Below are 144,179 nucleotides of genomic sequence, written 5' to 3'. Positions count from 1 at the left end.
TTAAAAGAGACTTAGAAATATTTATGAAAGTCTAAAAGCTGCCATGCAGTAAGTCCATGGAGGTATAGTGGAAATAAGTCTGAATTGCTATGTTGATTTAAGTATACAGTAAGTGTAAGTCTTGTACCTTTTTCATGATGTTAGTAAGGAGCGAGCATAATTGTTTCAGTGATTTGAACCATGTTTTCAAACAGAATCACAGAATGGTTTGGGTTGGAAGGGGCCTTAAAGATCATCTAAATCCACCCCCTGCCATGGGCAGGGACACCTCCCCACAGCCCAGGCTGCCCCCAGCCCCATCCAGCCTGGCCTTGGGCACTGCCAGGGATGGGGCAGCCACAGCTCCTCTGAGCAGCCTGGGCCTGGGCCTCACCACCCTCTGAGTGAAGAATTTCCTCCTAACATTTAATCTAAATCTCCCCTCTTTCAGTTTAAAGCCATTCCCCTTTGCCCTATCCCTGCACTCCCTGACACAGAGTCCCTCCCCAGCTTTCCTGCAGCCCCCTTTAGGCACTGGCAGGCTGCTGTGAGGTCTCCCCGGGGCCTTTTCCTTTCCAGACTGAACAACCCCAGCTCCCTCAGCCTGGCTCCATAGGAGAGGTGCTCCAGCTCCTTCATCATGCTTGTGACCCCCTCTAGCAGGCTCCTGTCTTCATGCTGGGAGCCCAGAGCTGAGCGCAGGGCTCCAGGTGGGGCCTCACGAGAGCAGAGCAGAAGGGGACAATTCCCTCCCTTTCCCTGCTGTTTCCCTGCAGTTTCCACTGCTGTTGGTGCAGCCCAGGGTACGGGTGGCTTTCTGGGCTACCAGCACACATTGCTGGCTCATGCTGAGCTTCTCATCAACCACCACCCCCAGGTCCTTCTCCTCAGGGCTGCTCTCAATCCATTCTTTGCCCAGCCTGTATTTAGGCTTGGGATTGCCCCAGTGTGGGTGCAGGACTTTGCGCTTGGCCTTGTTGAACTCCATGAGGTATGCACAGACCCAGCTCTCAGGCCTGCCCAGGTCCCTCTGGATGCCATCCTTCTCTCCAGCCTGTTGGCCACACCACACAGCTCAGTGTCATCAGCAAACTTGCTGTGGGTGCACTGATCCCAGTACCAACCCATTAGGAACTCCACTCATAACTGGTCTTGACAGGGACATTGAGCCACTGTGTTGCAGAAGATAAAGACCTTCAGCCACTGACTGCAACTCTTCAAGTGCAAACATCCAGTGAACATCCTTATCCACCACATAATCCACCCATCATATCCATGTCTTTTCAATTTAGAGACAGGGATATAATGCAGGACAGTATATCTATCTTTGTATTTCAAAACCTCTTTTAATGCATATAATCAGGTCCATGATCTCCCTAAGAGAATTTTTTTTTTTAAGAAAGGAAAGTTTTGGAATTCAAAAGCAGATTTTCTTCCTCTGCTCCCTGAATACAGAGGGGAAAACAAACAAACAAACAAACAACAAAAAAAAACCAACAACAACAAAAAAAAACCACTCCGATGGCATATGACAGTAATCGTGCATGGTTTTGGCAATGAATGGCTTTGCTATTCCTGTGGTATATGCCCAAGTCTATGTACGTGGTTGAATGTACGCTTCGGAATAAGTGCTGAAGCTTACTTGACTTTCTAGGAGGGAGATCACAGTCAAAAATTTCCCTGTGAGACAGTAGGACATAGCCCCTGGATGTGTGTGCTTTCCTGTCTTAGTTACCCTAGTAATAACACATTCCACAAAAGGCTGTTGTTAGCAATATACCTGTAAAGTGCCTTATTTCATTCTCCTCTACTTATGATTTTCTGCATTATTTTTGTCTATGCTCATCCTATAGTAAGAGTCATCATAGCATGAACTGCTGATGTTAGAGAGGTTCTCTTCCTCCCTTGCTATTAGTACAGGCTGAGGGCCTAAATTTCTAGTCAATTTGATTGGTATGAATCAGAAGTTCCTACACAATGAGTGGAATAACATGGATGTAAATCCAGCTCAGATGTGAGGAAAAGCAAGCTGTACTGCCAGAAATGCATTTAGACCCGTGTGGAAAATACATGATGGAATACAGTCACACAAAGGATGAAAAATGAGTTACCAGGTGCTGATTGAACTGCCATCACTAATCAGGTGTGTGCTTTTTGACCATTCCAATCAAGAGGTAATTGAGTTAATCCTCAGTGCAAAAGATTCTGTTCAACTGTGTTCAATGTGCATCCTAACACCTTTTTAATGAACAAACCCTTTCCTCAGAAAGTAGTCCAAAGAAAAGCATTTTATACAAGGTGATGAATTTAAGCCTTTTTTCCACCTTGCACTTCATCACATCGAGTCTGAAATTGTTCCCCTCTTACTGTGTAATGGGCATGACATTAACGTTCTCACAAGCACATCAGAATGGGTAGCACAGCTAAACCAAAGGTGGGTACAGGTGGCTGAAAAAAATGTACTCAGCAAATAACTATCAGTGTATTCCTGTCAAATGAGGAAGACAAAGCCAGTGACACCCTGCAAGGTGGGTCTGGTAGTATCTGATTTTTAATTTTCATTAAGGACCTGATTGACAGAATACAAGATATACCTAATAAATCCTCAGACAATAGAAAACCAACAGGGAGTGCTAGTTGATTGGAGAAAGGTTTAGGATCTAAATGACCTTAACACATTGGACATGGGGCATGAAATTATAGGATGTTCTTCAACACTGGTAAGTGCAAGGTATTGTCCTTGGGAGGAAGTAGCCTTGTAGTTTGGTGCAGGATGCAGCAAAGAACCAACCAGATGAAGGACCCAGGACCTTCACAGGGTTGAAGATCTCTCAGTCTTTTACCTTGACGGCATTGCTACAGGAGGACCTCATAGGTTTTGCTGCCCTGAGCACAGCAATGGATCCTTCCTTCCCCTTTCCCTGACCTTTGGCTATAGCTTTATATCAGGGCATGTAGTGTGTGCATGGACAAAGCTCAATGGCCAGTCAGCACACAACACCCACCCACTCACCGTCAGCACGTGCTCCAATCTTCACTAACAGCAACACCAGCAGGAAAAGGACCATTGGTGAGTTAGAGCAGGACCTGATAAAAACTCAATCATTACCAAGGGGAAAGAGAGGATAGCTGTGGAGGAACCACCAGCAGCACAACGGAGGAAACCAAAGGTATAGCACTCATCTAGAGACCCCTGTTTCTTCTCTTCCTGGCTGGCCACCATAGAGTTTTCCCCTTTTCACTTCTCTCCATCTTCTTCTGATGTCTTTGTTGTTTTTCTTCATCTGTTTCTCCCCCCAAAATAAATTCCACTATTAGTCAACACACACTGTATTTTGCTATGGACCCTTCTAATTAATCTTGATGTGTGGGAACTTGAAACCCTTTATGTAACATGGGATGTGGCTACTGCACACTATCTCATTTGGCATGGTCATGACTCCCTGGTCAGTTCAAGCTGAAATACTTCACCACTGCTGCCAGAAAGGGTAAAACAGCTTTTTTATCCTTGCTCTGTCCCCTCAGTTCTGTCATCAGAGCTTGCATGGTTCTTCAGGATACCAGACCTAGCTGCTTTCATTCTTCAAGCTTAGTTTTTTGATTAAAACACCTCCCAAACCCTGAATTTGAGAGAGGGTAGAGAGTTGTGCGTTTTGGTGATGGGAAGCTGGAGACCACCCATGTCAGCATGACAGCTAACTAGATCATGCTCAACCACTTGTGTGTCTCATCCTGAGAAAAGACAGTTAAGTGGAATATGGTAAGAGCCTTCAGATATGTAAAAGCTGCTAAAGAAAGGACAGGAACCATATCTCCATGTCTCAGCAAAGGTGATTTACCATCAGCAAAAACTCTCAAACAGTAAGGGTGATGAAACACTGATGCAAATTGCTTGGGGTGTTATGGAGTCTCCAGCATCAGAGACATTTACAAAAGGTGGAGAGGAGCTTGCATCATAAGTGGTGTAAGTGCAGTCTTTCTGGTCTTCGGAAAAGTGGCAGGCTTTTGGTAGTCCTTTACAGCCTTTGGTTTTACAGCTGAATGGAGATGAATTGAGATTAATTTCTCGAAGTATGTGGCTCCTCCTGCCATTGATCATGAGTGTCCAAATGGCTCCTCTCCACGATCCAACCTGTTGTTCCATATTCTACAAGTTCCCATAAAGGTAAATTTTAGGTCCCTGCACCCAAACTCTAAGTACTCACTGTGCATCTGTCGCGTTAAGGGGTGTAGCTGATTAACCATTACGGGCCCGGTCAGATTCAGGGTACTGAACCAGTCGGACATTCACCAAAAACACATTAACCGTCTGGGGGTCCAGTCAGACATTCACCATCAATGCATTAACGGCCTGGGGGTCCATTCAGACATTCACCAAAAACGTATTAACCATCTGGGGGTCCGTTCGGACATTCACCAAAAACGCATTAACCGCCTGGGGGTCTGGTTAGATTCAGAACACTGAACTATCACGGATAACCACCCTCACCCTCGTTGCACTCAATGAGAGTTATCACAATGCAATCAAGTATGGTTTATTACAGCAACAGATAATCAGGTTCTTTTGGATTGCCAGCGATAGTGACTGTCTGCAAAAGCAAGTTAGTATGCATAAAATACACAGGTGTTATAGGTGTTACAGGTGTTATAGATGTTTATAGATGTTACAGATGTTACAGAGGTTATAGGTGTTGCAGGTGTTACAGATGTTACAGGTGTTTACAGGTGTCACAGGTGTGCAGCCTAGAAATAAACGCATTAAAAGGATCAAAGACTCTATAGAGATTTATAAGCAAGTATTCAGATCTCACCCAAAGGCGTCCCAATGGGGGGGAAGAGAGGCTCAGCCCGTCGACTGATCCCAGGAGTCAGGAGGTCCTAAGGATGTTGTCCTCGGGATGGTATCTCCCCTGACAGTGGTATCTTCCCTAACATCCCCTTTCTCTTGGGCCAATTTATATTATTTTCTATCTTTTAGGTGGAGCTTGAGTGGCTCTAGTCAAGCATATCTTAGTTATGATTGGTGTAAAGTTTTCCCGTCTCCGTTTAAAGTAATAGGCTCCGAGAAATTCAGGGCGCATGCTCAGTGAGGGGTGGTCGCACCTTGGAGGCGGGTAGCTTTTGGGATGGAGGTGTGTTTTGGTATTATAATGATATTATAATGAGCAAAAAGTACACTAGGGTACAGCATTTGTCAAAACATGACAGGTCTTTGGCTTAGGGTGGCAAAAAGTGCAGCTTTGTGCACAAGAACAATCGAGGCCCCATCTGATTACAGAGCCTAGCCGTGGTGTCTCCACTCCACTCTATGCTCTGTGCTGTTCCTTAGAGCTAGCACACCAAGTTTCCCCAGCGCAATAGCATCTAAGGCTGGGAGCCTAGGGAACACTCAGATAAAGCAGTTATGCCCTACCCTGAAAGCCTCTTCAATGCTGTACCTTTTCCTAAAAATGTGAATGTTAGTTTTATTTTCCTAATTACTTCAGGCATTTACACCACAGCATCCAAATAAAGAGGAAAAATGCCCTCTACCATTTCTTTCACACTGCCTTTCCCAAGACAGGTACAACAGTCAGTACATCTGACAGCAGTCAGCCATTCTGAAAAAGTAGGCTTGAAAGGATTTTTGCTCAGTGTAGTAGCAGTGAGACATCTGCCCCTCGATGAGACAGTATACATGTACATGGGCCATCTTAACAGCATTTCTCTGAGGAGCAGGCAATAATGTTGGTGAAACAGACAGTGAAGAATCTTTCATTGATCTCTTTTTAAAGAAAATACTAGTGGCATTAGATTTTTTTAATTATTATTTTATTTTATTTTTTTTAAACATTCATAGTCCAGTGCCACCTGGAACAGAGCATCACATCTGTGCATCACCCTTTACACTGAGCAGCATACAAATACTTGCTGACCCCGTATAAACCACAGTATATACTCACCTGTAACAGTGTTAGAAGTGCTTGCCTCTCTCTCCTATCCCACTGGAAACAGTACTACAGAAGCACAAGAAGCTCAATGAAGTACAATGATGCACAGCAGGCAAAAAGGGGAGGCTTATTAAATCAGAAGGCAATGAGATGGGGATTTACACTAATAAATGCACTATATACTGGGCATAATTTGGGCATTTCCTGCTGCTCACTCATATACAGAATTACTGAATTAAATGTAAAGACAATACTTCATAAGTTAATGATAAGGCAAGGACAAGTTGCCTTCATTGCCTGGAGACTTGAGGGTTCATGCCTGATTCTCCTTTCCTGTACTTCACTGGGTCAATCACTTTAGTAGAGTTAGGTTCATTGCTAAACTTTTAAAAAAATGTTGAAACACCAGCAAAAAGTGGTCTTAAGTAACTTGATGAAATGTGGATATAGATGGATCAGAGATCTAAGCTTAGATGGATGTTTCCTGTTCTCATAGGAGGGAAGGGAAATGAGACATCCAAAGACGCTGGTTATTCCTAATTAACTCACAAAAAGAATAATGATGAAAATATAACTTTACTGTACATTTTGCAAAGTACTGCTATCAAAGCAAAGCATAGGCACAAGATCATGGGAATTACTGGCCTTAGCTTTTACTGTTGAAAGACAAAGACAAAAAGAACAGTCTTCCATTTAATTTGAGGAAGATCTACATTCTTTCTAATTTTTATGATAATGACATATGTTTCAAATGCAGAAAATTCACCTGGCAAACAAGCCTGACCTTTTTTTAAAGGTCACAGAAGTGATTAAACTTACAAGCCTGGGTAAAGCTGATTAAAACTAATAATGAATTTTGAAGTGCGGATTTAACCATTCTCTGTCAAACTTATGGGGTCTTCCAGAGTGATGACTGGCTTCTGGCATTGCTTTCAGGCTAACAATCCTAAGTCCTCCTGAAAAAAAAAAGCCTACCCTTTGTGTGCAACATTTTTATGTTATATATAGCTGACCATGTTATTGACACCTAGCCACTGAAAGGAACGGCAACCAGATCAGGACCGTGGGCTGAAGAGCACCTCATCCTTCAGCTATTCACCCCCATGTTCCTGGCCAACCTCTCCAGACTGGACATGCTGTGATGGTGAGGTAAAGGAGTTGCTCACTGAACAAAGCACTGAGCAGAAAGTGAGTAAATAAACTGAGAAAGATCGTTTTCCTAAGGACACGTGCCCTGTGTCCCCTAAGTTTTCCTGCTGCTCACCCACTTCCCTCTCCTACCCCCTGCTTGCCGTGCTTGACAGCATATGCTACGATGGTGTGTGTGCTGATGGATCAGCCAGCGTGGGCATGCTGACTGACCAGCTGGCTGCTCCCTCTTAGGAAGGCCAGGGATCTGCATTATAGCTGCCTTTGCCTCAGCAGAGGGTACAAACCTGGGCTTGCATTTCCACCCTGCCCTCATCTTGCTGGCTACCACAGGCTGGCAGAGGATGGCTAAGTTCTTCCCCTCTCTGCTTTTGTCATGGCTGAATCCCAGTCCCTTTCCATGACTAGTTGCCAATTTCCTACAGCATTCATTAAAAATAAGTATCTTTGAGCCCTCTGGCTGGCTGTCAAAACTGGCCACAAAATTTACATAAAAATTAACAGGCAGGTAATGTGGTCAAATATGTATCATGTTCCTCAGATTTGGGCTTATTGCACAACTGTTTATATGCAAAATTAATTTTCAAAATACCAGATGAACATGAGTTTGGGTGACTTCATACATTACCATCTGTCAAATGAGTCACAAAAACCACCTGGGGGCACAGAGTCACCTTATCCCAATTGTGAAAATACAGCTTTTTAGCCAAAACCTCAGTATGGCTCTCTGAACCTGTACCTTTGCAAGTTTGGGTCTTTTGAGTTCTACACAAACCTTCTTCAAGCACTTAGTGGATTTTTTGTTTTTGTTTTTGTTTTTGTTTTTTTTGTGTGTGTGTGTGTGTGTGTTTTTTCTTTTCCATTTTGAGATGCAGATTTATTCAACCAAAAACATTTTTGACAAAAGCTTAGCTTCAGGATTGCCACCATATAATTTTACACTCCTAAATTGATTTTTTTTTCAATGTGGCACAGTGATCCTGCTTCCCAAGACAATGTATGGCTTTAGCTAAAAGAAATGACAGATTCCAAAGATGTTCTTGATGGACAAAAAAATGCAAAATGTATGTTAATTTTATTTAAGGGTTGTTCTGAAAGCCTTATTCTTCCCCCCACTTCCAACAGCCAATTCATTTAACTACAGGTATTAGACCATTTTATCTTTTGGAACTTTTGCCAACACTAACTCCTTTGGACTATTAACAGCATGGGAGCACACAACAACAATGAGATCTGAAGTAGACAAATACTGCAGGCTAGCAAAAGTACAATAACAAGGACAGAAATTAGATTTTAATATGCATTGTGACATGTAGCCAAGCTCCTGGGCTGGCAGTTTTGTGCCCATAGTGTTAATTAGAAACTTTGAAGCCAAGAAAACCTCTAATGGCACTTTACGTCCCATTATGTTTGAGAGGTTTGAGATAGAATATGTTGCTTTCACTGCAATTAAGGCTGAATGCTTCTTTACTTTGCACCTTACCTGATCACTTTAGTGTGATAATGGAGCAGATTGACAGTTTTCCTCCATCATATGTTCTGCACAGCTGGAAATGATTACACAAGATGCTCAGAAGTACTGGGATGACCATTTCTCAGATATCTCTTCTTTCTTGTTCCTCAGGCCCCATTCACTAATTTGATGCCTGTCATTGCTCCAGTACTGTCAAATTCCACCAAACAGAAGGCTGAACCCAATGAAGTATGGTGCTTCTTTAGTCACTACTCAGCATCAGTTGTGACCTCCCACTGCCTTGCAAACTCCATGCTCATCATAGGGCTTATCTGAACCCCTACCAAACAAGCCTGATTTTAGCAGTACACCAAAAATGCCAGGTGACCAAGTCATGCCAACAAAAGCCCTACCAGTGCCATCACCCTACTGTCCAGAAACAACAGATTTTAATGTCTTAAGCAGGAAACCTGTATAAAATAGAAGAGATCTTTCATGGGCCTAGGTAATAAGCTTTGTTTTTTGTTAGGATATCTTTACTTGTAATTCTATGCCAAAAAACAAACAAACAAACAAACAAACAAAACAAACAAACAAAAAAAAAAAAAAAAAAAAAAAACTAAGTGCTTGAAGAAGCTAGTTCACAGAAATCAATGTTATTCTATCTTCCGAAGTGTTTAATAGCTATCTCCTTGAAATCTTGCCCATCTCATACCCACTGAGAACAGAAATACATGCTTGTATTTTTGTAAGAGACTAGAGTCAATAACAAGGTGGAAATGCCTTTTAGAAAGGGAGGGTTGGCAGTCTCTCCGTACAGCTGTTGGCAAAGTAGGCTGTGCTCCCTACAAAAGGCCCAGTCTCTCTGACCTGCATACAACAACTCCTCACTCCAGGAACATGCCTGGAAAATGCCACTCTCATGGTGACATTTTATATGTGCAAAAGACCTCCATGCCTATATTTGCAATATTTATTAAGCAACGGGCAAGTAGCTAGCAGCAATGAGTCCTGGCAGCCTGTCCCAAACCGAGTGTCAGGAGAAACACATGCTTTTTTAGCCCTGGTCCTCTTCCTCTTCATTTACATGCACATAGATCAAAGGAAAGATGCAGAAAAAAACAAGCAAGTGAAAAAAGGAAAAAGGCATTGCTAGCAAGGGCAGGCAGGGAAACATATTTACTTGGAAAAAAAAAAAAAAAAAAGTGGGGCTAAATTTACAGACAGGCTGTTGAGATTTAAGGAGAAGCAGTGACTGTGAATAAAAGACAGTTTAAACAATTTGACTGTACAAGGAGAGATTTCAGTGAAGGACAGCTCCTTGGTCTTGCCTAGTGAACACCAAGAACACCTTGGATGCCTGGGACACCTGCCACAAAAAGATAAAGTGGAAAGAAAATGCATTTATCTACCCCTTCTGTCCCAAAGAGTGGGGAAATAAGATACAGATATCAGAAAGCACAGTACAGGCCAGCACAGAGACTTGATTTAACATATAATCTTTCAGCTTTCTGCTTGGATGATGCTATTAAAGGCCTTCATAATCAACGAATTTCACTTCTGTTGAGGAAAAGAAGGAGCCTGAACACTTCAGCAGTTTCTAAAGAATGTGCAAACAGCAAATGAATCAGTGATTCATTAAGCAGAGGAACCTGATATTTTAAAGAGGTTCTTCCTATGTTGTGCTAGCTGTCCGCCTGAGGAGTCAGCATCACTGGGGCACTCATGATGAGAGTCTCTGCTTTGCATTTTTCATCAGGATCAGATGTAGCCAAAGTTCTGATGTTATCCTGGGCATGACCTGCAGCAGTACAGCAGGTGAGAAGCCTCCTGCATCTTCATCCCCCTTCACACTCTGTGCTGATCTCTGGTTGGAGACACTGGGCTGTCAGATTTATCTGCTGAGGTTTCCAGGGACTCAGAGCAGCCACAAAACTTCTCTTGCAAATTCTTGCTACCTTTGCTGTAGATTAGGTGCTGTGTTTTGTTTGCTCATTCCTTTGGTTTTGGTTTGGTTTGGTTAAATATGCAAAATCTGCCACTGTCTCATTCTGTAATGAGACTCCTTTTCCCTGCAGCAGTCCCAGCCCACAAGGGCACCACCTGAAAGCTAAGTAATAAAGTGAAGTGGCTGCAGCTTTCTGTTTATCACATGAATAGAAGCAGCACTGGTCACAGTAGGCAGGGCCTTTACAGGAGGACATAAAGGACGTGCATTCAGACACATCTTTGTGTCGGTGTGCTGTGTGCTGTAAGCTGTGCAGGGGCAGAATGTGAGTAATTGCACCAGATGTATCAAAATAACAGTAAGTGTGGGAATGGTGTGGATTACTCAGATTTTCTCAGCCTCAGCTCCCAGGCAGATAGGGAGAACATGCTTGTTTGTAAGGCAACGCTCTTCTATAGGTGAATAGATTTTGAAACCAGAAGAAACTCCCTTACAGTCATCTCCTTTTTGTGGGAGATTGCATTCAGGTAAAGATGAGGTGTGTGCAGCAAAGTGCATCCAGAGGCAGCAGATACAGGGCTGGCTGTTAGTGTGACAATAACTGAGCAACTGAGATACAGGTATCGTCTGATATTTGGGCAGCCCTATTAAAATAAATAATTCCTCAGATAACCAAAGTCACAAACTTACATTCACGTTCTGGGGATACAGGAAGGGAGAGCAGTGTTTTTCGCTTGGATCTCTGTTTCCTGGATAACAAGCATGTTGGGTATACTTCTCATATCTGAATGCCAACTCAAAAACTAGCTGAAAGAGAGAAAAAATATTATATAATTCTATAAAGGGGGGCTTACAGGAAAGATAGGGAGAAAATCTTTATCAGTGAGTGTAGCCATAAGACAAGAGATAATATCTTTAAACTAAAAGAGGGTATATTTGGATTAGATATAAGGAAGAAATTCTTCACTCTAAAGGCAATGAGGCCCAGGCCCAGGCTGCCCAGAGGACCTGTGGCTGCCCCAACCCTGGCAGTGCCCAAGTTTTAGGGATTTGATAATTCATCCACAACTTCTTTCTAAAGCAGCAGTGACAAATGCCAGGGCATCCTTGATATTTGATTGAAAATATGTCATCATCTGCCACTGGGCATACACGTGGCGATGATGAGCCAACAAAGAAACAGAGGTTCTTAAACCAGGGCTCTGAACTGATTTATGAAGTAGTGTTTATCCACAGAGACACATTCAAGGAAAGATTCCCAGGAATGCCAGCTTTCCTGGGAACGCCAGAAAAGTTGGAACAGCAGAAAGCTGAGGTAACTAGAGTTTAACTGAAGCAATTTAGAAATTTTAATTGGATGTTGAATGGAGAATAAGAATAAGAATAAAAAAAAAAATAAGAATTGTCTCTCTTGGGTGCAAATATAACTCCTTATCCATTTAGGTTTTGGTTAACAAGAGAAGAGAGCAAAGAGGTCCTAAAAGCTTGGCAAGGAGAGAGAAAATGGGGAGAGGGGTTTTGAAGATATCACCTCTTTCCACATTAATATAACAGAGAATCGGTAGAAAATTTCTGTTTTCTTTGGCAAACCTGGGGTACTATAATTGTTAGAGGTGAAAAACATACAGGCTCATTATAGTCAATTCCACCAAGGAGATTCATGGCAGCTAAAAATCCATCTCTTAGCATTGAAAAACAGCTATAAAATTTGTCTGCTAATGGACTATATCATAATGCTATGTAATACTATGCTATACTTTTCCAGAAGGAAGGAAATACACATTTCCCAACAGCACAGGCGAACAGATAGCAGAGCTGATGTTGACAATTACTGCCATGCCATCCCTACAGAACAGGAAAATCTCCTCATCAGACAAATGCCTTCAGTGAGAGTTTTGACAGACTAAAGATTGCATAAGGACTTAAGGACTCAACCCTGGAAGACTGAAATATGAATTGATAGGAATCATTTTCAGAATATGAAAGTTTTACTTCACTTCCAGTAGGGAAACGAGTCCGATAGAGATAATAGTAATCAAGATGCCAGTTCTGCTCAAGCTGCAAGAGAGGGAAAGCCTCAGATGGTCGCAGTAGCTATTGCTCTATGACTGAACTGTGTTTTCCCCCTAGTGCTTACCTCAAAAATAAGAAGAGCAAGGAGGAAAAGGCGGAGAAATAGATTAAGGGAGCATCAAGGTGGCACAGAGGCTTGATTTGCTCAGACATCTCAAGATCTTTCATTAAGATTTACATCACGATGCTGACCTAGGTGGCAAAGCAATTTTTTCATTGTGGGAGAGGGAAGCTGGCGCTCTCCAGCTGGGTCAGGCAACCTTTCCTGTGCTCACTGCTGGTGATGCGAGTGGGACGGACCAAAGAGGAGCGGGTTGCCCAGGATCACTGTGCGGCTGCTTACAGCTGAACAAGCAGCACCTTGATTTTATCCATCATCCTGCACGAGACAGGCCAGGCACAAGGCAACATGATTTAAAAGTGCTAAACAGATTGACGATGAGGGTCTGATTTTTGTGATTAATTTCTAACTTTCTGTCTGCGTGAGTGCAAACAGAGTTTTACTGTTTGAGATTGGGAGTGGTCTGCTCACGAGAAGACCTTTCTGAGCAGGATGCTTGGCAGCAGCATGAGTTATATGTTAGTTTGTTCTGAAATTGAAGCACTGAAACAGCTCCCACCTGAAATCCTGGTCCTGAATCCCAGCCCAACACAACACATGCTCAGCATTCAGACCTGCCCCAGAGCTATGTCCCCATCCTCAGCATGAAATACTTTGTTTAAAGGAAAACTATTTGTGAAGATGGTTTACTGCACACCTTGGGGTACCAGGACAGGGATCTCACAGCCACACTGATAACCCAACCTGGCCCAACCACAGCCAGCCGTGGTTCCAGCAGTGGGGCTGTACCTGAACCAGGCACACTGGTTTCCAGCTTTGGGAAGCACGGCCACAGCCTTGGGAGCCTCTCAGCCACTTGATGGGCACTCTGTCTTCCCAATGAAATTATTATTCGAGCAACGTCTTTGGTTAATGAAGTATTCTTCTTAATGGAGACAACGGGCCATCTGCCAGGGCATCTTGATGTACTGGGTCTGGCTGGAATGTTAACTTTCCCGGCAGCAGCCCATTCAGTGCCGTACTCTGTACTTGTAGCTGGAACAGCAGTGTTATCACACCAGTGTTGTGTCTACTGCTGAGCAGCAGTGGCACAGCATTGGGCCTTTCTGTAACCCTCCTAGGGGGTGGGCAAAAAAGTGAGGAGAGAAACATCACTAGGGCAGCTGACCTAAACCAATCAAAGGGATATTCCATACCATGTGGTGTCACACTCAGCAATAAAAGGTGGAAACAGGAAGAAGAGGGGAGGGGTGGGCTCTCGTTGAGAAGACGTCGGTCCTCCTCTCGAACACCGGCTGCGTGCGTTGAGGCCTTGCTTCAAGGACGTGGTCAATCATCGCTCATTTGTGGGAAGTAGAGAGTAATTTCTTTCCTCTGCACTTCCATATAGCTTTCATTTATTTTGTTTGTTTGTTTTCCTCCCTTTTTCCCCTTTCCCTTTTATTTCCCCTTAGTTAAATTGTTTAGTTCATGGTAGTCTTTATTTAATTATTATAATTATTTCCCTTTAATTAAATTATCCTTATCTCAACCCGTGAGTTGTTCTTTGCTTTACTTCTCCCCCTCCTTATCTAAAGGAGGGGGAGTGAGAGAGCGGTTGTGGGGTTTAGCTGCCCAGCACGGTAAAACCACCACACTTGATTAGGATTCCACTGTATTAAATTTATGGTGGTTATAGAAGATTGAAGTGGAGTGAACCAAAACAGATTTTCTTCTTTACATCTTTTTGTTTAGAAGCATTCTTCATTGTCACTGCACATGGGTTGCCTTCCCTTGCTGCTCACAACTTCCTGTCTTTCAGCCCAGTTTCATCATAAAACAATCTTGTCAAGAGCTGGTTTATTTTAAGGTTTGCTAGGAGGGACTGAGTTTGTGAACATAAGAGAAAAATGATCTCGATATTTTGCTTGTAATGTAGCCATGTGACCTAGCATCCTCACTGGCCCAGAATTTCTTTTTTGGGCATGTCTCTGGAATAAGGCTTCTGACTGGTGGTGATTAGCAGCATGAAGGGTGTTTTGTATGTTAGCATCTGGCTCAGTAGCTGCTACGGACATTTGTGCATGTTTTTATGGCAGAACTGAGAGTATCACAGAATCCAAACAGAGCCCTGCATTAGGATTTTGCAAGGAAAACGAAAGAAGCACTTCATTTTAAATATTTTCAACCATTTATGAGCAACATGTTGGCTTTTTTTTTTTTTTTTTTTTTTTTTTTTTTTTTTTTTTTAATAGAAAAACACACATGCAGAAAACACACTTGTTGTAGCTGGAGCCTGGCTTGCAGACTTGCCGCCTACAGGGGAGTGCTCCCCACCCCTTCTGCAAGGGGTCAGTGGGGCAGCGCCGTGCCCTCCTGTGCGTTATGGAAACCTCAGCAACTGCATTTCTTTATTCATTCATTTTTTCATTTATTACTCATGTCCAGAGTATGAAAAATAAACCTCAGGTAATGTGTCAGCAACAAGGCTTGGACACTGGCTGCCTGACAAAGTTCTGCCATTGTTAAAAGAAATGAGGGAAAAACAGACAAAGTTTTACTGCTGTGTTTTGGGTGCGTAGATGCAATGTGATACAGGTAGCTAATTTTCTGAATGACTAATATAAGCAGCAGATGGCGAAATGACAGTACCCTCAGCTATTAAGAATATGAATCAAAGCTAACAGTGAGTACTTGTACATGACCTAAACATCTACAGGGACTGTTAAACACTGTGTGAAACCGTTTGCTATAGTAACCTCAGATACTTCCACAAAACATATACAGAAATCAGAAAAATTTTTCTCAAGTCATTTATTGATTTAAAATTTTCTAAAACAAACCTTTAGTTATGTATCTGGATGACACTGGAGGATAATAGCAGGTGCATGGTCGGGCTGGCAGACTGCCATTCATTTTATTTCACAAGAAGTACCCTTACCTTCTAACAACACGCTTGAAAAACTTGGAAAAATACTGGTCAAAACATAATCGTGAGCTACATCAATTTTTAGGACCTCAACATTTTTAAAAAGTGTGTTTTTGTTTGTTTGTTTTGTTTGTTCTGATTTTTGTGGGGAAAGGAATAGAATGAATTTATATTTTTTCTGCATATACATAATGATATAACTAAGGCATTGCTAAGATAAAAGTGTACCCTTTGTGCAACTTGCTTAATTAATGCAACATCTTTGTTTTCTATTAAAAATCCATTTGCCTGTTCAAGGTAAGGGTAACCTATATGCTCTAACAACACTAATGACCCAGATACAAAAAATTAATGTGTATTGTAGAAGCCAATTCATTTTTCTTGGGGGAAAAAAAAAAAAAATAAATCTAAAATACTAACAACTTTATATTTAAATTTATTTTAATTTTTGTATGTTAAGATATTTCAGCTTTATCTTCAGATGTTCTTTAACATTACCTTGTTACCTTAATTGATAAACCTCAAGGAATCTGATGGTTCTTTATTTTTTGCTTGTGCTTATGTTTATGCAAATAAAGAAGAAATCCAGCAATATCCTTGTAAAATAATAGTAATAATCACAGATCTGACTGAATCTTCAAAAGAACAATCACAGACCTTTTAACCCATTCTTCTCAGGGAAAAACTAAAATAAAATATAAAATGAACAATAATTGTATTGCAAAACTTTGCAATACAATTGCATTGAAAAGACTACAAATATTTCTCACAAAATAAATATTGTCCATTTCTGTCAGCCTTTTCAACCTCTTTTGTGTTCCCAGAAATTGCCAGTAATGAAAACAGAGCAGAGCCAATCAAATTGTTGTGTACACTACTGCACAGTGGGAGCTGGAAGCCCTGCATTTAAAATAAGTCTTATGCATTATTCATGCACTGTGTATGTTTATGTAAATCACCAAAGGCGGAAGTGTGTACTAAAGCAGAATGAGAGGTAAAAAGGTGATATTAAAAATCCCCTAATTAAACCGTACCTTAGCACGTGAGATACATGACCTTTCTATACCTACTTGGTAAAATAAATAAATAAATAAATAACATAAAAAATAGTGTGCATCACATGCTTTGTCCTGTATGGAAATCCAATATACTTTCTGGCTTCTAGGACAGATACATTTTTCAATATTTATACTGGAACAAGTGTACTAATATAAATCAAAGCATGTGAGCCGTTTAGTCATTCAGAAAGGAAGTGGGGAGATTTGGTTGTGACACTGAAGTGGAAGTTTAAAATTATAGCATAGATATTTGTGGGAATTGAAACGTGAAAGCTGACTAAAATAAAGAAAGGGTCAGGAGCTTGCAGAGGAGAAACAAATGTTTCCAACAAAACCTAGACATTTCTAGGTTAAGGATCTTCTTTCTACGCATCTATAACATTATCGAGGACATATACCATCTGTGAGGAAGAATTTTGGAGGTGATCGTATTCATTACAAACGCATAGGGAAGGGTTAAAATGCTAATTTCATTCAGGCATTATGAGTGGCAAGAGGAGGAGGAGCATTTACGTAAAAAGAGCTTTCTACCTCACGGTTGACTCTGCAGCCCTCTGCAGTTTAGTATTGCACATAGCACTGACACATTTACTGTTCCTGGATTAATATATTTGCATAAAAAAAAATAGAAAATTCATACTAATTTGTTTATATTTTGTCATACTATTTTGAAATTATAAATCTGATATAATACATGCTGTATGAAACATGATATATTACATGAGTATTACATTAGGTAAAATCATTTTACAGTTTTCATTCTTTACATAAAAACTGTTACTTGGCCTAAGCTCAGAGCATAATTTACTGAGTGACTGTGTAATTACATAGCTGCATAATTACATACCTAGTTTGAGCTGGAAATTGCTTTCCTGATCTTTGTTGTAATTTTCCTGGAATGCATTAAAACAAAACCAACACCATTTGAAATATTTCAGATTTACATCTTGCACCATTAAGTATCCATGTTCCTTTAAAAATATGGGTATTTTGAGTAACACAAAAACAGAGGAAACTCAGATGTAAGCTGGCTGATAGGAAATAAGGGTTTTGAAAGGCATTTTCCCACTCTAATGCAGCACCGATTTTTGAACACTGTGATTATAAGATGAATGCATCATTAAGGTGCTCAGAATGTGCACAAAATTCTGTGGGAGGACTTGGACCCATGATCCTGCACTGACAAACACAGAACTAGCAACTGACTCCAGACACCAGATATCTCCCTGCCAGAACATGGGTACATCCGTATCTTTCCTATGCATATGCATAGATCGAGTGTCTCTCCATCACCGCCTTTCTACATGTGTAGTACAGAGATCCCTCAGGAACACCCATGATAGGAAGTGTAGGCAAGGGCTTGGATTGTACCTCAGCAACGTTGCTGATAATGTCAGAAACCCTCGTGGCAAGGAGCTGGGGACCTATATTACTCTGTCAGTTCTCATCTCACAGTGCTTCCACACTGTGAAGTTTGAGAATAAGGAACTGTAATGAGTTTATGTTGTTAATTTGACAACAGGAATACACTGAAAGACCTCTCCAGAGAAGAAAATCCTGCATTCAGGACTGCCTGAAAAGATTTTCCATCTTTCAGGAATATCTTGCACCAAACAAGTCTGGCAGCCTCAGGCACCAGCTGTTTTATGCAGGCACCTTATGACATTTCACTGATACAGCACTCATCATCTTTTATATCATGCAGTGGAATAGCTGGCTACAGACTTTGCCTAATATATGTGTATGTGTGTGTATATATATGTATCAGATCTATCCATAGTTTACATAGAGAGATAGATCGGAAAGACAGGTCACATATGTAGAGATCAGATATGTAAAGATCAGATATATGCATATCAGAAAGATAGCATTTAACTTCTTGATACTGTTGTGACAGTGAAAGGACAGAGTGAGATAACGTTAAGTCAGGAGATCTAAGCACATTACACAGTTTTAGGAAGCAACATCAATATTTAGCTCCCTGTTGAGGCTGAACAAAGGGAACAGAAATGTTGTAAAGGTTTTGTTTTGACTACAGTGCACGTAGATTTTTTTTTGAGAAAAATTACCAGTGTAACCCTTGGCAGGCTTAAAACCCAGGCTGATATCCTAGAGTGTGTCAGCATGTGTTTTTCTTGCTCAGGCAATTTTGTTAATGTTCTTATCTGCTTTATGTTCCTGAAAATAACTTCTCTATCAGCAAATTTTGCAACTCACTCTGGTTCACAAAGGGCAGCCCCCAGTCTTCAAACATAACACACTTTCTAGCTCATACCATCATAGTTCAGAAGCATCATGACCTGACAAGTTAGAAAGAGACATTCTGTTCTTTCAGAAAGGTCTCACTGGTACCTAACACTGGAGCTCTGGAAGGCGGCAATAATTGTCAACAAACAGAGACATTTAAATTAATGATATTTAGTACAGAAATGCTTTACATGTACTTCTTACAGCTTGTAGTGAATACATTGTCTAAAGAGGTAGACATCCAAGAGGATGGTTATGAATACAAGGCAGACTCTATGAGGAATGCTCAGAAGAGAAGAGGACCACTTGCTCTATGGGATTTGACAATTCTCCAGTAAGATGGCTCTCCATACACATCAGAGTGTGATGCAGTATAAAAGCATTCATAAAATATGCACAGTTTTACAATTCCATTCTCCAAATGATTCTATAAGTACCAAGTTTGAAGACATTATCTGGACTACTGAAAGACAGTGCAGAATAACTTCAGTGCAGAATGTCCATGGAGTCTCTTGTGGCCATTCACCCAGATGTCCAGCTAGAGTAGCGAAGCAAAATGGTAAAAGAAGACAATTGCTAGACAATGGGACTGCATTTAGCAGCTGTAACCTAAGCCTCTTATTAGTGATTTTTGATGAACTTCTGAGACCTTCTGTGTACAGGCATCACCCAAATTAAGCACAAACCTTGCATTGAGCTAAAGTTTTGGTATTAAACATTCAGTGAGACAATGGCTGAAGAAGGGATTGAGACTCATATTGCAAGCTCTTCCGTGGGACTCGGGAGGCTTCAGTCCAGATGTTGCACTTTAGACAAAACTGGAGAATATAGGTCGAAAAACATGTGCAATGGAATTACAACAAGATGTTTCTCTTGCTACACAATCATTGACTGAATGCATAAGAAACTCATGGTAAATATTTCTTCATGTTCACCTTTCTTCATAAAGGTAAAACACCAAAAATCATCAGTATGGTTACATTATATTTGTGCAATTTCTGTGTATGAAAGCTTCTCTCTCAAATGTATATTAGCTAAGCTGTAATGTAAAAATGGAATCACTGTGAATTACTAGCAAGTATTCTGCAAATTGTGCTTTTTGCTGGCATGGAGCTGCAGCAGATTTACACACAGTATAGATGGAAATGAAGCAATGTGACATGTAGGACTTCACAAACATCAGACCTTTGTGCTACAAACTCTACCTCCTCCAACAAACAATTACTGCCACTTACAGATCAAAGGCTGTGTTACAACTGTTATGTGTTCACTGTGAAATTTTAAAAATACCTGGTTTCCTTTAATGGGATTAGGACAAGGAGCTTCATTATCACACGGCCACATTTTCAAATTAGGGAAAGGAAGCCACTTTTAAGTTTACTATAGGGAGAAATCCATGCTTTCCATCAGGCTGGCACGTTTTTACGGAATAAGAAATTGTGCAATAAAAGGACGGAAGTCTTCAGAGACTTGATACAGTGAGTAAACAATATGTACATGAAATGTATTTTGTTATTTACATAACATTTGTCTACACTGTAAGACTCTCTGCCCACATGGAAACACAGTGAAGAATTTCTGTGTCTCAGTACAGAAATGTCTGAGTGTATAATTCCAGCTGTTTGATACTTGCTGATACTTTTGTACGCTACACTGGTGATTTCAAATCATATTTTAGGAAAGCAGTCAAGAATCCTTGGATATCATGAGTAAGAAGACATAATATTTACCTCTTAAAGTATCAGAATAAATCTAAGGAGATGCAGAAGTTACTCTGTGATAATTCTCAGGGAAATAAACTAAAGATATAAAACAGGAAGGTGATACTGGATTCCTGAGATGTAACTTGTTATTGTGGCACAGGATGCTGGATGGTATTTGTTGTTCTGTGTCTGAAAGCAAACACCCAAGTGTTAGCACGACTTCTTGTTAGCATTGGCCTATACAGCTGAGACTAAGGAGAACACGGATTTTGCTTTAGCTGTGGTCAAAGAGGATGGGAGAACAATGAAAGAAATTTTAAAAACTCCTCCAGATTTTGCCAATGCCAGGTCTTGCTAGCTTTCCAAGTAAATGAAGCAGTTCCTTCCAGTTGCTAAATATTCACTGTCCCATGACATATCAACACACACAAAAACAATAAGGATGAAGTAAGAAGATTGCCTGTGGTCCATTGAGAAGGAAAGACTGAAGTGGCACCCATGGTCAAGCCCTTCTGGTGGCTGCCACCTTTGCCATTGCTGCTGCAGAAGATAGGATTTAGACAGTGTGGTAAGGTAGAACCACAGAAAGAATTAGGAAACGTGATTGTTTTCAGCCTGAGGGTCCCAACAGCAACAAGGGGATACATGCCTTCATCTCCAGGATAGGGTCAATATAAAGGTGGGGGTTAGTCATTTACAGATTTTGAGGGATATTCTGCTTGCTTATTTTTAAACAGTCTTGTCAGAGAGATGTGACATTGATTAATGGTATCAGTATTGCTGACTGCAATCACACCAAATACAAAAGTCAACCTACAGCAAGATCAGCAGAGGTTTAGAAGTTTCAACGTACCTTTTCCAAATGGAGGAGATTTTAATGCCTGCATTATTACTATTATTATTACTATTACCAGAACACTTATACCAGAAGTTATATCAATCACTTAAATATATAGAGTAATAGCATGATAGCAGAAAACACAGCTTTCATATGATTTGAAGCAGATTTGTGTCAGGGTTAGTTTCAATATACAGACTTTAAATTTCATTATGTTATGCTCACAGAACCAGTGAAATAACTGCAAATTACAACACAAAAAGCCTTGCAAAATGCAGCTTTTAAAAATCTTCCGTGTGAAAGATACTTACCTGTAAGAAACACTGTCTTTTTTTCCCATTTTTCTTGTGAAATGAGATCATAAAAAGAACAGAAGAGGGTAGAATTTTAATCAAATGAGAAAGCTTTAAGGGAGTTTTCCTTAAGCACATTTTGTAAGATAACTGTGTGCCCCCAGATCTGATTATGACGATTTTTGATAACACACGGCAGCTGGAACCTACTTGGGTGTCCAACAGCTCAGCAGGCATTAACAATCCACAGATAGCTCTGCAGCAATTGTGTCCTGCAGACAATAGGGACCCCATGATCAGTAAGAGGTACCAATAGCCTTTTAAATTGTTATCAAAACAACTTTTCAGAAGACAGGGTGTGACAACAATGAAATCCACTTTAGCTTCCACATCCTCTCAAAGTACCTGTGTACAGGTACTTTCGCTACAAAAACAGAAGAAACTGCTTGGGAAGAAAGGTACAGTTTCTTTAAGTAAGAAACTTTGACGTTCACCAAAGTTGGTTTAAGGCATTTTACGGTATCCTCATCTTCTTAACTTTCTTAGTGCTCTCAGTCTTTCTGTGTCCTGAATAAGGTTTTCACAGTTTACAGATGGAAGTTGCTGAGATACGAGTGCCGAGTGCCACCTATCTGCAGATCACAACGCATCACCTTTTCTCAATTCAAAGGCAAAAACTACTAGCTGCTGCTTTTTTTTTTTTTTTTTTTTTTTGTCTATTTCTTTTTTTTTCTTTTCTTTTTCTGCCTGTGTTGCCGACTATATGCTAGAGATCACTTGTAAAACATTCAATAAAATGAAAAGAAAAAAATAAAATAAAATAAAAATCTGTGGAAGTTCCAAGGTTGCAAACAGCTATATATTATGTACTGGCATTAACCTCCATAGAGTAAAACTGTCTCCTGTTCCTTCAAGGTGAAAACAGTTTTCTGTTTGCAAAACCTGCACACCAGTCAGGACAAATTCTCTTTCAAATAAGGAGAAATAAGCCCACCTGGATGTCCGTGGAGACACGGTTACATATTTGTTTAGGACTGAAACCAGCCTCATTTAATTCATTTGCTGATAAATTTGCTAAGGGAAGAAATGCAAAAATTCAGTGGCCAAAAAACAGCAGAAAGCACAAGAATGAAATCACAGCTTCAAGTCCAGTGATTTGCACAGTGGGCTTTGGGGAGGTCCTAATGTCACTATCTTAAAGCATCACTCTGTGACAGAAACACAAAACATACCAGCAGAGGTACCCTAATACAAAAGAAGAGTAAGTGCATTTAGGAAAATATGCAAAAATGGCAAAAAGCCATATTTTAAAATCTTAGTAAAATAATAATAGAGCACTACTTCTAAAGTTTTTCCTTTGTCTCGTTGTATGGCTTTTTCTCCCTAGGATTTTCTCTTAGATGGTTACGGAAATGTTAATATATTCAAAAAGCGTTTTTCATGCAGACATTGTTCTTTCCGTCCAACATGCTCAGAAATTACTGTTATTACCAAGAAAAACATAGTAACCAAAAAGGAGTCATGGCAGTCTGGTGAAGTTCCCACTGACTGGAAGAGAGGAAACATAATGCCCATTGTTAACAAGGGAAAAAGGGAAGACCCAGGGAACTACAGTCTCACCTCTCTGCCCTCATCAAGTTTACCAGTGACAGAAGCTGTGGATGCCCATCTCCCTCATAGTAAAAAGGGGGAGTGCCTCACTTATAGTAAATAATTTCTATTAACTATAAGTGCCCTTATAGTAAATAATTTCTTCCTTATAGGTAAGCTAATTCCACCCTCTTCTGGTTTAAAACCATTACTGCTTGTGCTATCAATACATGTCCTTGCAACAAGTTTCTTTCCATCTTTTGTAAGCCCTCTTGAAGTATTGAAAGGCTATAATGAGGTCCTCTCAGATATTAGATTATTCCCAACAAAAGCTGAACAACCCCATCTCTCTCAGCCTTAATTTAAGAGGTTCTCCAAAAAGCATATGGAAAGCATGGGGAAATAAAGCAGATCTTGAAAGCCTAGTAGCATGATCTTATATAGATGCACATCCACCACTGTTCACAGTCCCCCAAAATTCTTAAGATTTCTGCATTCTACATGAAAGTAAAAACAAGATTGAAACTGGAAAAAGATAGAAGGCTGTTGAAGTATGGCAGAAAAAATCTAAACAAATCTTGATTTTTCAGTAAGACTCTTAAGGTGTAGCATGAGAATAAAGACAATGAGGTAGTTTCTGTGTACAGTGTAGAAGTAAAACAAATATTTCTATGCACTAAAATATGCATACATTTCCATCCCAAATGAACTGGTATATCAGACTTAAATTCCCTTCTGACACCCTTTTGTTATTAATCTATCGCTACTTAGCTGTCTTGTTTTTAATCCTCATCCTTTCCATGTTAAGTTCTCATTGAACGTATTGAATGCTTCACTGAATAAGATATTCTTCACTGGAATCCATACTGACGTAAGAACTATTTGCTTCTCTGGGCAACTGGTTGTTCAAGAAAGAGTTTAGTTCACTGTAATATAAGGTAGATAATAATGAAGTAAGTAAATATATATAATCTGAATATGTCAAACATATTTCCTAAGGACATGGGTTTAAACTGTGAAGAGGAATATTTGCTTCATTCCACATAATAAGCACAATGATTTAATATCCCTTTATAGACAATGGAGGGAATCAAAAGGGATTTAAAAAAAAAAAAATGGTACAGAGGGAGGTTTTACTTTATATGTTCAGAAACATCTCCTAGAGAGAGATTTCTAGAAACAAGATTTCTCTGAGAAAATCAGGCTTCTAGAATAATCATCTAGGTTGGATGATGTTGCATTGTTGAGGTTGAAGAGGGTCAGAATATCATACAGGAATAAACACATGACATTGGGGGAGGGAATAAGAGGGATGATCGTGTGCTGATGAATACAGATTCATGTGTTCAGACATCATTAAGCAGAATTTCTACCAAGAATGTTGAGTCCATGCTGAAAAACATGCTTTTGGTAAAAGCAAAATCCAAAACCAACATTTGAGGATCCCCTTGCTCCTAGGAAGACTGTGATCTTATGAAGACATGACAAAAGAAAAATAAAAAATTAAAAATAAAATTAAAAAAAAAAAAAAAGTAAGAATAATCTAATTACTCATCAGGAACACTTCTTCCAGTAGAGGCAGGGAAATATTATTCACAGCAATAATGTTTCCCTGGGCTTCACATACAGTCAAAGGAAAATTGAATGGGACTTAGTAAGCAGCAAGTGTATTTGCATGATAGGAGAAATGGAAAGTCTAAGGGTGAAGGAGAAGACCTTCTTAAACTAATGAACTATGCTCGTACAAAACCCAATACTCTTAAGGTGCCCATGAATAAATGTAGATCAAAAAGTAGGTTTCTTACTTTTAGGACAAGATATTCCAAGGCAACCTTCCACTCAGAGTGGTCCAAAAAAACAACCAAATTCAAGATGGAGAAGCTTAAGAATGAGCTTTATAAGTGGCAACTGTAAAGCTCCCAGAATATGGTCCAGGGCTGTGATGGAACCGTATAAAAAATGTAGAGAGGCATTCTGAAATCATCATATAGAAAGTGATACATAACGTGAAAAGAACTCTTCATAATTAAGTATATCTGCTTTTTCATCATTTAAAAATAACATCAAAACAAACAACCCCACAACATTTTAAACATTGATATTAAGAGGAGGAAAATGAACACAGAAGGACACCATAAGAATCAGAATTGCGGAATGGATACAAGTGGGCAGTAGAAGTCAGGTAGACAGAAAATTTAGGTAGTATCTGCAGTGATATTCCATAGGATCTACATTACTGAAGTCTTATTTCTTTGACTTCTATAAAAAGCACGGGCAGATGATTGCCAGGCTACAGTTAGACATTGTGTTATTGGGTGCTTTCAGTATGCAGTGCACACCGAGTTCTGTATTTCAGCTAATAAAATAACTGTTCCTAATGACATCTTATGAGCTCCAAATGACAGCTATGGACAGAGAAGATGCTCCCAGCACTCAGAGACTAAGAATTTTTGTGGTATAATTTTATAGCCACCCCTGGTAACAAGCACTGATACTGCTCTGCTTTCTGATGTCCTGTTTTACATATGTGCCATGCCTGAGCAGCATATGAAAAGAACTATTAAGCTTCAGGAACAAAACTAGTTAGGGTCCCTGCCTGTTTGCCTCTCTTTATCCATATAATCCTTTCACACTATGGTCAGTTAGAAAATATCTATACAGCTAAACTACTGTAACTTGGCTGGTTTGTATTGTTAACAGAACTGCCCATGTGTTGTTTTTTTTCATAATCTTGACTTTACAGATTTAAATTGGGAGGATGTGAGGGGAAGAAAATCAGTTAGTTGCCATTATTCTGCTTTAATTATTGAATTCACTGTTTGATGAGAGGAAAAGTAAACTTTGAAATATATGTCTGGATACACCTTAGAATAGTAATGCTTTTCTTCTTAAAATAAGAGGAACTTCAAGAGGGTTAATTTGGAGACCTGTATTTGCTCTGTGCTTATGATTTCCAGTAGAGTCAACAACTTAAAGCTGGTTTAATTGAAACACAGTACCTAATAAGCTGAAAAATATTTCAGAATATGAGTCTTGAAGTTAACAGCCAAAAGCATTTGAGGAATAAGGGGCTCAGAGGGGTTCTATGAGCATAAAATCACCTTCAAATCTTTTCTTGTTGAATTTGATAACACTACTCACCTCTCAAAAGTATTTATTACTTTAGAAGTACTACAGAGCAATAATAAACTCAATAGTGTTTTATATTTTAATTTATTGAAAATAATATAGCTAACACCAGATTGAAAAATGATGGAATACTGTGCATGCTTTTCTTTGGAGAAAAGAACAACCCATTAATGTGAGAATAAAAAGGTTTTCAACCTTTGAGTGTCAGTTCTCTGGCATGAACATGTTCCTTTTACTGCTTTGTGCTCATACCACAGTGGTTTACAGCAATACCAATAAGATTGTCAAGATGTTGTAAATCTACAAAAAAAAAAAAATAAATAAATAAAATAAAAAAAACTGCCATTTATAGCTTTTGATTCAGAAACATGACTTTTTATTTTAATTTATTTTTTTCAAATAAAAATGAGGACTTGTTCTGACCCACAACTGAGATGAAGTACAACTATATTCTCTCGTACAAAGAGTGGATCATATTCTTTACAGTTTTGGGGGTGACTTCAGTGACTTCTGTATGATACCTGCAATATTTTCCCCCCAAGAACCATTTTTATGATCTCTTTCCTGTTATCTTCCTGTGAGTCCACTGACCTCACAGTCTGAAACATAACCATAGCATTCTGATAAATGAGGCTCTGCAGACACAAGAATTGTGTCCTACCAGATGTGATAACTCATACCCAGAAGTTACTGATCAGACCTGATATTATTTTTGAAGTAATAGAAGAAATCTTCTTTTATTGGCCTGACACTTTTATTGGGAAAGGTTTTTTGTAGGTGATACTTTTCCTCCTGTAAATAAGTAACCATATAATACATGCTTAGAGGTAATATGTGACTATCTGCTTTTACTGGGAGAATCTGTCAGCCCATTTTCTACCAAGTGTTTTGAACCACAGACATGCAAGTGACATCCTGTGTATTCCGTCAATATCTCCCTTGACATTTTAAAGGAATATTGTACCCAACTTCAACTTGTTTATCTACAGGAAACAATACTGTGTTTTATTTTTTTTTCCACAGGTAAACTTTGAAACAGGAAATCCTCTCGTGCCCAGAACATAGTAAAAATTTTCTTAGATCCATCCTTCCCCTTTGGCATACACGTAAAAGAACTCTTGATTTTTAACATGGTATGTATGCTGTGAGCTTCAACATCACTTCTAAATTTCTGAATAAGATATATTTTGATGATGTTTCTAGATGCATCACTTCAAAATTAGTTCAGAATTTTGGGAATATGACAGGAGTAAATCATGACCCTTGAATTACAATCTCACATAATCCAAGCTTGAATTATGTTTGAAAATGTAACATTAAGCATCCCAGAACACTCAGAGCCTGAGGTATTACACAGAATTTAATGACTGTGATTGTCACCTTCAAGAGAAAAGTAGGTTATACCTATGAGTGAAATGTATAATATATTCCAATAATGTAAGGTATCTCATTTCATAACTTGAAAAAATTACTACAATAAAATCAAGAATGTTGCATTCATACAGCACATGCTTGGATGCAAAGTAAGAATAAAAACATTTCTAAACTCTAATTTTAGTATAAAATTATCTTTTTAATGTACACATGATGTGCTAGCATTTGACTTCAGTTTACATGGCTAGTAGTATGACCACAGCACTATGGGACTGAAGAAAAATTTTAGAGTTCATAACATACCCTACTGGTCAAGTAACAATCACCTCTTATCTGTGGTATTTCTGACAGACACCCGGTGAGGAAACATCAATTCTGCAGCAAGCCAGCAAGCCTACATTTCTACTAACACCTAAACTGTGCCGACATTTTCCTCACCAGACTTCTATTCTCTTTAATTCAGATAACTCCCATCTTTGCAACACTATTCAAATTTTCACTCATTTTTATTTTTTTCCTTTAGTCTCTTAAAATATACCATCTTTTTCTTTGGGTTGGGTTGGGTTGGGTTGGAAAAGCCCCAGACTGTGAACTGTTCCAACCTTACATGCATTAGGCAGAAAAATATAATAATATTAAGAATGCCACATCCATTTCCAGCAGCATGACATTGGTTCATATTTAGGTCTTCCAAGAGATAACTGCCTAGCAAAACTACCTTTCCAGATGCTTTGCATCTTTTATGTGTACAGCTGACTCTGTATTTTGCACTTTAACACAATTTTCTCAAAATTCCTTTAAAACAATGCCTCTTTTGCAATGCATTTGCAGAGCACCCTAGGCTGTGGTTTCATGGCAATGTAACATTTTTACACATACTACATTGCCCAGGTGAAGAATTACAATGCAGAAGATGCATCTAGATGCAGAAGAGACTGTTATAGAAGCCTACTCAAACCCATTGACAGATTATTCACCTTTTTCATCATGAATCATTATTGCACTAATTAAAATAATCTTATTGTTCCTGTATTAAAAATAAATCAGGAATGAACACACTCAACTCCAGGTGCTGAACTGGCTTTCCAGAACTCAAGAAGTATTCTTCTCCCACTTTGTAGGGCATACATGTATGCCCAAGGAAAACTGGGACAACAAATTTGACACTGACATTTCAGAACGTATGAAACATAATAGACTTTTTTTTTTTTTTTTTTTTTTTTTTTTTTGTAGAAAGAAGTCCAAAACTGTTAATTACTTAAGGTCAAGGAGGAGACAAAACACAAACAAGAATAATGTCCATGAAAATTAGAATACCCTACTAGCAATTCAAGGCCATTAGACTTACACAGCCACAGCCACCTTATATTTTTTTTTTTTTTTTCTGCAGGGAAAAGAAAAAATTATATATCCACTTGTGAACTACTTATACTTCTAATAATATTTCGTAAGATAAGGATTTCCTATGAAAAGCCTAGTTTGAGAGGAATCTATTCCAAACTATCCATTGTAACTCAAGGGTTATTAATGCATGTTGGGGGCAGACAGTCAAAGCCCTCTGCTCTGTTTTCTCCCCAGATATCTCCTAAGGCAGCATAGTGAAATTGCAATATTTGCAAAGCCAGTTCCAGATGACAAGTACCTTACCTCTACAGCTTAAGCCCTTTTTCAGCCTGGAAGTTGCTTTTGTGTAGCAACAAGGAAGATCTGTAATATTTCTTGAAACCTTTTTTATTTTCATGTCAGTGATTATGAAATCAGGAAATCTCATATGTGCTGTTAGTAGTTATTTAGCCCTCAGAAAATTACCCTCTAATGGGCTTAAGTTAATAGCATATTTTGGCTAACAGGTTGGAACAGTACTTTGTATGTGAAGTTTCATATCATCTGATTTGCCTGACTATTTTGGTGTATGTATTTCTCAAATCCCTCATTCTTTTTCTTTATATCTTTGCAATGAAGCTCTAAAAACATTTGCTAACCTCCATCAGTTTCCTTTATGTTACAGTTATTTCAGGTACTTTAGCTTCACAGGGATTCAGTTATTTCATTTTAACTTATCCTACAGACTAGAAAGAAGAAAATGTTTTCTTGCCAAATCTAATGTAATAAAGAAGTGAGATGGAAGAGAAAAACCACCTAAAGCCACTTACACAATGCTGAACTCAGTGAAGAATTACCTCCATAAGTCCAGCAAAGAACAACTCTCAGAACAGCATAGATCACTCTGAGCTGAATGGCAGTAGAGATGACATGAGGCAGTGGCATGCAGGACTCTTTGCTGCTCACAACAGCATTCTCTCCTAAGGCCCTGTGAGCAAGGCAGGCAGGGAGGGTATTCCAGCTCTAATGGCAAAGATGGACAACAGGAGGAATGAGTTGATCCCTGGTAGCTGAAAGGCCAGGAGCTGCTGCGAGTGAAACAATTCTTTCTTCTGAGTTTCATAAATATTCCTTTATTTTCTATTTCTCTTCCTTCTTTATGAAAAAAAAAAAAAAAAAAAAAAAAAGTAAATGGTTGATATGTGCTCTATTTTTAAAGAAAGAGTGGTGTGGAAAAACAGTCATTTCTCTCCTTTCTTACTCAGGGAAGCATCTGCTCTTTAGCAAAGAAGAGGCAAGAGGGGAAAGGAGACCGTAGCAAGACAAATAAGCAAGGAACACCACTCATTTCTAAGGTAGCAGAAAAAATTACTGCAGTTGTAGGAAATGGGGATCCTGACCAGGACACATCAGGAATCATCTTTCAGAAAAGATACTGGGTAAGATGAGATAAAAAGCACAAATATAGGAAAATATTTTTATTTCAAAGTTTGTTTCCTGTTATGAGTTCAGCTGTGGATGGACATTATGAGATTCTCACATAACATACAGATTATATATGTTATGAAAAACACAATAAAATGAGTAAATATCACAAAATATGGAAGTACAAGCTGCTGACTGCTTTAACTGCATGCATTTGAGAAAAAAGTTTAGAATCTCTTGGGCTTACCCACTGTCAGCTTTGAAAAGTTTCTCATGTTTCCACACAGTTTAATTTAATTTATTCAAAGATATAAAGAATTGTTTTCCTTCATGATAATTTACAAAATACTTCTGGTCATGTCCCTGTCATGATCACAGAATCATGGAATCATCTCAGCTGGAAAGACCTTCAGCATCATCGTCAACCACCAGCCTGACCCACAAAATCCCATCATAAAACTACATCCCTTAGTGCCACAGGTACCTGGAAGAGGTTATAAATTCTCAGTCTCGTCTCTCAGCCCACTTTGTATCAAACAGATAGCAACAGCAGCACTCCTCCAAAGGAAAAAGATAATTTTTCCAAGCAGCCTTATTAATATATTACAGTCTCAAACTCCTTTGCCAATTTTCAAGTGTTTCTAGTTTTTCTGGTTTGCTATAATTCTGGCAAGTGCTAAAGATTCACAGCCAGATGCAGAGCATCCACCTCCTTTATCTGTGGAATTTAGACCAGGGGGTAAAAACTCAGACAGTGAGTACAGAATTAGTTTTGTCTGCTTTCACGTGGTCACTGCTGGTAGGTTAAGCACCTCTTCAATTACCCCTGTGTGCAGCACTTCCAGCTCACCTTCTGCTGCCCCTGGTTTGTGGGGAGACAACACTGCGTCATGTCATAAGCACGGGAAATGGGAGCAAACTGGCACCCTGCACCTTCATACATGAGCTGCTCAAATACAGAGGCTACTTAGTAAGCCGTAACAAGAAGCATACCAAGTAATCACATAAAGTAACCTTAATTTTCAGTGTTTTCATGCCTTAGGACAGGAAAGAAAGTTTTTGGATCTCTGCAGGCTGTACCCACAGGGTCAACAATGTCTACACAAATACTACAAATGTCAGATTTGTAGTAAAAGCAGCCTGTCTTTATCCTTTCCAATCACATCCTAGAACATTGTACAATCATGTAACAATTTGAAATAAGATCTCAGAAAAACACTTCAGATACAAATATCCCTGAAATTTAGGATAGTTTGCATCAAATCTTGCCTTTGCAACAGACCTTTTCCATCTGTATTAAAATGAACTAAAGCCCCAGCTCTGAATACTACATTCTAGCAAAATTCAGGTCCAGACCTGAATCTGGTGTTGTAGCTCAGATTTATCCACAAAAGTGGTATCTGCCTGTGCTAAGCAAACACAAAATTATTGATCCACATTCAGTCTTGGCTGTCCATGATCATAAACCTTAAAGAAAGTATTTGAAAAGTTGGAAAAAAAAATAAATAAAAAATAAAAAATAAAAAAAGAAAAAAGGTGGTGTCCAACACAGATCCTCGAGGCTGGAAGTGGCCTAGTATTCCTGTAGATGTGGTCGTCAGGAGATTTTCTTATTCTGCAGTGCTGAAGAGCTCTCATTTTTAAACCACATTTCAAGCACACTTGGTTCCTAATAAATCTTTGCAAACACACCATAATGGTGCTTTCTGAATATGAAGGCAGTTGCAGTGAATGACTCAGAGGTCTGTGTCCTCAGTTCCTTCTTAATTTCAGTTCAGAAGTCCAGTGATGATTTTTCAGCATCAATAATTTAATTATAGGCATCTGAGATGATATACTGGGAGTGAACTGAGTGGGAAGAAAGAAGTTGTGAAGAAATTGAAAAGAAAGGTCAAGAACACCCAGGCAAGGTCAGGAAGGGTAACAGAGAGAAAGCAACAGTGAAGCAAGGAACAAGGGATGGAAGCAGCAGTACTCACTCAATCAATGATTCAGGGCATGTCAGTGAAGAAAGGCAAAAAATACTATTCTCCTACATAAAAGCCAGCTTCAGCTTTTGGTCCCTAGGCAAATCTTCTACTGACTTCAACAGATGTTCTCTGCTGTATCAAAGGCAGTATGTAATTCTGATTGCCCAGAAGGGATTCAGTTCTCACTACTGAATGAATGTGATGCCTTTAATTTAAGAATAAACAAACACTTCTACCTTAGCACATTTAATTTTTGCTCCCATGTTTTCTGATTTCTTTGATGCCACACTTAGTGCGCACTTCAAGCTGTACTGTATTAAATGCAAAATGTTTTCTTTGAGATTTAAAAAATGTCAAGGTCAGGAATTCCCAGATGACATTTCTTGTCCCTTTTCAATTGTTTAAAGTTTGAAGTTTTGCCAAGAGTTATAATCTTTATGTAGGGCATAACCAAACTAAATGACTTATAGCCTTATGCACATGCAGATTTTGCACTGATTTGAACAACCAGTACATGTTACTAACACAGACTAGCACTCCTTCTACAAAAGAATCTCACTGATATCAATAAGACCATACAGAAAGTAAAATACTACCTAGCAAAAGCAAGAAAGGTGAGAATATGGTTCTAACTAGTATTTTGGTGATGGGACCATTGATAATCAGTCACTGTAAAGTCAAGTAGAAGTCAGTCTGATATTGTATTCATATATACAGCAGACTGAGGACTAAAACACAGTATTTCAAACACTAAATTTAGGACTACTGACAAATTCTCAGTAGTATTAAATATAGCTAATATTAAAATCATATGGTAATAAAGCAATGTGCTTTTCCACCTCTTAGGCTTAATGCTCTCCAAGAACATCAGCAAGGTTAACTCTTTCCTTCAGTGAATATATTGCCACCATCTTTTAGACTAAGTAAAAAAAGTATCTTTGTTTAGACTTAATAGGAAATTAGTTATCCTTAGACACAGCTGAATTAAGGGAAAGAAATAATTTTATCTCCCTGAAATTACGAGGAGCTGGGCTACTGATTTGAATGGCAACAGAATTAGCTTCTTGGATTCAAATGTGCTAGGGACCTATAGGAAACATGAAATGAGGAAAATACAATCCCCCAAAACAGTGTGAAAATATTTCGGTCTGAAAACAATTTTCCTTGGAAAATTCCAGTTCTTTGACCTTAGTAATATTTAGATAGAGTGTTTTTAAAAAAATAGGTGAATAATTTTATCATTATTTTGTAGGCCTACTCTGTTGGGTTTTTTTGATTGTTTGTTTGTTTATTTTTTAGCATTCACATAATCCCAGGTACATTTTCCTCCATCACTTGGTGAAATGCAGCTCCTCTGAACTCCTCCATAGTTTTAGAATACACGTGACATTGACTAGACTGCAGGTTTCCTATCTTTACTATAAAAACATTCCATGCTAAATTCTGCATATATCTCCTTTAGCGTATCAGCACAATTCTTTAACGCTCAGAGGCCACTGTACAGCACTTTTCATTTACAGTTGCTAAAAATAAATAAATAAATAAATAAATAAATGCTTAATTAGCAGCAGCCTTAATAGAAATATGGGAAAACTGAAGATAAATGACATGCCCTGTGTAAGATGGTGAGTCAGAAAAAAAAAAGGTCTTTATTCCTAATTCCAAATAAACTTGATTGTACCACAGGAAACTTTATTTTTTCCTTCATGGAAGCCAACAGATACATAATTCTCAATGATTTCTCAGGTTTATGTTCCACATCTTCCAGATGTGGTGTTATGCTTGGTTACAGTTTGAAGAAACAACATCCCCTGTCACAGAATCACAGAATCATCTAGGTTGGAAGAGACCTCCAAGATCACTTAGTCCAGCCTCTGACCTAACACTAACAAGTCCTCCACTAAACCATATCCCTAAGCTCTACATCTAAACATCTTTTAAAGACTTCCAGGGATGGTGACTCCACCACTTCCCTGGGCAGCCTGTTTCAATGCCTCACAACCCTTTCAGTAAAGAAGTTCTTCCTAACATCCAACCTAAAACTCCCCTGGTGCAACTTAAGCCCATTCCCCTTCGTCCTGTCACCAGGCACGTGGGAGAACAGGCCAACCCCCACCTCACTACAGCCTACTTTAAGGTACCTGTAGAGAGCGATAAGGTCGCCCCTGAGCCTCCTCTTCTCCAGGCTGAACAAGCCCAGCTCCCTCAGCCGCTCCTCGTAGGACTTGTTCTCCAGGCCCCTCACCAGCTTCGTCGCCTTTCTCTGCACCCGCTCAAGCACCTCCATGTCCTTCTTGTAGCGAGGGGCCCAAAACTGAACACAGTACTCGAGGTGCGGCCTCACCAGAGCCGAGTACAGGGGGACGATCACTTCCCTAGCCCTGCTGGCCACACTGCTTCTGATACAAGCCAGGATGCTGTTGGCCTTCTTGGTCACCTGAGCACACTGCTGGCTCATATTCAGCCGACTATCAACCAATACTCCCAGGTCCTTCTCCACCAGGCAGCTCTCCAACCACTCATCTCCCAGCCTGCTTGTAGCTCTGCTTGGGGTTATTGCGCCCCAGGTGCAGGACCCGGCACTTGGCCTTGTTGAACTTCATGCAGTTGGCCTCAGCCCATCGGTGCAGCCTATCCAGATCCTCCTGCAGAGCCTTCCTACCCTCAAGCAGATCGACACATGCACCTAACTTGGTGTCATCTGCAAACTTACTGAGGGTGCACTCGATGCCCTCGTCCAGATCATCGATGAAGATATTAAAGAGGACCGGCCCCGGCACCGAGCCCTGGGGGACACCACTAGTGACTGGCCTCCAACTGGACTTGGCTCCATTCAGCACGACTCTTTGGGCCCGGCTATCCAGCCAGTTTCTAACCCAACGAAGCGTGCGCTAGTCCAAGCCTAGGGCAGCCAGTTTCTTGAGGAGAATGCTGTGGGAGACGGTGTCAAAAGCCTTGCTGAAGTCAAGGTAGACCACATCCACAGCCTTTCCCTCATCCACCCAGTGCGTCACTTTGTCATAGAAGGAGATCAGGTTCGTCAAGCAGGATCTGCCTTTCATAAACCCATGCTGACTGGGCCTGATTGCCTGCTTGCCCTGCAAGTGCCGTGTGATGACACTCAAGAGAATCTGCTCCATGAGCTTCCCTGGCAATGTCTTGCTTCCTTGTCTGGATGTTTTATTCCTATGTCACTGTAGGACCACCCTTAGAAGCACTTTAGAAAACTCACTGTAATGATTTAACTCAAAGGGAGCACATGGTGATGCATTCTGTAAAAAAAAAAAAGAATAGAGTGCTCTCCCTATGCCCACAGCTACTCAACATATTTTTCAGTAGATCCATGCCTGCATTTCTTGTAATGATTTTCATACACATACTTTGTAAATGAAGCTTACAATTCGACTGGCTGCTGTATGCTTATGTTAACTATTTCCTCCCCCCCAAAAAAAAAAATAATTTTTTTTTCCTCACAAATTTCTGGAAAAAAAATGCTTCTGTTCAGGCCATATCTATGCTGACCACAGTACCAACCAGAGCATAGTTACATGTGAATCTACATAATGAAGGCTTGAAAAACACACACAGGCTGTTTTCAAGAACTTAAGACCTTGGTGTTACAAAGGATTGTAAAGAGACAGTAAGAACCTCAGCTGGCTCACACTTCAGGCAATAGAAGTTTTATTCTAATTTTAAGTAATATATTACTCACTTATTCCTAGTTTATAGGAGGGACAGAACATTTTCAGGATTTTGGAAAGATATCAGCTATTTTTATACAAGAGTCCCATGCCACAGGTCCATCTCACCCAAACTGCCTTGAGGCAAAGGATGCAACAAACAAAAAAATCCAGGAAGACTTGTTATGTGACTGGGGAATGAGTGAGGCAAGGAGTCACAGCAAGAGCACTTACAAGAAGAGTTCATACATGCAAATATGACTGAAATCAACCCTCTGCTGTTTGGAAAGGCAGATAAAATAAAAATAAATAAATAAATAAACAATAATGATAAAAGAAGCAAAAGACAAGAAGGGAAAAAAAAAAAAAAAAAAAAAAAAAAAAAAAAAAAAAGAGAGAGAGAGAGAGAGAGAATTACAAATTTTGGACAGAGCCAGAGAAAGAAAGAGGAAGAAATGCTATCCAAAGGATGCCAGTGTGCCTCAGTTTGACCTGAGGATTACCATTTTTTCTCTCAGAAATTCTCTGTGCATTATAACTGGGTTCTGGAAGCCTTGCAGAAGATTGTCCCTCAAAGAAGAAAGCACAAGACATATGGTCCACCATACACACTGTACCAAATACATGTTTTTGCTCAGCAAGTGGTATCCACATTTGTGCACCCACCCTATCCTCAAATCACTCTACACTCCCCGTGCAAGCATCAAACCCTTTACCCCTCCTTATTCACTTCTTATCAGAAATGTTCTTAAGAAACTGCTATGTTTCAGGACATAGATAGGGAAGAAAATTTTTCCTTAAAGAGCATTGGGGCTCTGCTCGGGTATGACATTAAGAGGGATAACTCTGTGGGAGGTGTTGATAACAAGCAGATAAATTGTGCTGTTTCCAGCCAAGTATTCTAGCTCAAGTTCAGAAATGGATTCCTGAACCAAAACAACATTTAGCCCTAGGCGGTGGACCTTATTTATGCTCCAAGGTAATTTTTCTGAGAAATTGGTGAGCACATTTTCAAATGACTAAGCAACTGGATAACTTTCATTATCCCACAGTTTTGCTCTGCTACTGCACAATTTGCATAATTCTGAACAAATAGTCCTGTGCATGTGATGCTTAAAATCAGAATAACAGATACACTGCAAGCTTTTACACTTGAGGAGGTAGACTAATGGATTAATGACACATACAGTTACTTATGAAAATTCACTGTATTCCTCTTTCCATAACTTGAAACTAGAAAAAAATAAAATGAGCTACTCTGCTCAACATAGTTCCACATCTCATAATTAAGTAGCTGTATTTTAAAATATTACATTTCAGTTTCTGAAACAAATTTCTGTTGTTACCTTTCTGATTTGAATAACAAGGTATTTTATGCCTACTTTGCACTTTATTAGTGTATTTTAAACAGCTCTCCATAGATTTGGTTACTTGCGCAAAGAATTGGACTGCAGCATTTATACTTTTGTTAAGTTCTTGAATTAAAAGATAACACATTAAAATTGTGTCATAGGGAAGAAGGTTGTGAAGAGTGCTGATGTCAAAGCACAGAAACAGAAACAGTAAATTCTTTTTTCAGCACATTGCTTGATAACAGATTTGCACAGGGTCTTGACCCAGTATTTTATGATTACCTTTTCAAGTGTGTTATCTAAATTGACCTGTCTCTGCTTTCAGACTAATCTTTAGAATCATTAATAATAACAGCTAAAGTCAATATAAGACTAAAATTAATGAAGTCAATAGTTCTTGAGTGTTCCTAAAATTATACCCATACCCCACTGACTTACAGCTTCTGAAAAGTGAGAGGCATAAAATCAATTTATTTTTTTTTTAATTCAGCTTTATCTTCCCTACTGTTCTCTTCAGAAACAGTCATTTTTACTATTATAATGTTTTACATGACAATGATACCATGAGATTACTTCAACTCTCTCAATAAATTGACTGATTTTTGCAATTCGTATGATTGTCTGATTTCCTTATGGAACTGATATGATTAGATTCTGAGCAAAAAGGTGTGCTTATTTTGGGTACTTGGTATCTGAGTGTCTATCATTCTAGAAAATCAGATTTGTTCTGAATTCAAACTAAAGAGATGTTCCACTGCTGAAATTTAAGGTGAACAATGTAAAAAGTAATGCAAAAAAAAAAAAAAACTGTCAATGCAGGAACTTAAAATATTTCCTATGTAGTTTAGGAAAAACACCTAAATTGGCATTTCAGGCCACCAGAAACCATCTTAACTACAAACCCATGAACACCTACATTTGCTTAACATGAAGAATTTAACTACCCCACATACTTCAAATATATGTTCAGGAATATTTAAATTATGGTTGCCAAAGCAGAGGCTATTAAATGGTGTTTTTGTAACTTAATTTGTTTTTCTTTGAATATCCCAAGTGTATTATGAACCTGCAGGCTCACATGAATAAAACTGAAGGAGATACTGTGTTGCTATTCTGCAAAAGTTTGTCTACATTTTTTTGGCAAAATTCTCATTATTACCTTACAAAGTTTTCAAATAGACTTGAATTTTTAATTTCTAATCTGGAACCCAGAATCCTATCTGTATGTATTGGGCCTGGCTGGGATGGAAGTAACTTTCTTCATATCAGCCTGTATGGTGCTGTGCCTTGAATTTCTGGGTAAAAGGCTGTTGGTTACACAGTCTCATTTTGCATAATGCTGTGAACAGTGCCTGTACAGTGCTGAGGCTTCTTCTCTTTCTTTTTTAGCCCTGTCCTCCCGCTCGACTCAGTTCTGTATCTCAATAAGAAAGTCTCAACAATGAATAGCTTAATAAAATAGCTATTTTAATAAGCCAAAATGGAAAGTAATATACAGATAATGTCCCTTCAGATGCTGGGTACCCCACATTCATGTAGCATTGAGTAGACCCTAGATGGATTTTCCCAGGGCATGCTGCACCAATCTGGTATGTGGAGAGGTTCCTCGCCCATCATGCACCTGGGTGCCTTCTATTTTGCATAACAAAAGAAACCACACATCTCCTCCTGATGGATTGGGATGTCCTTTTTGACACCACTCATCCTAACATAAGGGTTTTTGAAGTCTCATGTACAAAGCCCCAGTAGAATAGACATGACTGTCCAAAACCACTAACTCTGCCATACAACATCTTCTGCAAGACTCCCAGTACACCTTCAGCAGACCGGTAGAAAGAAAGCAAGTTCTGGTAAACAGGTATGTGCTATCTAGAAAAAGAGAACAAACAGAAAGTTAAGTAACCAAATGTCAGTGTGATATATGGAGTAATAATTCGTGTCAAGATGTTTGATGTTAATAAAGAAGGGGGAGATGTGGAAGTGTGGCCATGGGGGTTGAGAAGTCCCATGATTGATGATAATATCAAATTCTTAACGATGAGGCCATCAGGAATGTAAAGAGTTTAGAGGGAACCAAGAAGGGCAATTCAGGAGACCCCATGATGTTTCTGGTTGCTTGTTCTCTAGCCATTAAGGCATGGAAGTTGCCGGGGGTTTGCTGTTGCCAGACAAAGTTGTTTGACCAATGAAAAGTCGTTTGAAAAGGACTGCTGTGGGGTGAAGGGTATAAGAGGGGAGCAAGATGAAAATACAACACTATATATAACATAATGAAGTTATGTCACCGATAAAGAAGTAGGAAAAAGGAACGAATAGGACAGGCTAGCAGAAGAGGGACCAGGACAGGAACAGGCACATTGATCACCTTATGAAGATAGGTTTGGCCAAACTCAGCAAGCCACTCAAAGAAGCCTGTATAGGAAGTCATTGGAAATAGGCACACCGGAGCTGGGAATAAGATTGAGCTGAGAGAAGCGGACCTGCGCACACAACTGCCCCTCGCTGGTCAGCAGTTGCGCATTATGGGGAATCATACGTCCTTGGAAACAAAGACTGTCCTGGTAACCTTACAGCTTATTCCCTTTATTAACAATCAGACAGTTTATGATCCTGAAATATGGGACCAAATTGAGGTCAAGGTGCGGGGACTCTGCAACTAAAAATGACAAGGTTGCAGTGGGATTGCTTGGCACGTGGCGAGCAGTCTCTGAGGTCTTAAAGAGCCCTGTGGGCATGGACATTAATAGTAGTAGACTTAAAGGATTGTTTGTTAAACACTTGCCAGAATTCGGAAAATTTTGCCATGTTTATGTTACAATTGATACCTTTTCTGATTGTACATATGTATAGGTGTACCCAGGTTTCTTATGAATATGTAAAAGCAATGTTCTACATGTATATATATTTAGAAAGTTCAATGTTAGTGTGTGCCTGTTGGTGGAGCATAGACTCCCTGTGCATCCAGCACTGTTTACTTGCCTTTTGTAAACATTACTAAATTCAGATTGAGTTGTATCTTCATTTATAACATCAGTGTCATTGGCTTGCCTATATACACCAAACCACATAATTATCTAAAATGATAGCAGCAACAGGGAAAATATACAAAGTTCTGGGGAGAACCATATGATGGGTGAAATGATGCTAACAGGTTTTTTGTTAAGTCACCTTCACTGAGACACTGATGAAGATTATATATACATCAACTTACAGGATACAAGTTCGCAATTAGGAAATCAATCCTAACTTTACATAGGAGAAAAGACTAGAAGAACCACTGGAGGGCCCTTTGTTCTCAAATGCTTCCCTGAAAACTCATGGAGTTTGATTTAAATTGGCATAACATGCATTATTCCCTGCTCTTTTTTTTTTTTTTTTTTTTTTTCCCTGAATGTATTATTACTAGATATTGATGAATTATATGGTTTTATAGTTACATGGATGAAAATGAAATAGTGAAATGCATTGGGATAAGGAGAGGTATTTTTTGATGTCAGCACACTTTCTGATATTTTTGAGAAGCTTGAGAAAAAAAAAAAAAAGAAAAAAAAAAAAAAGGAATTTGCATTTTACAGCTATGCATTATTGTAACAAAAAAAAATGTAAATGTAAGGCTGACCACGGCATAGGGCAGGGCAGCAAGTCCTTTTGGTACATCATCACAAGAAAAAAAAGGGATTCTTTATTTTCAGGGTTTACTGTAACAGCATGTATTTCGTGGCACACGGACTGCGGGGCACACCCCAATTCCCTTCCTTGTCAAAGTTCACGTATAATTATGTGGAAAGACGCCGGAACAGGCAAACGACCGTGGTCAGTTCCGTCCTGTGGTAGAGGTGTCGGCAGCCTTGGCAGCCACACACCCGACTGTTCCCCCTCTTTCCACCCATATCCCTCTGGTTAACTACTTTTCGTCACGTTTTACTTCACTTTTTCGTGTCTGTGCCACCCCCCGGGCGGCGCACCGTGCCCTGACCAACCCCCCCCTCACCCTCCTTCCCGCCCCGCCTCCGCCATCTTCCCGCTCCTCCCTCCCCGCCATCTTCCCGTCCCCCCCCCCCCCCGCTCCCTGCGCCGCCGTGAGGGTGGCGGGTGGCGGCAGCTCGCCGCCGCCATGTTCCACAGCAGCACGCAGCGGCGGCACTGGACCTTCGGCAGCGAGGAGGAGCTGGCGAGGAGCCGAGCCGAGGCCAACCGCAAGTTCCGCAGCCGGGCGGCGGCGAACGGGAAGGTGCCGGGCGGGCTGGAGGGGGAAAAGGCGGCGGCGGGGCTGTGGGGCTGTGAGGGGAGAGGGGACACCCCCCCCCCCTCCCCCCCCCAGTCCCCCTCCGCCATGTCGCATCCCCGCGTCCCCTCACAGGTGGTGCCCAGCGAGCTGTGCCTGCTGGAGCCCCAGGAGGAGCTGGCGATCTGCAAGTACTACGAGAAGCGGCTGCTGGATTTCTGCGCCGTCTTCAAGCCCGCCATGCCGCGGTCGGTGGTGGTAAGCAGGCGCCGCGGCCCCCCTGCGCCCTGCCGGCTCGCCTCAGCGCGGCTGCCCCGCTGTTACGCCTCTCCCCTGCCGTCATCGAGGAGTGGAAGCGAACCCGGAGCTTTCCAGAGATACAATTGACGATACAAATGTTTCAGTTAGTTGGGATTGATTTCAGTGAGCCAGGGATACAGGAAAAGCGCCTGGCTGCTGCAGGGGGGGTCCCAACGCTGAGGTGCGCGGTCCCCGGTTGTTTGTCCAGCACTGGTGTGTGTCTGAGGGCTGGGAGCTGGTCTAAAAGATTAGACCCAGTGACTAAGCGCACAGTCTGATTGCTTCCTAAATTCAGGCAGGCTCGGTGCAGTGACTACATCCCTGGGGAGCCAGTTCCTGTGTGTGACCACCCTCTGGTGAAGAGCCTCTTCCTGATACCCAGCCTAAACTCCCCCTGCCTCAGCTTAGCACCGTTCCTGTGGGTCCTGTCACTGGTGTTACAGAGAATAGGTCACCTGCCTCTCCACTCCCCCTTGTGAGGGAGTTGTAGACCGCGATGAGGTCCCCCCTCAGCCTCCTCTCCTCCAGGCTGAACAGGCCCAGTGCCCTCAGCCGCTCCTCATATGTCTTCCCCTCTAGGCCCTTCACCATCTTCGTAGCCCTCCTCTGGACACTTTCCAACAGTTTCATGTCCTTTTTATACTGTGGTGCCCAGAACTGCACACATTGCTCGAGGTGAGGCCGCACCAGCGCAGAGCAGAGCAGGACAATCCTTTCACTTGACCTACTAGCGATGCCGTGCTTGATGCACCCCAGGATGCAGTTGGCCCTCCTGGCTGCCAGGGCACACTGCTGGCTCAGACTCAGCTTGCTATCAACCACAACCCCCAGATCCCTCTCTTCTAGGCTGCTCTCCAGCGTCTCATCGCCCAGTCTGTACGTGCAGCCAGGGTTGCCCTGTCCCAGGTGCAGGACCCAGCACTTGCTTTTGTTAAACTTCATGCGGTTGGTGATCGCCCAGCCCTCCAATCTGTCCAGGTCTGTCTGCAAGGCCTTTCCACCCTCATCAGAGTCCACAACTCCTCCAAGTTTGGTGTTGTTGGCAAATTTGCTCAAAACACCTTCTAGTCCTACATCCAACTCATTTATAAAGACATTGAAGAGGACTGGCCCTAAAATGGAGCCTTGAGGGACCCCACTAGTGACCATCCACCAGCCAGATGTGGCCCCATTTACCACAACCCTTTGAGCCCTGCCCGTCAGCCAATTGCTCACCCACCATATGATGTTTTTGTTTAGCTGTATGCTGGACATTTTGTCCAGTAGGATCCTATGGGAAACCGTGTCAAAAGCCTTGCTGAAGTCCAAAAAGATGCCATCAGCTGGTTTCCCTTGGTCAACTAGACAGATGATCTTATAAAAGGAAATCAAATTTGTTAGGCAGGAGCCCTCATGAACCCATGTTGGCTGGGACCAATGACCTCATTGTCCCCCAGGTGTGCCTCAATAATTTCAGGGATCATCTTCTCCATAATTTTACCAGGCACTGACATGAGACTTGCAGGCCTGTAATTGCTAGAGTCTTCTTTCTTGCTCTTCTTGAAAATTGGCATGTTTGCCAGCTTCCAGTCTACTGGGACCTCTCCAGATTCCCAAAATCATTGAAAAATAATTGAGAGAGGTCCCTCAATGACATCAGCCAGCTCTTTAAGCACCCAGGGATGGATCCCATCCGGACCCATGGATTTGTATGGATCCAGGTGGAGCAGCAAATCCCGCACACGTTCAGGGTCGGTTGGGAGTTTTCTGTTCACATATCTAAGGAAACCTTTTTTATTGTCTTCCACAGACATGGCCAGCTTCAACTCTAGCTGGGCTTTGGCCCCACGAATTTTCTCCCTACAAACACGAACAGTGTCCCTGTATTCCTTCCTCATTGCCTGACCCTCCTTCCAGCAGCCATACACTTTCTTTTTTCACCTAAGCTCCAGTAGAAGATCCCTGCTCAGCCAGGCCGGCCTTCTGCCCTGCCTGCCTGACTTCCAGTATTTTGGAATCTCCTGATCTTGTGCTTTTATGAGGCAGTGCTTAAAGACTGACCAGCACTGATGGACGCCAACGCCTTCAAAAGCAGTTTCCCAGGGGACCTTGCTGACTAGTTCCCTGAGCAGCCTGCAGTCCGCTTTCCCCATATCCAGGGCTGAAGTTTTGGTGGCAGTTTTCCGACTGTCACCAGAAATTGTAAACTCAACCACTTCATGGTCACTATGACCGAGACAGCCGCCAATTGCCACGTTTCCCACCAGACCCTCTCTGTTCTCCAGCAACAGATCAAGGAGGGCACCTTTCCTAGCTGGCTCCCTTAGCACCTGCACCAAGAAGTTATCATCGAGGTGCTTTAGGAACCTCCTGGACTTGCCACGTGGTGATCCTAGTTGATGTCTGGCAAGCTGAAATCCCCCATAAGGACAGGGGGAGTTGACCTCGAGGCATCTCTTAGTTCTGCAAAGAACAATTCATCGGCGTTGTCATCCTGGCTGGGTGGTCTGCAGTAGATTCCCACTACGACATCCCCTTTATTTGTTCGTCCCTTAATCCTTACCCGCAGGCTCTCAACTTTGCCATCCCCAGCGTGAAGTTCCATGCAGCCCAGCCCATGTTTCACATACATCGCCACCCCACCTACCCTGATGCTATCAAGTCGTTGCCTCAAAGCCCTAAAATCCCTTTTGATGGCTCTTGGACTTCTCGTTGCTACCTTGTCATGACCAGCAGCAGGTAGCAGCCGGTGGGCCGTGCCAGGCGCGTGACTTCCTTAGCTAAGTCTCTCATCCAAGCCCCGTGGAGACAACAGAGTTCCCCATGGGTTGGGTCTGGTCAGCGTATGTCTGTCCCTTTGTCCCTCTGTCCCTTTCCGAAGGGAGTCCCCCATGCCTTAGGCACCCTCTCCAACTGGGACGGGCTTTCATCTCCTTCATTGTTCTGGCTATGGTTCTCTGGAGCCTCCTACCTGTTACCTACGGGTATCATGATGAGTATCTTGCTAAAAGCGCATTCACTCTGCACCTGTAGGCTGCCACCATATGCTGCATGAAACCTGACCTTATATCTGAGAATTGGCTGCCCTAACTCAGTGTGCTGAGTCAGACTTCCCAAGTAACAGGTTTGCAATACCTGATTTCATGCTGGTGGGGCTCAGATCAGTGGGGAGTTCAGCGCTGACAGGCTGGGGTACTTGCAGACACCCAGAGAAGTGTCACTTTTAAACATGCAGGGAAGTAGACCGTCGCTGTTTCTTAAATTTTGTGTCAGTGTCAGATTCTCATGAAGATGCCATCAACTTTTTGCGCAGTCTTCTTAAATCTATGTCTAAAAATGGCAGAAAAGACAACCAAACCACAATTCTGTAAGCTTATTACACCCACAGATGTACTAGATTTGGGAATGTTTAATGGCACGGCATTTGCACCTGTATTGTGTCCTGTATGCCTGTAGTATACATTTACACTTGCTACTGCTGTGTGATCTTATTTTATTTTTTCTCAATCTGTTTTTGCTTCTTACTTTTCCCTCCTTTTTTTTTTTTTAATGTAGGGAACAGCTTGCATGTATTTTAAACGCTTTTACCTGAACAACTCAGTGATGGAGTATCATCCTCGGATAATAATGTGAGTTATCAACACACCTTGCGTTACCATATCGGTTAAAACGTTAGAAGTATACTCGGCATTTGTTAAGATATTTAATCTCTCAGTTTGTTTTTTTTAAATATATGTAAAGACTGGTCACCTTCTGTTTCTGCTTGGGAAAGTTTGTGTTCTATAGATGGTACTTTGAATATTAAAAAAAAATAATTCTGCACAGAACTTCTCGTGAAAACATATGCAGATATGAATTTTTTTGTTTTTCCTTTTATCCTTCTCAAGGCTAACGTGTGCATTCTTGGCGTGTAAAGTAGATGAATTTAATGTGTCCAGTGCACAGTTTGTTGGTAACCTTCGAGAAAGCCCTCTTGGACAGGAAAAAGCTCTCGAACAGATACTGGAATATGAACTGCTTCTCATTCAACAGCTGAACTTCCATCTTATCGTGCACAATCCATACAGGCCGTTTGAGGGATTTCTAATTGATATTAAGGTAATAATGTTTTATGTGCTACATACTTCATATGCTAATGTAAGACAAATGTTATGGCTTATGGTAGAAAAAATAAGTGTGCTCTTAATGACGTTGACTGTAAAGTGATAGGTGTTTGCCAGGAGGTCTGTTTTGTTGTGCTCTTTAAACATCATTTATTTTGAACAAGATGGCCAGCTACTCTTTTGCTTTATAGTACATTGTTGTGTTTGGTGTTCTGAGCTGACGAGTGGAAGTTCAGGAACAGCTACTTACTTTCTTATTCGTTTTCTAGACTCGTTATCCAATGCTGGAGAATCCTGAAGTGCTGAGGAGAACAGCGGATGACTTTCTCAATCGAGTGGCTCTGACAGATGCGTATCTACTCTTTACTCCCTCACAGATAGCTCTCACTGCTATCCTATCTAGTGCTTCAAGAGCAGGAATTAACATGGAGAGGTAGTCTTTTTGTTTCTTTGGAGTGATTTATTTGCTACCTGTATAAAACTTTACTGTAGATGTTCTTGACTAGTAGAATTAAGCATTTACGTGGTAGTTAACAGTCTGCTGCATTAAGTATGCTTCAAAACTAAAGCTGTAGTGATTTCTTTTTCCACTTTTGAAAAGCAGGAGCTATGCAGTTAGTTGGTGTCTGGTTTTTATATTCCTTTGAAATGTGTTTTTGCTTCTTCCAAAGTGATGGCTTTGGCTTAATTAGAGCAGAATAGGATTTTCAGAGTGAAGAGACTGGAAATGCAGTAGAAAGTGAGGGTATGAAACATAAAAGAATCACTGAAAGAAAAAAGTTAGATTTTTAAGAATTTCTAAGATACCAAAGATTTTGGAGTGAAATGGTATTTCTCTGAACTGATGGCTACTAGCCATGCCCAAACCGTAAGTGCTACACTTGGTTGGTACAACCATCAGTGTACACAGAAATGAACTAATGATAAGTTCATTAAATGGTAAGGTGCTCTTAAGTAACTCGGTTTCTTTTCTGTGGCCTCTCCACTTGTTTCTAGGGCTTTGAAAGCCCTTGTTTCAGGGCTTTGATACCAACCCTGAAAGCGTTTATTAAAGCCACTCTGTTTACAGAGTCTTCCACAGCGTGGGAGAATGCTCTTCATGATTCACTGTTTTCTCAGAACAGTGTGCCAGCGTTCAGGTGCTTATTACAACTTGTCGATCTCATTCCTGAGCGTATTTTCTGTACTCCATACATCAAAACTCAGAAAGCTTGGCTATAAAGAGAACTAGAATCGTTTGTAGGTAGCATGGGATTCAGGTTATGTGAGTTTTGTCTTCTCATAAAAAAAAAAAAACAAAACAAATTCTTTGTCACCCGTCAGCACCTACAGTTGCTACAACCTTGTCAGTCACTGTTTCGCATCAGCTTCAGCTGCTGCACACGAGAGAAGCTGCAGCACGGGTCTTGAGGGCCTGTGAGTAGGGGTCCCTGCATTGGCAGGGCAGAGCTGGGTTAGAACACAGAGGCTTGAAAATCTGTGGGTCCCAGATGTCAGTGTGATTAAATCTGTGTTCAAGAAGTTACAGTTTCAGGCAAAACAACAGCAACTGGTCTCTGGCAAGTAATGGCTACCAGTTAGTCTCTCATTAGGGTGTCAGCAAAGGGCTCCTGAAGTTGTCTGAGCAGTGGCTCTAAGTGAGCAGCTGCCAGCTTGTAGCAATTAACATTGTCTTCCTGGTGGCTGGGGCCTCAGACTGTGAGCTGCAGCTGGCACAGCTGAGTGTATCTGTATTATAAATAAGTTTTCTCTTCACACGGACTGGTAACACTTTAAGAGTCCTTGGATTTTACATGCAAGTTTTCTTCCCAGCAAGGGATAAACTGTTTTTTTTTGTAGATCTTGACAAGGATTATTGCTTATATATCTTGTGGTTTTAACCAGCTGGTGTGTGGGTTTTTTTTTCTTTTTTTTTTTTGTTTTGTTTTGTTTTAAGATTTGGAAGCATAAATGAGCAAGTGCTAAAGCTGAAAGTGAGATTATTCTCTAAACTTTTCGTATTTTTACTCGGAGGTCCTGTGTCGTGTGTTCAATATTCTGTTTCATAGCTTCAGTTTTCATCTAAATTCACTTAAATCTTAAGTTCCTTTTTTTTTTTTTTAACACTGGAATGTGATAAATGTCTGTGTAATGATGTTCCTCAGGTGTGCTCTTTTAATGTGTTACTAAAAGGAACTTTGAATCTGAGGAACAGAAGAATGCTGGAAGTGAAGGACTTTCTTCATCATTTGCTTGTCACTTTATAGCACTTCCACAACAAAAGTGTTCTTACTAAGTCTAATCATAATGCTTTAGCAGATGGAGATAGGTGTTTTATTAACTAATGGTAGCTGTCACAAGTAATTATGGCACTTTATTTTAGGAAATTATTCTTTCATTTCTCCTTACAGTTACTTGTCAGAAAGCCTTATGCTGAAAGAAAACAGAACATTCTTGGGCAAGTTACTAGATGGCATGAAATGTAAGTAAACATTGGAAAAAATGTGAGAAACTGTCTTTCTGAAGGAAAACAAACAAACAAACAAACAAACAAACAAAAAGAAAAATATGATGTTTTTCCAAACAACAAAACTTTTAAGCAGAAAAGTGTGCTTCCAATGGTTTTGTTCAGCTCAGGGCTTGCATAGGGTAGGTAAAACGTTGGCAGTACAATGACCTACTTGCTAGGTATATGCAGGGGGAGAAAACACTCAGACTTACCTTTGTTATTAAATTAAATCAAAATGGTAAAGAGCCTGATGCTTTGCAAATCATATATGTTGTACTGTTTTTTTTTAGTAACTGATTTGTATTCAAAAGTGAGAAATCTGTTTTGGGCACTAGTTTGTGTGAGTTTGGATGAGTAACTTCTTTTCAGTCACGATGACTTGAGAGTGCAGCTTCTGACAAAAGCTGCACAGAACCACTTCTACCACCAGAGGGTGGCTTTTGTAAGCTGAGTGATCTGCCAGCATTTGAACACCACTTTTACTTTGTAGCTATAAAGGTGTTTCAAAAGATGTTCAGGTTTTATGTTTAGATGTCTAGTACAAAACAGCTACATATATAAAAAACAGAACAAAACATGAATGCTGGCATGGTTTAGCTGTGACAGTGGGGAGTACAGTATGCTGATCATTATATTAAATGACAGTCGAGGTATGGAATTTTAAGAAGGCAGTTCTTTAATATTCTAACCTGATGCATGTATTTAAAATGGAGAGTGCTAGCATCGAAAAGAAAAAATCCAGTCTGTTGACTAAGCAGACTTCGGTGGTGAATATATCGTTTAAGTCAGCAGGGTCTACAAATTCAATTTAAATTGGATTTATGAAGTTTGAGGTACTCTTACCTCTGTCTTCTGCTAACAAACCTAGTCGTCAGGTTTCTTTTAGTGAAATGCAGAAGGAACTCTGGGATCACATACTCACTTGCAGCTTTGTGGAAAATAGCATTACCCTAAAGGCAGCTCTTCGTAAACGTGGCTGGCAGAAAATTTTAGAGCAGCTGAGATGCTAAATCTGTAAGTGGTTTGTTTTGCATAGAACTGGTGGTAGAGAAGGTCTTCTTTCTTGTAGGGTACTTGTAAATTTAATTTACATTCATAAAAAACAGAAACTGTTTTTAAGACTAGGATACAGTGCTGAATACAAAAAAACACTCATCTATTTTGAAAGTTGCTGGCAAAGGAATGTGAACGCTGTAATTTGCTTTGATGAAAAACAAAAAATGTGATGCTGGCAACTTAATTCAGTTGTAGTCCTTTGTGCTGAGCTTCTGCTGATCCTTGATGCTAATTAGAATTAATCCTCTGTTTTTAAGATGATAGTCAAGCCTCGTGTGTGTAATCTTGGATACTCCAAAGTTAGTGTGCTGCAAGTGATGGGAAATTGTGTAAGCAAATGGTTTGGGAGTTGGAGAAGGTCAGAACTTGGGACATCTGATGGTTTGACAAATAAAAGTAGGGATTTTAGTTATAAAGATTTCTGTTAAGTTGGTAAAACTTGCCTTACAGTGTCTTGAAGTCTGTTTGGAAAATAGATGTGATGTTTTCAAAATCTGGCAGAGATGTGAGGGAAAAGAGAGAAACTGTTGCCTCAAGGTTAAATACAAGGGATAAGCAGTAGCAGGAGCCACACTACTGATTGATACTGACGTTGTGTAATTCGCAGGGTGCAGCAGAAATTACTTAGTTTGCTTAGAGCTGTGTTGTTGCCACTGTAGGCATGAAAAATCTTATAAAGAAATATGAACTGCCAAGGCCTGAAGAGATTGCTGCTCTAAAACAGAAATTAGAGAAGTGTCACAGTCCGGAGTTTTCACTTAATTCCAACATGTAAGTAGATCCTATGTAATTTGTTAAATTTCAATCTTTTTTAATGCTGTGGAAACACTGACTGATCTGTGAGTGAATGAAAATGAAAACGTGTCAATGCAAACATGAGGGTGCCTGTTCAAAGTCTTGGTTCTCAGGTTCACACAGTTCTTCTGTAACATCCAGATGCTGTTCCTCTATGCTGATTAGCACGGCAGGCCCCAACAGTGGGAGATAAGGATATAATAGGAAATAACAGGAAATAAGGAGACTGACTCTGGAAATGAATAACTAAACCTACTTTTTTTTCTGGACGGTGGTTAGGAAGAAGAGGAAAGGTTGTGAAGATGGTGACTATAACGCAAAAAAGCCGAAAATTGATGAGGTTAGTAAATGTATGGTACAAATACTTGTTTTTCCACTCTAATGGTTGATGAAATTGACACAGCCACTGACAAACTTCTGCCACTGATGTTCTTCTACATATTTCTCAGAGTGTTTTGCAGCTTATTTTTAAAATGAGCCAGAGTTACTGCAGGCCTGCACTTGGGAGTGTTTTTAATACTCATATTTTCTGTGGGGAGTGGCAAGCACATGCAGACCATCCTTCCTGCTCTTCCTTGTGCTTTTGGAAGTCTCTTGACAAACCACAGCACAACATGAAGCTTAGTACTTCTACTCCACTGTCTGAAACTCTGTGATACCACTGAGGGAAAACAGCTGTTAAACCAGCTTGGAATACCATGGTGAAAGTCCTGGTTTTGGAAGGCCAGGAACTGAAATCCTAACTGTGCAGGCAGAAATTCACTGCTCAGGATTCAGCGAAAGGAATACGAAGAAATATGTGGAGATGCCTGCCTGATGCGTAAGCTTTAGGTAGTGTTTTTAAGCTGGCCAGTGTTTGTGAAAGTGTTTCCTTTTACTTTGTCTTCCTGACCAAGGTTGAAGTAGCTGGTTTGCTAGCAAGGCTTGCAAACAGTGCAGATGAGTAGCTTGTACCTCAGGTTGTGAGTCCGGGTATAAATACGGTGGAGAGGGTAATTTAACAAATGAAAACAGAGTAGGGTAATCCTTCATGATCTAATCTGAACATCTTTTGTAACTTTCAGTTGTAATATTGTCTGGAAATTGTAGACAACACTGCTACATTCTGGTGGAGGAATAGCTTTGTAAGGAACCCTTTTTAATGGAACTTTTATTGATACTGAAAACCTTGTACATACAGAGAGTGATCTGTCACCCTTAGCATAAAATGCGTGCTTTTGTTTTTTAAATAGCACGACTAGTTGAATTGGGTTGGCAGTGTGCCCTCACTGCTAAGAAAGCTAATGGTATTCTTGGCTGCAGTGGATAAAGTATGACCAGCAGTCAGGAGAGGTAATCCTTCCCCTCCAGACTGCACTCATGGGGCTGTACTTAGAATCATAGAATATCCTGAGTTGGAAGGGACCCTTAAGGATCATCAAGTCCAACTCTTGACACCGCACAGGTCTACCCAAAAGTTCAGACCATGTGACTGAGTGCACAGTCCAATCTCTTCTTAAATTCAGACAGGCTCGGTGCAGTGACCACTTCCCTGGGGAGCCTGTTCCAGTGTGCAACCACCCTCTCTGTGAAGAACCCCCTCCTGACGTCAAGCCTAAATTTCCCCTGCCTCAGCTTAACCCCGTTCCCGCGGGTCCTGTCACTGGTGTTAATGGAGAAAAGGTCTCCTGCCTCTTGACAACCCCTTATGAGGAAGTTGTAGACTGCGATGAGGTCTCCCCTCAGCCTCCTCTTCTCCAGGCTGAACAGGCCCAGTGACCTCAGCCGTTCCTCGTACGTCTTCCCCTCCAGGCCTTTCACCATCTTCGTAGCCCTCCTCTGGACACTTTCCAACAGTTTCATGTCCTTTTTATACTGTGGTGCCCAGAACTGCACACAGTACTCGAGGTGAGGCCGCACCAGCGCAGAGTAGAGCGGGACAATCACCTCCCTTGACCTACTAGCGATGCCGTGCTTGATGCACCCCAGGATACGATTGGCCCTCCTGGCTGCCAGGGCACACTGCTGGCTCATATTCAACTTGCTGTCTACCACGACCCCCAGATCCCTCTCTTCTAGGCTGCTCTCCAGCGTCTCATCACCCAGTCTGTACATGCAGCCAGGGTTTCCCCGTCCCAGGTGCAGGACCCGGCACTTGCTCTTATTGAACTTCATGCGGTTGGTGATCGCCCAGCTCTCCAACCTGTCCAGATCCCTCTGCAAGGCCTTTACGCCCTCATTCGAGTCCACAACTCCTCCAAGTTTGGTGTCATCAGCAAACTTGCTCAAAATACCCTCTATTCCTACATCCAGATCGTTTATAAAAATATTGAAAAGTACCGGCCCTAAAATGGAGTTGTCACTCCAAAAAAATAAGCGTTTTTGTTTGTTTTTCTCCTTCTTTGATAAGCAGTATAGCATGCTTGCAGAAACAAGCTGGGGTCTCTCCCTTGAGCCTTTCAGTTGTGTTTTCTGGGATAAGCCACTGATGGCTGAAAACAAAATCTTTACCTCTGATGTGTTTATGTATGCGACCGAGTTCTCTCTGGTTTCATCATCCCTGCAGAAGATAGCATAGTGGGTGGCTGTAAAGGGAGAGTGACAACAGTTTCAATGAACTCGGGAATCAAAGTTTAAGTGCAGTCTTACAACAAAATAGGGGAAATGTCTTAAACTGTTCTCACATTTAGCAACATGGGAAGCTTGAGCAGAAATCTGGGATCATTGGGAGTTGCCAGGAAATGAAATATCCTTTCATCTTTTTCACTAGTTGTTACCGATAGTCGTAGGTCAAGCACATCATGACAATCTGGGAGGGAGCCTAATGAATGTGCTTCTGTGTAGGACTTGCATGAATTTGTATTCAGCTTTTCCGTGTTGACTGACATTCTTACTGGCTGTCAGAAGTAGAACAGTCCCTGTATTGTCTTACACCAGTCCTGGAAGAAATATATGCATGTCAGGTAAAGTGGACAGACAAACTAAGTTTTAAAATCCATTTAAAGTTGCTGTTTCAATCTTTTACTGTCAGTAGGCACAGTCTGAGAGGTCAAAGTGAAGTTACTTGTATTACTTGAACTCTTTTCAGCTGGCACACACAAGGGATGTTACGCTGATACCAGATGCAGCAGTACCAGCTGGTCCATGTTCCTGCACAGCTTACTGTCTGGCCGTGCTGCTCAAGGCATTGCTTTTTTCCTTCCCTTAGGAAGAATGTACCGATGACGAGTTTGCGGAGCTGGTGTAACCCCGAAGAGGAAATCCTATCACTGCAGTACCCGCTGTCCTGTGACGCGTGAACCTGTCTGCCAAAGGTTCATTAGCCTGTATTAGCATGAGGTATTTGCTCTTTTACTATTTAATATACTTGCAATAAAGCATTTTATACAATTCAGTTTTAGTTAATTGTAGCTCCGTTATAAAACCCTCATCCATTTACGGTCAAATATCAGTAAGAAATGCTCACTTGGAGAAATCTGTTACGCACAGAAGAGTGACAAAGTGATGTTAAGAAATGCATTGCAGCATGGCAGTAGCTGAAGTCAAGACTGGCATTTAGCAAAGTGGTTAAATACAAGCAGAAAGCAAATCGGGTAATAGATCCGTTACGTGGTTTAGAGCAAAACACGCATGCCCTCTTCCCAAGTTTGTTACTGTTCAAAGAATATAACCTTGCCCCTAATATTTTCTGCATTTGAGAAGAGTTTCTCTTGGGTTAGGATCAGCGGGAAGGCTAACAAGGCAAGCGTCCTGGTGGGGGTCTGTTACAGACCGCCAAACCAGGATGAAAAGACAAGTGAGGAATTCTACAGGCAGCTGACAGAAGTTGCGAAATTGTCAGCGCTTGTTCTTGCAGGGGACTTCAACTTCCCTGACATATCCTGGAAGCACAACACAGCCCTGAGAAAGCAGTCCAGGAGGTTTCTGGAGAGCGTGGAAGACAGCTTCCTGACGCAGCTGGTTAGTGAGCCCACCAGGGGTGGTGCCCCGCTAGACCTTCTCTTCACAAACAGAGAAGGACTGGTGGAGGATGTGATTGTCGGGAGCTGTCTCAGGCAGGAGGAGGCTGTAGTGAGGTGGGGCTTGGTCTGTTCTCCCAAGTGCCTGGAGACAGGATGAGGGAGAATGGTCTAAAGTTGCACCAGGGGAGGTTTACGTTGGATATTAGGAAGAACTTCTTTACTCAGAGGGTTGTTAGACATTGGAACAGGCTGCCCAGGGAAGTGGTGGAGTCACCATTGCTGGAGGTCTTTCAAACATTTAGATGTAGAGCTTAGGGATATGGTTTAGTGGAGGACTTGTTAGTGTTAGGTCAGAGGCTGGGCTAGGTGATCTTGGAAGTCTCTTCCAACCTAGATGATTCTGTATGTGTGAGTCTGTGTGTGATTCTCAGATGTACTGAGGCTGCAGCAACTACTTTACACTATACAAAGTAATACTCACAATTCTGTGACTGACTTGTTACTGTATTTCCTGTTCCTGCAGCCATGATCTCAGATTAGTGGCTGTGATAAACCTGCCTGAGGGCATCAGAGAACAACTTAAAATCTTCCTAACTACTTACACAGCTTCTAAATGTAGGGCAAGCTCTGTTTCCTTTTCATACATTGTTTTAGAACACATGCAGTTTTAGTATACATTCACCTAAACTGCAGCTTTAGGAACATTTACTATGCTGTTTTAAGAGCATCAGCTCTACCTACTACCTACACTTACTAGTGTAATATAAATATACCACTTGTGGCACTTGAGAGCTCTTTTCAGAGCAGAAGGTTCAGTTCTGGGCACCTACCTTCCAGAGAAATAAATGGCTCAACTGGAGAGCAACAGCAAGCTGCAAGACATGTAAGGAAGAACGTACAGCAAAGACCGAAAGATAGAGTCCATGCAAATTAGAATGAAAGTGAATGCAAAATGCAGTTGAATAGACAGGAGATACTGCGTGATGTTGTAACAGGTGTGTTCATGTTGCACAAGAGTTATTTATGTGGCATCTCATACACCTTGCCAGTGAATCTCAGCATCCTTTCATTCGTTACCAGATCACTCCCAAGAATTGTCATAAATGGGGATGCAGAATGCCCCTGGATCAACTGCATAGTTTAAGTTCTTCCCCTCCCTCCCCCCTTATTTAAACTCTTAGCTTTGGTCTGTTACACTGCTGTTCTGGGGATTTATGCTTAAAACCAAAGTGACACTGCACGAACACATCAAAGGACATCATTCACCACATATGCAGACACGAGGAAAAAATCTCCACAGCAACCAAAGTTAGCAAGTTTCCATAGAGTTGATCTGCAGCTTGATTTATTTCAAAAACTTAACTTTCCATGTATAAAAATAAGATTCATGGTAGACATACAGTACACAAAAGACCAACCAATACATATTTTATAAAATGGTTTAATGAATGCATGCATGTCTGATACAATGATCAATAAATTTACTTAATTCAAATTATTTACTGTTGTAAACATTTTACAAAAGCATTGTGATTTATCTGGATATACAGTCCTTGATGGAAGAACTATTCAGACTGAATCAGTGGCACATCAAAAAATAAAGCTGACAATACCCATTCTGCATATTCTCTTTCAACATGATTCCAGCAAGAGAAACAGCATGGTATAAAAGTGTACAGTAAAGATTGTTCCTACCATAACATCAAATTCTGAAAACTGTAAATACAAGTTAAAGTGGATGAAACAGTCAGAAGTCATAATTATTGTAACCAGTCAGAAATTACAGTAAGAAATGTTATCCAGTTATATGTAGCTGTCAAAACAACACATTTCTTTCTTTGTCAGTTGATAATTCTTTTCCAACAAGACAGCAAAACTTTGGCAATTAGAGGTGCTGAAAATAATTTTAAAGTTCAAGACACAGTCACAGCATTTTCTTTGTGGAAGGTGAACTGTACACCAAGGCTCAGAGGTTGTGAAAACTGTTTCCAAGTGGAAAAAAGTGCAAATGTCCTGCACAGATAGCTTAAAAAGCTGCTGGTACAATCATTCACCAACAGAATCTTTGTTTTCTTTTTGCATAGTTCACACATTACTGGGAATGTGACAGGGTGTGCTATTTTTGGCAAGAGCAAGAAGAAAGTGATACTGGTGTGAGTTGCCATGTTGGGCATGCTGGATCCATGCAGAATTCAGGTAGAGGGCTGCTACCTGATGTTGTTGGACACTGAATACTGGTTTTGTTTTTGTTGAAGCAGTTCTGTAATAGCCAACAGCTTCTTAAGAACATGCTGTGGAAAAAAGAGTAAATACAACCATATGTTAGCAACTAGTAAAAAACCCAAAAGTTTAACTTGAGATACACTTTCAACATTACCTTAACAGACTTACAATTATGTAGTTTAAAGAAAAGAGGGAGGGGAACAGGACAACAGCTCTGATTTCCTAGTCAGTAGGACACTACTTGAAAAGGGAACTCCAAAACAGCATTGTGAAATTCCTGCCGTACCCATGGATCTTCTTGGTGCTTCTTCTAACACAGGTAGGCTAAGACAGTATAGTGCTAGCACACAGTCAGGAGGTCAACCATTTTTGTCATTATGGAAGTACTGTTCTAACTAAAATAGGTGGTCCTGAACCATTAGGGCATAATTAAGAAGAAAAGAGGAAAATGCAAGAGAATTTTGTCTGTAGAAACCCATAACGGAGAATTTATCCTCTGACATATGAAGTTAAGTATATCAAGAAAAGAGGATCACATCCCTCATCATTATCTGTATCAGGTTTTTCTGAAGATCCACTCTTTTTTTTTTTTTGTGACAGAAGAAAACCATAACCTGTTTGTCCGAGCACATGTATTTAGTACTGATTGCTTCTGTCCTGCCTTGCCAGTCTAGCCACTGCTGGTGTTTTTTGTCACGACTGTCAGCCACAACAACTCAATTACGAACTCAAACATGACTTTTTCTCTCATGCCGATATAGAGGTAGATTGCTGTTATTGAACTGGATTAGATTTCAGGTGCTGTAATAAAGAACTCCTATTTTATTTTCAAATTTCTTGAGCTTTTTTTCTTCCAAAGTTAAGAGTTAAATACAAGTGTACTTCCTTGTTTTATGAAATTAACACAGAAGTTCACAGCAGCTCTAGTTTGGAAAAAAAAATAGTGCTGAAATATGCATTATTCAAGTAAAAGCTCACTTGTTCTGCTGCTGCCAAAGGACCTGCCATACAGATTTATGGTCTACCTGGGATTAAATTAAGGCCTTGTAAATACAATAGTGAAAGTGCTTATAAAAGGTATTTGGAAACGCTTAATAGTGTTAATTGAAATTAACTATCAATGTCCAAAACTTAACCTCTTTGAAAGTCAGTCATTCCAAAGCAAAAACAACTCCCCTCGAAAGCCCCACAACCAATACAATCAAGGTTAAACCTCAATAATCAAACTGAAAACAAAACTAAACAAAAAACAACTCAAAATCCTCTGTGGGAGTCCCCTACTGGCTTCACTGAACATGTATCAATGGTTTCAGCTGATACTAATCAAATTTAAGGAAGATTGTTGCTAATAAGAGGTAACTGTCCCTGCCCTGGAGGCACTAGCATCAAATGGTAGGTTACTCAAATCACTATTGCCTGCACAGCACAATACACAGAAATGTTACTGTGAGGTAAGTTTAATTCCTTCCTTGAGATTCACTGTTATTAGCAGAGCAAAAGGAGGTATATAACTTCTGTAGAACTTCGAGACAATGCAGTAAGTAATTTGAAGTAATTCCTTTTTGAGTTTTTATAAAGCTTTTTTTTTTTTTTTTTTATAAAGTTTGAAAGTTTAATCATTTACAGTAGGCCTGCTTAACAGCTGGAACAAACTAATCACAGTGGGTTTGCCAGAAAAGCTTGCTATGTTGGTTTATAAATGTACTATAAAAATTAGGAAGCAGAAATAAGATAGCAATAGAAAGCTAGGGGAAGTAAATTTAGTTCAGCTGAAAAAAACAAGATCCTTAAAATATTGACCTAGAGAAACTGTCAGTAGTTTCACAGATGTACGCTTCCTCTAGAAACTAAAATCTTCCTCTCTAAACCTGAAAAATCTTGGTTTTATTGTACAAATCTTGCAACTATGGACTAAGTATTTACAACTAGCAGCTTTCTTGTGAGATGCACTTTTTATTTTTTTTTAATCAAACATAATGCTAGCCAGAAATACGTAAAAGAATCCTGGCATGATGGATTACCTCAAGATACCCTATCTGCACCTGTGATTTGATGGTTAATCTTTGTGGTTTACCTGCATTACACCTCGTTCGTTACTGAGTGTCCGAAGTTCATCTGAATGTGCCACACAAATCTCGTGCAAGGCTGCCAGATCACGGGATAGGTCAGTTCTAGAGTGCTCTGTAGTGTCTGGAAGCTCAGGAACATTCTTGAACAAAAATGATGAGAGCAGATTTAAGAACAGTGAGTAACCAGGTAAACCCTGTACAGCTTAAGCTACAGCTCTAAGTAACTCATTAAATTACTCATAAAAAAATAGTTCTGTGATTAAAACAGATTAACCTGACTGTTAGTTTCAGGACAATGGTTTTCAGAGACCTTGTGTAAAATCTCTCATTTCAAGAAAACTGATGCATCACAGTATACAGAAATTGCAGTTCAACCAGAAAAGGTGACCTGTCCGCATGCCACACTAAAATACTTGTTTCTGTGTCTTACCAAAATGTTCTGAGATGTCATTTATGTCACTTTAAAAGAATAAACTCAGGAAGCTACACACATTTTTATCTTCATTTTTAATACAAATTCTTAGTATAAATACACACATATATGAACTCCTAACTTCTGTTACAGCTACCGTACGCAAAACAGTAAGAGTTTAAATATAATAAAGCAATTGTTCCATTTCAAACTACAGTATGTACAACACATTTGGGATACTCTGGGGAATGCTGGCTGAAATCTATTTTTTAAAACAATTTCAATGTCTCGTCAAAGCTATATGAAATTATACATGGGATTTTTTTTGTTTCAGAATACATTTTAAAAAACTTTTTTAGCCAAGATTCCTAATTCTCATGCAGATTAGGTATATTTTAGCTTCTTGCATCTACGGAGTTGCTAAATGAACAAAATGTATGATGTTTGATGGTTTCAGTTTTGTGTGACAGGCCAGACAGCAATCTGCATTTTTTAAAGATACGTGAGGAAGATTTATTCAGCAACAAGCATTCAAAATCACGTGGAAGCTGATGCATTTTTAAGCTAGTCAACAAAAAGTGTGAAGAATTTTCATTTACAATATTGCATATTAGCATATAATTTCCAGTAAAGAATTTTTAGCCACTTACCCCAAGTTCATCTAAAAACATGATCATGCGGTGTTTGTTGCTCTTGATGAATGGATTTACCCCTTCCATATATGGCTCCTAGCAATTTTAAAAAGTATTCATTAAAACAAATCAGTACCAAGTGAATTGTCATAGCTGATGTGAACGCAATGCTGTCAGAAAAATGACATTACAAAACAAGTATGTTATCTGGGGTGACTTTAACTTCGCACGTGTATTTCTGAACGCCTGAATAATGTACACAGGTCAAAAGCCCGCGCTTTTTGTTTTCCAGGTGGATTCAGAAATAGTTTCTTATAGGCATACTAGCACGAAATTTAAATCTTATGAAGTATTTCAGATGATTTTCCCCACACATACTAGCTTCAATAAACAAACTCTCTACAACTTTGAAAAGGGATAATCAGAAGCAAGGTGCCCTTTTCTTTCATTAACACTTGTACTACAAGTGGTGTGTGTCAGACGCTGAAGTCCACAGGTACTTATCAGTCATGTTCCTTGCTGCTTGGGAACTGAGACAGACCACTTGTTGCTTGCCTTCTCTTAGCAGAAACACAGCAGAAACTTCATTAAAAGCTAGGTCTTTTTACTGCAAATTGTCAAGCTGATTTACAACATTCATTAAGTTTAACGACAGGAAAACGAATACAAGTAGAAGGGGTGTTTGGAAGCTCTACAACAGAAAACACCAAGGTAAGGCGCAAGTAGAAGCACAGGCGAAACAGCAGGTGGCGAAAGAGTGACTCAAGAGGTCAGTAGTTCTTCCTTTGTTTCAATATTGGATACTCTATCCAGCTCTGAGTTTAAGTCTGATACGTCTCAGTTTGAAGGTGAATTATATACAGGTAGATGCCTGCTGAGGTTATTTGTGTTCTCATAGCATCAACACATAGTGGCATCACATTCTGTAATGCCTACTGCAATGCCATTCATTCATCAACTGTTTTAACAGCCCCTTGCTGATACAACTAGGTTCAAAATCTTCATGGGATGCACAAGATCAGGTTTCTAGATCAGTTTATCCCAAAATAGTGGGCCTCCACTTCACAATTTGGCCAGACTGCTATTGCTCTAGTTCAGATCAACATCCTGTTTAGTTCCAAATGAAGAAGACACAAGAAGTGCAGGAACAAAGCCTCTATGCTGGTGATGACAAACAGGTCAGGTTTCAGACTTCGCATAAGAAAACAAAAGCAGGTTTTTGCCCGTATAAAGCAGGAACATTGAAACATATCAGAAAAGCAATTCCAGGCTGTTCTGTCCATGTATAATATTTACCTTAGCTCCAAATTCAACCAAATTTGCTAAATTCTGCACAGACTTGGCGACCAGCGTCAGCGTTCTTGCAGCAGTAGGGGAAGGAGAATCTGACAGGAATACAAAGTAGAGTTATTGGCCATTGCACTTAAGACTACCAGCAGTCACACAAAAGCAAACTCTTCTCCAATTTGTATTTGCAGATTTAAATGCTTTCAATGTTGTAACAGATCAGCATGTGGAAAATATCACTTGGTGAATTACTAAAGCAATTTAAGTTTTATGTCCAAAAAATAAGTAAGAACATCTGATTTTGCTACTAGCTGTACACAGAAGTAGGCAAAATGAAGTGTTGTTTAACAGGAGTTCTGTGAAGTAGCGAGAACCATTTTCACAAATATTAAACGGTTCCGGTGAAAGGAAGATTACTTGCAAAAGTAAAATACTAAAAAAGGTGTACCTTTCTCCATATTTGTTTATACCCACCTAAGCAGGCTCTTAAGTGTTTTACCAGTTATACTTCGAGTTACTAGCACTGGGAATATAGAATAACCATGACATGCAATCCTGGCTTGTATTTCCATGGCAGTGTACTTCCTTCCTGTACTTAACACTGCGCTTAGCACTTTACATTAACCTTGCAGTCAGTTAGAATTTCCTTTTCCGACAAGTGACAGCAGGAGGACTGTTAAATTCCCCCAAATTACAGTAAATGGTCTGGTCAAAAGACAGTTTTGAATTTTTTCCAAAAGTGACATAGTTATTATATAGACTCTAAATTTTGTAGTTATTTGTAAGAATGCTATATACTGTTCGTTGTCCATCTCTGCCTTTTGTTCTCTGTCCTTCCCCTTCCCCTTGCACTCCACTGAAGCCCAGTTCTAGACCAGCAGAACTGGTCAAAAGAAGTGTTTCAAAAGAAGTTGTTTCACACAACTCAAATATGTTTGAACCAAAGGAGCTGAATTTTGAAACAAAGGTGTTTTTTTTTAAGCAGTTACTCAGGTGATATGATTTCTGCTGAAACTGAACCATGCTCAATACACACAGCCTTCAGGATACTTGTTTCTCATTATGGGAAGAATGTGTATGTTGGAAGCCTTGCTCCAAAAGGAGTGTCAACCTTTCTATTATTATTTTCTGAACAGCACTAAAAGCCCTACACAGGGTGTGTAAATTTACCTTGACAATAATCAAGAATATTAGCAGAACTTATGCAGAGGACTGTAGCAAGGTGAGCTTAAATGGGATTGCAGAAATTGATTGATAACTTTTTATACATATAGATGCAGCGGTCTCATTTGTAGCCCAGGTCAGGAGGGACCTATCTTGCAAATTATCTTAAGATAATAAAATGCTAAGGATCACTGTGTGTGAAGCAGGCCATGTTTCTTAAATGTTTTCTCCAAAGCACGTGTGGAAATGATTACAGAGTGAGAAAGGAACTTTCAGTTTGACACAGTCCTTCTCATTTAGTATAAAGTATAGAACAGGAAACATGCTACATGGTCTGAAAAACTGTTTACAAAAGAAGAAAAGGAGTTTTTCTGAATCAGACTTCCGATTTTGTGTTTCCAAATCAGCATTTTTGTAGTAAAATCAGGAAACTGTTAGGGAGGGAAGGAGGAAGAGCAATGGCTAGTGTTAACCAAGTACCCTCTAGTTTGGTGTGATCTTCATCTAAAAAAAAAAAAAGGGTAACAAAGATGGGTATAACATACTTGAACTTCTAAGTCAGACTTTTGAATTTAAATTTTCAGAAGTCTGACTTAGAAAGTATAAACTTAGAAGACTGACTTAGAAAACTATACAAGTCAGACTTCTGAATTTAAGTTTTCATAATAGAGTTTTCTCTTTGGTAGTTTATGCTTTTCCTTTCTTCCTCCCACACAAGAAATTCAGCACCAGGCAGCACCATGCCGCAGACCAGTTCTGCAATCCTGCTCTGGCAAACAGGAATGTTCCCCATCGCCGTTTTTGTTACTGCTACAGATGCACTCTACCAAAACAGCAGCAAAAAAATAGGTTAACTACACAGTGAGAACATTCACTTGGGCATATCCATGGGAACCCCTACACGTGGCCTTTAAGCCAAACGAGATTACTGTCTCGAGTCCATACCAACCCACCCTTTATAAATGTTACCCCTCTCTCTCATGTTTAAAATTCCTGATTTGAGATTACTTTGAGTCATTAAGTACAGTCAAAGACTTGTACAATGTCTGGAAGCTATCTAAGCAGCAGGTTCAAACGGGTTATTCAAGAAAGATTTTCTGGTTCCTCAAATATATTCCAGGCTTTGCAGACACACTTTCAACTCTATAGATCTTGTTCATTTCAGAGATACTGCAGAAGTTCATCCATAAACTTTGACATTGCATTCAAAACAAGGTGTGAAGATCTCATGCTTAACTTTTCCACGCTGGTAGAATATCGCACGGTGCTAGACTATAGCACTACACTGTATTATTAAATACAACAGCACATGTTCTGCAGTTTAGAACAAGCACCTTCTAACCTTTGAGGGTGAAAAGCTCACAGTTAGGGAGAAGTCATAAGTGATGTGGATAACACGAGTTTGGACACTGTTCAAAAAGCATCATTTTCTACATTAGTTGCTAAAGTAAACTCATGTCTACTACTACACAAAGCATGAACTCGATCTGAAGCATATAGTCACCTGAGATGATATTAAACATCCTTGGGTTCAGGATAGCAGGACAAATCAGTCGAAGAAAAACAAAGCCACTGAAATGGGAAGAAAATCATATTTTGTTCAATAATAAAGTTAGAGTATTAATGTAAAACTGTGCAGTCTTTAAGGATTCAAGTTAATGTGAAAGTCTTCTTAAGACAGACAACAACCAACCAGCCTGCACTCTGTGAACACGTTCGTTAGTCAGGAACACTGATATGACTTCATCTATGATAAAAAACGAAAGGACACATTGATTTCCCAATTAAGGCGAACTGCTGAAACAGCCTGGGAAGAACTTAACTGCGAAGTCATACTGAAGCTGATCGAAGTCCACGCTGACTTCAGAAAGGAAAGGCCCCTGCTCTCCCAGCTCTCCTGCCTTCCGGAGGCTTTTTGCTGTGCATCACAGAGGGCGTTCATCCTGCAGCCGCCCACTGCACCAACCAATGTAAGGAGCACAGGGCTGCGTGGGCGGAAGGGAACCTCTCTTTCGGCAGCAACACAGCCTTATAATCAGCTTAAACCAACCTATATCCTGATGACAGCATGTTGCAGCAGAAGAACAAACAGTAAGGGATCTACCTTCCTTCCAGAAGTAACTGCTGCCGTCGAAATGCTAGAAAAAGCAGTCTGTTTGCAGAGCTAGGAACTCACTCAACAGAAGGTCAAAACGACCTTCAGTAGCATGACAGAAATCTAACTTTCTTAATAGCAGAAGTAGAAAACACCCAGCTCATGGCAACCTCAACCCTGCCTAACTGCTGCACAAGGAAGAGATATACAGACCAGCTAAGACAATCTATGCCATCCTTCATTTTGTTTGGACTGCTTGGACACTATCACCAGACTGTTCTTCACTACAGCAGTAACAAAGCATTAACAAAGACAATAGTTCTAGCCCTTTGTGAAGCAAAAAAATAATAAGAATTCTGTGGCATGAATTTAATCCTATTAAGAAGTACCTAATTTTGAAGTCATGACATACACACCAATCTCTTTTTTTTTTTTTTTTTTTTTTTAAAAACTGAAGCTGAAGGCCACTGAGGTACAATCAGAAAGGATGGACCTTGCTAATCCAGAAGATTTGGTGCTTCTTACCTTGCCTAAATTAATGAGTCAGTATCTATATGTGATTTTTACAATCAGAGAGAAATGCCAGCACAGTCTGAGTTACCAGGGAAGCTACCCAGACATCTAAAAACTGTCCACATGTCTGAATACTCTAAGCATTTGTTCACCATAATCAGTGCAATAAAACATGACAGTCTTCACCGAAGGCTGCAAAACTCTAGTGATTAAGTCACAAGTACCACCTTGTGAAGACTAAGGTCACACCAGAAAGTGACCCGATATTTATAGCGTTGGGTGGAGACCTGTAGGAAACACTAAACATGAACTGTGTCCGCGTAAGGAAAGCCACATATTTTTCTGGAGCTGGGGTGGAACACAAAGGTGTTATATATCCACTGCTGAGCTCTACAGCCCTGCAATGTGTTATCCCCTGAAAACAAGAGGGGCTCTTATAACATGAGCAGCCCTAATTTGAAGGGCAAGATCCAGCGCAGCACCCTGGTTGACATGAACTGTGGCTTTTAATATTGAAATGATAAACATGGCCCAAAGACAAATCCTCTGAAAAACTCCAGCTGGAGGGAATCCAACCTCAGCAACTGGTACGACTGCCAGATGTTTGGGGGAGATAAAAAAAGACGTGTCTGATAACCTCAAACCAGTAACATTTTGAAAACCATTGCCAAGATCACATCTTTGTCAGACATTTTCATTGGACTGGCACTGGCAACGGAAGGTGTTTGAGGAAGAACTCGTATATTGCTTTGGATTACAAATGTGGATTGGAATTTTTGTGCACAGCGTGAGATCAGAGGAGCCAGGTTGAGCATCCTCTTGCATCATTTTTACAGGAGCTTGGGAATGTTACAACATGACCGAATGGGAGCAGAGAAATGGACGTAAAATCTTACAATATAGAATTATTTATTTTCAGAAAACAGTGTTGATAGAAGTGATTAGCATTAGCAACACAGCACCAGCAACTGGGAGCCTCCTCCGATGCAGAGAACTAGTCTATATTGCAGACAGTACTTCAGTGAAATCTAACGACAGTTCAGTGGGCTTTATGAGAAGGTGTTAGATTCCTTACCACGTTGGGTCTGCATTGTAAGGAGTATTTATCTTAACCTGTGTGAGATTCCTCCAGCAATCAACACTACGTAAGGAATAGGCAGTAAGGCATGGTCTTCCCAGATGGCATGAGACCGGAATGCAATCTTCAGAGGTCACTGCTCTCTACAGGTATTTGAGGTATATTATCCTCATAAAAGTTAACTACCGCTTTAAGTGAAGTTTTTCCTTCACAGAATTAAAAAGGGAATCATTATTTTAGTTGTAAAGCTTCACAAAATACAAGTTAGTTCGAAACTATTAAGTAAAGCTATCCTGACCTCTGTACTACAACATCTTACTCTGTCAAAGTTCTATGAACACGGTTAAGAATCTAGCAAGCTCTTAATCCTTAATTGGGATATCATGTCTCAGTATCATAAATATCATATCAGTATCATAGATAGCAATATTTAAAATAGTATTATAAAGTTCTGTCACCAAAAGAAAAATAGATAAGCACACTGAAGCATATCATTAACAAGACTTTAGAAGATTACTTTCAACATAAAGCGTTAAGTAACTTACCTAACAACTCTGGTTCTCATGGTGGTATTAGCTGGCCACTTGCTTTGAACAGACTTCTGCAAGCACCCATAGATATATCTTAACGTCCTGCAAAAATAATAGCTAATTAAAAATAATAGCTAATTACTCATTCCATTAAACACAGAGCATCAAAAAAGCTGCTGAGAAAGGCTATAATCAAACCTCCTACTTGATGCAGAACTTACCAGCTCTAATTTTGTAATTTAGACATCATTTTTACAATTTTAAATTTAAGAGTTAATTTATAAGTTCATACATTTGTAAAAAGTCCATTTATATTTGTATGTTGAAAGGGTTTACAAATCAGGGAAAGGCCTTCATTAATATACAATTCTATTCATGCAGATAAGAATCTGGGATTATTTAGATGTGCATTAAACGTTTTATAACCATTTATGGCCTGTTGCTTAAGCAGTATTTCCTTTTAAAAAATACCAAATTTATTTTTTATTTTTTATTTTTTTAATTTTGCTCTTTTTAACTAAAAACTTTTCTTTCCATAAATAAGGGTTAGGTTTTTAGAAGCACCTAAGCAACCACAGCAATTCTCCTCTCCCATCAAAAAATGGGAAAATTGTGGCATTTTTCACCAGTGTTGGGAGCCGCACCATATAATTCAAAGGAGTGCAACTTTTAACCTTGTCGGCACTACCACAAACTAAACACTTCTGTGCTACTCTGCCATCTCAAATTTGAGGATTTTGTTTACTTTAAAAGCTGATAATACAGTAAGAGAAAACAGTAATATCCACTCTTTATTAGATGGTTCAAGTCTAAAATATGAGCACAAGTTATTCTATCACTTTGAAGAAGAAATAAAAGTAACTTCTCCATATCCCTGTTAGACAGAAGTAATCATAACAGGTATCACTCTACTACTACCCACTTGTATTTTGAGTATGGTGTAAGTAGTTCCATTTTGCTTTCCTAGTGGAAAAGGACTAGACAATTTGTGATCGACTAGACACAATTGTCTCCTAACTTGTACTGTCTTCTACCTCTGAGGAAATATGATACTGATTATTTTTATTCTTCTTCTTTCCCTGACCTCTTGGACCTAGTAGCTTCTCCTTCAAAGAAAAGCACATACATATTAGCCAAGGAGTTTTGCTAAAAAAAGTACTATTTATTTCAGAAAGGATTGTATTTTAATTCATCTATATTCCTCTGTATATACAGCCACCCTAAAGATATTAGTCTCGTGACTGATTAGCAGAAGACGAACCAGTAAGAAAACAATTTTAATGTGCAACATAATCACCAAACAGGAATTTTCAAATGCAAATCTAACAGAAAACTCCAACTTACGGAGGCAGTATCTCTGCAGCCATGAATATTTTCTCCACCAATTCTGAAAGTATACTGAGTAGATGTGCCAAATTAGTGTTTACATCTTCATTTTTTTCTAGTTTTGAAGGATTTAACTAAAACCAAAAAAGAAAAAGATTAAGCTCCCTCTCCTAACTAGTGCTACCTATGTAAGTTTCATAATATTACACGTAATACTACTTCAAACTAAATTAAATATTCTGCTGCTGTACAAATGTCAAGACTCCTACAGAACTCAAAAATCTGATTCAATGGCTAGCAAGCACATGAGAAGCAATAATTCCACTGTGCTATGCTTTTAATAGCTCATTCAGTACAATCCGTCTACATGACCTTTTGCATCTTTTAATTCAAATTACTGAGGACTCCCATCCTTTCCCACAATTCAGCTAGAGTAAAACACAGGAGTTAGGAGAGACACTTATAAAAAAACAACCTGTAAGATCAGTAACAAGCCACGGAGTGCCTTGTTACTTTCGACTCCAACATCACAGAGTCAAAAATCATAATAGAATCACAGGATGTTAGGGACTGGAAGGGACATTGAAAGATCATCTAGTTCAATCCCCCACGTTCTGACTTCTACATCTTGAGCTTACTATACGTTACTTAGGACAAGCCATTGAGTAACTGCTGCAGAGCAACCTGCATTTTTGTTCTGTAGAAAATGTAATTAAAAGAAATTAAAGAAATTAAAAAATGAATTAAACTTAAAAATTAGTACTCTGAATGTTGCTCAAGCTAACATCTAGAAAAACTCTTAATGAATTCAGTCCCTGTATTAATCGTATAAATTAAATTTAGCTCTGAGAGATCGATAAGTGTTTCTAAAGCTAATATTTAATGCAAACACAATGTCTAACAGTCTGTAGATAATTGTGTCAATAAACCAAGATGTTTAAAAACATAGTTCAAGGTATCACCTCACAGGACTGCTTGCTCTCCATTATCTTTAATATAGAGTCTTTCAGTGCATGGTGAACAAAACGTGTTGCTGTGGCTTTCATGTACTGCTCCATGAGTGTACTTGCTAAAGTGGTGGCACGAAACAAGGTAGTAGCTTCATCTAAAAGAAAAAAAGTGAAAGGCTGAGAAAGGAGACAGAGCAGTGAAAATAACTGGTGTTTACATTTCTATGTGTGTCGCAAATAAAGAAAAACAGAAGGCACCAGAGCCCTTCCCTCCCTACCCGCCCACAGTTTCAGTAAACTTTAATGTAGCTAGTACAATACCTTCCATGCTTATTTCCCTGTCATTTAGTGTTCGTAACAACAAGGACTCAAGCTTTTCATGAAGAAAAATCTTCAATAAAATGCCAGCCAACAGTGTTCTGTCCTGTCCACAAACGTGTGATAAGGCATAGACTACGTGAAGCTCCTTCTGGAGTATAAGCTGGAAGAAAAACATAATTTTATATGTTAGAAGTTTCTGAATATTATAACAGTTTTTGGAGAAACTGGTATCATACATCTATAGAGAAACAGAAGTCACTACAAATATAATGATGTCACAACCTGTGTTACTGAAATCTGTCTCAAACAGACAAAGCGAGTTTTGACTGGTGAACTAAGGAAAGTTAAATAATTTTATACCTCTTTGAACTCACTGTACTCCTCTTCTGGCATGATTTTCTCCATAGAATACCGTGCTCGAACACGCAAAGATCCTGGCTCAATACCCTTTAATGGTACGTGGGAACTGAGTTGAAACCACTCATCTGTTGCATGTCCTTTTTGCAATCGGCTTAGTTGGCAACGCATAAACACTTAAGGAAAAAAGCATTTTTCAGTTAAGTTATTGCCAGCAAAACAGTGTTAGTATAGAATAAAAACCGTATTTTTCTCACATCCCATCTCATTTCAGCAAGAGTATTAATAACAGTAATCAAGATTTCTGCCACCAATATATTAGCAAGTTCTCTATTCTTTGGTTTAAAATATTCCTGTGAACTGAAGTGGAAGTAAGTACAAGGTGCTGTTCTGTAAGTAATGTATAAATATACAATCAAAAATGACACTGGATATTAACAATTTTCTTTTTAACACCCATGTAGAGGGTAAAGAAAGTGCTACCCTGTAATTCCTGGTAGTAGTCTGAAAATAAAAGCTTATAAAGTGTTCAGAATTCACTGTGTTGTTGTTTTTCCAGCTTTGGGCTGATATTACTGTCAGGCCTGCTCCCTGACCACTCTGTTACTTTTTATTATTTATTCTTATAGCGACACTACTTGAGTTTCTCATATTAAAATACCCCCAAGCAAACAGTCTTTGATTTTTCACATTTCTGCAAAGCCTATACATAACATGGCCCTTCAGAAATTGTCGACAATTCCAGCAGACTTTCTATTGCCTCAGTGTTGCAACAGGTGCAATCAGGTTATCATTTAATACTGGAACAGAATATCATCATATTTATAATGCTGAATTCAGGACATGCCATTTGCCTATTTCACATTCTCTGGAGCTGATAAACTGATGTAAGATAATGCATTCAGGTCAGCTGAGCAGTGTGAAAAACAATTTATCATCTGTTACTTATCACCAGTGTGGATGGGACCACAATCCTATCAACCAACTTTCCTAGAATATTTCTTCCCAGCAAAGGTGCTATACACCCACAAATAAGTAATGTGTTTTCTTGCTTTGCTGACAAACATGGCATGTACTTCTCACCGATGGGGATGGTGAGATACAAGATCTAGAATAATCTGATTCTTTCTTTCTTTCCTGTGACTATAGGAGCATTCATAAGTGTAACATTGCCTGGAAATTAGGGAGGAAAGGCAGCAAGTCTCTAGCCAACACTAGTAGGCTGACTTCCCAGGGCCACAGAACCGTCAAGCATGCACCACAGTGATCCTTTTTTCTCCTGACAGTTGCATAATCTAAACTAGCACCTTCAAAAACAAGCTGTGGCACTACTGTAAATAAAAACTCTGCCTGAAAGGAAAAACCTAAGCTATTATTTTGCTCTACAGACTTGCCTGCCTGTGTTGACCCCCTCCATTACAAAAATGTTTCTTTTTCAAAAACGTTTCTTTTTCACCATTAACTAATTTAAATGAATCAACTGTGCTAGTACAAAAACTAAACCAGAGCTCGCATTCCAGTTCTCAGTAGCAGCAGATGGAGTACGGTCTATGGCTTTGTTGTGTTTTCTCTTTTTTAAGATGTTTATATGTATTCATTTGAACAAATCCTTATGCAAATTACCAGTTTCTCTTTCTGAGAGAAATAAAGAAAAACCGAACAGAATTAATAAACTTCTTAGTATCATTTCTGTATACTTGAAATAATTTTTAAAAGCAAGAAGACTAAAATAATTATGGATTATTTATAACAGACAAACATCAAAGTCAAAAACTTGAGAGCTCAGTAAGCATTTTAAAGTAATGAAGAACCAGCCTTCTTGCTCTTATTTTAGTATTTATTTCTGTGTTATGATGAAGAAATAAAGCAGTGAGATCCATACCAGATTTTCAGGACCTTAATCTGTATATATGACAGAAGCAGCTAGCAGAAAAGATGACTTAAATAACGGGGAAGATTACAGTACCAGCCTCACATGACTCCCACTTCAGAGCAATCCACATTTAGTAACTATTTGAAAAGCTGAATGTTCACGAAAGCAACTAGTTATCCTGCTTTTGGAGAGTTCAGGAGTTATTCAGGCAAGATATCTAGGTCTGTTTTAGCTCATTTTTTTCCCTCCATTTTATTTCAAATACTTAATAGGGCAGAGATATATGTTAATTCCACTTGAGTTGAATTTTTCCTTTTTTCCTCAAAATGAAATTAGGGTTGAGTTATGCACTAAGAGTGCGCGTAACAGTAACTGTCAAGTAACTCTGTCAGTAAGGCACCCATCACCTCCCTGGCAGCTGGATGCATTTGAAGTCAACACAATCTTCCTAACCTGGACTGAGAGAAGCAAACTGCAAAAAACAATTCTAAAGAAATTGCTTAAGCATTCCATTCACAAACTACCCTGGTAAAGGTTCTTGTTTTACTAACAACATGGTTCAGGTAGCTAATTTCTTTTCTAGCTCAAATGAATATAGTAACAGTGCAATCACATGCTCAAAACAGCAACTAGAGCCCTTTTGTCTGTCAGAAGAAATCTATCTTTTTCCTCCAGGTATGCAAGAATTTTTCTAGTCAGAGGAAGGGCAAAGTTTTGGAATCGAATGAGGTGCTCCAAGAGCATTCAATCTGAGTAGTAATTCTTCTACTTTGGTCACAGCTACAATCTCTTCTCTACATATCTCTTCTCTGAAAAAATCACAAAATTATCAACAAGGCATAAAAAAAACAGGCCAGTAACACAATATACATAAACCGAAAACATTTCCAATAGATTATAAATATTCTGCCAGGCTTTCAGACAGACAGGTCTGAATACAGTGGAAACGAAAAATTCTTCAAACAGGCTGAGGATGTGTGCATAGCAAGGAGGAGGTGGGGGCTGATGCTGCTACAGAATGGGTACATCAGCAAACAAAGATACTTTGAATAGAAGAAAAAGCCTAAAACACACTGTGTGGGAAGGGAACCAAACTTGAACAATATATAAAACAATATATATATATATGCATATATAATATATATTTTATATATACAAATTATATATTACATATACATAAAATATGTATATATAGTATATACATATAATATAATTATATATATGTAATTTGTAAATATATAATTTATATATATATACACAAATTATATACACACACACACACACGTATATATAATAAGCTCAGAATACATTCTTCAGATTGAGCCCTTTCTTTTCTGGGCCTACCAGCTTCCTATTAAATTGCTGGAATAGAAACAAAACAAGTGCTGAAGAAGCAGCTGTCTAGGTAACAAAAAAAAAAAAAAAGCAAATTCTTGTGAACTCCTGTAGAAGGTGTAAGAAAATATAAATTAATATAAAATATAAATTAATATAAAATATAAATTAAATAAAAATATAAATTTAAAAAATAAAAATATAAATTAAGCCCAGAAGCAGTACAATGAAAGTACACAGATGGGGTAAAACAAAGAATACCAGGCAAAGTTTGTTCCAGTGACTCTCAAGGTGGTGATTTTTTTAATTATTTTTTTTTAAATGATCAAAGTACCATTTTCCTCCCTTTCCTTTTTCACTGGGAGCAACAAAAAATTAAACAGAGAAAGAGTCCCATACACTCATACTTCAAACAGATCCCAGAAATTAGCTCAGTGAGACAGTACTTAAAAAGCAGACTTTTTCCCCTTGCTTTTGGGTAGGCATAGTCATCGTATAACATAATAGCTATTCCAGCAAAGAACTATGAAAGCCATGAAATACATAGGACTGGATTACTGTGCATTTTATTACTGAAAACATGGAAGCTTTCACTGTAAAAAACATTAATGCAAACCCAGTAAGAAACATCCAAAACATACAAATACAGTCGTGTGGTAAGTGTAAAAATATACGTAATTCTCTTGTGACAATTACAAGAGTAATGAAAACTGCACAAAGAATCCATTGCTGCAATACATATGCAACTTTTACAGAAAAATACTTACATATATCTGGATCTTTACTTTTCTTTGTTTTGTTACTAAGACTTATCTCAAATCTATTAATATCAGATGAAAGATCACTAGGAGAAAAGACAGAAAGCCTCAATTAATACTATACTTGGCTGGCATTTAACCTTATTCTAAACTCAATCCAATCCTGAATTCTCATTTACAGCCAAAGATGCACACTTACATTAACGAAGATATTTAGATACCTACAGAAAATTCAGCCCATGCATTTATGACTAAAATTTTTCTGTTATATAACCACACATACAACTTTTTTAAAAAGCATACACAACAGACAACACAGTGTTAAAAAATATAAATGCAATGCATCTTACAAGTGAAACTTGGTAATTCAAGAAGAGTAAGACTTACTCAAAAACAAATTCTTCTGACCACACAGGGTTCTGCCCTTCCCTGATATGTGTTTTTGCTACCTGGACACTGTTCAGGTAGATGTTGCAATACGGATTAGTAAAATGTTTTACTGGGAGGGTATGAGCTTCTTCTACATGCAAAATAAGACTGCTGACCTAAAGAAAACACAAAAGATTTACTTCTTTTTGCTACAACAGAAATACATAACAAATGAATATAAGCTTTCTTCCTCCATGGGGAAGCTTAACATTAACGTATAAATACTGAATCCAAACTATAATTTCCTGATAGAGAGAGCAAAGAACATATGTAATGGAACAACACTTTAAGAGGTACCAGTGACAAAGTAACAGTAATATCAAATAATTACTGAAAACAAATCTCTGACGCCATATGTTTTAACGCATCCCATGAGACATTAGGATTTGCAAATACTAGCTGTTCTATGCAGAGAAAATTTTACTGAAATCAAGAGCCAGCACTTTAAGTAACAGCCATGGATGGATGACTGCAAACACAATAGTGTACTTGGTGCTTTCCTAACAGATTATGTAAAATTGCTTTGAAGAGTATTTTGAACTGCCTCCTACCATACAAAATTCTGAAACACATGTAATTCATATCTGACTCAAACAACTACTGATACCAGCTGATGTCAAATACATATAATAAATACAGGAATCACCACATTTGATCGGGTCAACATTCTATTTAAATTCAAATATTCAGCACCACTAATTTCAAATGACTTTACAGGAAAATTATGTAACAATTCACATTAGTTTCTTTACATTCTCTTTGAAGACAGCTTACACCATAAAAGTCACCAGCAGGATTTTATTTTCCATTACACTCTGCAGAACATGCAGATACGAACTAATTGATCTGTTTTCTCTTCACATTTTTATGTTCCCTGACATAATTTCTCTAGGATAGAAATAGAAGTGTGCGATTTTTTTTTTAATCTTTCATCTTGATGACTCACACATACTTTTTACCTATCTCCTATTCTATTCCTGTATGGAGATAAACATTTTGTTTTTTGAAGAACAGAATTAGTTCAGATTGCCACTCCGTTTAGCTTTTGCAAACTGCAAAAAATAAAAAAAACAAGCCCACAATTTTCACCTGCCAGTTCATCTGTGAAGTCAATTAGTTCTTTCCTTCAGAAGCATTTAATCTTCTTTAATACTAACTACAGAATAATTCTGTGTGTGCTGAAAAACATTGTATTCTATTTCTTTTTCCACAGCCTGCTAAAATAATTACTTTTGGTGATCCTAGCATTCAAAACTATCAGGCATTCTTGAACTATTTTCCCGTTACTCTCCACTCATTACAGACTTAGTCATTTATGGCTATTTGTCATCTACATCTGTAAGAAATTCTGGCCATGACAGCAATTCCATGTGAGATACTATGCCACAAGAATGGACCAGCACGTATTTGCTACTAAAAATGAATAGTTAAACAAGCATTTTGTTTATACATAAGTCTGCCAATTTCTTGTAAAGCTTCTCAAAATGTGGAGAATCTAAAGGAATAAGGTGATACAAATGCTGACTTCTTTACACTTTTACTCAAATGAGGTCAGACAGTAATATTTAGCATAGCATCTGCAGATTCCCTAAAACACTTGGTCTTTACGTGTACATGTGTTATAGCAAAGTTGAAATGTTTCTGGTTCTGCATAACTCTAAAATGAAAAGCAAGTACATGCAGAATTTGTTGAAAGGAAAATTCTCAGATTTATCAGTTTCATTTCACAAGGAGACAAAACACTCCCCCCTCCCTTCCCCTTAGAAGACTCATATTAACTACACAGCTTCACCTGACGTAGACGTTTATTTGATGTTCCTGGACTGGTTTTTCTTAAACTGCAAAACATCTGCAGAGCTTTCATCCAGTCCTAAGAGAGAAGGATGTGGAATAGCGTAATGAAACAAAGTCAGACAGTGATTCTTGCAATGGGCTAGACATCTAAAAAGATATGTTGAATATCTCAAGTATCCCCCTAGCTTAATGTTTTACGCAATTCCAAGGTATTCAAATTTGTTAAAGTAAAATTCTTATCCTTAACAAGCAAATGCAAAAAGAATTTGCTAATCCAAACCATTTTCTATTTTGGAAATACCAAGCATTGCTAATGAGATCTATACAGCGTGACTTTTGTCAATTTTCCAAGCTAGTAGTATTACATTAAATTACAAAGGGCATATAAAATGAAGCAAAACTTGTTTGCTTCAGAGAAAATACCAGTTAACAAGACAAATAGTTCTGATTTTTCTCTCCAATATTTCTGTATTGCAGTCACAGTACTTGTATACTTCAACCAAAAACTACAGCAGCACTAAACAACGATAAGTATACCATACACCCCCCTTTTGTCTGCTCATGGATGCATAAAGCAGAACAGATAGATGGATTTCATTTCAATAAAGAAAACACACAGGTTATCTAACACCAAACTGACTATGGAACCTTCGTGCATTTTTTTTAAACTGAATAAGCTGCTAAGAGGCACCGCCAGCTTACCAGGTCACATCTGAAAAAGTCAGAGGAGTGTAAGAAAGTTCCTAACAGAAGAGCTTTGTACAGGGTCTTAGCTTTGGAACATCATCTTCTGCAGCTCTTCTCAACTAGACCCTTCTCAGCTTGAGTTAGGTTTCGGCTTGCTAAACCTTCCATGGTAGGAAAGGCTTTCAACTGCACTGCACAGTGTTTTAATGGATTTCTTTTCTTATTCTAGTAAGGAGTAGTGATCAAAAAAACAAAAGGCCTCCAAAATACTGTAAATTTACAGGAATAACTCCTAGATGCACAGTATACCTTAATACTCACTCATAACAGGAAAACCTAACCCCTTAAATGCCAAAACTTACAGCAGTGAGAACAATGTGCCACTACAAACACAATGACACTAGCGTACCACCCTTCACATTCACTTATGCTTTGTACTTAAAGACTACACATAACCCACAGGATGGTTGCTTTGATATTTATTTGCATTACACGAGAACCATCATATTTTCCAGAATATAGGAATAAAACTAGTCTTCTATATAAAATGTTATAAAGTAAAGAAAGCAGGAGCTTCTCGAAACAGAAGCTTCTGTTTCAGAAGCTTCAGAACTACATTAAAATTAATGTAAAAAATTACGTAATGTATGTACTCTCAATTACTATACTGCATGCTGCTTCTAAAGATAGTACATTAAGAGTTACATGATAAACATCACTGAAATATTCTTATGTCATCTCAGTAACTTCCATGAATTTATAATAAATTAACAGGAAAATTTGTGCTTTTCTGTGCTTACAGCACTGGAAGAATACTAAATTTATATAACCCTTAATGCACTGGTGAATAGCAGCCTGTTACAAGTGTTTTAAACAGGTTTAATTTGATTCCTATTAAATCACATGCAAAGCTTAACTCCTGATGGAACCTGTATATATCAGAACTGTGACCTTATTAAATAAAAACATTGTTTTTATCTTGCATATGCTCTCCTGCTGGTAAGTGAATTTCAGAGCATTAGGCTCCTGTCTTATAACTCTTAATCGACAAATCCAACTGCTAGAGAGGTAGAAACTAAATGATACTGACTGAAAACAGAAAATGTTATTTTTCATGAACAATCAGGGCCCAAAGCTATGAAAAAACATCAATTTATGGGCAGGAAAAATAGCTGCAGAAGGCAGTCGTTCCACAGACTTTGGTCACAGGGCTCACGTACATTTTACTGTGTATAAGGAAAGTGCTCTCAAAGAAAACTCCCAAACGCTGTGCTCTGATTTGCCAATATAGAAAACACTTGGAGAGCAACTTATTTTTCTGTACTGAATTATAACAGAAGAGATGTTCTCCAAAAAACATTAAACAACATAATGGATGTTCAGTCCTCGGCACCTGAACCTGTCCAAACTAGAAAAAAACACAGGTAGGCAGGTGCTGGATTCTCAGCAATAGTTTCCCTCATCTGTCTCCTACTACTGCATTGTAACACCTGCTAATATAGACTTAACCACTACCTATTTGTGGTATACTTGGTTCCTGCTACAGAAGGGTGGTATCATTGAACACTACAAGGCAAACAAATCACTTTTAAAATTATATTTACCAACAAAAGCTCTCACCTGTGCTTGTTCTGGAGTTTCGCCTGCAAAGTAAAAGATGTAATGCTCTTCACTAAAGTGCTGAACTACTATCTGAAAACAGTTTGGCCTTAAAGATAAACAAAACAAAAAGATATGTTTTATTAATCTTCATAACATTGACAGACACCTTTACTTATTAGTCTCAGACTGGGCATCAGGAAGCCTTTCTTTACCCTGAGGGTGGCCAGACACTGCAACAGGCTTCCTAGCAAGGTGCTGGGCACCCTGAGCCTGTCCAAGAGGCGTTTGGACAATGCCCTCAGTACCACGCTTTGACTTCTGCTCAGCCCTGAACTGGTCAGGCAGTTGGACTGGTTGATCTCTGAAGGTCCCTTCCAGCTGGAATGAATTAAAATGACATTTACACTGGACTAATTTTTCTGCTGATTGTCTGAAAGGAGCATTGAACATGGCATCAACTTGGGGTGAGCACAACTCTAGCAACAGCACCCACGGAGAAGGGAGAGACAGGATGGACTCCAACAACAAAACTTCTCCCATGCTTCAAAACTGTATTTTGGTTTGAACACATTATGTAATTTTAGGAAAATAGTGTTTCTGTACAGCTAGTTTGGTTTTGAGCATTAAGAAACTTTTAAAATGTTTTATAAAGCATATGCACGTATACTATCTTGTAGTCTAAGCAAAAAACTAATCATCTGAGAACTATCTGGGTTGAGGACTATTCCCACAGGCTTTTTAAAACAAGCAGAACTTCAGCATTAGTTCCCACAATTAATGACAAGTTAAAGATTTGTTCTTTCGGGAGCTCAGGGAATGGCACTAACATAACGAATCCTCTATATCCTGTGTTCCACAGGTCTCAAAACTAATAAAATGTGTATTGGAGCACACACTACTCGTCTGATGTATGTCACAGAATCACAGAAGCATCTAGGTTGGAAGCGACCTGTAAAGTTCACCTAGTCCAACCTCTGACCTAACACTAACAAGTCCACTAAACCACATCACTAAGCTATGCTTTAGAGGCTTGTATGTGTCACACTCTAAAACCTTAAACATAACCATGGTGTCCTTGCCATTTTGTATAACCCCACTCCTTTGTCAAAAAGACTATCAAGACTATCTTTATGTTGTTAAATTATAAGCTATTGCAAGTGCACCGTTCATTCACAAACTTCCACGTTATGTTCGAACGAATTTAGCTGTCCTAAACACAACATTACAAGGAGGATCTTATTTTTTCATTTGCAATGGCATGTCACTCTTCAGTTCCTCCATCCTCTTCAGTGCCTGGTGAAATGCCGACACAGCATTTTGTCTCCATGCCACAGAAGGATGGGGGAGAGCAGGATGTAACCAGAGCTGGGGCTACTTAAATCACTGCCCCCAAAGAAACAAGCAAAACTACAGACCTCACTGTACTTCTGAGAAAATGATAAAAGAAGGGTTTGTATTGTTTTCCTTTTTTTTTTTTTCTTTTTTTCCTTCTCCTAATACCAGCTACTTAAAGTATAGGAGGAACTTTATCTCAGCTACAGTTCCTTATTAGCAGCTTCCTGAGGTGATGCAACCATGCATCTTCTTCTACCCACATTTAGTACCACTGACTCTCCAACTTCATATTAAAAACAGCACAGGGGTTTTTGGAAGCTGCTTAAGAAAAGGTCACCATTAAACAAACTTCTCCTTTAAAATGTACACCAAAGCTTCCTTTGTAATTGCTATCTCACATGAGGAACATTTCTGTAGTAGGTTTTTTTTTTTGGTTGTTTTTTTTTTTTTTTTTTTTTTTGTCTGTTCTGTTACACTTTATTTATGTGTATGCTCCTCATTCCATTAGTTTCATGGGCTTTTAGAATTTAAGAGTGAAAAAACCTGGTGGAGCAAAAATCTTTCCAGCTTAAGAAACACCACTAATTTTAAACATGTATGTTCAAGGGCAGTTTTTTGTTTTTTGCAAAAAAAAAAAAATCACATGAAATTGGCTACAAATCCCCTTTGATTAAATGATAATACATGGGTTTTACCAGAATTTCTATTTAATTATTTTTAATCTGACACTTCTAGGAGTAAGCATTCATGTTTCTTGTATATAGCTTTAAATAGAGGTCAGTGGACTTGTATCTAAAGTATTAGAGTAAATAAGATTTGATCTGAAAATTATCTGAGTATAGTTTTTGTTTTTGAAAAAATTTATAAGGATGTTGACTTATGAATTAACTTACTTTTAAAGTTGGTCTGATCTATCAGAAGTACTCATTCTTAAATACAAAAACACTTACAAACTCTGCTTAACCAAGTTAGCTTTCAACTGCCTATCAAAGAAATGTAGACCTTTTGGAATTTAAGAAAATTCCAAATTCCTTGTCAATTCTAGATTCAAAAGATTAAAACCCTGAGCATTCACTCACTATTTCTAATGTGTAGAAGATGAAACACTGAGCAATTATTACACTTAATATTCAATAATGCGAATGCTTGAATCGTTATCACACCTCATTTCACAATAAAGCTTTAACGCTGAATACTGAAGTTTTAACTACAAGCTGTTTATGAACTCTTGCTAGCAACTACGTATGAACCAAGAGTTACAAGGCAAGTCAAAGCAACCTGCTCCCTGGCAACACATTGCACATACATTGTACATGCTTCAAATGAGCAGTCAGTTCTCCTGCTGCACATACAAGAACCAAAAGCCAGCATCCCACCTGCCAAACAAACTGTCATGTACTCCGTAGACGGAACACACACTAAGGTCTATTAGTCCTTTGGGTTTCGTGGCTCGCTTTTCACTTTCAAAATAAATAAGCTGGGCATCGTTTCCCTCTAATATAAAGTACAAGTTTTTCCATCTCTTTCCTTTACCTGTAGAAAAGCAAAGCAAGAAGTTAATATAGTATTCTGAAGAAAATGGAAATTTTATAAATGAAGATAATGGAACAGAGTAGTAAGCTTTTGTCAAACTGCAAACAGAAGAACAATATATGGCTAATCACAACAGGTATACTATCAGTATAGATACTAAATATTATGCAACATGTAGCTAAATCTAGACCCTTGTCATAATTCAGGTACAGTTGCAAAAGGGTCTCTAAATGTTTTCACCAATCTCAACAGGATTAAGGAAGTGTATATGAGCTGCCTGGACAACTGGTTCATATCAGCAGGAAGACCCTGTATGCTTACAAATAATGTCCTGATGCTGTGATCTCATTTATTACAACAGTTCTAATTAAGAAATAAAGTCTTGACATGAGAAAATTATTCATGAACTTTGACCAATTTATAACAGTATCTTAACGCACCCATCTGCAATAATTTGGCTAGTTCCCTTGTTTCAGAGAAAACATTCTCTGAACTTTGATAGATAAGAACGTTCTGGAACTAATTCTTATGAGTCACATATAAGTTTGCATTTTAGAAAAATGTTCAGCCTTAACATTACGCTTTGATCATCACAAATCCACCACAGGCTTTAATGAATGAATACTAGTATTGTTTTTGAAACGATGACTAACATCCAGTTACCACACAGTCTGCTGGATGAAGAGTGATTTCATTATAGTTGTTCCATACGCAGCTATGGGCATCTCTCTACACCTGCTCAGTAATCCTATTTGCACTTTTAAAGTATATCATTACCCCATTTAACTGAACTTCTCTTCATTCTCATCCAGTTCCTCACTCTGCCATGTCCCTGTACAGCTTCCCTCAGAATTAAACTTCGCAATAGATGTTTTCCTTGTTCTGTTTGTAAGATCTATGATTGTGCCTTTTTTTTTTTATTATTATTATTATTAGGCAATATTTGACTTCATACTTTTTCCTCACTTTTTGCTTTCTACCTACAATACTATCTATAATTTATCCTTCTAGCTGCGGTCTCTGTCATTTATGTCATCAAATCTTTTGTTATTGATTTGTTTTGTTTCCATTAAAGTTGATTTAAAAAAAGTAAAAATAAACACTTTGTAAAGTACTAGCTGCTCCAGAACCTTAAAGACTTGCTGAGTGGCAATTCTTCAGGCATATAAAATAACACATCAGTCTACTTTTGATCCTTTCATTGCACATTATGGTGATGGTATCAGTGTTATATAACAACATTTTGGAGGATCTATCTTGTACATAAAAATACTTTTTTTAATTTAAAACATACAACCTAACTTGGACTAACGAAAGAGCTGTACAAATGAATTGATTTGTACTATTCTAGCACTAATATATTCTGTCTGCAAGAATTTTTTTTGAGTTCCATATAAAATACTTTTCATGAAAATGCATCTTGTTAAATTAGTTTGAAAGCTAACTTTGACAGGTATGTCTAGTTGTAGTGCTGTACTCTGATTTTTTTTTTTTTACAATGAAAAACTCCAAAACGACACACAAAACTATATGCAGTGTGAAAACATTATCTATTTCTATTCATAAGCAAGTCAAGGAAAGAAACTTCAACACATACATATATCTTCTTTACATACATTCTACAACATTTTGCCCACTTTAATTTTGTTCTTTGTAGTACCAGTATTATACACTAAATTCACTGTATGTGTACCCAGGTCTGTTTAAAAAAAAAAAAAAAAAAAACACCAAACAGAACTCACTTTTTTTCAAAAGATAGCCTTTCTTGACAATATTTTTATAAAAAGCATCCTTTGTTTTGCGACGAATTGTATTGTAGATTTCTTTTCCATCCACCGTATCATTAAGCACTTGCTCTTGGTGCTAGTAAACAAGGAAGAAAACATATCTTAGGCTCAGAAACCACCATTAAAAAAAAAAAAAAAAAAAAAATCACATACTGAGGCTGCAACCAAGATCATCTTACTAACAAATCTTTAATACTGTTCTCTACGCTGCTTTATTAAAACCCATGAATTTTTAGTAATATACTCTTGCTAGAAATGTAATTTAACTATTTTCTGTGGAATTATTAGACCAGAGTCATGATAAAAGTGATCAATACAGACCAGCTTTTATAAGGTAACATCTGTGTATTTTTCCCACTAAGTAGAAAGCAGCATGTTTCACAGTGATTTCTGTAAAATTTATGGAAGTCCTGAAAGATTTATCTAGTGCCTGTCTTCTATCAAGGCTTTTTAGGCAGAGTAATCAGGGACAAACTCTGAAGCAACAAGAACAGTACACTTCTCAATTAAAACCAACACGCCCACAGAGTTGCACAGACCCTCATTCACCTCATTAAAATTCACGTCTTCTAATTGGATAGAACTCTTAACAGAATACAACAGAAGAAAGCAGAAACACGAGACAGAAAAAAGGATAAATCACACAGAAAACTGTAAGATCTGGAAAAGCAAGTTAACAAATGGGAACAGCCAAAAGCCAAGCTAAGTTTGACATTACCTAGCAAGCTGATCAGCAAAAAGTCTTTCACCATAAGAAATAAGAAAAACAAGACTGTCAAGCAGTGAGAACAGTGTTGAGATAAAAAGTGATAAATGAACTGGCTCGATATTGAATTTCTACTTTTCTTCCTGCCCATCTATTTGTCAGAACTATGGTTCTGAACAATATAGCAAAGGCAAGATGAAAAATATTTTGGTAATACTAACAGGACCTACAATGGAAACAACATCCAGATGTTTATGAACAAGATAATCTCTGTAACGTAACTACTCAAGGAACAGAGCACAAAACAGATCTAGTGACCGTCTTTTTAGTGACCTCCATATTGAGGAAGTCCCATCAGATTCACACTAACCGTAACCAAAACTTCCCAACTTTTTTTCTTCAAAAACACAGAGCATGGCGGCATGTGGAAGGGAGGTAATACATGGCCAAACCTAAAAATTAACTACCAGTCACTAGATTTTCAAACAAGGAAAACTCACGAACATTACTTAATGTTATTTTAAATTATTCAGAAGTCTTATGCAGAAAATTATTACTAAAGGAACTCTAAGTGCATATGAAAAAAACTAAAATGAATACAATTACTACTATGGCCCAAAAGGAGTCATGGAGCATGAGGAAAGTCACTAGCAAAGCCTTCAAGGATTAGTCTCCAAATTCACATCTGCATTGGGGAGCATCAGTGACACAAGACTATCAGCAACACAGGGAAGATGGAAATAATAAGATGCAAGGCTACTAATGCAACATAAAAGTTGCATTTTTTGATACTTACCACTAGAAAATGAGAAATAGATGAGAAATCTGAATGCCTGAGTCATTTACAGGATGACTGAGCTATAAACAGAACGTAGCTATGACAATGTATTGCCTTTGGTGGGGACAGTTCTTTATTTTCATAGCAGTTCATATGGTGCTGTTTTGCATTTGTGACTAAAACAGCTGATGATGCACCAGTGTTTTGTATATTGCTAAGCAGTGTTTGCACAGCACCAAGGACTTCTCTGTTTTTCACTCCACTTCAGCAGCAGACTGGGAAACAGCAAGAAGGTGGGAGTGAGCACAGCTAGAACCAGAATAGATGGCAGCAGGGCAACTATGAGAATGAATGGTATGAGACAATATTGCCTTTGATATGCTTGGCTTAGTGAGAATATAGGAAAGGATGAACTTTTGTGATGGGGCAAGAGTGTTCCAGAATAAACCCTGCAACTCAAGATTTTCTGCATCTACAAGTTTCTTCCAGCAGAACAAACAACTCAGGGACAAAAGACTGGAGATTGCTGTGATTTCCTCCTAACACATGGGGTTAATGCACAGCACTGCACAGTCAGGGAGCAGAGCTGGGGCACACAGCAGAGGATCAACACCTTGTAGCACAGATAGAGCCTACTATTATTCTGTTGACTACGTTCCTACCTTTGATAAGTGAATACACATGAAAAAAAAAAAAAAAGAAATATACCAGCTGAAAAAAAAAAAAAAAGAAAATTAGAGATGATGCTGTTTAAATATCACTGGTATCTCTGCTTTAATTCAGGTCCTATACTATAAGCAGGCTTGATGATGATGAAGGGGAGGTCAGTATCTTCACCAAATGCTCAGAAATGAAATCTTACCTGCATTGGAACAGGATCTTTAAGGTAATATCCTTCAACGATCTGTTCTTTTCTGTAGTGCTCAATGATGTCAGCAATACTGTTCCAGAAAGAAAAACAGCATTTAAATATTAAACTGGTTAGTTTTTCCTGTCTGAGAATTGCTTTTCCATATGAATCACAGAAATTCGTCAACATTTAATAAAATCAAGTGCTAAACATCGAAATCTCCTTTGCAGCAATGAGAATTTGCTAACATTGAGGAAAAAAAATCACAAAATTCATAGTGTCTAAAGTTTAAAATCTGTAGATTTGTTTAGTTGCTTAAAATGCCAAACAAGGATGCTTTTTTCCCATACTCAAATAGCATATGTGCTTTACTGGTTCTCCAACTAAGCTGAAAATTGCTAGTTCATTGATAATAGCTTTCAAAGTCCTAGAGTACTGCAGTCTGTAAAACAATTTCTTCCTAGGAAGGGAAGAGCAGAAAATAGAGAAGGGTTGTAACAGATCATGCAGATTATATTTGGAAATTACTAAGGTTTCATGTTAAATTAAATACACAATCAGTAGCACCCCTCTACAGGAAAGCCTGCATCATTATTAGATTCAGATTACACTTTGGAAGGCTCAGGAGACAAACTGACATACACAAGCTGAAATTCAAGGTAAATGAGTTGCTTAAACTTATTTTTACATTTAGTGAAATTTACACTATAATAAAGAACAGCAACATGAACACCGATACAAATGAATCATTCATATACAAAATATCAACCTGAAAAAGAGAACTAAGTAAGCAGAAATACACTGAATGTGATTTCTCACTTCATAGGTTGCAATTTGTGCAAATATAATCAAAGCACAGTGAAGAGATTTTTGACCTATTAGAATTGGATACAGCTATGTCCAACACGGAAAAGTATGGTACAGTATAAACAAACTCAATAACATTTAAATAAAATGGCAAGACATCTTAGCCCACTTTCTTTTTTTCTAAGGCAATGAATTAGTACACATTTGATAAAATAATGAATTGTTCCACATAAAATTTTAGTTATCAGCCATGCATAATGACTGATTTCTTAATTATTTCATTTAAATAATAGTAATTTTTATTGAGATACACCTGGTGTATCATTTTCTCCGTAAAAATTGAAAGTTTACCACACTGCATAAAATGACACAGTCATCATATCTGGCATGTAAAGTAGCTGCTGCCAACATCTAGGTATAAGTAAGACAGCATTCAATATTTGTTCTTATTTATCAGATCAAGAATACCTTGACCATCATTGCCTTCTCTCCTTCCTTGATTAAAAATCCTGCCAGGAGTTCCTTAACATAGGAAGCAAGTGCCTAATTTCTTCCAATTTCATAAAATGGGCTGAAGAATAAATTCAGCTATATTTGAGAACTCATTCTGCAGTCAGTGTGCCATATAGGCTAGTATTTTACGCCTTGATGGAGTGATTAAGGACTTAGTTCTGAGCCTTCTGCTCCCTGAAGTGAGCTCAGTTTGGGTGGTCATACATATATTGCTTCAACACTAGTGCAGCTGAAGCGGCTGAACAAACTGTGCACTGCAAACACAGAAAGATACCAGGTATCTCCAGGCAAGACTAGAAACATGACTTAACAAATGATCAGAGCTACCTAACGTGTGAGAAGTCAAGCATGAAATCAGACTGACCACAAAACTCATCTAAAGGACAGGAAAAAAGAAATCATAACCCTTCTCAATGTCTAACAGCAACAAAAACCTTACACAAAACGCATAAAGGAAGGTATAAATAAGCAAGGATAAAAAAATCCTTAAGCTTGGTTTAATATACAGAAATAAAGATAATCTCAATAGTACATTACAGTTTGTTTAGTGATTTTAGAATGCAGAGCACAGGGCTTGTTAGGTTCTTCAGGTCTTGGCTACCTAGGTAATTTTAAAAGCATCTTATCATTATGAGCAGTATCCTTTTTTTTTTTTTTTTTTTTTAAATTTAAAGGGTGAATTGATTCAAGATTTTCCAACCACTGACATTTAAAATAATGAAGAATCCAAAAAGCAGAAGCTACAACCTTCTACACGTTAAATTATAAAGAAAAAGAATGAACATGTTAGATCCATATTGTTTAGCATATCAAAACACAGATTTAATTCCCCAGTCAGAAACAAAAAGTGTCTTCCAATCAACTATTAAATTTTCAGATCATCTTGTCTGTTAAGTTAAAGATAACTTGAAAACTAAATTCCCTCTATAAACTGCTGGGTCAACACTTCTTTGCAGTAGAATCAATAGAAACAAACAAAACCTTAGTATCACTTTTTTTTGTTTGTTTGTTTATCTTTGAAAGTCATCTGTTATGTAGGTTGAATTTAGCAAAGAAGGCAGATGGGGAGGACAGAAGAAACGGTCTGGTATGCATCTCCTACCACAGGTTCTAAAATCAGAACTGAAACATCGGTGTTTTTAAAAACAAACAAACCCACAAGGACTGTGAAGCATATGCAAGTTCTCCACAGATCTGCTGCACACGGAAGGCACTTCAGGAGATCACCCACTTGAACTCCCCCTAGATCACAGCAGGGTCAACTATGGCAGGTTGCTCTGGACCTTGGGTAGCATCTCCAAGAGTGCAGACTCCACACCTTTGTGGGCAACATGCTCCTGCGTTCAGTCACCCTTGCAGTAAAAGAACTTATTACATCTAAACAGAATTTCCTGTACTTCCTTTTGTGCCCACTGCCTCTTGTCCTGTCACCAGGCATGACAAAGAAGTGCCTGGCTCTGCCTTCTTAGCTAGAAACCAAACAGTGCCTGCTCATTCCCTGCCCTCAACAGGACAGGAGAGAACGTGAGAAACATGAAATGCAAACTTTAGAAAACTTGTGGGTCGATACAAAGAGGGTTTAATAAGTGAAAAGGTGGAGAGGGAGGGGGCAGGTGGAGGGAAAGGCAGAGTGATGCAAGCGCTATCACTCACCACCTTGCAAAAAGCAGGCAGATGTCCACACAGACTCCGACCAACAACCACTGGAAAACCAAACACCCCTTCCAGTTTTTATTGCTGAGCATCTCTTTGATCAATTTGTGCCTCTGGGAAACACAAAGCCACGATGCTGTGCAAGCACCATCCAGCAAAAGCCTAAATGCTGCTGGTCTTGCCAACACCTTTTTAAGTTACAAATCCCAGTCACAGCACCACACTGGCTGTTGTGAAGAAAATGAAATTCATCCTAGCCAAACTCAGCACAGGCACCAAGAACTGACTTTGCCAGTTTTTCCATCAAAATGTACGAAGGAGACTGTTAACAGAGAAACTTGTTATCCATGGAATAAACAAGAAGATCACAAAAGTTACATTGTTTCCTGAAGTTCATGGGAAAATATGATTTTATTATATAGCCAAAGTAATTTCTCCAATAAAAACACCATATATATGCTATATATTTTGACCCTCAAGTGGTCAGGCAAAAGACTCCGGATTGGCTATTACGTAGAGCTGATATGAAGATAATGAAATCAGGAAAGCCACCTCTTCACAACAGACTGCAACTACAGTCTATTAGTCATATTAATTTATAAAAAGATCTAAAAAATTTACATACACAGTGGTGGCAGCACATGGAAATGCGTAAGGTTAGTGGAAGAAACAGTCTACCTATGCAGCACAACAGTAGATGCCTGAGATGCACCCAGCACCATTTTCCCCATGATCACCCAGAACAACTCTGTCTCACATCTGAAATACAAGGAAACATACTACTGTGTGCAGAGGGCACCAAGCTTCCAGTCCTGTGTCTGGATATTCAAACTACCTGAGAAATAAAACTTATTTTAAGTTTCCTTAGTATTCTTTAGATTTTTTTTTTTTTTGTATGAAAGATCTTGGACTATAATTTCAGAACTTAAGTGTAACCAACCCTGTGCAAATTAAGAGCAGATCGGTTGTATTCTATTTGATTTTTTCACATTGGTTACAATTACCAAAACTGCAAGAGAATAATATTTAAAAACAGCTCTACTGCCAAGGATTTTTATTTTTATTTTTTAAAGATGAAGTCTAATAGTAGCATCAGAATTTAAAAGAGGTATCTGGCGAACACCTAATGAAACAGCTCAGTATAGAAAAGGTTAGACTACTGGAACCAAACAAGCATTTAAACAAACAGCAGCATTTCCCTTAAGCCAAAATTTTCAGCTTGAGGACAAACACTAAATTTTTAGATAAGCCACAGAAGATAATCTGGAGGAAAGAGTTCTCCTGTGATAAATGTATTTCATATAGATACTTCAAGTGAATTCAGCATTGGGAAATTAATTTTCTGAAGTAATAACTTAATGCTGTAACTTTCTGAAGGTGTGCTATTTAATGCTGCAAAGCCATTTGAGACTAATTTGACTTCCACTAATTTGCTAATTAGTTTTACATCACCAGCGGCGAGGGCTTCTGGCCTACCATCCTCCTAATAAGCCATGTAACTACAGAATGGGCAGGAGCATTTACCTGCATGAAAAGCTGTCACTGCAGCCAGCTCAGTTTTCAATGAGGATGTCTGGAGGCCAGACTGATTAATGTACTCAGGCAGCCTGGGTGTGCGATATGCACAGATTCATAGGTTCCAATTGCTTAGCCTCACACCTTTGTCCATTACAAAATGTGAAAAAAAATCCACAGTACTTCTTAGTTAGGAGACCTCAACATCTGAGAATGAGTGAGAGAAATTCTCTACTGGGATGAAGAATGCCCTGGTTCTAGGTGAACAAGACTAGAAAAGTTCTGATTGTGTGAAAAGATGGAGGTGAGCTATTACTACTGAGAAGTCTTACATCTACAAAAACTCTAAAAATATTATCACGGATAGAATTGCATTGATAGCTTTTCCCATGGAAATGGGTAATATCTCTTGTAATCTACTTTTCTTTTTGTACAGATTACTGTATTGTTGTACTACTGGCAAAATAAACACATTCTAAGTTTCCTCACTCTACATGAAGTCATCTGCAATTCTTACCAAAGTATCACTCAGACGTTATAATACCATTTAATAACTTCATCCAACAATTAAAGTGTTTTTTCCCTTACTGGCAAATATCCTTTTCTATTATTTACACTTCGAAATCTCTGCTGAATGTCTCATACAAAACTAACATCCTCTTTCAAATGGAGAAGAACCAACATTACAAATCGCAGCTTCCAAGACAGTACAACGTTTTCTTAATTACACCTCCACATATGATCCACAACTTTGTATGAAGAAACTGGTTTGCAGAAGAACAATTCAAAAAAAAATGAATTAAAAAAAAGCTATGCTTCGGTTTCAAGAACTTCTCAGTCACAAGTAACTGTTAAGCAAGTTAGGTGAAATGCTGAGTATGCTGTTAAGAAAACTAAAGTCTTAAACCAGTAAGCAATTATCAGGAACAAAGTATGCAGTTTCTTTACACAAGCATAAAGTACACACAAATCTTCTTATCATTAAAACTTACCTATTATAATATCTGCCTCCCATCATAAACTGATTGTTTGCAGTTGGACATATTTTAAATCGCTGAATATTTTCACTGGTCCGAAAATAAAGTGAATAATCACCAGGTGTATTATCTGAAGGTCTCACAAGAAAACTGCATACTTGACCAACTGAAAAGATATCACAATAGTGTTATTTACCGTTACTTTTCTTACAGTATTATTTATGAGCCCTCATCAAACCTCTTTCTGCATAAATTAACAAGAATTGCACACTTCAAGGAGAGAGACAAAGACTAGGAGGTAAATTCCAACACAGATTCCAAATCAGACAAAGTAATGTTAAACTGCCAAAGTTAATACAAATTGATTTAGCTGCAGCTGGCTACCTACCTACCTAAGAACATTTAAAAAAAAATGAGGTGTTTTCAAAAATTAATGGTGTTTGTTCTTATATTTGAAGTATTCTGTTTAACAGCATGGGTCAAAAATGTTCATGTTTTCATTTAAAGAAATACTTCGTCTACAAAAAGACCCTTTGGGTCCATAACTTTTTTTTTCTGAGAAATATTATATTACCAGCCCATAATATTTTTTAATACATGTATTAATCAAAAAGAATTTCACTCTTTCACTCAAAATTTTTAAATTATCTGTATTTGAGAATTTAAATACACTTGACATTCATAGAAGTTTTATTTCAATGTAGTATTCTATTGCAATAACAACCAGAGTCTGGTCAAACTAAGACACTCCTAAGTTCAAACATAAAAGCAAGTTTTGCCACAAATTAAGATAAATAGGATTGCTTTGTGCTATTTGACTACCACTATACCAGAAGTGCAAATACCTGTCATCAGCAAATTGTAAGCCTCTTGTTTGGAGATCTTCCCATGGAACCATCTTAACAAAGATGAAGAGAAAAATTAGAAAGCAAGACTACAAGCTCTCTTTTTTTGGTTGTGATGGCATCCAAGGCACCTATGGACTGATCTGTATTTAAGAAGACCTAATACACAGGCAGGTAAGATTATGCTGCTTAATGCATAATGTTCTACCAACAGCACGAAAAAGCTAAGATTAACAGATTCATTATTGTAATGGTACTTTGCTCTCTCCAGCATTTATAGTTGAGCAGATCTGAACAGGTTACCTCTGAAGTACACACAATCCTAATGAAATACTCCAATGTGCATATTTTGGCTGTTAAGTGATCATACAGGGATTCATTGATGATTTTAACAGTGCAAAATCCCTTAATTATAGGCTTGAGACTTGCGAGACTTTCATGTCAATTACCTGTGCATCTTTAGCAGTTAATATAGAAATATTTTTTTCCTAACACAAAAAATCACTATCTTCTGTTCATCTTCCCAAAAGTCTGTAAACTTCAGCTAGAGGTTTCCAATCAGTTATTTTATGATTCGTTTTTAATTTAAAAAAAAAATAAAAATCCTTACATTTTGCCTTCATGTGGATCTTCTTCTCTTCCCTAATGAGAAAATTAACATATTAAGTGCATGAAAACAGTACAAATTAACCTATGAAGTTTATTTTCTGAACTAAGACCTTTTGTAGAAAAAAAAAAAACACATTATGTAGCCTAAGATATTTTGAACTAAAGGGCTTATTGCACCTCTGTGAAAGTTTTCCTCTTCATTCACAAAGTGAAAATTCAGCCAAAATACAATATTTTAGAGGATTTTATTTGTTGTGTTTCAATCCTTTCTTTAGAGACAGTAAGTTTTAAAACTCAGCTTTCCTAAGGTTAACTTCACCACTGATATAAAAGTCTCCAGTTTAATATTCTAGTAATACCAGTTCAATTTAGCCATTCACATTGTCACTTGGATCTGTAAGAAGCAGCTGCAAGTAACTCCACTAACAGCAAAATACCTATGCTGCACAGGAAAACATCCAAAGCAATGCTAAACTTTAAGAAAAAAAATAAAAAGCTCTTGCTTAGCAAGTCCTTTAAACTGTCTCTTCTCTTGCAGTAAACTCTGTTTTAAACCCTGCAGGTCACCTGGTTAACTTCTCGAGTTAGCATATACCCTTCCAGGTACAACTAATTCACTAATACTTTCTAGGTATTGACCTTAAAAGAAAGACCTGCCACAACATAAAACCATACCCTGTACACAGTTTGCCACAAAACATTCACAAACATAAAACACAAATGCAATAATATGACCAGCAGATTCTTTACAAAGACAGCTGAGTTCATGGAACTGCTTAGCGAATTTGCAGTACCATTCATTTGTATTTCTTTGGACAACATGTGAGTAAGTGCTTTTTTGATACTGAATAGGGTTTAAATGTTTTTCATAGTTTTTTTTAAAACCACTAGATCCAATTACTAGGCTCAGAAAAAAATCATATAACTGAAAATGAGGCAGTTAAGTGTCACTGATTTCAGTATTTTACATGTATTTATTTATATGCACACACATAGAGATATATACACAAAGATTTGAATATAAAATTACTTACCACTTCTTCTACCAGGTCTTCTACAATAAGACCTTGTTCATCAGTACGAAGGTTTGTAACCCACATCCAGCCATCTTCCAATTCATTATGGACAATAAACATGTCTCCTTTAAGGAAACTAAAGAGAATTACAGTAATAACAAAGTTAGAAATATAATCACAATACAAGCTTTAATGAACACAATGAATTCTTGAGCAGAATTTCAGCAAAACATTTGAGATAATCTGCTTATGAAAATACATTGATATTCCAAGCATACCGTGTGTATTTTTCTCATGGTTTAAGTGGCTATCATATATGAATATTTATATTTCTTTAATTTACATTCAAAATGTAATACATATTTAAATTCTGTCAACTTTAAAGTGTACTAACAATGCATAAGACAGAAATAACACAACAGTATTAGAAGATAGTAATACTTTCATTTTTTCAAGATGGACCAAATATAAAACACCAGTAAAGCAATTAAAATGCCATTAATAGTCTGTAAGAAAATAACACTCCTTTCATTGAAATTTAATCTAGCATAACAGAAGCCTGTGGAACATCTGTTATTTATGTTCTCACACAGGAAAACAAGTGCTACGAAGAGAGTATAGAATAGTTACTGGAAAAGCCATGGCATCATCTACAAGAAAAGCATAAATAAGAAGCATTAACGTGCCTAAGGGAGCTTCATTACTAGAAGGTTTGGGTAAGTTACTCCTTAAGTTATCCCAAACTCAGGTCACACATAAGCATTTCACTGTAGCATAGCAGGACTTCTCAATCAAGTCAGATGATGCATCAAGGGTACAGGAAGTATCTACATGTATAAGACACTGAAGTTCATTAACTACAAATCCAGTCCAAAATTACACAGCAAATTTCAAAGAACATTTCTCTCATTTGAGATGGCTACCAAAAAAGACATTAAGATCGTGCATAAAGCCAACAGCTAAAATAAAAAAGCCTAATGGAACATGGAATTAATTCATCTGCTAATGAACCTAAGCTGTAAGAATGGGTGGCGGCCAGCAAGAGCACCCTACATCAGCTCTATTATGAAGAACTAACTACACGGTAAGTTGCTGCATGGATGATATGCTGAAATTAATCCTGCAATGCTATTAACTTTAATATCCTCATCAGTATTTACAAAGTTTTCGGTCAGGATTCACTGAGTCACAGAGTACATTTATTTGACCCAGAACAAACTGAGAACTTTGTTCTGGGCAATGCCAGGAACAGAATTATTTTAACCATGATCTCATAAGCCTATCACAAAGCTCTGCATTTCAGCTGTATCCTGGAACAGGGAGAAAAGGTATTATTTGCTATCACAATAAAAATTGTAGAAAAGTAACAAAATGTTTTTCTCCTGTAAGTTAAGTTCAGTAAGCACGTACTGGACTTGACTGGTATTTTTATTCTTACATGTAGTAAGAAGTTTTATTTGAAATGTATAACTAGACTTCCCTCCTTGCCTTACCACCCTCTTCTTCTCCTCCCCTGCTTAGAAAATCATCACCTCAATGATAAATATCATCACAACATTCCTTAAGGAGGTCAGGCTGGATTAGGCTGTGAGCTGTGCAATAAGTTTCCACCCTAACAAGGATATAAAGCTCTTATATCTTTTTCTGTATTGCTGGATATTAGAATAGTTCAGTTGAAAAGGACCTAAAAGGTCAGCAAGCCCAACTGTATCTTAGATCAATACTCCTAAAAACAAGCCAATTCCCAATTCACTTGGAATGTTAAATCAGCTTGTGAAACCAAGACAGTCTCATGAGACTAAAAATCAGTGCAAACTTCTTTGAAACCCTCACACTTTTCTATTTGAAAAAAAAAAATAATCTAGTATCACAGGAAAGCATTATCACTCCAAGTAATTAGCATATGCTGTTCTATTGGAGATGGGACTGTTGGATTTGTTTCCTTCCCACATATGCAGAGTATCATGAAAAATCAAGAGGTGCACAGCACACAGACAATACTGAAGAAATTCTTCAGCTATCAATGTTAGAAAGGAAATGAGTAACAGTGTAACAAAGTTATGATAAACCAGCACAGTTCAGTAACCTTTTAAAATCTTAAATTACTAGAGATTACACATTGAAATATCATTTGTTCAATAGAGACTTTTTGAAAGGAGAAGGGGAAGAGAAAGGAAGCAAGAAACATTTTTGCTTTACTTGAAGAATAGACAAGCAATGAGAACAAAGTAACAGCCACAGGAAACAAAAGTTTCCAAGCACAGACAACAAAATACATACTAGCACATCAGAAGCCTTTGTTTCTTTAATGTCACTCCTTCTTTCTTAGTTCAAAAAAAGGTACTAAGTATGCTAGTTTCAAATTTTTAGGTAGTCAACCATCACATTCTCTTTCTGGTGGGAAGGATTACTTTGGCTTGAACTATTTATCTGCTATTAGCTACTTCCTATACACAATTAAGGGAAAAAGCAGCCTAAAACATTTATTTCAAATATTCGTGAGACACTTCTGCACAGAATTTTCTCATACACAAATTTGCCCTCTTTAAGAAAAATATAGGCCTTTATAAAACTTACTGGAGAAACATAATTAATTTTAGTTCTAACAATCTAATGCAACTTCCCGTACAACACAAAGTAGCATATAGAGAAAAAAAAAGTGTTACTGTTATATCCAACAACAACAAAAACAGAGAAATCATCCTTTAAGCTAACAATATCGTACTGGAAAAAGAGATGTTCATATTGCACATGAATGTATACTTAAATCCTTGTTAGTATCTATACATACTCGGAGAATCTCAGAACTGCTACTACCTATATTAAAACATACCTTATTTCATCAGTTTCTGGCACTTTGGTGTAAGGCAGAATTGCTCGAACTCTCCTTCTGTCCTCCACAGGCTACAATTTAAAAGAGAGCAAAAGTAACACTTTTTTCACTGCCTTGTAACTCCTCTCCCCAATACTGTGCTATTCTGAAGAAAAGGATTTGTAATGGTCACCTATATCCCCCCCCGACAGCATTAAATTTTCCAAGCTTAAAACCACTAAGAATACAATTCGTACACTTACAGGTAGAGAGTTCTCACTTTGTTTCGTTTTGTACCATGAAAGATAATGTACATTCTCATCTTGAAAATACTTTGCTAATAAGCTAATTCTCATGGAAATATAAATCTGAAGTTTCTTCCAATTACAATGGAAATTTAAAGAACTTGAACTATCAGAAACATTTTTAGGTTTTAAGTTTTGTTTGCATGGTTTTAGTGATGAGAAATTGAAAGATGCCCCATTTTCAGAAACTTTGATTATCCACAGTATGAGTATTTGGATATTTTTTTTTTAGATACATAAAATATCACAAAACAATAAAGGTTGGCTGTATTACAGTGGTACTCCTTACTAGCCAAGAACTACATACATGTATTTTCTTGTTTATGCCTATCCACCTGCAATGCTATTGCTACTTTTGGAGACAACAGCAATACCCAGTATCTAGCTTTCATTAAAAAAAAAAAAAAAAAAAAACAGCATTTTTTTAATCATTATTTTCCATCAGTAAGAATGCTTTTTTAATATATTCCTTATACCTCATGATATGTTGAACCTATGTAGGATGCTCAGGAGCTTTCTGCAGTGATTTTTCTTCTCCAAAGAAAACTATGAGTACTGATTAATGATATCAAGTAAATGGCTCTTAAAAATATTACCGCAAAAATGTTACTACTTACCTCTGGAGGTGCTACTGGAAATAATAGCTTTTCCCCCTTCAACAAACAAGACACATGACTGTAATAACCAATTAAGTCTGAGAGTGAAGCAAAGCGACGTCCACCAATGTAATAGTCTCCACACATTGCAATAATCCTGTTAATAAAAAAAAGGAAGCTTGACATAGGTAAAACGAACCATCTGTAGAAAAAAATCCCTTTTTTTTTTTTTTTTTTAAAGCAAAAGGAAATTAGGTAATGTTGAAGTTTTAAAGCAGAGTATCTACATTCAATAAAATACCGTATTACAACCTCTCTGTACAAAGATGTACAAACCTTAACTAATGGGTATTTCACCTGAAATTACTTATGTCTGTAAAGAAAGGGGAAAAAAAAAAGACAAAATTTGCTACAACTAAATGAAGTAAACTAAACAGAAAAATATAATTAGTGTCCTGGAAAACTGACAGGGTGCTCTAGTAGATGCAACAACAGTACCATGTGTATCATGCAGGACATAAATACATGTATGTATTTAATAAAGTATCAAATTATTTTCATAATGAAGACTGAACTTGATTATAGAATGCAGAAAATTCAAACATCTTCAAAAATAGTCATTTTCTTGCAGTTAATTTGCTATCCATGCTGAAAATTAATAAATTACTTTGGAATAATTAAAATATCTCCTTATACTTATTTTTTAAGATCTGTATTTGCTAATTGTTAGGGAAAGGCTTATGGAACATTTTCAGTATTTTAATACACAAAGAATTCTTTTAAAAAAAGTTTGTTTTATTCTTTCAAGGCTGTGTTTTCCCTAAAATACAGATTCATGAAAACACTGTCATACAAAAAATGGAAGGTACCACATCTGTTCTCATTGCTATTCCATACAAATTCTCAAAGCAGTCAAAAATAACTGATCTAGGCAAAAGGGTTAACAGTATCAAAAGCATTCCTGTTATAACCAAGAATCATTTAGAAATGTAAAGAAGTACTTAATTTGAAGCAACCAGTGTTTTTGACCAGATAATCCAAAGAAACAACAGGAAGTATGTAAATTGGTGGCATCAACTGGACCTGAGTTTTTCCAGCAATGCAAATGTGACAGCTGCCCTTTGTTAACAGCTCACTCACATTCTTACAGGGCTATCTAGAAAGCAGCTGGGAGCAGGGAATAGATGCTGGCACAGGGACTGAACCGCTCATTCAGTCACACAAAGTGAAAAGGAGACGCTCATCTATATAAAAGTTATCATTTCTGGTACAACCATTAAACATCATCTGTTTTTATAAAACCTGCAGCTTCCAATAAATTGTGTCACAGGTAGAAAAGCCCTCCTATTTCTCTCCAGAATTCTTGTTGCAGATTGTTGGAATCCTTTCTAAAATATCTTATGGTACACCTTTACAAATGGAAGTCTAAGTGTATATATACTGCTTTTGATCAACTGAGAAAAATATATGAAATAAAGTATAAAAATAAACAGATTATTAACAAAGTAAACAGATTTTGCTTATTAAGGAAAAACTTAAAATCTACGAACTCATCTTAATTCTCTCTCCAGTCTCCAGAAGAGGTAAAAATTATCTCAAGAATATTTCAAAATAAATAATAATACAAAGAATAAACGTATCTGAATCTTCTCAGTATTCCACTGCTAATCCCTTTACAATGTTTGGGCACAATTCAAAAATAAAAAGAAAAAAATTCAACTGCCACAAAACTTATCTCTCATCCAAAAATGAGTATATTACTTATCTGCAGCTGCTTTCTTCTGTTTTTACTCCTGTTTTCTTTACCAGGTCAGTAATCTCATACATTAATAAAATTCTTTCTTCTCAGGCTGTTCTTTGAGCTGAATTATTTCTCCCAAACAACAGTGTAAAATCTAAATGAGGGTGAATCTTCAGAGATGAAATCTGAAGTTTTTAAGCATGTAGCAATGAAATAGAGAGTCAAATAACAATGTAACTTTAAAGGATTTAGACCAGATCTTTTGGCATATTTTCGTGAATTTTGGTGAATTACTCCATAGAGATTAGGTTCTTATTGAAATACAGAGTTTCAGATTATTATTTCAAGCATGAACAAAAACTTTCTTGGAGCACAGAGCCAATGTATAAAGAAAGACTTCTGTAATCCCAGAAAATCCTGAAGGGCAAGACTAGAAGATAAATATTGTCCTTTACAATATTTGGTATCATGCAAAAAAAAATGTATCACTTCTGTGAAAATAAATTGTTTTAATAGATCCATATGCTACCCATCAATCACACGGTACCCAAGCATTTTCACCCAAAACGCTGGGATTTTTAGGGAAATAACTGTGGGAAATAATACTTGTAGGAAACAAAAAGAGGAAGATTGTTTAGCAATGACATTTTCACCCATTTCTGGTAGATTGCAATTGGCAAAGATGAAGCTCTGGTGGAGAGAGCACTTTTACTTTGTGGGAGACAGATGATTAATCCCTATGTTTGTTTGAAATTACATCAACTGACATTGTTACGTTTGACAATATTCTTGAGCATAGCACCTGACTTTTTATTAAGAAAGAAAAAATACATTCAGCAAATGAGATTGAAATGTGTCCAATCTCTGAAAAACAGTATCAACAAAACACAAATTAATTTCCTTGGTATGTTTTATGGATCTTAGAATGAAAGATTATTTAAGCTTGGGAAACACACTAGGGACCCTTTCCTTAGGGAATTGGAAACTGTTGGAGAACATTTTCTACCTGAGATGCCAGCAACACTTCTATGGTGGGCACGAACCAATATTCAAGTGCCCTGAGGTTGGCTTCAAGAGCCTAAAGTTATTAAAAATAATGCAGGACTGTAGAGCAGTACTAGAAAGAAAACATAAATATAGCTTAATTTTCTGCTACTGCTAGACAGGTACCAGTTCCCAACAGAGTATCAATACAGCTGAAAAGCTGGAATTGTTAGCTCAGATAGCAAGACGCAAACATGAGATACTATTTGTGTGCTACACTGCCTGAATTTAGTGGAATTATGAGCTGATGCCTATGCTAGATCAGGACCTCTGAAATACATCTCACCTCACAGCAGACACATGCAAAAGCTCCCTACATTTGTATACCACAGACATAGTGGCTCATACGTTGGTATCCTGGATAATTTGCTTTCAGAAGTTGAAGAGTTTAGTTTGTGTTTGTTTCTATCAAGACCACTGAGAAAGGTTTCTACTACTGACAAAGAAACTTTCCTTCCTCTTTCGCCAATATTTTTTCTACTCTATTTGGTGAAGGTGAATGTTACACTACAACACAATACTTGCTAACTAACATTCATGCCTGTCTCAGAATACATCTCATTTACACTAATGAATAAATGAACTTACTAATATACACAGCTTGCCAATAGTGAAATAATCCTAGTTACAGTTTTGTATAAAGGCCTATTTGTATTTAGAACAATTAATTCTAACATGTACTGAAAGCTGTTTCAAGCAAACCCTTTGATTGTTAAATACATAATCTCTTCATTTCTTCTCGTTATTTTCTTAAAATTAAGGAAGCAATCATACTTGCTAGCACTTCGACATTGAAGTCTGTTCTGTGAGCTAAAAACGAGTTCTGAGAAACAGTCCCAAAACAGTCTCTGTGGCTGACTAATGGAACCTGCATGTTACTTTAAGTCTATTAACAACAACTTCAGACAAGCCTCTCTCTACTGAGGGTTTCCTTTTATTTTTGTTCTTTAACCTATAAAGTGATTCTTAAGTAGTGTATTTTAAAACAACTAAGCACAAGTTAAAAGCGGTACCATGAAAGACTAAAAAGACAAAAATATTATAATAGTGGTTATTGCTGTCAGTACTGTGTTCTAAAAAAAAATAAATAAATAAATAATAATAATACAGTATTTTAAGAGAAAACATTTAATTCTCACCTAAAATGATTGACATTTGTTTTACTAAGGAATGAAAGCACAAATGAACCTGGTCTCCGATCACTCTCTCGAATAAGGTAGCTTCCAGGTTTTCCCGCCTGTCGAAGACGTTCTTCTGCAATTGTTCTGTCAAGTTTTCCATGATACCACCTGAAAAAAAAAAATTACAAGGGGTGTCCTTAGAAGTTAACATTTTCATTTATTCTTACAGAACATATCTGAGACCAAAGCAAGCTTTCAGTTGGAACTGATATCACTGTGATCTTTTCCTGCAAACAAAGTTACTACATATTTGCAGGTGCAACCTCCCAGTAAGTGCTTTTAAGACAGCATAGATTTCAGATAACCAAGTAACTCGCATTTTGAACCATCCCATGGGGCAGAAGCTCTAAGTATCATCTTTTCCTCTTTCCCCAACTCACTTGTTTTAAATAAACAGAAGCGGAGGTGACTTCTGACTTGAATAAAGACTGTTGTGTTTTAAGCCTGCCTGGGCTTCAGTTCAGGCTGGAGTTTCCTAAAACACGAACTGTAGAAGTGATTTGTAACAGCCTTTCCTTAGCTCACACACACAGATATCCTGGTAGCAAAGCCTGCATCAAACTGGAGTGACAGCAGACACCAGACCACCATCCAGTCCCAAAAGAGCCCTTCCTAAACACAATTCATACCCTATAAATTAAAAGCAAGTACAGATGTGTGGCAAGTCACTGACTGCTGAAAATGACAAAAGCGCACTTCCATCTGTAAAGTAAAGGTAAGACTTAACAGCAAAGCATTAATTAGCATTACCTCAATTCTTTTTATTTACATAGCTTTTGTCAGAACTCTTATTCGATCCCAAATGATTAAGCATTAGGTTTAGCACTAAAAAGAAAAAAAAAAAAGAGCAGCAATGGAGAGAGTAATTGAAATATACAAAGTCAAGTGGTGTTTCTCATCACTTTGTACAAGGAAAAACAACTGTGCCATTTACAAAGCTGCAGCATGTTCTGGAGCTACATAACGTAACTTATTAGGTCTGCATCTATCAACTCACTGTGCTTAGAATTAACCTTTAATCTCCACGTTCAAGAAAACATCCGTTTTCATACTATCACTGTTTTATAGTATTTACATCATTTACTACTTCAGTCACCTACTGATTCTACCTGTTTGTGTAGATCTCTCATGCTATAAAAAAGAAAATGCATTTTGGAACAGATATGAAAATTAGCTCTTTAAAAAAAAAAAAAAAAAAAATACAGCGGGGCTGTTGATAAAATCTGGCCGGATACACTTTTTGTATGAAATGGAAGCAAAATCAAAAGTTTTCTCTGAGGGCTTGCCTCAGAATGAAAAGCAGATAAGCTGTACAGATAAGCACTACGTGCACCAGCGTCGATACTGTTTACCCTGGCAAAGCTGTGCTCTTGCTGGTGTAGCTCTCCTTGCTTCTCTTTCTTCCTCGTCCTGATGGAAACAAGCTAAACCAGAAGAAGTGCTGCTTTGTCTGTCCAGCCGTACCAGCCAGGTTACCCAGATGTGCCTCACCACATTCCAGAGCAGCACAGCCTCCTCGCTGCTGGCAGGAACAGCCAGCTCGCATACGGTCTGCACTGCCCCATCCGGAGAGCTCAATGGGAAACAAAAACAAAATCAGGAGTCTGTTTTGAGCTCTCTAGGATGAAATATCCTGCTTGTCGAAGGGCATGTCGGTGGCTTGAACCCAAGGCTGTGCGTTATGAGCACACATCACAACTGGGCTTTGCTCGTCTGGATAGACTGGCTTTCTTAACGCAGAAAAACTCCCCGGAGACTCGAGAAACCTTCCTGATCAAGAAATTCTTTGAAACCAGCATTCCACGGAGCCTATTTTAAACTAACAATAGGCTCACTACGCTTTTATTTGTTCCTATTTATCACCCACTCAAGAAAAATAATCTGGGCTCTGTTGAGGGACACATCGTGTTTCAATGCCAGGCTTAAAGGCATGCCTTCAAAATGGGGCAAGAATGCAAATTGCTTACAAAAATATATTAGGAAAACAAAACAGCAGAATTACAAAATATATATATATATCAATGTTTTTGAGGGGGACTGTGATTTCTTACAATGATAGTCAGCAATACAGCACAAACCTGGGTGCCAAAATTTTAAGACCTGAAGCTCTAAACAAAGAGGACGCCCTCCCTGCTAGTTGGTGTATCACACACAGTGGAGACTGCCTCCCCAGCGTGAAACAAGATATACTTACTGTCCCATTCAACAGTTTTGTTCCTACCTCAGCTGAAGATACGTCGTACTAATTAAGGGATAAGCAAGGCTAAACAATGTTTGTCCCCTTATCTCAGAAAAGGGTTGTTTTCTAAAATAAAGCTGCCTGTTCAATGCCACTGAGCACACACATACTTGAAATACTTGCAGCTGACACAAAGTACAGTTGTATTCCGCAGTTCACTATGCATTAGTGCAATGAATAAACTACTCCACACCAGGAGCTACAAAAACACGTGTTAACCCTGAACTTCACTAGCAGCTGATGGGAAGGCGAGATACAAATGTCAGTAGAGCAGAGTCAATACTCAGCAACGATAGCAGAAAACAGCTCAAGTGATATCCTCAGGAAGCCTCTGTAGATAGCACACATCTTTAGAAAACAGGATACACACTCAAGTACAAGCTTTCAAGATACCATTAGAGTAAGCAAAATGCTTGTCGGGAAATAACTGCATTTTTCCAGACTCAAGTTTCATCACTAGAGAACCACTTTACTCAAACAATACAGCGCAGAAGAGTGCTGGAAGGCTTCAATGTTAAAAGCGCACATCTTACACTTCACCCAGCTCTCACCTGACTTCGGCATTAATACGAAGATGCACTCTGCAAGTTTCCTGCTTTACCTTAGAGCAGTTTAATAGAAAATAGTGAAGAACGTTTTATAAAACTGCCACGCTTGATTTCATTTATAGATATCAAGTGCTCAATAAAGTATTGTAAGTATTATCTTTCTTAATACTTGCTAAGACTTCTTTTTTTTTGATTCAAAATACACCCACAGATCAACTTTTCTTTCAATACTGACCAGGTTACTGATCACAAATTCACACTACTGAAAAATACTAAGATCATTTATGGTGTGTTATCAGATATAAAGGAATATCCACCCAATAATCAATGCTAGCCAAAGAAAAAGTGCATCAGAAATACCTGAACTGCAGAAGCAGTCCTACTCATCGTAATTGCACCAGAGAACAAAGAGCACAGAGCACTCTGAAGTATGGGACCAGTCTGAAATAAACTCCAGATTCTCTGCCTTTAACCCTCAATCAGGCATCTCTGTGAAGCCTGCAAAACATGTAAGTAAAATCCACCTTTTCCTCTCAGACGACTCCGCAACATTGTGAACTCTATAGGTCAAGGTCAACAGTTCCAGCATTTTTGCAGCCAGAACAGCTTCAGATTTAATGTGCACACAATTAGAAGCAACATTTAACGTGACGTCTTAACTTTCTGTCCAATATAGCCGCCTCACAGAGGCCAAATGGGGTCCTAGCTGCAGAGCAGCACGTTTATTAAGGGTTTGGATAGGAAGGTATCACACCCAACAACCTGCCGAGCTGTTCATCAGTAGAAAGTTGCCCCTCTGGCTGTGACTCTTACCACGTGTGCACTCGGGAGAGTGGCTCACAACTACTTACATGCACATCCTTCATTGCTGACAATGACAAGATCCCTATCGTTCCTAGTCAGTCACCTCTACTTCCTCGCCTAGTCCCATCTAGGAACACGTCTGTATTGCCAGCACTCGCTTTGCAAAATTTTAAACGCTGATAATCCACTATTTTCACAGTGTTATGAGCAAACATAATTAAATGGCATTCTGAATCAAACAGCTAGTGTCCTAACAATACGATAGCTGTCATGGAAGGTATAAAAAGAGAAAATTGTCACTCAAGGTCATGGAGTGATTCAACTACAAAACGCCTAACTATGAATCACAATTTAGGCTGTTGCTCCCATGACCAGCAGTTTAACCCTGCTGTAACCAGCTCATTATCCATTCTGTGGCCTTCATTTTTACTCTACGAGAATCAGTAACAGACTTCCACGTTTCACAAACCAACCTGATGCAAGAAAACCCTTCCACCAGTTTAAATCCAAAACAGCCTATTCAAACCTGCACCATAACCTAAATTACAGCAAACAGAGGGGGTGCACACTCGATGTCCAGCAAGCTCAGGGCACGCTGCTCACAGGGCTTTTGGCCCCTGGCAGGGGCACTCCATGAGGGCCGCACCAGACACAGGCTGTTGGAAACGAAGCAGCAGATGGTGAATTTACCAGCTAGGAGCACATCACATGGGTCAGCCAAATCCTTTCATATTTACGTTTTTTCCTTTTCACTTGGGAGAAAGGCATAGGTATGAAGACACATTGCTCCATCGAACATTTCAGCACCCTGCTACTTTAACTCGGACACACAGCAGGCCAAGGAGAGGGAACGCGGAAGAGTGATCAAGGACTGGGTAAGTGTTTTTGAGCAACCTAGCAGAAATGAAGGTATTGGTAATAACAGGAAACCTGTTTCCACCTACAACACACGTTACAGTGCAGAGGAAAATTCATCACCACATGCTATATCCACTTCACTCAAAGCTCCTCTTAGCCATACCCTGCTGCTCCAACAAAACGTATTGCAACAAGCAGAGGACTTCCAGGAGACATGGCCAGAGCTGCCTCCCTATCAATGCAGCCACTGCCTTTCACAGTACCTCTCACACATTACAGATTCTTGTTATCACTTCCTGAGACTACACGAGCTCTCGTTACTTACCATTCCATAATTAGCAATTTTTTGACAGGGTCTTTGCAGTTCTCAACATCACTTCCTGCCAGAAAAAACTTCCTGCCAGAGAAAAAGCTCTGCAAATATGCGCCACTTGCTGTACTGTGCTCACCTGTAAGACACTGAAACAAGCTGAAAATAACCTGAAGCACTGTAGGTGTTCTTTGCCCAGCACGCATGAAATTAGAGGCTGTTTCATACTCTTCTACTAAGCATGCTGGTGTTTTTTGATTCGTTTTATATGCATTTTTCCATGTGGAGGCAGAACACGTAAACCTAATGCAGTTATCTTATATCCTTTTTCTGTTCTAAAACCCCTTAAAAACAGCAAGTAGAAAAAAAAAAAAGAGGCCATGTAGGAAGAGTAGGAAGCAACTGACAAAGTTCGGTCCCACCGTGGTACTTGCAAATGCCTCTGAAAGCCACTGAAATGCTTTCAGCAGAGAAAAACACAACTGTGGACTTGAGGAAAACAATAAAATTAAAAACATCTCAAACAAAAACCTCAGCACGTCTTAACAGAAAGACCAAGCAAGGATGAGAAAAATGAGGTAAGCCTACACTTAATAGGCAATACATTTAAATAACTTTAAAGAAAGTGGGGTTCTAAGCATTTCCATCCTTTCAAAGATACAAGGTGTAGTAAACCTTAGAAGAGATCTAACAGCACAACAGACAACAAAGGCAGGCCACGGAGTTCTTTCAGTCCTATCTAATGCACATTTACTAAAAAGAACAGTGACCGCTATCTCCTTTTTGCAAAAGCCACCGATAAACAAGATAAATATAGATAAACCAAGCAACGGCTCTTGAAACTCTCATTTTCTTACTGAAAGGTCAACTTAGGAAGTAAATTCTGGAACTCATTACAGTTTTTAGCAAGACATTTCCCATTTTTAGCAAAAGTTTCCTATTCAGGCATGCTCCCTACACGTGCCTTCTGGTCAGAGATAGGCCTTTTCTGTTCAAACCAAGAGTAATGAAGAAGCTACAGAAGCAATGTCAACACTGCTCTGCAAGTCAGCAGATAATCTTCAGCAACAATTAAGGAATTTCTGGGATTTTCTTTCCTATACTTGAATTTAGAGACGATTACTACGGAGGCTTTGTTACATTTTGGTTTTGGAAGCATGAAGACATTTCTCTAACACCCCTCGGGTTGCCAAACAGTAAAAAGCACAGCTCTCCCCAGATGCTCAGAAAGCACGAAAAGCCCTCCAAGAAAAAAAAATCTAGGGAAAAGGTACAGAGAACCGGCTGTGGCTTGAACAAGACAATGCAAGTCATTCCCAGTCCTCTGGATTAACAAAATATCCAAACGTGAATTTTGTAAAGTCTCTGCTACTGTTCACTAATAAATGGAGACACAGAAAATGAATTAATTGATTAATGATTGTTAAGTTTTATACGTAGAAAAGGTTGATGCAATTTATCTATGAAAGAACCACACAGAATCCAGTAAGCAAGCCACAGACAGAAAATCCTTTTCTCTGTGTAGACGTATGGGTGAATATTTGCATACATATGCATAATTTTACAGCAAACAGGAGGACTGGATAACAGAGCAAATGTTTCAGAAAAAAATCTTACATAAATCTACACAGCAGTACAATTCCTGAGCTGATTAGCAAAGGTTGGATAAATGTACGTTGTTTCTTGAAGCTTCTGCAGAACAGAAAGCTCTGTGCTCTGCAACTGGAAGTCCACAGAGGAAAGCCTTGCCCAAACATCTGTTAAGTAGCTATAAATGAGAAAAATCATATGCATGCTCCTGCATGGGCAGTGAAAGTAACCTTTAACAGGAAAGGTTAACATTTTTAATATTCCCACCTAGCTACACAGCCAACTTCTTCAAATACGTGCAACTGTAACATCTGCACATTAGCATCAATATTCCAACCTAAAGAAAGTATAAACTGATGAAAGCCCAACCACTACTTGAAGATGAACAAGAATTACTACCTCAGTTCAAGAAAAAAAAAAAAAAAAACACTAACAAAACATACAAAAATAAGTAAATTATTGAAACTTGAAGATTAGAATCACTTGTATTATCCACCCTCTTCTACCTCCTCTCCTGAGCAGCACAGGGGAACGGGGACTAGGGGCTGCGGTCAGTCCCTGACGCTTCATCTCCTCTCCTCCTTCAGGGTCCCTCTCTGCCCTTGCTCCCCGTGGGGTCCCTCCCACGGGATGCCGTCCTTCCCTAACTGAGCCTGCGGGGGCTGCCCACAGGCAGAAGCTCTTCAGGAACTCCAGCGGTGGGTCCCTTTTGTTGCAGCTGGAGCTGGCTCCTCTCTGACGCGGGGCAGCTGCTGGGCTCTGCTCACAGAGGCCAGCCCTGGAGCCCCCTGCAACAAAAACCTTGCCACAGAAGCCCAGCACCATCACGAGAAGAATCAGGCCTTTAAACAACCAGAACCCTGGCTGGGTATGTTGAGTGTCCTCCTTCCCTCAAATGTGCCTGTAGCTTTCACGTTTACTTAGCAGCACTGGCTTGTATACAATTATTAACATATACAAATTGATGTAATAAAGAGACAACTTGAAAGGAAAACGTATACATTGCAAGCAAACTGATTAAATATTTAAGGAGCACTATTAGGTATCTTACAATTTCAAAAAGGGAAATTTTTGAGCTTTGGCCACAGAAATTGGGAGATCTGCCTACACAGAAAATAACGAAGTGTTCTACTTCACCCGTTTAAGGATTTCTTGTTCTTCCCTTTAAAGCCTTTGCTATTAGCTACTGCCACTGATGTGACTCCAGAGTACTTCAAGTAATAATTCCCAGCGAGTAAGTCCCGTAACACCCACCCTCAACTATACCATCAGCGTATTTATACACAAACAGAAACATTTTGGTTGGAAATGACCACGGGGGCCATCTAGCTACCATGCCCCCAGTGCTTCTCAAGCAGGGCCAGCTACAGCAGGCTGCCCCCAGCCAGCCACACACAGCGGGGTTACAGGTACCTGCAAGGATGGGGACTCCACAATCTCAGGGCAATCTGTGACCGTGTTTGACTACCCTCACAATTAAAAAAAAAAAAAAATAAAAAAAATGTTTTTTTCCTGTATTGAAATGGATTTTCAAGTTTTTTCATTCGTTCCCACTGAGTCTTGCCCTGTGAGTGGCCAGCACTGGGGACAGCTTGGCTCCCCCATCCTCGTCCCTACCCATCAGGTACTCACAGGCAGGGATACGATCCCTCTGAGCCTCTTCCAGCCCAAGCCGTCACCTTGGTGGCCCTGTACTGGCCTCGCTCCTCTGAGCCCACATCTCCCCCACTGGGAGCCCAGCACTACACGCAACACCTTGGATGTGTCCCACAGTGCTGAGCAGAGGAAGGATCGCCTCTGACACCCCTCGCAGTGCCACCCAGGAGGCTGCTGTTTGCCTGTTTTAGTGCTTAGATATGTTTCTAGCTCCTGGCCAGCTTGCTGTCTGTCAGGCCCACTCAGGCACAGCGTGGCCCTGCAGAGCTGCTCGCCAGGCAGTCAGCCCCCAGCACAGAAAAACATCGGTCAGTCCTCTACGGGGCTGTAGCTTTGTGTTGCCTCTGCTGAACTTCAAGAGGTCCCACAGGGCCCAGCTCTCCAGCCTGCCCAGGTCCCTCCAAATAGCAGCCCACCCACCTGGCACATGAGGCACTCCTCTCGGGTCCGTATCAGCTGTGAACTTGCTGATGAGAGCAGACCCCGTCCCACTGCTGAGGCTGAGAACCACAGTGTTCAATGGCACGGGTCCTGGAGGACACCACCAGTGTCACCCCACGGACACCACCACCTTCCCCTACCCGACAAGCCAGGGACCTCACTGCAGAAGGCCACAGTACAACCAGCGCCGTCCTCTCCCCATCACCTTCAATACAAAACATAATGCAAAGACATATTCAGGTTAAAAACAAAGCAAAACAAAACTTTCCTTCCATTGCAGAGCGACGGAGCAGACACTTCAGATAACAAATACAGACTGAGGACTGTCTGCAAGCATGCAAAACAGCATTAGGAGCCTGACAAGCATCCGAGTGACAGTAACACCTTACTGCTGCTGAGTGTACTCGGGCAGGAGGCAGAGGAACGCAGAATTGTTCCATGGGGATACTTCTAGGAAGCACAAGGACCAGGTTCAAACACCTTCTCCTCCCTCCTGCTGCACCCTCCAGTGAGATACGTACAAAGACTTCACTGCTTTTCTTAAATGAGCAAGGAAGAGACAGACAAAGTGGAAAACTACTGCATGAGCCCTGAGAGTTTATGGCTGAACCTACAGATGGGGCCCTTCGCTGGAGAGACCCAAGCCTCACTGGTAAATTCGTGCTTGCCCCAGCTGCCCCACCACCAGGCATGAAAAAACAAAAGGTGAGGGGACACGGCACAACACTGAGCACCCCAAAAGGGCAGGACAGTAGATGGAGTGCACAAGTCCCAGACTGCTGTTCTCGGAATCAGGGACAGAACAAAAACTCGATAAAGTGAAGGTCAGGAGAGCATCCACTCCTTAGATGAAAGGACAGCATCCGATGTTAGCTAGAAGTACTGAAAATCCCTCCTCAGACTTTCACTAGCACCAAATGCTTTCCCACTTCTGTTTTTCTTCATCCGAAGCTTCCTTTAATGTACGTACCTACCGTGTCAGCGCACTTACTGCTTGGCTTCCTATATATGGTTAGGTGCAATTCTGTCCTGCTGCTCTTAACCGTGCATTTCTAACGCCACACACTCAGCCAGAGGTAAAAGCAGACTTCTCTTCACGTCTAGTTTGTAAGCGGCCCAAACAGTACGCTAACCAGCATCTTCAGGTAACTAATTTCTTTATCGACTTCTGCTCCCTGTGGAAGGGGAACACCTTGTTTTCCAAAAGAGAAAAAGTTTACGTGCTCAGGTTAAGTGCAAAACAGAAAAGGAACCTCATATGCTAAAATCAAGTTGCATCCCATTTCACTTTTTATTGCTTATATAGAACCTAGCTGCATATGCCAATGTTATTTCCCCCCAGCTCTCACTGCTACAGACTTATTCACTGGAATGGAAAATGATCCTCAACCATTATTCAGGGAAAAAAAAAAAATTCTTTTCTTATTAGTTACTCAAATAAACAAATGTTGCACTACTCTGGGCTTGACACCTTTGACAGACTTACCTCAAGAAACTATAATTCACACCGCGTTCAGACAGAAATATTCTTTCATGCAGTCTTTGCTTGTAATGCTGTTTCCCTACCCATCTCTCTGTTTTCAGCTTTTTCTCCCTAATTTATTGCCTCAACAGATACCACGAGCTACTCTAAGAATACATCTGCTTTGGGTAAGATTTTGTTTTAACCAGACAGTATTTTGACAGCCTGTTTCATTTTGTTAGGTTGATGGCTTTCAATTTCAACTTGTTTCCATTTAAAACTGCTAATCGCTGCTTAAAAAACACCATATGAAAATGTGAATTTTTTTGAAACATCCAAGAACTGCTTCTGCTACTTTCATGGAACACTACAATCCCAAACAGGTTATTTAGTCAACTAAGATATTTAGTGAAATGCCTAAATAACTATAAACTATTTCACATAGCAGTGATTTTTTTTTTTTTTTTTAACTAAATTAAGCAGCATTCACTCATTAATTTTGAAGGCCATTTCCTTGCACGATTTCAGACCGCCGTCAGCCTGTCAGTGAGCTTTGCAGATGGGGAAGAAAGCGCAGAAAAAAAAAAGAACAAAACAAACACAGAATTGCCCATTTTATTCCCTAGCATCCTGTGCTTCCCACCCAGCATTAAACTACAATATAAACACGCGACTGCCGTGCTCCAGAAAAATGAACAACCCCCCCCCCCACACACACACACACTGAGCAGACAAGTCTCGAGTCAGCTCCACTCGGGATCAAAGAAGATAAATATCAACCCTACTTGGGAATTTTGAGCTTCTGAGTAAAGTGAACCTGTTACGTACTGACAATCTCCTCCCAGTGCTAGAAAATTAAGGAAAACATGTTAAGAGAAGACATGTTCCCCTTTTCCATAGGTATGTGGAAAAGAAAAGAGGAAATTAAGTGTATTAGGTGCTTGCTAGCAAAGACGAACACATCCTGACTGCTCTGAACAAACTATATTTACAGCATCCTGATGGGAAGTCCAGAACTTGCATCTGCTTCATTTCCCATCTCTTCAGGTTAGCTACTGTAAAAATCAGCATGACAAGAATACGGTGTCTAAAAAGCTAATCTACAAAATATATTCGGTCTGTAACAACTTTATGGCCTAAAACTTGCAAACAGGGAATTCACTCAGGTATTTTGTTTTTAATTGCTAAACAAATTAGGAGATAAAAACGTTATAAAGTTATGTGCAAGTTTATACAAACGCTTCATTTCATTTTATGCATAAAGATCCAATTTCAGACCAGAGTACAAACTAGGAAACACCAGAAGCGACTTTTACCAGATTTTTGTTTGTTTGGAGTCAGTAACCAACAATTCAGTAAATCCTGACATGCGATGCGTGTCCAAGGGAGGGCAAAGCGGGCTAGTTAGTGGTTATTGTTGTGAAAGAAAAAGAAAATGTCTTTTCGTTCTCGTACAGGAGATAATGCCACACAATGCAAAGCCAGGAGCGAGGAGCACTCCCCGTTCTCTGATGTGCACGCATTATCCTGTAAGCAAACAGGACAAAGAAACAAAACTGTGTGACAGAATCACAGAATTATCCATCAGGCCAACCGTGTATGCCTCCCATAAAAGCTGAATGAATTAGGAGGAAGTGGGAAAGGGTGGAGCTGGCAGTCGTATTTAAACAAATGGAACAGCAGCTTTACAATCGGATCCAACTGGAGAAATTCAATCCACGTTACAAATTCAATCGTTGTTCTTAAAGATTTGTGCTGGACTTTTCCCTACATGAGATTATAGATAATGCTGAACTCTGTTTTGGTAATACACTCAGAGCTCAACTCCACTGCAGCCAACAGTCTGGCTACAAAGACAGGGCCCTTCCGAAATAAAACAGCAGCACTGAAAGGATGGCAATATCAGCATATAGCCAGTGCAAACGGCTTAACAGAGAGTGGCAAAAACTGACAACTGCAGGCGAGATGAATGAAAAAGGCCAACTATATTAAATCAACCCACTTCAGATGTTGTTTACTGAGAAGTCGCATACCCAAGATAAAGTTACAAAGAAAAAAAACACAGTTTATTACAGCAGTAAGTGCTTCCAATTAATCTTTAAGTACTTTATTTCTTGGGTTTTCCTTCTGTTAAGGGTTCTCCTGGGGCACAATGCTCAGCTACTGAATGCCTGGCTCTGTGGAGACTCCAGCGCCCCTTTGGTGTCAGCAAGGTGAGCCGTGCTGTTAACCAAAACAAAATCAGGGCCTCTGCAGTCCTCCCCGAGCACGCACTTGTCAGAATGCTAACATCCTCTTTTACACAAGTTCACCATCACGCCAGCACGTGAGTCACACGGCAATATCCCGACAGCAAAACCCGCTCAGATTTGTCCAGGTCATAGCAGCTATTCAGCATCAAATGGGTGATTATTTACACCTTATAACCACCCCTCTCTCTAAAGTTACTTGGAAAATAGCCTGCTTTCTCTCCAAAACACAGCCGGGTCTAACAGCAGCAGCAGCCCAGTCTTTCAGAGGGAAAACCAGAAGCGCAGAGCTCTGTCTCTCGCTGACTTTACAGACGAAGTAACTTCACTTTTATGTGCTTCTGTTTCCCTCCTTACCCTTTGTCAAAACTGCCTAATCATATTTCTAGCTCGTTAGTGAAGCCCGCAAGTTAAAGACTATTCAAACACCACCTTCACAAAACAAGGCCCTAAGTAGGCAAACTTGCATGAAAACTGAAGGAATTAAAAGAACAAAGGAAGTCTGTCAAGGTCAGAGAGAGAAATTTAAAAGGAATACTTGAATATTACATCTTACGCCCTCCTCACGACTGCAAAGGCTCCTGAAATGTTGGAAATACCTGATAGCACAGAAATTAACTCCCTGGTAGTGGAGTCACAAGAGAAGGTAAAAAAAAAAAGAACCCAAATTCAGATCGGTTTTCAGATTACCCTTCTGACCTGTATCCTGAATCCATCTGCCAGCCGCCACCTTGAAATCCTAAATCGCCTGCTACAGTCACTGAAACTTCAGGAATAATGTATTTCTAGGCACCAATGAAGGCTTTTGAAGCAATTTCATTTTTTAAGCAAGAAGCTACCTGCTAAGAGGACCACTTTCTGCTCTTACACGGGGCTCGCAGTGCTTCACAAAAACCTGCCGACTTCCTACACGTGAAGCCAGGGGTTGTTCTTAGAGCACTCGCTAATTACACAAGCTCCACATAACATTTTCGGATCCTGTATTTCGGGCAGGATAAACGCAGAACCGCTCTCAGGGCCAGATCCCCGGCATTACCGCCCTGCAGGACCCCGGTGAGCCCTAATTAATGGGCAGGGTGAGGGCAAGGAAACCTAACCAAGGATTTACCTGGATTTCTTTCCACGCTGCCTCTCCTCCCTGAGCACAGCCTAACTAGGAACAACTCCCGAGCTGGCTGAGGAGCAAAGCAGGCTGGGTTTATCAAAACACACTGTCCTGAGTACTTTGGGACAGTGGAAGGATCAAGTTAAGAATGTGTTGGTTTTAAGAATGTGCTGAGGGTGAAATATAAAGGAAAAAAAGAAAGAAAAAAAAAAAAGGCAACACGTGCATCGCCCTTTGGAGGTGTTTGAGGGGGTGAGGGTGTGCTGGGGGGGGGGGGGGGGGGATATGGCACGCAAAATGATGAGGGGGTGGGAGAACTATTTCGCACCACGTGTTGAGATTGGGCTTAAAAGGGGAAAAAATAACAATAATAATAATAATTAATAATAATAAAATGAGCGTTGCTTGACGGGAGATCGCCGCCTGGAGACACAAAGCTGCCGCTGCCGGCTGCTGCCCCGGGGGAGCCCCCTCAGCGGGGGCGCGGGGAGGGGGATTTGGGGTGGGGGTGCGGGGCCGGGGGGGTCCTTTACTCACTGGTTGGTGGGGGGCGCGTTGAGCGGGATGGCCACCTCCTCCTCCTCGTACTCGGGGCCGTCCAGGGAGTCGCCTTCATCCACCGCCCCCAGCGCCCCGGCTGGGGGAGGAGGCGGCGGCGGCGGCGGTAGCGGGGGGAAGGCGGCGGCGGCGGCGGCCGCGGGCTCGGGCGGCTCCGTGGCGGCTGCCGGAGGGGCGGCAGGGCCCGAGCCCACCGCCAGCAGCCCCAGCGCCGAGCACAGCGGGGCCGCGGAGCCCGGGAAGGGACCCGGAGGGCACGGCCCCTTAGCCCGGCACGGCCCCGCTTCGGCGGCGACGGCGGCGGAGGAAACCGAGCCGCCCTCCTCAGCCCCAGCCCCGGCCTCGGCCGCCATCATCGTGAGCCTCGCCCCCCTCCGGCCGCGGGGAGGCGGCGACAAAAGGGGCCCCGCAGCCGGCACCGGCCCCGCCCCGCCGGGGCGAGGCTGAGGCTGAGGCGAAACTTCCCCGGTGGGGACGGGACGAGGCAAAGGGAGGGAGGGAGGGAAGGGAAGGGAAGGGAAGGGGAGGGGGGGGGGGGCGGCCGCTCAGGGCAGCTCGGCGGGGCGCCGCCGCCGCTTCATGCCGCCTCCCTCCGCCCTTCCACACGCCCTCAGCCCGCCCCCGACGGACAGACGGACGGACGGACGGACCGACAGACAGACAGACGGACAGACAGAGGGAGGGAGGGAGGGAAGGAGGCGGGCATGGGCGCGGCGCGCATGCGTCCCCCCGCCTCAGCGAGCGCGTGCGCGCGGTGTGCGGTGTGGTGTGTGTGAGGCAGGGTCGCCTCGCCCAACAATAAAAATCCACCGAAACGGCCCCCAAATTAATAAATTATGACGTAAAAATGTGTTGTAGTTGTTATTAGGGGAAGGGGAAAAGGGGAAGGGGAAGGGGGGTTCTGCTGCTGCTTGGCGCGGGGTTGGAGCGTCCCGCCCCGCCCCGCCGCGCCGTGAGGAGGCGGTGGGTAGGCGCTGAGGGCGCCCCGCCGGGGAAGGGGGGAAAGAGGGGGGGAAATAATAAATAATTTAACCGAATGATTTACAATAAATGAATAAATAAGTAAAGGGCGGGGAACGGGGAGGTAGGTGGAGCCGGAGTCCGCTGTGAGGGGAAGGGAAGCCGAGGGGGGGGGGGGGGCTGCCGGTGGGGTGGGCACTCGAAGAAAATAAACAATTTTTCACAGAAAATAAAATATATATAAAAAAAATACGTGTGTTTTTTCCTCCTGGAAAATCCTGCAGAGATCGGGATTTCCAGCAGCACGAACAAAAAGTGCTTGCTAGAGTCTGCGAGGCGCTGCGCACCTTGTAGGGGTTGTAGCACCGTTGATACTAAAAGGCATTTACTCAGCACTTTCCTGAAGTTATACTTTTTTTCTTTTTTTTTCTTGCTACCCAAGCCCACAGCCTCTCACACCCACAAGCCTATCTATCTTCGTCATTAATGGTGCTGCTGGCTGCAGTGGGCTTACTTGGCGCTTCAGATTCACCGCACGGGAAAGTACCTCTGTGATCAAGAGGACGTTGTGCGACAAACATTACCGGGCACTGTAATGTGTAGGTATCTTTTGATTTTTTTTTTTTCTTCTGATTTTTTTTTTTTTTCTTCCTCAGTAATAAAAGAGCTGACAAATAGCAGCACGTTGACACTTGTATGTCTCTCAAGAGTTCTCAGAAGGCATCTAAACATTCAGGTTTTCAAAGCTTTGCATTACCCAAAAGTATTAAGTGAATTTCTCCCGAGGCCACTAAAACAAACTACTGCTCCCACTTTCACAGCTCTCCCGCCAACCTCTTTTTATCTGCTGAGATGAAGTTTCATATCTTGCCTTCTAAAGGCAAAATTTGCTTCCAGTTAGACCACTAATATCAGTGGAATTATGCTGGGTTTGTGCCCAGTGTCAGCGCAGGAGCTGGCTCTAGCCCTCGTTTTACAGAATGGTAGCACATTTAGACCCTGCTGTTTCCCTGTTTAATAAATTGCAGGTTCAACAGCAATCTCTTACAGTTTTGATTTTTGCATTGCAGCGTTTCACTATTGTGTATGTAATTCCAAATAGTCTTGAAGCCTACTGTCTCTGCGGGCTTCCACTCTGTTTGCTTTCCCTCACAGATCTTTAAATAAAACGATTTTAGCACAGTCTTGTTGCTGTTGTGAAGTGATATTCCTAAATATAGAACTGCCGTGTAAATATTTATAAGATTGCCTTAATGAGGCTGGCTTTTCTGGGTGCCGTCAAGGGCAACAGCATGTGTGCATGGGTGTGTGGGGACTAGGACAGCTGTCCTAGGAATTTCCTGCAGGAGGGGGTAATCTAACTGCAGCACTCCTTCAAGAGATTTATTTTGGGGAGACCAGTTTTGAACTTGGCAAGGATTCCACAGAAAGGGAACTTCATGTAAGATCAGCCGAGTTGTTGCATCTCTGCCCCTGACACACTGCTGCTCTGCACTTTGCAGGCAAGGTTTTCTGTCCCAGGTCTCTTGGTGCTGCAGTGACACACACAGCTTCCTGCATCAGCTTGTAAGGAAAGTTGATTTCCAGGCTTTGGTGTGGCATTATTTGGATATATTCGGGTGAGGGAACAAGTGTAATGGTATTTTTCTTAATGCCTCTTGTGGATTTACAAACCTGTTGTTCTGAAGTTCTGGTACAAATGATGCCAGGATGGTTACTTCTTCCTTCCTTCTGTGAACAATGTCAGGCTGGATTCTCTGAGGAGTGTGTTGGCATACACCCTAGAGTCAGTTTGTAAGGTGGCAAATCAAGAAACACACACAATTTTTTTCTCTGATGGCTGGTAGGTCTGGTATCCCTCATCTCTGGTCTAGTCTTGAAGTAGCACAGCAGAGGTTGATTAGGGCTTTTCTGATCTAAAAACCAGTATGTAGAAAGGCCAAAACTGACAATCACATAGCAAAATGCATTGCTGCACACATGTTGATGGATGCTGCCATTCATTACTGATAATGCTCCCTGGTAGTACTCCCTCTCCCTGCTCACTTACCTCTTTGCTTAGAGTAGGTAAAATTATTAGCAGAGGATCCTGCCTGTGGAGGACATACACAGTGTCTGCCTGTGCTCCTAAATAAAACAGATTATTGCCGAGTGCCAAGGTGGGATGTCTGGACAGTGTAGCCTCCTCTTCCGTCACACCTCCAGGTATGCCACTGGCAGCCCGAGGAGCTGGTCAGCATTCGAGGTGTTTCAGGGACCGTTCCCAGCAGGCAGCTTGCATATGGCCACCCTGGCGTGGAGACCAAGAGAGTTCCTCTGCGGCATCAGGGGCATGCCACCCTGTGCCAGCTGGCTTGAGAGCCCAGCATGAATGTGCACAGGGCCATTTAATTTGCTAGTGTTGTGTAGATACAGACATACCTTGCTGTTTTTTAATTTGTGGTAGCAGGTGTTCAAAGTCTTTCATAGATCCAGTTCATACTGCAAAGATTGTGGGATCCAAAGCCATATCTTCAGATGCAGTAACAGATGAATGCCAGTGGCATCAAGTACCTCCTTTGAATTATGTTACCTAATCAGCATCCTGGATTTATAAAAGCTGCTTGTGCACTACCACGCATACACAAGTGGAGCTTGTATGGTAGCAGGTACACAGGAGTGGTGGCAGCGGTGGCATGTTCCAGTCAGCTGAACACAGGGTTAAATCCTCAAGAGTTTTCAGGCTGGATTTGTTGCTAATTTAAATGCACGGCCCTATAATGTGTACAAGGTTGCACTTTCTTCATCAGTAAAGAGAGAAGTCATCTCACAGATGTGTCAGAGGATTAACTTTGTTGGTGGTGGTGTGTTTATTTTTTTTTTTTCATCATTTGAAAAATAGTGAGAATTAATGCTTATTAGGATGAAAAGTCACATAAAGTGAATGATCCAGTATTTCAGTCGCATTATTTATAGAGATGTTACTTGAATCATTGATATGAGTAAGCACTTTGTAACTTTCACCTTTACTCCTCGCTCCAGCACACACCTGCTGCTGTCCTCTACCAGAGCACAAATTATTTCCACTTTTGCAAAGTTGTTATCCTGTCTCAGAAATTAATAGCAACAATTTTTCTGTCCCATGATGCAGTGATAAGGAAACAGCCTCACCATAAAGAACTCAGAACACTCCAGCTGTTCCAGATCTTCCCCTCATACTCCCACAGCAAAATAATACACGGTCTAAGAGTTGGTGCTGGCTCTTCCTATGCACGTAGCTGTTACGACTCCATAGGAGGCCATATACATGTGTGTTGCTGGCAAGTTGGAAAGAAGGGCAGAATCTGGAATACAACAACCTGAATACTGAATATATTCAGGTTATGTCCTGCGACTTAACTTCTTTTCTTTCATCATGTTTGCTTTTTATTTTATTTCTATCAAATAAAGCCGACTGTATTCCCAGAAAAATTATCGTAAGGTTATCATTGAGCTGCTGTCATCACTATCTGCGTATTTAATTTTGGGGTCTGTCAGCTCTTCCATTTTCATGGTACAAATCAGAAGCTTCTGTTTGCATTGAATATTTCATTTGTATTGAATCTCTGAGTAGATTACTAACGATAAGCTTATTTTAAAATTCTTTCCCTTCACTTTAAAAGTGCAACTATCCTTAAATGTTTTTTTTTTTTTGTTTGATGACTTCCAGATTATTATTGATCCATGCAAGAATATTTTTGTCACATGGGAAATGATCTCCTTCAAAGTCCAAACTGTTCCATAACCTTTTGTCCCTCCTCACTTTGTTCTCGTATAGTTTGATGTTCTTTCAAATAAGTTTTTAAGCTGGAGTTCAGATACACTGAGCCGAAATAAAAACTATAATCTCCAGAGCTGTAGAAACTGCATCCTATTTTAAGAGTAGTATCTCTTAGGTTTCAGAATTGATAAAGAAATTACTACTTCATCAGTACCTTTTTTTTTTTTTTTTTTTTTTGGTCTCTTAAGCAAAAAAAGACATGAACAGCTACATATTGAGGTAAGTGTTTTTATTAGTACATGATACTATTTTATTATTTTATTTTATTTTATTTTATTTTATTTTATTTTTTATTTTTTTATCTGTCTTTCAAAATGGCTTTAAAAGGTTTTGTATAGTTGTAATTTTTCACTTTCTCTTTTCCATTTTAGAACAGCACCATAGGAGACATAGGTTTTTCTTGTCTCACTTCAGGCTGCATCTGGAAGAGAAGTATTTTTTTTTTTTCTTTTTTCCCTCTAACACTGCATACTTCATGGTTTTGATGTTCTAAGCAGGAGTGTGGTATTTCAGTCCCTTTTTATGAGCCCTCTGTGCACGCAGCAAATCTTTTTCCTTTTAGAAACAAACTGATATCACAGTTTGATACTCAGCCTCAGCACAACATGTTTTTGAGCCTTAAACCTTATGTTAATTAGTACATTGAAGCTCAAAGTCTTCCTGTAAAATCTTGTTCCTTGCTGTACTGCATGGCAGTACTTCTACTCAGTTGTCCTAGTCATGATCATTGATACTTTTGCTACATTTTATTATTTGCACATCCTGACAGATTTTCTCAGAACATGTCGTGCTGTGTTTTGTTTTGTTTTGTTTTGTTTTTCTTGAGAATTAGCTTTGGAAAATGTAAAATTTCTGCGCTGTACTATTTAAATATTGTACAGAACTTAATAATTTAATCAAAGCATACTTAGTTTGCTGTTAACTTCTTTAAATCAATTTATTTTGTTTGAGTATAATATACTGGTGCCACTACATATATTTTCACCCTAGTTATTCCTATATTGTCAATGAATTTTCAAAACAACATGTATTTGTACTGTATTTTTCTGTTTCTTAGATTTCTGGTTTTGAAGCACTTACTGTCTTCTAACACCTAAAATATTTGTTTGTGACGTGCTTGTGGAAACATACACACTTCATCTTGGGTGATATAGTGTATCAGCAACTGAATTATTCAAAAGTAACCATTTTAAGCAAGAGTTAGACCCTTTAGTATCTCTCTGGAGGCATTGCACAGCCTCCTGGGCACACCTCGGCCTGCACTAACAGTCAGAAGCTCTAACTTTGGTAAGTCAGTGCCCAACTTTTTGTTCTTTCAGAGCTTCTACAGCGATGAAACAGATGATATATTTTTCTCCTTGAATCCTAACAAAGTGCTGTGATCATAAGAACTGTAAAGGCTATAACTTGTTTAGTATGCATAGCATAAGAGAGTGGGGAAAAAATCGTGAAATAAATGCGTGAAATAAAAACAGTGAAGTAGTACATCAGACTATTCAAATTGCCCTAATTTCAGTCTTTTCCTGTGGCCAAATACTTTTCTGCACTTCTTTCTGTGTCTGAGAAAATACATATTCACTGCTGTTCCTTGCTATAGTTTTTTAGCACGTTGCAGGATTTTACTTTCAGAAAAGCCACCGTGGTTTAACTTGAAGATGCGTTTTGCCTGCTAAGTTTCGATTGGTATGCTAGCACTTCACATATACCTCCCGCAGTAGGTGCTTTAAAAATATCCACAGATAATGAAAACTTGCCTGGTTCTTCTTATATCTCCAAAATGCAACTGTTACTCCCCGATAACTGTTATCTTGCATCTAGCAAAAAGTTTTGCCAAAAGCAGTATGTTTGAGAGATCAGGCTCATCAGTTCAAGACAGAGCACAGTCAAATACAATTACACCTGCACTGGCTTGTTCTCAGAGCATTGTACTGTGTTTTACACAGTCTCAGGTCAGTACAAATTTTGAATTCCGAGTGTCGTGTTTTAATTTACTGACATCTGAAAATACATGAGCTAGTCTGATCAGATTGAAACTGATCAGTAAGGAGAATGTGAATGGCAGGTCATGTATCTGGCATTAACAAGGAAGGCATTTGCTACCTATAAACTCTAAGTGTGTTATAGGTGGAAAAAGTATTAAAAAAAGATTTAAAAAAGAGGTTAAATATGAGTCACAGAGGTGGTGGCATGTTATCTCAGCACACAGGAGGCAACAGGGAGTGTACTTTTCATATAATCGCATGGCCGTTGCCCCTTTCTACCTGAAAGAGATCAGCAGCTGCAAAGGTGTAAGTGGACATAGGGCTGGGAAAACAGACCAGCCATGAAAATAGTCTATTTTTCCAAAGGAAATGTTGTTGCAAGCGTCAAATCACAGTAACAAACTACCAAAAAAAATCAAAAACTTAAGAACATTTATTTTATTTGCTCTGAAGAACTACTTGTGATTTTCTGTGTTATTTTTCATGTCTTTTTCCTCATCAAGATGCTATCTGATAGATTGTCTTTTATAGTGTAAAATAGATAATTAACCAGAACCAGTATTGTTCACCTTTCTGAGGGCTAAATTTTATGTCCCTGAAGAACCATGAAAATACACACTTAACTTCAGTAGCACAGGAATAAGCACTACATGAATACTTTTTGTCTTACTTCATGGTTCTTTAATTTTAATTCCATATTGCTGTGCATATTTAAGCACGAGAGACGTGTGTTCTTTTTACTTGTCTATATTTGTAATTTATGCCTTCACATAAAGACCGCACAGGTTCTCTCCTGAGCCTATAGGCATTGAACTACTCAATTTGTAGACTTACTGAACAGCTATGCTATTTTTTATTCCACACTAACAGTTGTCTTCATTTTCAGAAGCTGATTTGTTAGTTATTAACTTTTTCCAGGAGAAGAGACAAAGACTGAGTTTCAAAAGACAAAATATATATATATATATAATTTTTCAATTTTGCATTTGAAAATATTTTGCATGTAATAATTTTCTCTGCTTTGTTAATTACAGCTAACATCCATAAAGGTTCTCAGTAACGAATGACCTTGGGTTTATGCAGCATATCTCTGACTGTCAATAGACAAAATTTTACACATTGACAAACATCTTTGTATTTTTGCAGCTGTTTAGGTATCCTTTGGATGTTTGTATAGGTGCTTTTACAGGAGCTGGAGAAAGGAAAAAAGTCTGATAAGAATGAACAAACAGGAAAATGTGATTATACTCATAATACCTACAGAACTTCCTCTCAGACCCATTATGTAACCTGTGCAGGATAATCCCAGCCGCTGCGTGTGGGACAGTCTTTCATTTCAAGCTGGGGCAATTTTTCATGCTGCTTACCCTGAAACTGTTAAACAAACATTTAATCACAGTATTGAAGAATGTATCTTCTACATTAATTTCAATAGATTAACTACTCGGTTTGTGACTGCTAGTTGCAGTGACTTAATATAAGATACCTACCTATGCCTTGTATTTAAATTAAGGATATTTCTGTCAAATACAGGTAACAGGTATTCATGTAAATTAAATTTTATATATCCGTAAGATCAATATATATATATGAGTAATATGTATTACTCAGCAAGGCTCATAATCTGCCTTTAAAATAGGAAATTGTATCCTTGCTTAATAGAATAATTCAAATGTAAAAAGAGTATCTGCTTCTAGATGCAGCTTTAATAAAGATAACAAATAGCTATATACTAGTCTTTTCAAAGAGTATTTATATCATACAGCTAATAAAATAACACAGCAGTGGAAAGTATTTATCTTTTAGTTCCAAATTTTCACTTCAATTTCCAGTTACCAAAAAATTGTAATCGGCTTTTTTGACCTAATATTTTTAAAAGAATGTCTTCATAGACATTGCTGTTGAAAACTGGAAAAAAAAAAAATCGGGAAAGGAAGAAGTACTAATTCATGCAAGATATGTGAATTTAGTCATTATATAGCTAGATCTAATTTCATGGACATCAGATCTGCATAAAGCCACTAATTTTTAAAAAAGGGCTGCTCACACGGTGCTCACAAAATGTGTGTATACATTTACTGACTGTATTAAAAACAGTATTTGCATGTAAGGCATACGAAATATATTTGCAAAATGGGTAACGGTGTCTGAGGTCATATTTGCACATCTAAAGTATCCATTCTGTACATGGAGATTTCTACTTCCTTATGGAATATGTACTGACATGAAACAAGTTTCTTAAGTATTACACTGGGTTAGTTTAGGTGTCCTGTTCATCTGCCTACAGCTCAGTTCCTGTAGGTTCTCCATCCCAGGTTACATTTTTCAGTTGTGAAATCTTTATAAATTAGAAAGAGGAAAAGTTAACATCCACTGTGCTAAAGGGAACTTTTAGCTATTTTTGTTGTGGGATATATGGAGGTAGGTATGCTTAACTCAGACACACTGTATTAATCACAGAAGTTACTAAGTGAAATTCTATGGCCTGCATTACGTAGTTGCCCAGCCTATTAACCTTCCCGACTTTATAATTTTTTTAATCCACAAATACAGTTTTTAAATAGTCCATTTGTTATTATTTCTGTTCTAGTTACTACTTATGATAGTATTAACTTGTATAAAAGCTATTTGTTTAAGCTATTTGAATGTCTATTATGGAGTTTGAAATAAGTTCCACAGTCAGACACTGAAGAACAGGAACATAACTATGCCACCGGTTTACTGTGTATTCCAGAGTATACATAGCTTATACTCATTCCTGAGTATACATAGTATACTGGTATATACTTATTCCAGAGTATTCCATAGCCTATACAAAGTGCAAAGTATGTATAATGCTAATAGCTCATTCCAGAGTAGCATAAATACAATGACAAAGCTTTTTCTGTTTCCGTTGGATTTTAGCCACTGGTGGATAAAATGCTAAAAAAGTGTCAAGAAGATGTTAATAGCTGTCATCCCATTGTTCTGTTTAAGTCAGAGGTATCTGAGAATCTAATGGTAATAGTGAAATCACTGGTGAAGCTAATTATTTTAAAAGGGGCAGAAGTCTAATATATATATTCTTCAATATGACATTTCTGATGATTACAAGGATGGAATGCTCAAATATCATCTGAGGTACCACATCTGCTACATAAGCACAATTATTTTAGCAGGAGTTAGCAGTTAGTCATAAATAATATTAATTAAATTAGACGTTTAAATTGTAACTTATACACACTGATTATATTTAACCAAAGATTTTGGTAAGATGTGCTGGTATTTATAGTTTATCTGCTGCTTTTGCAATCTCCTCTGAGCGTCTTTAAAACTTTCATTGACTAAGTGCAGTTTGCAAGGATATCCATATCCTTGTATTCAGCAATTATACATTGAGTTTTCTATCTGTATATATTTAGAAATGTGAAGGTGAAAACATTGAGTTTTCTATCTGTATATATTTAGAAATGTGAAGGTGAAAATACTTAGAGAATATGCCAGTCAGAGTACATAACAGGAAGACACAAAACTTTATATTCTGAAAATGTTACCATTGCAAACGGCAGTACATGCATGGCATTTGCATTGCAACAGGAGCGGAGACTCAGACAGCAAGCTGGGGGAAGCTAAATGTTAGAATTCTTATATTCCAACTAATTAGAATTTGCAGTGTACAAAGTTAGGAGGAGCTTGTAAAACCAGGACCCTCCTTAACACACTGTGGTGGTTTTACTCATCTGGGCAGCCAAGCTCCACCACAACCGCTCTCTCACTCCCCCTCCTCAAAGGGAAAGGGAAGAAAAAAGGATGCAAAGGGCTCAAGGGTTGAGATAAGGATAGGGAGATGACTCAACAATTATCATCATGGGCAAAACAGACTCAGGCCAGATCCCTCATGGGTGGGCGGCAGCTCCCCCCAGACCCCCTGCTTCTGCGGGGGCTCCTCTCCACGGGCTGCAGCTGTGGCCCAAGACCTGCTCCTGCGGGGGCTCTCCATGGGCCGCAGCCTCCTCCAGGCCACATCCACCTGCTCCACCGGGGGCTCCTCCACCCATGGGGGGGCTGCAGCGTGGAGATCTGCTCCATGTGGGACCCATGGGCTGCAGGGGGACAGCCTGCTCCACCAGGGGCCTCTCCCTGCACAGGCTGCAGGGGAACTGCTGCTGCCTGCCTGCAGCACCTCCTGCCCTCCTGCTGCACTCACCTGGGGACTGCAGGGCTGGTGCTCATTCATTTCTCACCCCTCTCTCCCAGCTGCTGTAGCACAGAAGATTTTTGTTTTGCCCTCTCTTCAGTCTGCTCACCCAGAGGCACAACCACCATCACTTACAACCCAGCTCTGGCCAGTAGCAAGTCCCTTGTGGAGCTGGCTGGAGCAGGCTTCTCTCTGGCATGGGGCAGCTTCTGGATTCTTCTCACAGAGGCCACACCTGTGGCCCCCCACTACCAAAACCTTGCTGTGTAAACCCAATACACACAAGGAATAAGCATATTCAGTCCCTGCATCAAGAGAGCCTAGAGTACATGATGTAATGACCATAGTCTATAACACCAAGAAAGCAAGCAGTTTAACAGTACTTCATAACGAAGAGGAAGGAGATCGTCTAAATATAGTCCAGTTTGCTTTTTGAGAGGCTTTGTTTTCTGAGAAAAGAAGCTTGCAACTGAAAGAGTGCTATAAGCTAAAAGTAACTCTGCATTTGCTGGTTAGGTGAAGAAAGCTTGCAGTGGACGCTCGGCGTCTCTCTGATATGGAGGGTAATAAATTGGAGATTTTCCTCTGGGTTTTGTGAGACAAGCTGTAGCCTATTTGAAACAGCTGCAGTAAAACAGAAGCTGTTTTCTCTCTAGGGAACAAAGGACTCTGGCTTGTGGCTGAATTCATGCAATATGATACTCATCTCAAATGGAATAAAGTTAGTTTGGCAAGTTTCATACAAGATTAAAGGTAACTTTCTAATGGAATTAGAGATGGTAGTGAGAGTGGGTCTTTACTAGTGCGTATCCATGTAGGATTTTGAGCCTACTGCTTCTCCGTTTAAAATCTGTTTTTCCTTGTGGAAAGAAATCTCTTTTTAGTGACAGATTAGGTCATGTTATGCCTGAACAAGAAAACAAAGTTGTCCCTTCTCACTAACAAAGGGTGCTTCTTAATGGTTGTGCTTCTGAGATGTGTATGAGTAGAGGCATTGTGCACAGCCACATCACCTCCTCCTACTACCTCCTACCCATCATTGTCTTGCCTTTAAATGTCTGGCAATTTCATGACTCAAGTTAAAGCATATGCTAATCTAAAAAGTTATGGGCATGTGTGTATGAGAGATTTATAGCATTACACATGATACTGTTCTAATCTGCAACTTAAGTATAGCTCACATTTCTGTAACTAGATTTTCCTCTGGAAGATTTATGCTTGTGGGAATGAAAAGTAATTTGCATTGAAATAAATTTTGTTTTGTTGCTTCTGTGCCAAACTTTCTAGCAATTCTGCTTTTACCTTCCTGTTCTGCTTTCTCACCCTTCGAAACACTTTACTGTCCTAACCAGCTAATCCACCTATTATCACCTCTGTTGCTCAAAAACTAGCACACCTGGACAACACAAATGTCTGACATGATGTCCCTGTCTGTCTTCTGGGATTTGGCCATAGTCTGCCTTTTTCTGTTCTACATGGCTAGCAAATACACTACTTTAGATAGACCAGTACCATACATTACCTGAGCTAAGATCATGGATTGTATCAGTATAGGAAAAAGTGAAAACAAATCCTAGGTATCAGATACAAAAAGTATGATGCATTTAAGAGTACTGCCATAGCAGTAGATGAGCAAGATTTTAGCTGAATTGCTATGCAGTGCCCTAGTTAAAATAAGGTGCTGACAAGAAAATTCAAAACAGCTAAGCAATTCCATAAGCAGCAATTTCTTCTGAGTTTCTGTTGTACATTCCTATGTCACCCGTATTTTCCCTCATAAAATCACAGAATGGTTTGGATTGGAAGGGACCTTAAAACCTATCTAAAACCACCCCACCGCCACCACCACCACAGGCAGGGACACCTCCCACCAGCCCAGGCTACCCCAAGCCCCATCCATCCTGGCCTTGGGCACTGCCAGGGATGGGGCAGCCACAGCTCCTCTGGGCAGCCTGGGCCTGAGTCTCACTGCCCTCTGAGAGAAGAATTTCTTCCTAACATCTAATCTAAATCTCCCCTCTTTTAGCTTAAAACTATTACACTTCGCCCTATCCCGACACCCCCTGACACAGAGTCCCTCCCCAGCTTTCCTGCAGCCCCCTTTAGGCACTGGCAGGCCACTTTGAGGTCTCCCCAGGGCCTTCTCTTCTGCAGGCTGAACAACCCCAGCTCCCTCAGCTTCTCTTCACAGGAGAGGTGCTCCAGACCCTTGATCATTCTTGTGGCTGTGCTGTGGACTCGTTCTAACAGGTCCCTGTCCTCCTTGTGCTGGGGCCCCAGAGCTGAGCACAGGGCTCCAGGTGGGGTCTTGCAGAGCAGAGCAGAGGGGGACAATCCACTCCCTCACCCTGCTGCCCACACTGCTGTTGGTGCAGCCCAGGGTACGGGTGGCTTTCTGGGCTGCAAGTACACATTGCTGGCTCATGTCGAGCTTCTCATCAACCACCACCCCCAGGTCTTTCTCTTTCTTCATGGCTGCTCTCAATCCATTTTCCCTCCAGCCTGTATCTGTTCTTGGGATTTTCCCACTGTGGGTGCAGGACCTTTCACATGGCCTTATTGAACTCCATGAGGTTTGCACAGGCCCACCTCTCAGGCCTGCCCAGGTCCCTCTGGATGCCATCCCTTCCCTCCAGTGTGTCAACTGCACCACACAGCTTGGTGTCATCGACCCCACTGTTCATGTCACCAACAAAAATGTTAAATGGTGCTGGTCCCAATACTGACCCCTGAGAAACATCACTCATTATCGATCACCTGGACACTGAGCCATTGACTGCAACACTTTGAGTGTGACCATCCTGCCAGTCCATCTATCACATTCATGTCTCTCCAATTTAGAGACAAGAATATCACGCAGGACAGTGTCAGATACTTTGCATGAGTCCAGGCAGGTGATGTCAGTTGCACTTCCCCTAACCATTAATACTGCAGCCCCATCATAGGAGGCCACCAGATTTTCCAGGTGCAATCTGCCCTTAGTGAAACCATGTTGGCTTTCACCAATCACCTCCTTATTTCCCATGTGCTTTAGCAGAGTTTCCAAGAGGATCTGCTCCATGATCTTGCCAGGCACAGAGGTGAGACCGACTGGCCTGTAGTTCCCTGGGTCCTCCTTTATTTTCCCTTCATCATCAACATCTCTTCTTTTCTTCCCTTCACTAAATACTGCCTGATGAAGAGGCAGCATAAGATACAGCTGATTCTGAACTACATGTGGACTTTTGGTTACAAGACATACATAGAGCAGTGGCAGACCAAGAAATAAGATGAACTTGATGGCTTTCTCAGTAAGAAGAGGAAGAAGGGAAGTTGCTTTTTGGAGTCTTTCAACTTATACAAATTTTCCTAAGTTTTGTGTAAAATTAATTACTCCCAAGACCTGGTAAAAAATGGGTCAACATTGGGCCATTAGGTTTAAAAACTGTTGGAGGAGTAAGACATTTTCTCTCAGTATCTCACACACACAGTATGATCACATTTTTCTTTGAAAGCAAAGATGAAAAGACTGCCTTAGTGTAGAAATAATGTTTATAAAGTATGATGGATACTATCATTTGCTTATGTGGTATGTGCATGTTTTTAATCCTTTAAGAAATTAGTTATTGCTTTATTTTGTCAAGAAAATCTCATCAGTCAGTTAGCAAGTTACCTTTTATTGTCATCAAATATAGGCTACTGTGTTCAACAGAAATTTCCATTTGTGTTTCTTAAGCTTACAGAAAAAATACTGCACCAATATGAAAACTTTATATTGGTGTTGTGTCACATTATTCTATAAGTTGGTAATTTCTAAGCTCCTGAATTGTGAAAACCGAGGGAAAAACATCCATAATAGTAGCACATCTTTAAACCTACCACAAAGTACAAGAAATTACATTTTGGATTAAAAGAAAAAAGCCATATTTGATCTGTAGGAACTGCATGTCTCTATCTCCCTCTCTTAATTACGTGAATATGCATGCCTTCCAGCAATCCAGACCATCGCCGTTCTCTTGTGTAATAACAATTCAGGCCAAGACAGACCCAAGCCGGGAAGGCAGGCTTAGGGTTGCTCATCTGTGTTATGAGGTCCATTAGCATATTGATCAGTGCCAACAGGAAAAAAAGAGTGAAGAGAACTATGGTGCTCTTAATTATATTTGAGTATCTTTACTTTTTTTTTTTTTTTTTTTTTTTTTTCACGTCTTCTTGAGCCTTCATAAAGAAATATGTGTTTCTTTTGCTCTTTCATTGCGTGGATTAGCAAAATCTCCTTCAATATCAAGTCCTTTAGGACATGAAGTAAACCAGCCAGTAAAGCTACACTTACTTTACGCCACACTAGTTACTTTTTTTAATTCAAAGACAGACCACATGACCTACACTGCCCTTGTGTTTTCCTTATTTGAAATGTAGAACAGCACATATATAATCAAATGTGTCCTGTATAGCAATCAGGCAGTAACCTACTAATGATGGTCTCTCTGAGGTAGGGTGGTTCCATACCATAGTTTCAAACTAGATGGGAGAAGACATAGAAAGGGGTGCACCTTTGTTTCTAGAAACAAAACAAAATGAAAACAAACAAACAAACAAACAAAAACCAGGTTCTGTTAAAAATAATTTGTAGTAACATTTTCCTAATTTTTTATTGCTACAGAAGTTTAATAATGCAGACTAACTTCTTAGTATCCAGACCTTGAAAACCACTGATACAAACTGCTGCTCACTGTCTTACTTCGTTTCTGAAAGGCAAAACCTTTAAGAGAAAGACTAATAGAACTACTGAAAACTTTTAAGAATGTGGAAAGTTGGATCAGCAGTGCAGCATATTTCAGGAAGGAATAGAAGCAAAAGGAGAAAGAAATGGACAGGAAAACAGCAAAGGGAAGTATCACAGTAACTACAGCAATGGCAGAGATGTCATTTTCAGCAACAAAATGGATTACTATGACTCGGATAGCCAGACACAGAGGCAGCTGGCAGAGATTCTGAGCAGGTAAATACTATTCTTAGAGCTTATGGTCCATCTGGTCAGCTTCTTCCATTTTTCTCACTGGGCTTCTGCTGCTGTCACAGTGGTCTGCTTTTTCAAAGCTGGAGCAGTTACATACTAGCAGTCATACTAACTGTAAGAAAAACTTGGTAGAAAATAAATGCCCACATTAGTGTAACTCTGGGAAAACATATGAAATACCATGCTAATTTGTCAAGCTGGGTACACAGATATACTCCTGGCAGACTAAGAGAGAAAAGCATAAAGTATCTTCTCAGCTCTGCAAAATTTTCTGTTTTGCTTTTCAGAAGTCATGCAGAACTGAGCATTTGCTTATAATTCAAGGCAGGTATTTGCTGCCTCACGTCTTCTAATCACCCTTAGAATATTTCTGCCAGTTTCCCAGAAGCACACCTATCTATTATCATGCATCCCTTTTGTGACAGCTAATTCTTTTCTTACTGATAAAAGGATGTACTGCTAGAGGAAAAGCAACGTTGTCTGGAATAGAATCAGGATGCCGACACCATTCATATTCAAAGCAAAACTGCCTCTAACAAGTCAGTCTTTTTCCTTTACAATGAACATGTGAGAATGCCTGGAAATTTCAGAATTATTTATTTATTTATTGACTGACCTTCAATAACACAAATGAAATATAACAATGATCTGAATGTGTTGAAGAAGTACACCTTAGTATATATCTTAGTATATATGAACTCTGAGGACAGATTATAAATAGGACATGGGTTCTATTAATTGTATGAATACAACTGGAGGACAAATGGAAGTTTTTAAAAGCCTTGCGACAGAAAGCTACCTCTTTAGTAGCTGTGAACAGCTATATGTCAGTGGTCACAGAAGTAGATATGCCCATGTCAAATTGGTGAGTACTTCTTTGCAGCAGTGATCAGGGACTTAGTGCTAGCATGTGATAGTCGTTTTGAATCTATAAACAACCCATATTGACTTCTTGTCACGTGTCACCTAGACTAAAATTTATGCAGGTCTTCAGGAAGACGCTTTTTATAATGTTTTTAGAATTTCACTTGTGACTATAGAACAAATAGAGCATTGACAAGATTAAGCTACATATCCCCCCCATATGTAGTAGAAACAGTCATCATGAGATGTATGCTCATGAATATTACGTGCACTTCAGAAGAAATCCCCTGCATGTGTAAGCAATGACTCTCAATAAACAGAAGCTGTTTGCCTGAACTGGTCCAGTTAGTATTACATGCCTACATGAAGGCTCATATTTTTAAATACTCTCCCAAGACCATCCATTGGAAAAAAAAAAAAAAAAAAAAAAAAAAAGGATTGACATTTTTACTGCATAAAAATACTGTAAGGTTTTGCTTCAATTAATAGCTTAATTAACTATAATGACATATCTGACATCTGCAATTTCTCTCTCATTGTGAGATTGAAAAATAGACAATTAGAGTAATTTCATTCAGCCTGTAATGCAATTGGATAGAGTATTAAGCTTTCTTTGTCCTGGAGTATCTGGTATAATGCTGAATATATAGGCAGGATTCACACAAATGTTTAAAAATCAGCATGATGCTTCAGAATCATGCACAATACATTCAGTAAAGCTCACTCAATGTACAAACGAACTGCTTCAAATAATGTACCTGCCTAAATTATTTTTCCAAGCTATTATAAGTACAGAAAACAAGTACATAAAACAATCTCCAGTTATCCTCTCAGTCCACACGCAATTCCATGTAACTTTTACAGGGACATAATAAACCATAATCGTCAAAGAACTACAGTGCAATTCTTAGTGTTAGCATAACTTGGTCTTTAGAATTTGATGAGTAAATGACTTAATGATCAAAATATAATTCATACAATATTATCTATTTCTCAGATGTTAATACAAACCAAGTGCAAGCTTTTTAAACATGAAGCAACACAAAATGAATCTGAGCATAATAATCACTTTTAAAAGTTTTCAAGTTTTATTTTTTGAATACAGTTTATTTTTTCACTGATAGAACCAATAACTTATTTACAGGTAGACAAAACAGTATGCTCAAAACACTATGCTCTCTTACCTAGTAAAGTCAGTTTTGAATGTTGCCACAGTTTATATACACACCATTCAGTGTCAAAGATAGAAGATAAAGCCCATGGTAACAGGTAAAAGAAAATCATATGGGATAATACCAAGTCAGCTATGAGAAAACATCTCACTTAATTTGTAGACTTGATGTGGGATCACATTAACCCATAGGTGTTTCCATTTAAACAGATTTCTAGGCTGCCTCAGCATTTTTAAGATGTAATTTTCTTGGCAATCTTTTTTTTTAGAATCTCTTCCTAGAACTGTATATTTCACTGCACTCACAGAAATGAAAGATGAGGGTGATTGACACGGGTGGGGGACGTAGGGTCAATCCTTAACATCTAGCTATATAAGAAAAGCAACAGATTCTGCCATCAGTGTTTCTGTACCCATACAATTTAAAAGAGTCATTTCAGTGCAATGTCAGAATTAACAAAATGGTGAATACTAAGCTATATAAAAACCTTTTGGAAATAACTTCACATAGTTATATGCCATAACTGAGGATAAATACTGACTTCTACTAGATTTGACATGAATATAGATTTGAGATGAATATCCAGATCCCTTCCAAAAAAAAATGTTTGTATTAATTAGAAATAAATTAATTTTGTCTTGATTTCTGCATTGCAGAGCAAATACAATACGTTGTCAGAAAAAAATATTTTGATCAGTCACAAACACATTATTTAATTTTCTTTTGCAGAGAATTTGAAAAAGCCAGCTTTTCATTCTGATTCAGAGTGAAACAACATGTCAGAACTTCTACGTATTTTAGGAAACATGTCCAGCTTTTGTAGATTTCTACTCAATATTAATAAAAAATTTATTATAGTCACACCCTTACATAAGCCATCCCAAAATATTCTCCTAGAATTGGTCTGATCATGCTTTTCTGTTTGCTGTAGTGAAAGCCACATATAATTTGGCTTGTAGATAAAGTGAATAATTGTTCATGCCCTCTCAATGTATAATTATGTAGCTGTTTCTTTTGATAATTAAGATCAATGTGTCTATCATTCAAAGAATACAAATTGATTGGTATTATGCCATGAATATTTCTGTGCACATGTCAAATTGTCTAAAAATACATGGAAACAAAAGAAAAGGTTGTGAGAACAGGGATTTAAACCACCCAAAATACTGTCTTAAAAAAAAAAATATATATATAAAAAAATCTGCATTACTTTATCACAGCCTTTCCTTCAAAAAAAAAAAAAAAAAAAAAAAAATCAACGCAAATAACTGTATGTGTGTAGTTTGTGTAATTAAGATTTTAGCATTATGATTGATGGCTGTATACTCAGCTTTCAGAGTGTCTGACATGAGATAGACTGAAGAATTAGGGAATACCTTATCTTCATTATAGATTTAATATTTTCTTTATTTGACAGTCAGAACACCTTACATGATCTAATTAACCTGATCTGACAACACTCTTGGGTTATGCAGAGGAACTGTCTGAGGCTCATCAAACACTGTTGGTAATTGGGATGTCCTGTTTCTTTCTGCTGTCGGAGTTCTGTATGCTACCAGTGGAGATGTCTTCTTCAGACATGGAAGACTTGTTGACCTCCACCTGAAGGAAGCATTAAGGTAAGTCAACGAAAATTAAACATACACCCTGATACAGTATGCTTCATTTTCTGGATAGAGATGTATATGAACTACCCACCTACCTACAAAACAAAAACAAAAACAAAACAAAACAAAACATAGAAGCTAGAGTGAAAACACTCAAATCTTATGCACTGAAACACAACATTAATGTCTATCCAAATATGCATCTACAGGGCAGGTTATATTCCCTACAATCAAAATGTGAAAAGACCTGAATAATAATTGATTTAGATACATCAGAAAAAGGAGAGAAAACCAAGAGCCCTGAAATTTTTGGAGAAAATTTTTGGAGAAACTACTTTGAAGAATATTCAAATCCTTTTGAATCTTAGAATCCAATTCAGAATAAATGGATTGAGCACCCATTTAGCAGATATTTCATATAATAATTCTAGGAATTCTAAAAGTAGGCTACAAAAATGAATTCATTATTTTGGGGTTCCAAATTAGTAGAGATATGTTTGGAGACAATAAGAAATTAATATATTTTGAGCACAGAGGATGAGAAAGGACATAAATAGGAGATAACCATGAAGGAGAAAGAGAAGACAAGATAAACTGCTTTAAATCTTTACATTCCTATTAGCGCACGCACACACACACACATACACAAGATTTTATAGGATTTTGCCTGATTAATTAAAAAATATTTTACTGGTCCAAGCAGTTTAAACTTAATTAGATTTTACTAAAGAATCATTTTTTTTCTTGTTTAACTAAAGTGAAAAATAGGAATATATTTTTTTTTAAAGAGAAAAAGTTGTTAATATTATTTAATAGACAGACATACACCTGAAATATATATTTAAGTATGGTCTGTCAGGGTAAATCAGGCTACACCAAAGGAAGAGGACCATTCTGTATGTGTTTCTCATTAGATCTTGGCTATACTATGAATTGGTTCCAATATAGCTGCTCCCTTTCTTGGTTGCAAAGCATCTGAATTTTTATGGCAGTGAAACTCTGCTGAGGAAACTAGCTCCCATGCAAAGCAGAAATGCCACATACAGATAACCTGAGTAAGTTCTGAACAACCTGTTTCTGCCTGTGTGGTTCAGCTTAGCACCGTCCAAAACCACAAGCTCAAATTCTGATAGCTACTTAGCTCAGTCCTATCTATGTCCCAGAGGGAATAACCTTAAAAAAAACAAAACAAAACAAAACAAAAACAAACAAACAAACAAACAAACAAACAAAAAAAACCACAGAATGAATGAGGTACAGAAGTCATTCTTGCTTAGCAGAAAGGTTGCCTGATACTAAAAAATGTCAGAGGCCAATAAAAGTATTTGCTTTAAGATATTGTTTCTGCTGACCTTCTGACATATGTCTTGACAGAACATTATCTCACACTGCCTACTTGTAGTTTTAGAGGAAGCTGTCATTGAAGATACTGCATTAGCTCACTCATTTATTTGGTAGTTCTCAGTAAAAGCTCAGTATCTCAAAGATGTTCTACATAGCCCTCATTCATCAGCTATTATAACATTGAACAAAAGTGTTAATTTTCATCAAGAATCCCAGTAATTTATTTTTTGTTATGCTTATCTTTCAGACAAATGCCACTGTATCCTAGCTGACAAGAGCATTAATGTACTTGGTATTCATGATATGCTAAAAGTTTTCCTGTCTCATATGTTCAGATGTGTTGTTATTCACACAGTTTTAAATAATTTTAACAATTATATAAAGTAACAATTTTATCTAATGACTGTGTTTTTTTCACTTTCATTTACTTATACTTCACATTTACTACATTGCTGGATTATTGTAATTATTTTTTGGTTCATTTCTCCAGTAAGACCTTGTATTAAAGAAAAGGGTGAAGTTTGTTCAGACACATTCTTCTTAAGATATCCATTTGATTGCTGATCAAACAAGGTAGTGATTTTCTTTCCACTCTTTGTGTTTAATGGGCTTGGTTTGCCCTTTCTTGTTGCTCTTCAAAGATATTTAAACAGGAAATGAGAAAAGTGTCCTTTCTTCCCTCTTCCCGTTCTTTACGAGGTGGATAGCATTTATTTTCTCAAGTGCATGTTTCAACCTTGATTTTTACTTTACAATATGGGGTAGAAATAGGACCTTATTCACAGAATACCAAATCTAGCCATTTAGACTGTGAAATATGCCCAATTTTTAACGACAATAAGGGAAAATTTATACTGGAAAACAAAATTAGTTTCCTGGCTATTTAGGGAGTTTAAGATGAAAGGTAAAAACTGGTAAGGAAATATAGAAACAAACAAGTGCTATAGCTTTTTATAAAGTTATGTTAGCCCTTTAGGCACTGGCAGGCCACTGCGAGGTCTCCCCAGGGCCTTCTCTTCTTCAGGCTGAACAACCACAGCTCACTCAGCCTGTCTTCACAGGAGAGGTGCTCCAGACCCTTGATCATCCTTGTGGCTGGACTCGTTCTAATAGGTCACTGTTCTCCTTGTGCTGGGGGCCCCAGAGCTGAGCACAGGGCTCCAGGTGGAGTCTCATGAGAGCAGAGCAGAGGGGGACAATCCCCTCCCTCCCCCTGCTGTTCATGTTATATGACCAGCACTTTCAGACTCCTTTATCATGTATATTCACAGAATCACAAAAGGTTTGATGTGGAAAAATACCTCTGGAGGCCACCTTATCCTACTCCTGCTCCGGCAGGGCCACCCAGAGCAGGGTGCCCAGCACCATGTCCAGGAGGCTTTTGAAGATCCCCCAGGAGGAGACCCCACAGCCTCTGGGCAGCCTGTGCCAGTTCTCAGCCACCCGTACAGCACGGAAGTGTTGCCTGGTGCTCAGGGGGAACCTCCTTGCTCCAGTTTGTGCCCATTGCCTCTTGTCCTGGCATGGGGCACCACTGACAAGAGCCTGGCTCTGTCCTCTTTGCACCCACCCTTCAGGTATTTATATGTCATTGAGTGATGTACCGTGCCTTAAGGGCATGTTGCTGGCTCGTGCTCAACTTCATGTTCACAAGGGCTCACAGTCCTTTTCTGAAAGTTCTTCTCCAGCTGGGAGGTCCCCAGCATGTCCTGGTGTCAAGTTGTTCCTTCTCAGGTGCGGGACTTCACACTTCTTGTCAAACTCCATGAGGTTCCTTTCAGCCTGTTTCTCCGGTCTGTCAAGGTCCCTCCAAATAGCATCATGAGCCACTGGTGTATCTACCACTCCTCTGAGGTTTTTTGTCATCAACAGACTTGCTGAGGGTGCACTCTGTCCATCATTCAGATCATTAAGGAAAATGGTAATCCCACCCATGACATTTAAGAGTGGAGAAGCATGGAATTAAACCTGTTCTTATGATAAGGTATGAAAATGCAATCTAAAATGACTAATAATAAATGACTGTTTTGACATCTGAGTCTGTGCTTAAAACCATTTTTCTGTATCATACACGTTTGTAAAATAATATCAGCTTACTGTGGTCTTCCTTTAGAGAGTCCAGTGCAACTCAGTGATGGAGAATGAACACATAACTTTCCCCCTCCAAATCTATGTTATGTGCAAGAGACTTCAGGAAGTCTTCCATCCATATGAAAGCCATGCATTATGAGCTCTAATACTTGAAAGCTACATGAGTAGAAGTTCCATGGAAGAAGGTGAACTCTATCCTACTGCTATTTCCTTTGATCCTGTTTCTATTTAAATATATCAATACTTAGAGGGAAGAATCAGCTGTCATCATAAGAACAAGGCACTTGTCTTTTAAACTTAGAACTTCATCTTTTTACTTTAAGTGCTAATGCCACATAAGGAGGGGAATATGTAGCTATTTGCTGAAGGAGGGCCAAAATTAGTGTTTACGTATATGAAGATTTGGGAAGGAATGAGAAAGACAAACATATGGATGAGGGAAAGAGTCTCAAGTTCAGATTTGTCACATTCCTAGTTGATGTAATTGCTAAGGGTTAACAAAGACACTAAATGCTGGGCAAACAAGCTTGTTGCCAGTGCATCTTGATTTAGCTTGCATGCAACAGTTCATATACATTTGCACATTGCATCTCACTTCCATTCTGATCCCTGGGCAGTCCTATCTTTTGTCCTTTAGTCCCTCTGTTGACAGGATATACTGAAAAACAGATTCTGCCAGAAGGACATGAGTGAAGGGTTCTGTTCTCCCACTCCTACAATGGGAATTTTAGAAATGGGTAATATATATTGTACATTTTTTTTTTTTGACAATAGTATGCAACATCTCACTTATTATTACACTTATTAAGGTCCCGAGTATAAGCGTAGTGAAGTGTCATGTGACAGTTGATATCCTTCCCCCCCATACAGAAATAACCACTTCCTTTTGAAAAGTAATTCAGAGTATCTGAGTCATTAAGGGTCTGTCTCAGAATATGATTTCCATCACGTTGCTGTTTTTGTGGTTTGCTTATCATGTGAATTATCTGCATCAGTCTTTTTGTCTGTTACACATTTCACATTTCTCTCTTTTCACCCTTGCTGTCTCTAGGGAAAATAAAAACATAAAATTTGAAGCAAAGGTCATTTTAGATTTCTGTTCATTTGTTTTTGGTATCATTATCTGACTTAGAAGAGTTACATCTGTGATGGAATTGGCACTTTCTGTCCACCGGTTTGACAGGGGGAGGCTTCCCTGTAGCGATAATAAAAGTAACCCTAAAGCCAAGAAAACTGCTGAGTAAATCAGCTAAGGTAAATTCATGTTTAACTGCAGCAATACTAAGACTAAAAGGAACTGATAATGATAGGAAAGAGTTCCATTGAACTTCTCATTTCCTCCAGTGTCCCTTCTCTTGTAATGTATTCAGCATCTTAGCTATTTTAGCTGTCTTTTAATATTGAAAGATGTCTCTGTCTTTTTATATGAAAGGCCCATGATGTAGTTCAACAAACAGGTCATTCAGACTTTTGAGTCCCCTCTCCGTATAACTTACCATCCCACCTTCCATTTAGATACATAATTTCCTCTTCTAGGAAAGTGTTTCAAGCTTTGTTACCATCAACTGCTTAACATCTGATCCTTATCTTCTCTTTTATTTAAACTTTTACCAGTCTTCCAGTAAAGAAAAGTTGAAGTTGCTTCCTTTCCCTTTGTTATTACACTCCTTTCAGAGTTCGTGCGGATATACTGCTGTAGTTTCTGTGCAAGATAATGTTACGTGAGGAGATGTTTGAAAGCATAAAAGGGCAGGTAGTTATTACATTAAATGTTGTAGCCTACAAGGAAAAGAAGTATGAGCTGAGACTCAGCTGGGAGTTATACACCCGATGAGACTTCACTCAGCTTACAGCTTTGGGATGGGCATTCTATAGCTGAGCCTAGAGACTTCAGTCATGAACAAGAAGATGGATTGGTAACAGTTTTTAGATGTGAAAAAAAATCTTTCAGACTTTGGAGGTTTTCAAACATATAGTTCTTACTTAAGAACAGTTGTACTGTAAACTTGTAGCTTTTATATGTATATATATATACATACATATATGTTTAAAAGCTTTTTCTGGCAGATAGTAATTAATATTCCACCTAACTTTGCATATGCTCTTTGATAATTAAATTCAAAGGAGGAAGAAAGAAGGGAAATGCAGTTTCTGAAGTAACTATTTTAAAAGACTCCAGAAGGCAGAGGACTCTGTGTCACACTATTAAACAGTGAAATAATTCAATTTCATTGTGAAAAAGTAATTTATTTGATCTCAAAGGTAATTTATTTTGATACTCAAGGCAAAGCCTCATTAATAAATGATGGTACATTCACTGCTTCAAATCTCGTTTTCTTCACTTCAGAGATCCTACACCATCCAATAACACAAGGTGTTAAGCTTACAGTCTGTGTGATCTGACACACTACAAAATCTGAAGAATTGTGAAAGGAATAGACTCTATATTTCCTACTAGCTTTGTTTAATGTACTTCTTGTCTCATTCTTAGTATTTTCTTGCAACTGAAGGCTGCTTGGATCACTTAAGTGTTTGTTAAACCACTTGACAATGACAAAGTCCACTGTTGGAAAGCTGTGGAAGTGATTTTCGGAGATGTATGTCCTCCAGAACTGATTCCAGAACAATCCAGGAGAGTTCAATAGAACAGCTTTTTTCTTTGTGAGACTTATTTGTGAATATTGCACTTGATTTTCATCTTCATTTACAATTTCTTGTTTTGTTTTGTTTGGATGGGGGGTGTGGAGGGTGTCAAGTCTCAAACGTATGAAGAGTAGACCAAAGCAAGCCATGAAAGCACAAAGAACTGATACATCTGATGCATACTGAAAGCATATTAAAACCCCTGTGTATGGCATTCAGAGAGAAGACAAACATTAGCTTGAACAGAATTTGATTATACTGGTTAAAATTTATCTCTGCATTAACTCCGTGGTGTTAATGGAATCCTTTTTTATTTTTCTTTATTTTTTTTCTTTTTAGCCAAAGGAGCATTATTTTTACATTTTAGTAAATATAAAAATATGATTAATGTAAGTCTGAAATTTTATATCAATTTTATAAATCAAGGCATCTCTATTTAGCCTTCCCAAAAAATAGCTAATTCATTAGTTGATCCTAATATATCCAGTCCACATAAACAAAACTAATTATTGTGTGGGTGTTTTCTTCAAGTTTATTTAACTGTTCCCTCTCTTGCCATGTCAGGCAATCTTGACCTGTCAGATAGAGTTTTATAAGAATAACATGCACCTGTTTTGTTGTTGTTGGTTTTGTTTGGTTTGGTGTGGTTTTTGTTTGTTTGTTTGCTTTGATTTTGTTGTTGGTGGTGGTGGGTTTTTGTGTGTGTGTGTGTTTGGGGAGGGGGTTGGGTTGAGTTTTTGTATTTATCTATTAATCTGAGATTTTTTGCTAAAACTACTGAGTTAGAGCTTAAAGAACTATATTTTAGTTTACTCAGCTGCTTTTTTTTTCTTTTTTTGAAACTGAGAAAAGAAAAAAAAATGAAAAATGTGAAAAATAAAGCTCTTTCTTACACTTGAGCTGAAATGGAATAATCTTTACCCTTTTACTTTTTAGTAAACATTCCAGAGGTTTTGCTGTTTTCCGTTTAATTATTCAAGAGCTCAGTACCTAAATGTGAACTAAAATCTTTTAAATATATCTGTTTCTTTCTCGTCTTTCTCTTGACCACAACTAGATACTCAGATTTAGTTTTGCATTCACTCCAATGACAGACAACTATGCTTAATCTCCCTTGCCTCTCAGTAGTTAGGACTAGTTTCATGTTTTACCAAATCAAAAGGACACTTTAGATATCTTTGATTCTGTAGAAAACCTGAACATACTAGTATCTGAATATGACTGAGAGAATGTCTTGACTGAAATCACTTGTAAATGAGTTTAGTGGTGAGTAGAGATACTGATCTCTACTACTGAGATTTAAGCTCTCCATATCATCACTTAGCTTAACACAAAACATCCCTTATATCTCATGTACTCATGTACAGTGACAGTATCTTTTTGTCCCAGATAAAAGGAAGCTTTGCTGCTTTTATTCAAACCCTATGGAAATTAAAGATTGTCAGAAAATAAGCTGTAGCCCATGGACTTTATCTGATAAATGTTTAAGCCTCACTCTGTGTGTTATAAATTATACCAGGCATGGACAAACATCTGAGATTCCATCTGATGTCTTCTGCTCCTTATCAATTGCTGTTGCTCATTTGAAGACAGAAATATTTTACTAACTCAAACCTTCAAGCTTTTATAATCAGTAATCATTAGTATCTCCTGGGCAACTAGATCATGTGTTTCAAGCCCATAGTTGAAAACAGTAAAGTAATTATATATATTCCCAGGCTACATGAGAACAGGACAGTAGCAGGTGTTCTAACTATTTTCCTTTCTGCAAACATAATATTTTCCATCTGTAGTGTATTCAGATGTACTGGTGCTTTAAACACAGAAAGGCTGGTAGAACAGGTTATTATTTGAAAATACATCAGGCACATAGATCCCAGTTCTTATTAATACCACTTGTTCTGTTTTCATTTTCAGTTGTTCTAAAAGGAAGTGCACCCGTGTGGAAAAAATATGTGCTTTCTTACATAAGCCTAACAATTGAGGTAATAAACAAATTCTCTCACAGACCATTAGGTACATGGCTAAATAATGCCCAGTATTTAAATGTTATGAAAGGATCAAGGTAGATCTGAGAGAAATGAATACTCATAACTAAGAATATTGGCTGAAAGAAGGCAAAGATTGGGACAGTCCTGTATTTAATGTTATTTGAAGAGATTGCCGTAACAGAAGGACTAAGAAGATGTATTTATTTATTTATTTTTTAACTTGAAATATTGGAGTTGCTGCACTGTATTTTGATTGTTTGTTTGTTTTCTCACAGTTCTTTGAATAGCATCATAACTGCATTGTACTTGAAGATGTACTTCTCCGTTTTATTCTTTCCTGTCCTGCTGTCTTACACATCACAATCAACATAAAGGGAGTACATAACAACACCATTACTTGAAGCCAAATGGAGTAATGTGGTTAATGAAATCTCTGTAGACAGAAAATCTGAGTATGTTCTCCCTTATATACTTTATGACCTTCTTTCAGTTAGTTCATTCCATTGCAACACTTTGAACTCTTCAAGCCTCAGATTTTCCCTGTCTCTTGATTATTTGTACTAAATTTCTTCTGGGTGGGGCTGATTCTCTTGCTGTTTTTGTGCAATATGTCACGCAATGCAGATTGACCTCAGTTCTGTCAAAATGTAAGATAACAATAGAACCACTTTCTCTCTCATTTGAAGGTGGTTCATCCTTCTGGAAAACTATTTGCTGTGCAAGCATCCTCCATTGTTTGGCATGGATTTGGCAACCACAGTACCAATCAAACTCTAGTCATGGTTGTTCATCCTTTTCCGCTTTGTAATAATCTTCTCTTATCTGCCATCCAATTACATTAGTATCTGTATTCTGACATTTTCTATGTATATAAGATGATAATATCTGATCTTTTCTCCACAGAGCATACTTACATACAAAAATTATGACAGTAAGGCATGTGTGAGGGATGGGAATTCTGATGTAGCATACTGGATGAATAAAACCTTGACAGTGACTACAAGTAGTTTATGGGAAAGTTATTCTGTCCACTCTAAATCAAATAATTCTGCATATCTTCTTGCATTATTAGAACTGATGGTGTCTTTTTAAATGTTTCACTGTCCACTTGTACACTGGGCTTTCAGTGACTTAAAATGTATATATAGTAGTAGCTGCATAAAGGACATCATAGAAACATCAGCCATGGGAACTTTGCTGCTTCAAGTTCTTATGCTAAGAACAGAGTAGAAAATAATTTTTCTATTATTAATGAAATGGTTTGCTTCGGATAAATGCAAACAGACCAGTGTGATAACAAAGTCATGAATTAAATAGTTGCTTAAGATTGAGTCACATAGTACTGCTGCACATGACACATTTCCACTAAAGTTTATTCCATTCAGAATTAAAAGGGGATAATCCCTGTTTTGAAGAGAACAAATGATGAGTGGCCTAGAAAAGTAGCCTTATTCTTGTAATATGTAAAATGACATCATGCACGTATTGCTTTAGTTTTCAGATATTTTCTTCCAAAAATAAGTGCTTTGTTGTTGTTGTTGTTTGTTTGTTTGTTTGTTTGTTTTGTTTTCTGGCAGTGGTGTAAGACAACCTGGTGTACTCTGAAATTGACAGTTTTAATTTGTAAATGATAGACAAGTGGATCATAACAAACTCATTTCTCATTTCAAACTCACCTGGTCATGATCATAATTGTTTGCTGTTATTCACATAAAATCTCTGTGGTTAATAATACCCTGATGAATAATAGAAAGAAGCAATAAAAAGAAGTTAAAACAGTCTTTTTAGTGATCATGGCACCAACCCAAGGAGTCTGTCATTTTACCTAGTTTTCAAGTAATGCTTTTGAAGACAGGTGAGGACAAATACTATCCGCTAGGACTGTCTGAACTGGCTAATGTACAATAACGTGGAAGATCAGAAGTTAAACAGGATACCAGCTTGAAGGTTACATATGTCTACAAGAAACCAGAACATGAGCTTTGTCATAAGTGCATTGCCAACAACTGCTAAAATGTAGATTGCTAGATTCAAATGAAAGGAATTCCCTAAATATATTCTGCCATCAAGGTCTATTAGATGTGGTTGGACTCGATGATAATTCGTGATACATGCATGTATATGTACATATACATTTAGGTGTGTATATATATATACATATATATATAATGTGTGTCTCTATTTATGTACCCATATATACAGGATTCATCTTATTTAGCCATGGCTGTTTCTCACAGATATCCTGTCCAGTGCAGGTGAGTGAACTATTTATAATCAATGGAGACACATAAGAACCTCCAGTAGGCATTTTACTTTGTAACA

General features: G+C 39.0%; 2 protein-coding genes and 1 long non-coding RNA gene across 5 annotated transcripts; 2 read left to right on the top strand and 1 right to left on the bottom strand.

Annotated features, from left to right (window-relative positions):
* Positions 1 to 41,517: 41,517 nt before the first annotated feature.
* On the top strand, positions 41,518 to 53,802 carry CCNH (cyclin H). Of its 3 annotated transcripts, none has more exons than XM_084503042.1 (9): positions 41,518 to 41,714; positions 41,844 to 41,966; positions 45,543 to 45,616; positions 45,875 to 46,085; positions 46,360 to 46,523; positions 48,481 to 48,551; positions 50,294 to 50,405; positions 50,709 to 50,769; positions 53,617 to 53,802. In XM_084503042.1, the coding sequence occupies exons 1-9, from the start codon at positions 41,598 to 41,600 to the stop codon at positions 53,653 to 53,655; spliced, it is 972 nt and encodes a 323-aa protein (XP_084359168.1). In that variant the 5' UTR covers positions 41,518 to 41,597; the 3' UTR covers positions 53,656 to 53,802. The 3 variants fall into 3 exon arrangements, 2 of the variants coding, with proteins under 2 accessions (XP_084359168.1, XP_084359167.1); XR_014686873.1 differs by having other exon boundaries at positions 41,541 to 41,714; positions 50,242 to 50,405; XM_084503041.1 differs by having other exon boundaries at positions 41,543 to 41,966.
* Positions 52,250 to 114,740, bottom strand: RASA1 (RAS p21 protein activator 1). Its single transcript, XM_084503016.1, has 25 exons — positions 114,208 to 114,740; positions 100,367 to 100,516; positions 96,464 to 96,599; positions 95,563 to 95,633; positions 92,748 to 92,865; positions 91,715 to 91,746; positions 91,105 to 91,157; positions 90,275 to 90,425; positions 84,807 to 84,885; positions 82,416 to 82,536; positions 80,517 to 80,673; positions 77,824 to 77,911; positions 75,515 to 75,592; positions 73,681 to 73,838; positions 73,303 to 73,379; positions 69,331 to 69,503; positions 68,971 to 69,130; positions 68,662 to 68,804; positions 67,718 to 67,833; positions 66,389 to 66,475; positions 63,662 to 63,729; positions 61,003 to 61,091; positions 59,725 to 59,802; positions 58,668 to 58,802; positions 52,250 to 56,661 (listed from the first exon to the last, which is right to left on the bottom strand). Exons 1-25 carry the CDS (start codon positions 114,582 to 114,584, stop codon positions 56,578 to 56,580), a joined length of 2,979 nt encoding a protein of 992 aa, XP_084359142.1. The 5' UTR covers positions 114,585 to 114,740; the 3' UTR covers positions 52,250 to 56,577.
* A 422-nt stretch (positions 114,741 to 115,162) lies between these two features.
* LOC311426586 lies at positions 115,163 to 122,697 on the top strand. The gene is made up of 4 exons (XR_014686884.1): positions 115,163 to 115,191; positions 115,631 to 115,787; positions 119,176 to 119,206; positions 122,116 to 122,697. It is a non-coding gene; the product is annotated as an uncharacterized lncRNA (long non-coding RNA).
* Positions 122,698 to 144,179: the final 21,482 nt, after the last annotated feature.

The sequence above is a fragment of the Aythya ferina genome, assembly GCF_964211825.1.
Source record: "Aythya ferina genome assembly, chromosome: Z".
In the NCBI taxonomy this organism is placed as follows: Eukaryota; Metazoa; Chordata; class Aves; order Anseriformes; family Anatidae; genus Aythya; species Aythya ferina.
This window is presented reverse-complemented; position numbering and strand designations above follow the sequence as displayed.

Bases quoted from the DNA above. Each gene is read 5' to 3' on its own strand.
- CCNH (XM_084503041.1), top strand. From the start codon at position 41,598: ATGTTCCACAGCAGCACGCAGCGGCGGCACTGGACCTTCGGCAGCGAG. The intron at 46,524-48,480 runs GTAGTCTTTTTG...TTCTCCTTACAG, and splicing joins GCAGGAATTAACATGGAGAG to TTACTTGTCAGAAAGCCTTA. The intron at 50,406-50,708 runs GTAAGTAGATCC...GACGGTGGTTAG, and splicing joins TTTTCACTTAATTCCAACAT to GAAGAAGAGGAAAGGTTGTG.
- RASA1 (XM_084503016.1), bottom strand. From the start codon at position 114,584: ATGATGGCGGCCGAGGCCGGGGCTGGGGCTGAGGAGGGCGGCTCGGTT. The intron at 69,131-69,330 runs GTATAAAATTAT...TTTTTCTTCCAG, and splicing joins AGTACAGTGAGTTCAAAGAG to CTTATACTCCAGAAGGAGCT. The intron at 58,803-59,724 runs GTAAGTGGCTAA...TTTTTGTTCAAG, and splicing joins TGTTTTTAGATGAACTTGGG to AATGTTCCTGAGCTTCCAGA.